General features: G+C 42.5%; 2 protein-coding genes across 4 annotated transcripts in view; both read left to right on the top strand.

Moving 5' to 3' along the window:
* Nucleotides 1–4,086: 4,086 nt before the first annotated feature.
* On the top strand, nucleotides 4,087–68,619 carry gpc1b (glypican 1b). Its single transcript, XM_056391269.1, has 11 exons — nucleotides 4,087–4,197; nucleotides 4,330–4,890; nucleotides 40,518–40,676; nucleotides 53,143–53,370; nucleotides 53,665–53,828; nucleotides 59,475–59,640; nucleotides 59,806–59,936; nucleotides 62,870–62,998; nucleotides 63,319–63,452; nucleotides 64,349–64,524; nucleotides 64,976–68,619. The coding sequence occupies exons 2-11, from the start codon at nucleotides 4,731–4,733 to the stop codon at nucleotides 65,182–65,184; spliced, it is 1,656 nt and encodes a 551-aa protein (XP_056247244.1). The 5' UTR covers nucleotides 4,087–4,197; nucleotides 4,330–4,730; the 3' UTR covers nucleotides 65,185–68,619.
* A 10,948-nt stretch (nucleotides 68,620–79,567) lies between these two features.
* Nucleotides 79,568–144,179, top strand: part of LOC130179492 (ephrin type-B receptor 1-B) — a 159,857-nt gene continuing 95,245 nt past the window's right edge. For 2 of the 3 annotated variants that reach the window (XM_056392504.1, XM_056392506.1), the window contains exons 1-2: nucleotides 85,640–85,898; nucleotides 133,886–133,950. In XM_056392504.1, coding sequence (XP_056248479.1) covers nucleotides 85,838–85,898; nucleotides 133,886–133,950 — 126 coding nt within the window. In that variant the 5' untranslated portion in view covers nucleotides 85,640–85,837. Of the gene's footprint in view, nucleotides 79,599–85,639; nucleotides 85,899–133,885; nucleotides 133,951–144,179 lie in introns of those variants that run through there. The other variant, XM_056392505.1, reaches the window with a different exon arrangement.

The raw sequence follows: 144,179 nt of genomic DNA on the forward strand, positions 1-144,179 counted from the left end.
GTTTTAGGGAGAGGACACAATGATCTTCCTCTAAAGGCTGATTACATCTGTTGAAACAGCACACTGATATTTACATAGAAACCCTGCTGAGGCCTGGCGGTGGGCCTTGTACACTGGCCAAACCTGCTGCTCCTTCAGTGCATCACTTATTTTTAGGGAGAAACTCAAGTGTGTGTGTGTCTGTATGTTTGTGTGTGTCGCCTATCAGATCTGGCACTATGCTGCTCTTTTTGTCATTAATGTCTTCATAAAACTCTACTCACGAGTGTGATGAGAGCACTCTGTGCTTTTGCATTTCAGTGCTACAGTATGAAAATGATAAAAATTACAAAATCTTCCTTTGCACCATTTTCATCTGGTTACATAAGCTGACCTTCAAAAGACGGATCAGATTGCCTCTCTCTATATATATGTGTCTATAACTGTAGAACTCACATGTCGTTAACACACAGTACTTCTGTGAACGCAGGCAGAATGCTCTACTGTCAAATTCCCATACGGGTGGGATACCTGCACAAGTGATGCCTACAGTATCTGAAAGGATTACATCATGAAAGCTTCTGTGTGATAAAATCTGTTCTTGCGTTCCATCCCAAGCAAGATTTGAATCTGATTTGGAAACAAAAGTGCTCTTACATTTCCCAAATCTAAATGTGTATTTTTTAAATTTTTTTTATTCAACAACAAGTTCCCAGCCCTTCAACATTTCCTGTAGCTTCTTCACAATAAAGGCATTGTAGTGGCTTGCAGAGAATGTTCAGCTGGCATGAACAGATGTTTGATACAGCTTTGGATTTCAAAACTACTCATCGCAAAGAAATTAGAAAACACTGAGGTCTCTAATTTGACAGCAGAAAATTTGTGCAATCAGCAGTTAATCAGCCAGTGCTACATTCGGGTGCTGTCCTGATTTAGTTGTGTTACTTGTATTCTAACCTGAAGAATAATCCACAGTCTACTGATGATAAGTGAAATAACATTTTTCACACATTCCCTGTTGCGCTTAGCATAGAAATACAAATAATTTATAACAAATTTCATGCTTAATTATCCTTAATTATACATGAGGAAATGGAATTGGATAAATAAGCTTTTCTGTAATTACCGTAAAAGGAGCCAGTTTGAGGGAGAACATGAACATTACTTATAAGGTGATTCTGTACCCAGTGTTCCCATTGGGATTACCCTTCACTATATCCACCTTTAATAAGTAATGAAATGGCAGAATGACCAATTAAAGTCATAGAAGTGAGGCTGAATCAACAGTGAAGTCTACTATTATTGTAGGCAGTTCTGTCAGCTTCAAAGGAACGTGGGGATGTGTCGTAGTGATCAGGCCAGAGCAGGAAGAGCAGTAGTTCTTACCCAGTTATCTTTGGATAGGTTTCATTCACTGTCACTGTACTTACTCAATATCTAACATACTTATTTTCTGCGTACCAACACTCAAAAGATGAGTTGTCAAGTCTACTAATCATTTCGAGGGAGAAGCATGTGTTATAATAACATTTTCTTCCATGTATCTAATTTGAATCAAGTGTGAGTGTTTTTGCTTGGAAGACGTAGTCTAACATCTGTAGTATTTCTGTACGGATGCAGTGTAGTTTTCACTAGAAAACCTCTTCACGCCCCTGAAACTGCTCACCACATAATTACTGCACATGTTACACGAAAACTGACAGTTGCTCAGTTGCACACCCTCTCACCCCGTTCTCTCCCCTCTCTCTCCCCTCTCTCTTTGCTACCATTCTGCCTCCCCTCTTTTGCACTCCCCGGTCTCCTGAACTTCCCCCAGCATCCTGCTCCTCATTAGGAGGCCTTTCATGGTCAGAGCCAATAAAACTTCAATGGGAGGCAGCCTGAAGAAAACATGGCTGCTCTGTGGCTTTACTGAGCGTTAATTACATGATCTCCATACCAGACAGTGGAGGGCCAATCAGTTTCTCCAACAGCATTGCCGACCTATGGCCACATATGGGACACAGTCAGACACATAAACTCACATTACACACTCGCACCAACTGCCTCTCACACACAAACGAGAAATGGGCACAGACACACGTACACATAAAGGTCGTACATACACAAACCCATATATAATACGGACAGACATGTTATCACACACACACACTTTGAGGCCACCAGACTTATTAACCTCTGGCCACATGTGCTTTAACTCTGGCCGGTATTCCCCTTCAGCCATGAGAACAGTGGAGCAAGGGTATTACACATAATTAGAAAGTGGTTTCTGTCTGCTGTGTGGCACAATTACACAAGTCTCAACTTTAGCAGAGTAACTGCAGCGCTTTAGTGTCAGAGTCGACCACTTGATTTAGCAGAACGAAGGTGTAATTCATGCCTTCTCATTTCAGAGCTGCAATAATGGGAAGCAAGTGTAACTATTTGTCAGTTAGCGATATGCAAGATGCTGTCCTCTTTGTTTGGACTCATCCAGTCATGAGGAACAGACTAATTATAGAGTAAGGTTTCCTAATGCATTCATAAACAATGTCTGCCTTCATAAATAGAATGATTTGGAGGCAGGAAATGACTTTACTTGCTATATGGCTCTCTACTTCACCCTGCCGTCTCTGGTTTTCTCTCGTCGCATCTCACTTTTGTTTGTCTGTCTGTTGTGTGACGGTTGGTTATTTCAGGCTGCACTGGAGTTTTTCCATGTGTCACTGCAATAATGTGCGGTGGCATCTTCTTTGGCAAAACGATCCTTAAAAAGCATCTCCCACAGTTGTGACACCATCAAACACTGTCTGATTCAGTTTCATACACTGAGATGACTAAGAAGACATTTAAGTGAGAGAACTGCATGTCCCTTTCATTGCAATCCAGGTCCACACCAGTCATTTAATATCAGCTGAATGTTTTGTGGGTTTCTCAGCACATAACATTCACAGCACTGCTTTTACCTTACCTTGAACTTTTGACTGTGCATGTTTGTATGAATGGTGTAAGACGGGAGGATGTGTGAACTTCACATTTATGAGGCCAATACCATACTCAAAGTGTAATAATGTAATGAGACTTTTAAACTCAATTTTATTGCTTCGTGAGAAGAGGGCCCTGGGTTCAAACCAACCTGAACTGAGTGAACTTTTTCCTCTCGCATACAAATGAATGAATTCACAAATAAACAAAAGCATTAGTTATGGACATATTGCTGCTACTGGCCATGCACTGGCCTGCTGGATCCGGACCTGGGAACCGGGAATCAGGGGATCCTATTAGAAGCAATGAATAAATGGAAAAATTCCAAGTATGTATAAAATGTAGCCTGCTTTATAAACAAAGCATTTCCTTTAGGGATGTAAGAGGAAACAGGCTTCATAGGAAAAGCTAAACTGTAGCATCATTGAAAAAACAAACAAGGGATGGGGGTCTTTTGTATTTATAGTGTTATTGTATGTAGGCTATAAGACAAGTGCAAACTTCTTTCATACTGAAGGCGAGGATAGCTCTTGTTTTGTATAGCTTCTTTTCTGTGTTCGATCAAGCCTGAAATTATTCAGGAGCATTTCATGCTTTTGTTGTACACGTACAGAAACTCAGATAATGAATGCATTCAGCAGGTGACAGGTAAACCGGGAAAAGGCACAGGGCAGGTAGTGACTTGTTGGCTCCTTAATTGCACCTTGTGGAGTGATATGGCGCATGTGTACAGATGCTCTGTGCAGAGTGGAGGAGGGGTATACTCAGCGTTGGCCTACACTGGTGGGTGGGTTGGTCTACCTGGGGGTCGAGGGCACGCCCACAGCTCACCTGTGACACCTGGCTGGTGGAGATCAAGCTGTCAGGACGCGCAGTGCACATTCCTTCACTTCCAACCACACACACACACACACACACACACACACACACACACACAGAGCGAGAGAGAGAGAGACTGCTACAGACTGAAAATGACAGATGTTTCCAAAACTAAACCCACGAATCAAACCAGACAGTAATGTCATTCTGAAACATGTCCACAAATAATATTTAGATGAGACAGAATGAAACGGAAATGGCAAGAGGAACGTGAAACCTCGTATGCCCCCCCTTCTCTCTCTCTCCCCCGCCTCCTCACTCCACAGAGTGGCAGCGTTGGCAAAGCATCGTTCAGAAAAGCCTGAGCTGGAAACGAGCTGCGGTAGCTGCCTGTGCGCACCACTTTACTCAGATCCCTCCGGGCCGTCATAGCCGGTAGGCGTGTGGCGACAGAACCAGGCTGCACAGCGTCAGCGCAACACAGCCGCTATTTTCTTACATGACTTAAATAATTTCAGCTGTGAATGCATAACCTAAATCTTTCATCTCTTCATTCTCTCTCTTTAGGTGAACCAAAATCCCAACAGTGGATATAAATCTGCACTTAAACCCGAGCACGGCGTGAGAAGATAGCCTATAGTTATTTGGGGAAAATAATACCTGAGGGTCTTGTCCTGTCCACATCGGCCCTGCGTTATAGGACTGGGGAGAGACGAAACCTCTGCGCTGTGAAGAGTTGCTCTTGTGCCTTGCAGCAGTGCGCGGAGAGCAGCCCCACACTCAGCAGACGCACTGAAAGGGCAGAAGGAGGAGAGGAAGGTGGAGGATATTTTACGCACAGCAGCACTCAGTAGCCCTGTTTGACACGCGGCTACTAACTGGGAGTCTCCTGCTCCGTTTAGGACTCAACACAGTCGCTTCGGCTCTTGGTCGGATTTGCACTTGACCACATACACCGGTCGGCTGGGATGGATTCCTTCATCATAGCGGCTCTGGCACTATGCTCTCTGACGGCACCAGCCTATGGGGACAAAGGCACCAGCAAAGCCCGGAGTTGTTCGGATATCAGGCAGTTTTATAGCGGGAAAGGATTCTCTATTGAAAGTGTCCCTCAAGCTGAAATATCAGGTAAGCTCCTTAAATATACAGCCTGTCCAAAGTCTGCTGTTCATGTTGTGCGCACACCTTTCTCTGAACTGAATCTGATCTTTACCCCTGAAGCCAGAAATACTTTCAGGACAGTCAGTCTGTCCAAACGCAATATATCTGTTATTTAAATTATGCAACAATGTGTTAAATACTAAGTAAAGAAGCTCACAGTTGCTTTAAACTCATTGCCACCAGGAGCATAATCCCTCTGCAAGTCCCCCAAGGAATGTTAGTCTATTTTGGGGCCAAAGTCGCACCTGCAGTAACACCATTTATTGTATCTAAGTGCTGTTGTGCAGATCTGACCTATCCAATAGGAATGAATGATTATAGGTTTGCATGTAGTTGGTTCACAAACTCTGCTCTTTGTGCTCAGTGTGGTACACAGGATATTTAAAGCAATCCTTGTTAACCACAAGCTTAAAATGAAGTCTTTTTCTAGTTTATATTTGTTGTGAGAGAGGCAGCAGATGAGACGTCTAACTCTGTAGCTTTTCAACCTGTAGTCACACTCATTTCATGTCACATGATAAAGCAGAGGAGCTCTAGCTCTTGGCTATCTCTCAGGATGAAACACTGCTTTGAAAAGATATCAGACAGTACAGACGTGTCACAGACAATCTGGCTGTTCATCCCTGATCAAAAATGTGAGAAAGCCTCTTCAAATGTTCTCACACTTGACATTTTTGGAAACACAGATGCAGGATCACCACCTCGCTTTATGTTTTCTTTTCTCAGTTTCCCTATGCCTCAAAATTAAGCTGCTACTCTTGAAGACACTCCCGAATCTTTTTCTCTTCTTTAAGCTCTCTTGTCTTTGCGCAGGGAATTCTTCCTTCTAAATTGCCAGCCAGTCACTTGACTGGGCTGGAACCACGCAAACACGATGTTGCTCACTGTGTCATTCATGGTCTGATGTCAGACAGTCACAAGCCCCTCTACAGTTCAGATGATTACACGTGTGCCTCTCCTGGAATTCGGTGCAACGCTTTCTCACACACACACACACACAGACACACAGACACACACAGAGTTAACTGCAATTTCAGGTTCTACAGTTACAGTATCGTACATGCATGGACAAGACAGGAGACTGTGAGCATGCATGCCTACACAACCACTTTCCTGTGTGCACATTCAAATGCAATAGAACTCAGTTTTGAACTAGCACACTTTTTATTTCACTGTCCCAAAACTGTAAATGTAAAGAAGTATTTTCCAAACATAGAGAACTTACGGTACAGCAATAATATCTGAAGTAATCTCCAACAGGAAATGAAATGTGGATGTGGGCAATACTCATCTGAATTTCGCTACAGTGATTCTCACTGAAACACAGCTACAGTCAGTCCTTATCTGATAACATACTTTTTCTAGACTCTGCGTCAGTCACCTTTTCTGTATCATCCAATTCTTTTTTTTTTTTTTCACAGAGTGCTACATAACCGTGTCAGCAGATAAACTCTTCTTCTCTGTGAAGACAGCAGTGTTTGTCCATTAGTACAGAATGGTGGCTGAGTGGTACTGAGACATACAAGGGTGACTTTCTGCAGTATTCACCTAAAGGTCACACATTCACGAATATCCTAAAGTAGAAACTGCTCTATTTTCTGATAGCATATAGGCTGTCACAGAGCACAGCATGGTTGCCGAGAGAGCATTGTGTCTTGATAGAAACACTTTATATATATATATTGTGCAGTTTCGCTTTTAAACACAGATTATCTGTGTTTTATCTTGAGCTACATAAATAAAACATTAATAGTGCATTTATGAGGAACATGATATCCAATGCAGAGATATACAATAGATCTTTCCTAGTGATTACACTGATAGGATGGGAGAGATTATAAGATTTGAGGGTGGGGCCGTAATGTGATGAAACTGTTAGCTCATGTCATCACGCCATACATCATAAGGTAGTGAGGGCCAAGTAGTAACTGGACACTTCTAATTTAACTGATTGACCATACTGAATAAATCATTTGACAGAATTAACGCCAGCTCTGGTCCCTTAGAAATCCCCTTTTCTTCCATATGTCTGTAATCCATAATGCTCTAAAGAGCAAATCTGTCTTGTCATGACACCACCTATTCCTCTTGTTTCAATCAATGATGTGGAGCTTAAATAAGTCTAGGGTCAACATATTCACAGTAAGAGAGAAAATAAGGGAGTGAGACTGAGGGTCAGGAAGAGATAGATGAAGAAATGACAGAAAAGAGAGATGAGAGTAAGGGGTAGAGATAGAGAGACGGAAAGAGAGGGGGGGAGATTTGGCTTTGTACATTGACAATATTTCTCCGGTGTCCCCGTCTCTTGGCTCTCAAGCATAAATAACTGCTGGTTCCCTCCAGTCTGGCATATTAAACACCTTGGTAAAATATGAAAGCTTTAATTTATTCCTCCAAATTATGCGCCACCTGAATGTTGTGGATGATCCCTGACATTTGCAGAAGGATATTTCCTGCTGTGACACCAGGGCTTGATCAACCTAATGTATTGGCTGAGTCTGACTCAAGGTCACATGCTGAGTACATCACCCAGGTTGAGTCTGGGAGGACGATGAGAGACGACTGCATCCCAACTCTGAAAATGATGTCCAGTCGCTGCACTTTGAAATGCCACTGCACAATATATGAGGAAAAACGTCCTTGGCACACAAAGTAGCCAACACCTTTGAGCTTAATCTTAGACTTCATTTTTAGATGCACAAAATTTGAATAATCAAACATGGAAGCATATGCAAATTAAGTCTGAACATGGTCTGTAATAAATATACCCCAAAAAAAAGGTTAAACAAAAAAGTATTACTTTAGCTATTGCCATTTCATTTTTTTAATTAAATTCCAAGATTTGTTGGTTTAAAAATATAATTTTTACTTTTATACCTCTGTTTTTTACATTTGAATGATGTACTTTTCTAAATGTGTGAGGCAAAAAAAAGAAGTAAGAAATCTTCAACGAGCTGAACCCCCCATCCCATATCACAGTCTCTGTTTGATTATGCTCAGTCAGCGGTGAAAGAAGATTCCTGGATATTGCTTTCACATCGATACGCCTCATATACCAACTTGGATAGTCCCCTATTCTTAAGTAATTTGCTCAGGGGAAAAAGCCACGCAGAAGAAAGCTATTGAGTTAAGGCTGAGCTGTTTGTTATCATTGTGTTGAAGCAGTGTTTACTGGACCATGGGAACAGTATCACTTGAGCAGAAATGAAGAGCAATGGTTCTCAAATAATCAAGCGAACTGATTGATGCTCTCAAAATGAATGCGATGATTGTAGTTTAACTCCATGTGTAATGTAATGTCAATGTTTTGTTTTTTTGGGGGGGTTTTTTTTGTCTGTGTTTACCAAAAATGGATGATTGATTTTTATGAGGCTCATCTGTCTCCTCCCTGCGCTGCCCCCTCCCTGTCCCACCCCATCATTACAGTCGTGATGACTTATCTTTTTGTCTTTCAGGGGATGACATTCTTCATCTCTCTGTTTCTCTCTCTCTCATCGGCTCTTAAAGAGAGAGGCGCCAGACGCTCTTTGAAAGCAGCTGGCAGCCAATGAGTGTTAGATGCTGAATGTCATATAAGCCTATACAAAGAGACAAGCTGCATGAGACATCTGCAGGAAGGCTAGTAGCATATTGGTTCGGCATTGGCTTTCCCATGCTGTATTTGTGTTGTTGTTGATTGCTGGTTGCTACAGGCTGACTGTGAGCAGCTCAGTGCTCTGAAGTGTCATCTCTAACCAGTGTTTGGCTAATGATACAGTGGGATTGCTGCTCACCAGGCCTGCTAGGAACTGTTGTTGACTAAAGCCTGGCTTGTGGCTGGAAAAATGGGCTGATCACTATGGTAGCCCACAGCGAAAAGTATGGGAATGTTTTGAACTCAGTCACTTGACTGAGAATTTAGATATATGTCCTGAAATGTGTAATAGCATTACTGCAGCTAAAACAGAGCACAAGTTTTCTCACACTGAGTAAAAAAATCTCCCTCTGTAACTTTCTCCTCTTTGACGGAGGGTAATGATAAGATAATGGCTGCTGGTGTGTTTGCTGCCCTCTACACCACCTTCCAGTCAGAGGTTAAATGGAGATGGGAGTTCACTGCCAGCAGAAAACATAACTGGCTAGCCAGGCTGCAAAGTCAACACCAATACAACAAAAATACTTGGGGTGTCACATTATGCATTGCGCTGAACAGTCTAAAACGATACTTGGAAATGATTTTTAATTTCAGCTTTCAGAATCTGCAAGGTCTGCATACCAAATGGCCCATCTACCAGGGTGTTCATGGTCTACATTAAAATGCACACCATGTATAATGTTGCATGTGTTTAAGCCCTTAATCTCTGTGGATATACTCATACAGTATCTGTATATCCACCACCAGTTGCTGTTAGCTCACGACCCGCTAGCTCCTCTGTCTGTCCCGCTGTGAAGCTGTTTGACCTGCGATGGTATCTCGCTCCTGTCCCCTCAGCGATGTTCTCTCATGCCAGTTAGGCATATAAAAAATACATATTCACAGTGTCACTGTCATCGCATTGTATTGTTATCAGCAAGGAGACTTTATTTTTGTCCCAGTTTAGGAACACATGATGGACAACTGGCAAATAGTTTATCATAGCGTATATATATCCACTGCGAAGTAATGACAAAGCTATGTAGCAATAAATTAGATGTAGGTTTTGTTTTTGTGTAATCTTCTTTTTAAAGGAGTTATTTTTAAGTTTTTGCTATTGCTACATGGCCTTACCGGCTGTTGACTCACCAGTCTAGAAGAAACATTGTGAATTCAGCATCAAACTTTAGTCCTTTACTCACCAAACGCTGTCTCCAGCGGTGGGAAGCAAGCCAATGTTAACACTTGTCTCTATCACGTCTTTTCTTGTAGTGAAGTTAGCGTGCTGACCAGCTAGCCCCGGCCCGTCTCGCCACTTTCCAATCGGCCCTGAAGGTGTAGCGCTGCTCAGAGGGGAATATTATAGCCTTTTATGTTGTAAACGCAATTATAGCTTTAGCTCTTGTCAAGTTTCCACCGCCCGCTCCTGGCGAGAAACCACATTTGGCGGCAGAAAAAACATACAAATAGCTCCTTTAAGTAGGCACAGAGAAAATAAAAAATGTCCATCTTCTCTTCCTAATAAAGAGCACTGTAATAATTCATTCATTCAATGATCATCTCTTATACAATTTGTTTAGTTCCACCAAATGTTTTTAAGTTCTTGAGGACATTCTTCTCCTCACAGTGCAGGGAATTAAAAATTATGAAAATAAAAACAGCAGCAATAAATAAAAACAACCCTTTTAGCTGCATGGATGAATTCATTAATATCCATCAAATCTCTAAAGCTACAGCAACATTTACGAATTGCACAGGCATGTCTGACTGAAAAAAGACAACACTTCAATAATGTTATGTGTTCTATGCCTGAGAAGGGCTCTGGAGAGATAAAGAGACAGACCAGACTTAACTGTAAATAGTAAATATTGTGTGTGTTGAGATAACGTGCAGTGTTGTCATTGTGGCTGTTCTGGACAGTAGCCTTATCGCCATCCCATTAATATCCCCGCTGATGTGCTGTTCTTATTCCCCATATAGTGGATAACTAATTGATCGCACTGAATTACATATTGCCGCCTTGTGAATGGAACTCATTAACTGAGTTGGAGATAAGAGCGGCAAGGCTTATTTGAAGGTTAATATCAGCATAAAGCCGTGTGCATCTGTTGGTCTTTCTCTTCAGAAAGATTAAAGCAAAAGCAACAGTTGTTTCTGTATCACAGAGTGCAGGCTGATAACTCTGCCGCAGTTTAAAGTGTGTGAATCCCTGCATCTGGGCTCCTGTCTTTGCCTGTTCATGTGTAGCTGTGCATACGTGTTTGTTGGCGCGCATGGGTCTTTGTGTATGTGTGTTTGCCTACCAACTGAATATGCCGGAGTTGTTAAAATGCTGAAGTCAGTAAGAAGCCTCTTGAAGCATTAAGCCATAATGGGCTGCATGGAGCATGAAACAGACCACAGTGTGTTTGATGTTCACCATACAGAGAGACATAGAGGGGGGGGGGGCTGGCTGATGGGTGCTGACTTGGGCTGCTTTGGTCTGCTTGGCTTTGCAAGACCCTGCTCTGCCCTCTGACAGGCTATATGTTGGGAAAAACTACTACTACAAGAAACAAGAAGAAGAGAGAATGTGGAGTTTAAAATGGATGAAAGGAAGTCGCTCCTTTTAAAGAAACACGTTCTGTGCTGCATTTCCTTATGTAATCATTTTCATTCTTGGGCCTGTTAGAAACATTGAAATATGGAGGACGGTCTGTCCAAACATATTTAGCTGCTCTGAACTCTGCGAAATGTGTGAATAAGGACAGAAAAACCTCTTCACAGATTGCTCACTAACCTGCTTTTTTGTATAAAGCACCGAGCATAAAGTAGTCATCTAAAAACGAAACAGTTTTGGATAGACAGAAAGCTGACGATTTGTCTTCCTATTTCCTGTGACAAACACAAGTCAAGAAAATAGTCAAATGCATTGACTCATATGTGGAGAGACAGGAAGACATAAGGGCTGGCAAACGTGTCACTGTTTTCGTTTCTATTTCCTATAACTAATTTTACAAAACATCCACAGTGTCTAAAAGGTAGTGAAATTGAGGTCCGAGAGTGAGCGGTGATTGCTTTTTAGAACATGATGCACTACCTTGACAAGTGTCAGCTGCCTCTTCTCCGACCAGAATGCACTTGAGCTGCTGGCGTCGCTCGTCTTGCGCTCCTCTTGTCTTTTGTTCCCTGTCACTTGTCTAATGTGAGAGTAGGAGTTCACACGTACATCAGCCTTCCCTTGGCAAGCACACACAGACACACAGATGACAGCATAGGCCAGTCTTTTTTTGTCACCACAGGGGGTTGTAGTGTCATTGCAACAGGCGTGTGTGTGTGTGTGTGTGTGTGTGTGTGTGGTGTGTGTGTGTGTCTGTGTGTGTGTGTGTGTGTGTGTGTGTGTGTGTGGCGCGTGGGGGAGTATGTGTGTTGTTTCCCTCTCAGGGCCGCAGTGTCTCTGTGTTTGAGTCCTCTTTTGTCTTCAGAGGAATTGGCTGTGTCAAAAGGAGAATTATTCCCTTGTCAAAGCCCCTTCCCCGTCTCTGGTTGTGTGTTTATGTGTGTGTGTGTGTGTATGTGAGTGTGAGTTTGCGTGTGTGGGGATGTTGGGTGCAGATGAGCGAATGAGAGAGTGTCCATTTGTGTGTGTGACACAGATGTGTGCACTCTGCATGACTTCTAAAGCCAAAGTGAAAATGTTATTAAACCGCTTCCTTTCCATTTGCTGTCATTGTGTGTGTGTGTGTGTGTGTGTGTGTGTGTGTGTGTGTGTGTGTGTGTGTGTGTGTGTGTGTGTGTGTGTGTGTTTGAGTGTGAGTGAGATTGCTGCAATTTTTTTGTTTTGCCCTTTCGTCAGTTATGTAAATGTGTGTGTATGTGTGCCACGCCAAGCTGTTGTGATCCCCTCCAGCAGTGCATTCTGCAGACAAGGTGAGTATTTGAAGTGACAAGGAACTGGCTTTAGCTCTCAGCGTGGCTTCGCTTCTGCTCCAGCTCCCTCTCCTCTTGCCCTCCCACTGCTTGACAGATGGTACAGACCCAAACCGGGACGCCCACTACCATATTAAGTGAGGCCACGCAGTATGAATTTTACAGGGTGACACGCCCTACACCAACTCACATACACACACACACACACACACACACACACACACACACACACACACACACACACACATATACATACGCACTGTCTGCAGCTGTGGTTTGAAGTATTTGTTTGGAGACTTTCGTTCTTTGGCTAATACACATCCCAGAGGGGAAATCCTGTGTCTATGGCACCATGGCAACAAATTCAGCAGCTCACAGTGCCAGACAGACACACTCACATGGGGTTGGATATCATTTAGATTTCATCAATTGTGATTCTGATTCTGTTTATTGATTCACGTTTTTATTGAACCCATATTATGTTTACTTGGGTATGACTAAATGTAGGAATTCTCAGCAGATTTAAACTGACACACAGCTATTCCTCATAAATATTAGTATTAGTAGTAGTATTAGTAGTTAGTATTATAGTAAATATTATTAGTAGTATTTTGTGTTTCTTTTAATCATATACAGTATATTATTAATATTCTTTATCTTGTGGCATGTTAATTGTTTTACGCATCAACCCTCAATTATTTTCAAGCAAATCTGTTATATTGCTGCTATATTTTGATTTAAACCTGAGGTGATTATTTGATGAATTGATTAGTCAGTCAACACAAAATTTACCAAAAACTATTGATAATGATACATTCTATCATTTTCAAGCAAAAATATCATTACAACATTACTGTGTTCCAGCTTCTCAACTATTGAAATTTACTGCTTTTCTTTCTATTTTTTTTGGTCTTAACCTGTTGGTCAAACAGGAAAAGATATTTGAAGACGTCACCTTGGACTTTAGAAACTTGTAATTGGCAGTTTTCACTATTTTCTGACAATAGTCAGCAATAATACAGCCCTATTTTCAGTTGTCAAAAACAAAGTTGTTTATGAAAACCTTTAAACAACCCCAGCTGTCTTCAAATTACGGCACGGCTAAACTCATCTTATTCAGGGTCATTATGACTAGGAAGGGCTTTGTCATGTCCTTTACTGCATGAAATGGTTTGTGTGGAGCAAACAAATTTTGCACTACTCCTCTTTGTGAAGCCCAGCTACTCTTTTGAGCACTTCCTCCAGTTCAGATCCAGTTCTGGATACACAATATAATTGCCAAAATAGATTGATATTCTCTGATGGAGACAGCCTTTAGGCCCCTATCTCTCAAATAGAAAAATGAGGAAATAGGAATTGAAGAGATGAGAGATTGGGCTTGTATATAAAAAGATAGGAGTAAATGATAAAATCAGTAAGGTGTCGTCTAACCTCACTGCTCCAGCGCCTTCTACACACAATACAGATTTAATAAAGATAGGACACACAGATGCAACAGTACACATATCCCTCAACCACACACTTCCCTTTGATAAGCAGTCACTTTTGTTCTGCTCTGTTCAGCAGTGGCCCTTTCTTCCACACATAGGTTGTTATTAGAAATACCGTAGCTCACATCCTCTCAGAATAAAACAGTGCAGAAGTTATCTGGCTGTTAGCTTATGTGTTTCTATGTGTATGTGAAGCAGATATACCAGGTGTTTCAAGACTTGTGAATATCTTCTTTGTCTCCAGTTTCCCCTCCTCTCCCCTGAGGTGTAAACATTATTCTCCATAATCTCTTCCAAACTAGAAGCATGTTCCCATACTTTGTATGCAGAAGAGTTGCCACTTTCTCTTCAGCTCTGTCAGATCTCACTGTCTCTGATAGTTCTCTCTTTGGCTTTTTAAATTGGCCATTTTGGAGGATTTTGTTTTTAGCTGCTGTAGGCAAGTGGCTCCACATAATAGCGTTATTTTGCTTTATTGTTACTTGGCGTTTCGTAATTTCCTGAAGGTTTTCTCTCATCGAGATAAACTGTTTCACACTAGTTTCCATTATCGTAATTATTTCTTCTCTCTTTCTCTATCCCTAAGTCGTTTCTGCCTTTGAGGCTGTATCTCTCTCTCATTCTCTCCCTATCTGCTCCTGCGGAGGAAGTTGTGAATTCATTTATTTTTCATGTGAAATTTACTGCATGCTCACAGATGCTCTCCAAAAGCTTTGCTAGTTCAGTTTGTTTTCGGGTACTTGTCTGTGATTTTTATGACTTTTTATTTTGTGATCTAATTTTACCACGAAATTTACAGTCTGAACATTAAAGCCACGTTTGAAACACGTGGCTTTAATGTTCAGGGTATAATTCAAAAATCCAGGAAAATCATCATCATCAGTGGAGCTTTAAATGCAGCTCAGGACTCCTCCGTCCTCTGGGCTTTGGGAGAGAAATATGTGAATGAGATAGATAATTCTTAAAATGTTTCCCTTAAAATTTAGTGCTATAACACTGCATGGGATTTCTGGATTCTGTAAAATTTTGTAGCTTCCTTTTAGTTTTCTTTTAAAATCTTCCTGTGGGAATCTATTTTCTCACACTCACTCTAAGCGTCTTCCAACTTCCTTTGCTCGGAGTTTGAATGTAATTACAGTGAAATCTGTGTGTTGTTTTATTGGCTTCCTGGAGCCGAGCGAACGCAGTTTTTCCAGGCCCTACTGCTCTGTGATCCTACTGCATGTCTCCCTTTCCATCCGGTACATTTTCGGGATCTCCACTGTATAACTGGCTTAAACAGAAAATCTTGGTCCCCCCCAAATAACATTAGTTCTTCTAGCAATCAGAATACCAAAATGAGTTTTTCGAGCCGTGCACTGCAGTCTCGCTCTCTCTCTCTCTCTCCTCTTTCTCTCTCTCTCTCTCTCTCTCTCTCTCTCTCTCCCCCAGTTTGTGGTGAAGCAGCTTTTCCTCCGTTCTCTCTGAGTCCACTCCAGCTCGCATCTCCTGTTGGATTTTGTGCTTTCGAAGCACATTTTTCTGTAATTAGATACTGAGATCTGGTTTTATATGACATCATTTCTCAAGCGTTATTTGTGGGTAAGGAAAGCCCCTGTAGGTCATGGTGGTTTGCTTATTTGGCTGGACCATGCATTGCTATTTAGATGTGGAGGTAGAGTGACTGTCTGAAGATGGAGGAGCGGGAATGACCAGGGGATTAGTAAGGCCTTATGAGAAGAGGGGCGCATAAAAAAAGCTCATAATTACAGGGGGGGTATGTAATTACTGTCAATTGTCATCCTGTTTGCTGGTACAGGATTAGCTTTTTATTACCTACATCCTAATTTTTGTTCTTTTTCCACTTCCACAATTCCACTTTCCATGTCGGACTGCTTCTCTCTATCAGTTTCAGTCAGTTTTTTTATGTCCTCTTTTAAGATAAAGGTTCCGGGGATTATCACCTTTGTACATCTTACATGTCCCTTGCAAACACCTAGCATTTAAGCCACTTAATAGCAAGGCACTGGCACTTACTCTGTTTGTTTGTCTACCTGAAAAATTCCAAGAACAGTGGAATAGTTTGACAGGAATGTTGATCTATTCCAACACTGAAGATCCTGTTTGTAATGTGACATTTTTTGATACATTTGTGACTGCATCACTGTGTTCTATTTCCATCCGCGGCTTCATTTATCGCAGCCGTGGATGGAAATAGAAAAGCTATAATGGGGAATTTACAGTAAGTGCAATCAGTAACTTTTTAAAGAAGAAGAATATTAAAGGTACAAGCTTAAAAGTCACAAAGCAACTATCAGTGTGAGTTCCTATTCCGTTTCGCAGGAGCTCAGCGGTTTTTGCTACTGTACAAATATACCTTTCTACACTTCCCCTTCTTTCGTTCCTCCCAGGAGGGGATGGCAAGCAGTGAGCTAATGAACTTGAAATGACAGTGACATATTTAGCTTGCATTTCTTCCGCTCAGCCATAACAGAGGGCATTTCAGTTGGGCCCACTCGTCACTGTTTCATTCGTCTCATTATTTGCTATCCCTCCTTTGCGCCCTCACTATTTTCATCTCTTCTTCCTCCCCTGCAGAGTCTTCTCTCATAAATATTTTACATCTTCCAAATGAACTCTGTCAACTCAAGCTTAGTGCATGGCTGGCTGCCTTGTGTGTTTCTAATGCGTATAATGTGTTTATGTATTGTATGGGTGTTTGAGTGTCTGTATTTAAATATATACTACGTAAAAATGTGAGTGTCGTGCTGTGTTACTCTAATGCAAGACTGTTTCTGCTTACATATTTTAATAAGCACACACATAAGACGTGTTTTACATAAAGTGTGTTCATTTGTCTCTTATCCTATCAGACAAGGTGACTAAGAACATGTTATTTACAGCAGCGACCTCCTGGCTTGCAGAGGATCACAAATACATATTGTACATACTGGATACATACACTGGGAGCTGCTGTGCAGTATGCCAATCAGTGAGAGCTATAATTATAACCAGTTTCATTTAGATAGTTGTACGCTAAGTGCTTCATTCAAGGTCAGCTTGAACTTAACGGGGGGGGGGGGGTACGAAAGCTTTTTGTCATGTAGCATTCTGCGCCGCAACCTGTCGGAAACTTAAACTCAGATTTAAACCCACAGAACCCCTCAGCTTATATTTAAAGCAGCACATAGTCATCATATTGTTTTTACCCTTAGTACAACTTTAAATAAGTCTGAGCAACACGTGCACAACGTGATACAATAAGCAACATCTTGCAGCAATGTACTTGAACTAGAATCCCTGACTCAACAGTGTCATATTAGAAAGAGTTTTTGCCCCAAGGGATGTTGGGTGCTGGCTTGCATATGTGACTCTGTGTGTTTAGACTTTATCCAGGTTTTATCCAGTGATGCTGGCTCCACATTAGAGGATAACTGGGCAGATTTTGGGTTAATTCACCCCTCCTGTCATTCCCTAATTAGGGCTGGTCTGAACTGATTTATCTGCCCAAACGATCCTGTGATGTGAGGGGTTTACAGACATAATGTAAATGTTACCAACTGGATTTGAGTCTCCCTGATTTTGAATTATAAATATCAAACATCTTTGATATTTAAAAATCATGTAGTGTGAAAAGAACAGCGATCGCATCCGCAATATCCAATGAGAGTGTGGTCACTGGGATGCGTCAACAACCAGATGATGCGCTAGCAATTGACCATCAACCATCTCCGTGGCAGTGGAAGGTAAAAAAGAGAGTGTATAAAAATGACTACATTTCTAACCATCTCACGTTTCATTCTCCACTCCACCTGTTTAAAAATAGCAATAACGTTTAAGACTAATAGAATAAAACTTTATTTCCAACTCTCCCTCAGCTCGTGCTGCAAAATGTACAAGCTCTGCTGATCCTGTCCTCTCTGCTGTGACTACATTCTCATTTTTTTCTCATTTTTTGTTTTTTGGAGAAATACAACACACACAAGTGCAACCAGCTAACAATATTCCATGTTTGTTTTGCTCTGACGTCACGTTTGATCAAGCAGTTTTCTGTGAGATCCTAAGTCTGGGCTCCCCACTCTAAAATAATTTCAAACGCCAAGTGCGTGGACCTGCATCTTGACTGAATTGTCTGGTGTGTGTGTTCTTATGATTAAAATTTAAAAAAATCTGACTTTACTGGTAATTGTAAAAGTAAGCTTTGCCAGAGATAGTCTGATATATCTTTCCTCTTTTTTGTGTCTGAGTGTGTGTCTTTGGGCCAGGCGCTGGTTCAAACTAAAAGCCTTCTCTTTAAATCTTTCATGCTCTTGCTTCCATCCTGCTGAGATAAAGAGAGAGGCAGAGATGAAGCGTCTTATGGAGCAATAGAAAACTTTCTCCCACTCTGTGTTTCATCCTGTCATTCTTTGTTTTTGTGTGTGTTGCTTTATCTCTCTTTCAACTTGGCATAATTACTTGTACTCTACATTTTTGAAGAGTAAGTAAGTTGCTTTCTAGCTGTTTTCAGTATACTCAGCGTGGCATCAAAATCAGTTTTCATCTCACAAAGCTATTTGTGTAGCCTGTGTCTACGTTTGTCTGCTGACATGTCCTCTAATAAACTGGCTACGCACATCTACAGTATGTGGCTAAATCTATTCCTCTAGCTGTGAAGCAACAGTAATAGCATCCCTGTCACAATGTCTGTGTGTCCCTGTACCCTGCACCCTACTTTCCCAGCAGCCTCAGTCCTGACGCCTGGGGCCCAGGGCATCAACTCAGCCAAACTGAATCACAAGTCCTGTTGGGCAGAGGAGACTGTGAGACTCAGAGTGAATGGCTCTGGTGTGTCATGTGATATCTGCTGATGAATGACCAGGGCCTTGAGGAGTGGATGGACTAAATCAAGGAAAAGTAGATCTGGCTTAGGTCTCTTCACAGGAGGATTTTTGTCGTAGAATGTTGTTCCATTGATGTTACGGTATCAGAAATTAATGATCTTTGGAAAAGTTTTAAATCAACCTACATTTTAGGTTAATCTTCCCCGGGGAAAAGAGGTGAGAGAAGTAAAGTACACACTTCTTGCTGAGAGCACAGTAGGATGGTGAAGTGAAACAACAACAACAGCTGACTTTCTCTGTCTTTGTTGTTTGGTTGTACCAATTTTACCCTTCTTTGCAATCGGGCGGTGACGCAAAAAGAGAAGCATCAAGGCTTTGATGTTCCATATTGGGGTGTTTTGTCAAGAGGGTTGTGTGCTCACTGCGGATGAACTCTCACTGTAACAGCCCCTCTCTTCTTAAGTGTTCCATCCCTTCTTCAGGCTCACAGAGTCGAGACTTTGTTCCTTCTTTCCAGACTTATATCCTATCTTGCTCTTTTCCCTCAAGCTCTCTTTTCCTCTCTCCAGCTTTCTTCACCTTCGCTTCGTCCTTCTGTGTCCCTTCACATCTCTCTTGGCTTAGTTCCCTTGATTAAGCACAGCTGTCGCTCTCATCGCAAGGCCCCTCTTTTTTCACATTGTTATATAAATTGGCTGGCTGTCTTTCTCAGGCCCTGGCCCTGTTGATTTTGGGTGACGTCAATAACTGTTGTTTATGCCTTGGACACAGAGTTGATTCTGCTGTCTCTTCTGACTGCTTTGACTTGTACATAAATGTGTGTGTGCATGTTTATTCGAGTATGCACCAGCATAGCATACTTGTTAAATTAAAATCAATCACAAATTGCTTCTCCAAACACATCTCTTCCATAAATTACTTATAACTGACATGATTATTATCTTTCATGCTTTGACAGGCCAATATTATCAACTTCTTAATAATTTGTGTCTGCTGGTTGGATGAGGAGGAGAGTATAACACATGTGGCTCGCAGTGGCGCACTGCTTAGCTCCTCTGACTCACGCTGTGAGGCAGGGATGTGCGCCCGCGGGGTACTGAGGCAGCCTGGCCAAGGAAGGCAGACTGGGCTGTGACATTGAGGTGACAGGAACTTAAATCACTCGCTGTTGTCTGTGTTTATCTGGTGTGTCATAACTTTTTATTTCATTTGCCCATGTTCGCAAGTGTCCACTGTCCATGTAGCTGGCTGAACCTATGTACCATACGTGCTGACAAAAGTGTGAATGTGTGAACTGTAGCAGCATGAATAACACTTTAAAGTACCGTTATAGTCCACATGCGTTTTCTGGAGGACCACGGATGGCCAGTATAACTTGAATGGAGGCTAATTGTATCTCAGACAAACCCTCCAAGGACGTCGCTCTATTGTGACAGGAAACTACTCCAGTCTTTCAGATGAGGTGCATTCACTGTCAGGCTGCAATATTCCCCCGCCTCCTTCGCTTTCAGCATATTGTTACCCTCTCTAAAAGCATTTTACTCTCTCAGTTTGCCTCTCTCTCTCAACCAGGCATGGATCGTTATTCTATGTGGCGGTCTACCAGCTTCTCTGTAGCTAAATGACAAGCAGCGGTTGTTAGAAGCTGCTTTAACTGTTCAAGCTTCCCACTTCCCACATCACCCATTTTGCAAATTGTAGCCAGGCCCCTTCTCTCTTGGGAACACGGTGCCTAATGCACCATTACACTGCTATAAATAATCTTTTTCATGGACCACACTCATACTTTCATTGTGAGGTGATTATTATTTCATTTCTACCTATTGTCATGGGCCTTAAGTGTGGTTTACTGTTCATGTCCATCATTTTTGTGAAAAAAGGGGCGAGAGGAAAAGGTGTTGCAGAATATTGCAGTTTCAAATCATTGTAGACGGTTATAATGTTGTCCCACATGTCTGATTATTACCAAAGTGAATTGCAAATGGATATTGTGCCTCTTTACACTTCGTTTAGCATTTAGATACAGCATCCCTAAGCACTAAGTGTTCTTTACTCGATTGTGTTTCACTAATTGCCCCCCGAGCAGAAGTTGTTTTTGATCCACGCCGAACAAATGTATACAGCAATCTTCTTTATGCATTTGTATGGTTAAACTAAAGGGAATGTGTAATTTTCCATGCTAACAACAAAAAAAAGAGGGCCAACGCAGCTGTCTCCGGTGTTGGTTTATTTTCAAATAGTGATTTCCTTTCTTGCAGCACGCAACATTTCAGCCTAAATGATGAAGGGTTATCTCCTGAGCTTTGTGTATTGTCTTTTATTTTCCATAAAATGATGGCAGAGGTTGAGACTTGAGGATGTTTTTCGGGTTAATTAGTTTTCAACTCTAAGCTCCCTGCCATGATGCAGAAAGTAATTTCCCGTATACTCCAAACATAAATTCTGGACTTGGAAAGGCTAATGTATCAACGTGAAATTATAATTTTGCAACATTTTTTTTTTAACTGTGTGTCACTGTCATTCTGCCATCTTTTGCTCTTTTAATCGTTCCAAAATTTGGATCTTGGTCAGATTAAATGAAGTAAATAAGACAAGGTAGCATTTGCTAACCTATTCTAAACCAAACATGTTTTTCTTATTAGTTTTTGCTGCCTCTCTATGGTCATTGAATCAGCATTGTAAACCTATGTTGTAGTAGAATACCGTATAGTTAAGGCATCAGCAATTGCAAGTCATTCTGGAACAATATCATAGATCTAATTCTGTTGATTCTAGTCAGAAGGTCGAGTATCCTTCTCAGGATTTCCTCCCCACAGTAGCTGAGGTGGCAAATGACAGATAAACAAAGCAAGAAGAGAAAATAAAACCACGGAAAATGCAGCTCTTCTCTGACCATTCATTGTTTGCTCATGGATTAGATCCCTATCTCTTCTAATTGAGTTCCCTGGGAATGGCACAGCCTGTCCACAAACACAACCCCGGTCTCCCAGCATCCCGATGTGTTCCCGCCATCTAACCCATCCTTAGTCCAGTAAAACACAGCAGCAGGCTCAGATGGTTAAGTGTCACTTTAACTCCATCCAAAGTGAAATGAACTTTTCTCTTGGCAGCGGTGAGTTTTTAATGAAATTTTTCAGGTCAGGGAAACAGGAAATGGACGGATGCAATTCATGGCCATGCAGTGTGCCTCCGTGTGTCCTTGTGGAGTGGAGATCCGCATCTGTCTACTTGTCAGAATTATATTGTCTCTGCCTTGTTTAGCAAACAGAATCTGTCGAGGTTTAGGATTTTTATTGCACCTCTAGGTGTTTCTGTGGTCTGTATGTAGTTACTGTGTGTGTGTGTGTGTGTGTGTGTGTGTGTGTGTGTGTGTGTGTGTGTGTGTGTGTGTGTGTGTGTGTGTGTGTGTGTGTGTGTGTGTGTGTGTGTGTGTGAACCTCCACTTTTATGAGCAGGTCTGTCCTTGTAGTTAAACCAGCCCGTGGCACTTGTAAGAGCTCTGGTTGTGCAGTGCAGCAGTATTTGGTGATACAGATATCTGCCCTGGCAGTTAACTGGCGACTACCCCTGTAGATATTATTGTAGTCTGTAAAGGGAACCAATCGTGCTGTCTGGAGCCAACCGCCTTAATAAGACTGTCAAGTTCATGTTCCTTTCTCTGAGGTAAAAGAAGCTTCTCTTTCGTTAGCCCTCTTTTTACCATTTCTCTTTCACCCAGTCTTTTTTCTTTCTTTAGCAAAGATTCTCAGTAGGGAGCACTGGCTCTAAGTTCTTGCTGCCTCTCCACCCTCCTCTTTTCTCTTCCCCTATTTCTAGCCCCACACAGGCTTTGATGTTCAGTGTCTCTACTCTCTGAAGCAACGCTGCTCTGCTGCAAAAGAAACACCCCATCTCTCTCCCCTCTCTCTTCTTTTTCCCTTTTTCCAATGCTGCAGGTGGAGAGAAACCAGCTCTCCGTGGCCTGGTATTTTTTTTTGTGTGTGTGACAGCAATGTTCACCCAGCTGTTAGATAGTCAATGTTTCTCTCTGAGTTAAGGTGAAGTTCTCCTTTTGCCCTCATTTTCTGCTCGCAGGCTTTTCTTGCAATTAAGGTAAAGGGACAGGTAATTAGGAGGAAAGGTAATTTCTCAGCTCACTTTAATACACTTTCACCTTCAGTGAGAGGGGCAATAAAAATAACTTTATATATTAAGGTTAATATTAAAAGTCAATTAGAGAACAAGACTGGGCATTTAGAATTAACCGGTGTTAGACAGTGTTTCCTCTACGAAAAGTTCTTCATGCACGTTTTTCCAAAATTTTGTAGGCGAAATAAAAAGGAAATGAGGAGATATTAACAAGCAAAATTATTGAATTTATTTGAATAGAAAAGTACACAGGTTTTTTTTATTTCTTTCTGTATTTATTATATAATTATGTAATAATGAGATGGGGAAGAGGACGTGCCACTCTATAGGATGAACTAAAGAAACACTCAGTTAATACTTTCCCCACATTTCATATTCATATGTGACTTCATGACATTTCATAAGATTCTGAAGAAGCGGTGGCAATAATTTTGTAGTGGTTGGCCGCCGCTGAAAGGCGGCCGCTTGAATAGCCCTTTATCTTCACTTTTACCTGCATTAAAAGAACAAAAAACTTATTTGGCTTTTTGTGAATATATTATACTTCCTCTACATTAGTCAAGGACAGTTCTCACTCCCCACATCTGTCATAGCAGATAGGACCTGAAGCTTGTTTATCTGCTGTCACCACAGAACTGCAGACATCCTTTGATTTTTGTATCTTTTTGCAGTGTCTGTCCATTAATACACACCAAACGTGTTCTTTATGCGTAAGAGGTTAAACAAGATATAACATTTAGACAGATGTCTGATGTCTTAGAAGAGTAGTTGTAAAAATGTGTTAACATTATGGCCTTTCCTCCCTTTGAATTACTGAGTTTCAGAGAGTAGAACTGTCGGACACAGTCCTCTCTAGTCAGGCAATGTAGATCAGAAGCTTACTGTACACAATATTTCAGGAACAGGCATTAACACACACACGCACACACACACACACACACACACACACACACACACACACCCACACACACACACACACACACACACACCTGTTGTATAATTGCACAAAGAAGTGCATGTCAGAGAAGAAAGTCAAGCCCTGTCTTATGATGCCTATTTGTGCAAATACCTGTTAGTTCTTGTGGTGGCCTTTTTCCCTTTTCATTTTGGGGGAAAAAATCCCCTTAAAGATCAAATGGGGCATGATCTGACATGTCTGCTTTGGCATAGCTCAGCGGTAGCTGACAGATTTGGAGTTAATTAAATGTGCTGCCAGTGCAGCGAGGATCTGGGTGGTGTGACGGGCGTGGGTGGAGGGCATGGGCTGGGCCACACAATGGTGGGCTTTGTAGGTGGCTGGGATTCAGGGAAAGGCTACATGATGTCAGCCTCGTGCTGGCTTGTATCCATATATTAGAGTCCAGTGGCCTTTAGAGCATTCATGACACCTTCTCACAGCTGGAGGGGGAGGAGGTGGTGGAGAACTGTCTTGCAGGAGGGGGTTGCAGTACAATGGGCCGCATTCCTTGTAAATAATAAAGTGAATATTGAGAATAATTTTGGGATAAAAATGTATTTTAACAAGGACTTCAATAAGAGTTATATGTCAGAGGAGCTCCCACACTTTGCAGGTCATTAAATATTAAATAATTCAACTGAACTAAGAACTCAGCGAGACGACCTTGGCTCGCACACAATGCAGCTGGCAGAGTTTTAACCAAAATAAGTAAGAGAGAGCACATCACACCCATCTTGCATCTTTGCACTTGTTTACTTTATCTTTTAGAAGTGATTTAGAAACAAATTTACAATGCTATGAATAGTTTAGCAACTCCATATTTAGTTGAATATTCCTCCTCTTGCTCTACGTGTACGTACATACATTTGATTGATAACACTCTTATCTCTATGCTAAATATGAAGGTACCATCAGGAGCCTGTTAGCTTAGCTTAGCATAAAGACTAGAAGCTTTGGCAAACAGTAATCCTGGTTCGTTAGCCTGCCAGACTGATTTGGATCTATTTCTCGGCTTGTCTTCACCGTGAGGCTGCTGTAACAACTTGTTTCTGACGCCTCAGTTTCTGTGCCGAATAAACAAACACGATATTACAGTTTAAATACTGAGCTTTAGAGGTGTTGGCCAGGCTAACTGTTTGGCCTTGTTTTCAATCTTTGTGATACGCTAAGCTAACTGAAAGCTGTCAGTGACTTTGATTTTATATAGTTTCATAAATCTTCTCATTTGACTATCAGACAAGAAAAAAAATAAGCATCTTTCCCATTCCCTTAAATGTAAAACTGGAATATGACTGTGTAGTTTGAACAAAGCCTGTCAAATAAACATTAGTCTATGATCATAATGCTGATTAGTTTAGTAGCTCATATCCACCTGTGCCATTAGCCTGGTGGTTGTGCAGTGATGCTGCTGACTCTGTGCCATCCTGTGCCTGTTTTTGACTGAGACGCAACATCAGAGGAGATATACATAACCACACAGAGCCCTTCAGTTCTTTGCTCTCTCTTGTTCTCTTACTCTCTCTCTCTCTCTCTCTCTCTCTCTCTCAACTCTGTTTTTCTTCCTGCCCTCATTCCCTGTCTGTAAATCTCTTTTTCTACTCTCAGCCTCTCCTCCTCCTCCCTCCCCGGCTGGAGGGATAACCATCTACCCTTTCAGCAAAAGCCAATGCCCTGTCTGCCTCCCTGTGGCCTCCCTCTCGGCTCTCTCTCCGTCCTTCTCCTCTGCCTTCATCTTGCTCTGGAAGGATAACCATCGAGCCTTTCAGCTCTTTGTGATGACTGTTTCCAGTGAGGGAGGACAGTGGAGAAGCTTTGTCCCACTCATAGTGAATTTCAGCTGCTCGGCGAAGGGGGAAGTCAATATCATTTTTAAATGTTTACAACAGCAGAGACATCATTTAATTTAATGTGTCGGCAAGATGAGATGAGATAAGATTACCTGCTGCTTCAAATTTGACCATTTCTTGTTGAAATCATATGTCAGCAAATATGACACCTGTGCGTACATGGCTGATTATATTTGATAACTTGATTGTTATTTCGGGTTTGTAAGCACAGAAGAGTCCAACAATCATGATCCACTGCTCACATCAAACTAAAATCAAATGATACAGGTTGCATCAAAATGAAAGGGGGGTAGCAGCACTGCAAATGCCAGTGTATTGAAGCCATCAGATGAACATCATAACACCTTTTTGCATGGTGAACCACATTTCTCATCAGGCCAAACATCAGTCACTCAGTTCTTACACTCACTGCAGCTTGATGGCTCATGACAAAAAAGACTCACAAAAAGTGTAAATAAAGGAAACAGAGGAGCAAAATATGGAGTTTCAAGCTCCATGTTTTAAGTATAGCTTGGCAGAAAACCAAGCATCAATCATGACGAGCGACTGGAAAACATCTGAAACTTTGAAGTCAACAGGCACAAGAGCACTGAGATGAAAAAAAAACAAAACATTAATAGAGCATATGACAGTGCGAGTGAGTGAAGGAAGGAGAGAAGAGCAGAAAGGAGGACAAGAGGAAGTGAAGAAGCAAGGAACTGCTTCACTCCCAAGTTCAGGAGTGCAGATTTGACAAGCATTTAGGTTTTCTTTTTTTCTTTCTTTTTTTCCAAAGAAGAACCTATGAAAAGCCCTCTTTCAGGCCTGCTCTGAAAGGGGGATTAGACAGAGGTGTACCGAGTGAAAGACACAAACATCCCTTTACACATCTTGTGCATTTACCTGTCAGATAGCTGCAGTAAAGCTGCTCCCACGTGGGCAATATGCCAAGATTTTCAATTCTAAAGGCCTAAAGGGCTGTCTGTGAAAATCTTTAGTGGCTCTGTGTCTTTGTCAACGGAAATAAATGCTATTCTTTATCATTCAGATTACAGCCAAATAACAATAATATTTCTGTAATATGTAATGTGCACACACCTGCAATGTGATCTGCGGTTTTCAGATACTTCCCAGACGCTATTTAAATGTTTTGTTTGAAAAGTAACACACGCAGTCCTTGGAGTGTAATGCATATCTCATTCCTCTTCCTCTGAGTGTTACAGCTCTAGTCTGACCTTTTAGTATCCGAGTCGCACATCACTCCCAGGCCCTTCTGGATGTAATTCCCCTCGCAGCTATGGTGAAGAGTAATTTGCTGTGCTTCTCGCTGATCTATCTGTGAAGAATGCTTGGATTGTGCTGCGCAGAACATAAATTCTCAAACCACACATAATCTGTCCACTGTCCCTGTCAGCGGTGAGAGAACTAATGATTTTTTACATCATTAAGCTTGTTCCAGTGCTTGAAGGGTCATTGTGTGACCAGTCAGCCTTGCACTGTCACGCTAACAAGTGCTAACCCATGACAAATTCAGTATTATTTGGAGTTTTGGCTACCAGCAGTGGAATGTGTGAAAGTCTTTTTATGTTGTTTTTTTATCTCCTTGTTTGACAGAGATCAAGTGGTCCAGTCTGACCTAGTCTTCTTCCAGGAAAGGGCTTTATTGTTGGTTCCAGTCAAAAATTATTACACCATCATAAAAGCATTTCTAAGGAGGCCAACAAGCAAAGCTACTGGACACTTGGTAAAACCAACCATTCTGTGCAAACACTGCAGCGAGTAAAGTCAACATTTCACATAATTTTGGGTTTGCTTTATTTTAGGATTTAGGCTGTAATTCATTCATATTTAATTTGTATATTTTATGCATGTTTATATAGAGCGCATCACTGGACGTTTTTATTCGATTTAATGTTTAATTTGACCTGTAAATGCAACAGAACGCTCGTAAGAAGCTGTTTCCCACAGTGATAACAGAAGGTCATTTATACTTGCCAATAATTATGCACAGCTGTGTGCGATGAGAACAGTGCAGAGAATACAGTATACTGTCTCTACTGGCCCTTTGTTACCATGAAGAACCCTTCATGATACTTAAATGAACTTTGAATTACTTTAGCCTCAGTTTTTGTGAATTTGATGGTCTGCACACACAATCACAAAAAAAAACACGAAACCTTGAACTACAACAACCTACAATTTAGTCTACCCTGCAGTCATACTGGAATTGAAAAAGACTCATATGATAGTCAGATGTGATTCACTTGTACATTTAATTTTTCCCCATCTAAATGCATATAATAGTGTATAAATCATGTTTTGGAGAGCTATTTGCTTAACATAACTCAATTGTTGGACTAGATGGACCACTGCCAATTTTTGTACATTGAGTTTTAGATGTAAAACTGGTCAAGGTCTGAGGTCTTTATCTGTGTTGCAAATTTGGAAGTTTTAAATAGGCCTGAAGCCAATGTACCCTAAAGCAAAAAATCAAGACATGTTTTGTTTTGTTTTTTTCCAGGGTTATAGACTAAAGATTTGTGCACTGTATGTATTAATGTACTGTGGGAACAGTGAGTAACAGATTTGGCATAAAGATTTGTAATCAATTTCATAATTATAATATGTGTTTCTTGGAAACAAGGTGTTTCAAAAAGTAGCAAGCAAAAACTGCAGTCTAAACTGAACTAAACTAAATACTGATCTTTACTTTGTCATCTCTCGCTGCACCACTAACATCCTGAAGTTGATGTGACTCAGCTTCCCAAAATGCCCTGTTTTTCCCCAAAAAGCACAGGCACAGCTGGGGGGGGGGGGGGGGGGGGGGCTGTGGTTCCTCTGTCATTATGTGTAAATGGTCAGGGCCAACACTGCTTTTCATCAGGCAAGAGAAGTGTGTGACATCAGCGGTGGTGGCCTACATAGAACAATGAATTGGTGGACCGGTTCCTTAAATGAGCCACTGTGGAGAATGGTGCTCTGCGCTCTTTCATGGAGCTTCAGTGCGGTTTGTTGATAGAACAGTCTCGTTGTGAGGCAGAAACCAGAAACCACAGACTTAATAGTTCTGACATTCCCTAAGCATCTTCATCTTTGTCTTGTCAGTACTGTTCCTTACCACTGGCTTTGTGTATGTCTTGATATCTTCTCCTTTGTCTATGTTTGCTGTCTGCCCACCTGTCTGCCTTTCCAGAAAACGTCTTCCCCTCTGTTGTGTTGCTTCACATTCGCCATGTGACTTTCATGTTTCTGTATGCCTTTCAGTCTGTCTGCCTGGCTGTCAGCTAGCCGTGTCTATCTGTCTGTTGTCAAGACATTTTACTGACTCACAGACTCGCAGTGACTAAGAGAGGCCTGAAGTGCTGGCCTGTCCTGACCTGACTTCAAAATAGACAGCTTGGCACGCACACCATGCACACACAACATCTCCAAAACAGGGCTTTCCTTGTACAGCGTTAGTTCCCATGTCAGGCCCTCTTTCAGATCAAGCTTTTAATATGACTCACTGGTTATGAGGCTTATGATCGTTTGAGAACAATCATTGAAGCCCACAGCCATTGTCATAATGCATCTCATTGTCAGCTAACAGGAACACACACACTGGGTTACACAGCTCGGCCTTTTGATTCACTGATTAAAGTGCTGCTGTTGGTGCTTTGTTGATTGATTAGACCTCAGCCAGATTGTTTATTTTGTGAAAATGCTTATGCACTGCGAGTGTACACAGAAGCAGCCTCTCTAACCAAGGAGATGTGCAATTTAATTCCCATCAAACCAGCAATGCCACCAGATGACAGATCGTGATACTATTAATCTTGATATATACTAAATGTAGACAAATGACATAAAATGATACAGATAAGAGATATCCCCTGAAGGTAAAGATTGTTATCTGGCCCCAGCCATGAATTAAAAAAAAAATGCCAGTGTTTGAGGATCTGGGCAAGTATGGATCTGCTCTTTGGAAGCCCAGATTCCCTGGCCAGATTCCCAGCCAGAAGCGAAGGAAGGAAAAAGGGAGGAGAGAGTGAGAGGCGGGGGAGATGAGTGAACGACGGGAAGTACTGAGAAGCTTGTCTGTGCTTTGATCTGATGACTGAGGCAGAGAGCATCAGTCATATTTTCTCCAAGCACTGATCTATAATCAGATCACTCCACATTTAATACTTCTCTGACTCATTATTGGGGATTAAAGGAGATCTAATTGAGGATTGGACAACCTTTCTCTCTGCCTTTGAAAACGGTTGGATTGGAGTGGCAGGGGTGTGTGCTCGTAGGTCAAAAGCTGATGATTGATGGCATTTTGTGAGGGCCTTTGTACTGTGGCAGCAGAGAGAAAGGAGCCGGATTAAACAGTAAAATTACATTCAGGGGTTCCCATCATATATGCCATTTGCGTTCTATCATAAATTGATTTCTATTCATTCCAATCCAAAGGATAAGAGTGAGAGAAAAGAATTTAAATTCTCTCTGTGGAGTGGAAGCTGGAGGCATCAATCTAAGCTCACAGCGTGTAAATGTGGTTTGATCATTATTATTATTTACAAAGCTGTATTCGCTCTTTATGAAGGAGTGATTGCTACACTAACAGTAAATCTCTCATTGGACATACCTTTTGAGATTCAGAGATAAGAATGTGATTTGCAAATCTGATATCTGATTGCAATAAAGTGATAAAATGCTGAGCATTTGAAAGTTTCACACATTTGCTCACTTTTCTCTCTTAGGTTTTACACTTCTGTGTGTTTTTGGCTGCTATTTATTTTCTGATTGCATGCATTAATAAAATATGTGATTCATTTTTCATAAAAATAATTGGTAGTTGAAAGTCACCTGGCAATCATTCAACTCCTACTCTCCTTTCCCCGTTCTTTCCTTTCCTAGCTTATGTTTGCTCTCCATCTTTATTAGATTTACGTCTCTTCTTTTTAGTTAGTTTATCTTTGGTTCCTTTGTGAAAACTTTTCATCCTCTCTGCTTTTTCTTTTACATTGCCCTGTTTTTTCTTATGTACTCACCTTCATATTTTCTCCCGCGTACATCTCTCTCAGCTGCATCACCCACCACCCTCTGTGTCTATGTCTCTGACTCAGTCCTGGCTGAATGTGTTCTAGCTCTTGTTGCTTTGACAGGCCCTGACAACAGCAGGTCAGCTTCTATCTGTCAGCCTCTCCACCTCTGAGCACCAGCGAGCAGAGGGGGACTGGCTGCTTTGTTTGTTCTTTCACCATCAGGAGACAGGCCTGCCACAGAGGGAAGCTTGCAGGTGTGTAGGAGTCGAGCCATGAGCTCTCTCATACACACACAAGCACTAATACCTGCAAGCAGGCACAGGCACATATACAATATAATGTGCGAGCTATCCCCTTTCCTCTGCCTGTCTGTCTAGCCAGTGGCGGAGCCAGGGGGTGGCCTTGAGTAGCTGTGTCTGACGGAACATATGGGATTTTGTGGAAGGGGAGTAAAAATCTTCTGGTTTAAGGAAGACAGCTCAGTTTAACTGTGTGTTCATGTTTCTGGCTGGTTTCTTGTTGTATAACATCAGCTTATGTGATTAATGGACGATAGAGATCAGGTTGTGTGTGATTCAATGATCTCACTGTGGTGCTTGGTAGCTGTCAGTCATAATTACATTTGATACATAGTACAGAAGCTTAGGATGGATGAATCACTGGGGTTTACCTGTTGTTAAGTCTGACTCGTTACACATCAGTGTAGTAAATATAGTATGAAATGTAGTAAGACTCTGTGTCCTTAAAAGCTACATTTTTTTTTCACTTGGCTTCAGCAGAAAAGCTGTGAACACAACATTGACATATTATCACCTTATAATGTTGGTATGACAACTTCTGTAGCTGCTAACATGTACCTGAGAATATCAATTCAATGAGAGATAGATATCATTTTTGGTGTCATTATTTTCCAATTACTTCCTGCTGCGGTGTGTCTGTGAAAAGACAGAACTGTTTCCAGTCTGGAAAAAAGTGTGAATGTGAAAAAGTCTTTGCTTTATGGATGTTTGAACCCAGCAAACCGGTTTCTTGTGTTAAAAGAGTGCGTGTTATACCTCCCTGATCTTGAAGAGTTTTTGTGAACCTTCAAGACTTCATCCAGTCACACAGGAGGCTGAAGTGTAAGTCTTCTTTCATCTGAATCATGTGACAGGATGTACTGTCTGATGAACTGTTGACACTTCCTGTCAAGGACCTTTGCTGGAACATCAGTGGAAAACTCACCCACACACATACCACAACAACACGCACATTCCACCAGACACAGAAATGAGGTCAGCTCGCTGTACCATTTAGTTACTCCTTCGGTGGCCTATGATACGGTATGGCTTATGGTTGAGATACACATCAAAGGACTATGTAACATTTTTTCACTGACTTTTTCCATGACTTGCCTCCCTTATTTCTTTGCCTACACACACACACACACACACACACACACACACGAACACACGAACACACAATCTAAGATTCAGTAAGTCAGTCAACACACAAACGAGCTCATGTTAAGACATGTCTGTGACTGGCAGGAGAAGGATGGGTGTAACTCGGGCCGTATATGTCTGTACTGTCTGTACAGTATACTGTTGGGTTTGTTATTCTTGTTAGATCCAAGCAAATGACATTCTCCTGCATTCCAGGCCAGTCCAGTGTAATCTCAGTCAACACACAAGTTGAAAAGAAAATGGTGGGAATGGATAAAGCGTGGTGAAGACACTGAAGAAGGCAGGACATGGTTGGGCAAGTTGGTTGGAAATCTCCAACCCCACAACAACTTATTTGACAGCACTGTGACTGTACCTACTAAGTGAACAGGACAGGCTGCTGCCACCATTTAAAGCAGCTGGCATTCACGCTCTTTGGTTAGTCACCGGCCACTGGCGTTTGTTAGTGTGTGAACGGGAGAGAGCAACAGAGAATCAGACGGAGAGAGTGGGAATGGGACAAAGAGCAAACGTGCTTGTGTGTATTTGTGTGTGCGTGCTGGAGTGGGCAGTCGAGCGTGTTTCGCAGGGCTACAGCAACTTAATTACAAAACCTGTTGTAATCCATCATGTTCCTTATAAATCACAGCTCCCATTAGAGGGCCTGCAACAGGATTGGAATCCCGCAGGTTCTGTCCGACCCAGAACAAATGTTGCAGGCGCAGGCTGCTGGGCTTAACATTCATGTAATGCATTTTCCTCCACCTGTGTGCCTTAAAACAAAATACAGTTTCAGTTTAGTTTGTCCATCTTTCTCACCCACTCACATTCTTTCTCTCTCTCATGTAACATGAGAAGTTGCCATCCCTAATCCATTTTCATCTGTAAACAATGACACTATCACTGTTGTTCTCAAGCTTGCTGTTCCAGCATCTGGTTCACATCTGTTGCTATGGGAGACAGTATAAACTATCAGAGAAACAGGGACATGATCCATAATGATTTTATTCACTTTCAGGTCCCACTACCTCATGCTGAAGCTGTTTTCTACTTTTATATAATAAGCCCTCTTTTCAGTTCACATCTTTTCAAGTTGACTTATTAAAGAGCTGAGTTATTGTATTAGCAGTTTTTAAACACAGTAATATGAGTGTTGTATTTTTCCTTTGGGATAGGGCAACAGAAAATGGTGAATATCTGCTAAATGGTGCATCAGCATGAGTAATGGTAAATAATACAGCACTTGTAGGTGGTCATAAACACACAGTATATAGGAGCAAAATACAGCATCCTGTCTTATCTTGTTCAATCCCATCCTGCCCTTTGCACTATACCCTGCTTCCCTTCGTCACTCCACTCCCTTCTGTCCGGCCCATTTGTTAACACAAGCTGACCATTGAGTTAATCACAGCCAAAGCTATTTAACTCTAACCCAGTAATCTACTCCTACAGCCCACATCATTACATTATCACATTATCCATTTAGCCGATCCTCTCTCCTGTAGTTAAAATGAGGAGTTGGTCAGACTTTTTCCAAGCCTAATAAAATGAGTCTGATTCAAGTTGAGTGAGTGAAAGAGTGCCTTTTTAGTTAGGCAATAAAGAGTCTATTGCTACCTGTATCAATGAATCGCTGTCTGGTTAGTCAAAAGTGCAGGTAGCCAGTATGGGCTAGGAAAGAGCAGCCTTGAAAGATCAGCCGGCCTCAGTAGTAATATGTTATTAATGTGTTGTGTGGCCACCACCTTGTCTGGCTCGAGGTAGCTATATATGTGACTCCCTGCTTGGCTCAAATTACCAGACTGGTGAGCATTTAGGGTGTAGGTTAAAGCGTGGGTCGCCTGTTTGTAGTTTTGTGTGTGTGAAAGTTAGACAGACAATAACAGACAAGTAAACAGACAGACTGACAGCAAACAGGCATGCAGGCTGGTAGCCGAGACCATAGTGTTAGTGTTATATGTAATGTGCATTTGTCTGATCGGTATGTGAAATTTTAGCATGTACAGTTGGTGGATGAGACATGTCAACCCCTGCTGCCAAATAGCCCTGTTGTTTTTCATCTGTTTAACCCTAATCCACTGTTCAAGTGTGTGTGAGGGTGTGTGCGCATGTGTGTGATTCCTGGTGTTCCATGGGTGTTTTCCTTGGCACTGGCAATAATCTGCCTAACTGTGGACAGATACACGCACGCACGCACACACGCACACACACACCCATACACACTCACCAGTGTATTAGGCCGCTAATCTCTCAGATCCCACAGCATGTGTGCACACGGATTCATTTGTACAAGCACGTGCGCGCGCATGCACACACACACACACACACACACACACATTTTCTGCATTCTGGTTTGAAACAGTGTCAGTTATGCAATCGCAATTATTACCAGGAGCCATCGGTTATGTGTGCCATCAAGTGTGATCGCAGTAACATTTTGTCAAATGTGCTTCAGAAGAAAACAACTGTTCACATGTAATGCATCTTAAATTCCTGTTCTTGATGCCATGCTATTTATGTGCTTAATTTAAAAATCTTCAAATGAGAAGGTGCTAATATGGCACATAAAATGAATGTTGAGTTTAATGCATGCCCACTGCGCACATGCTGATTAAGGGAGCTAATGCGGAACAAGATCCAGCCGGATCAGCTACCCTGGTTCACTCTAGGTAACATGCCACATTTTTGATCCTAACAGCAGGAACTGGACAGGGTGTCCGAGAATGTTGGTGGTATATCACATACCATCCAATCATCATCGTCATGTCATCCAATGTCTAATACAAGAAGAGATTTCACACGACGGACAGGGTGTGCAACACAAAAGAGCACGTCAGTGAAAAATCATAGGTGCCGATAGATCTAACAGTCAAGACAATATTTTTGTCTAATCACCTGTGGGAATTTTACAGTGAGTCTTCAATCTATCCAGCCTACCTGAGCTGCTTACACTGTATTTGAAATGTTGGGAGGAAGCAATTAACTGAGGGAAAACATGCAAACTTCTCAGAGAAAGGGGAAGATTCAGGAAGTCTTTTTTTTTTCTATGCAGCAGTAGTGGTAATTGTTTTGGCACTGTGGTACCAGTTGTCATAATAAAAATGTTTTGAATACACTGTACAGTGTTTCAAAGCAAAAAGCCAAAGTGGACAAGAACGGGGAAAAAAAGAATAATTTACAGCCCAATAGTCCACCACAGTAATATGCAAAGACAAACAAAGAAGCCAAAGGTTTTGAATAAACTGTGCACAGCTGGGGTCATGCCTAAAACTTTCCATGACCACACTGAATGGTCTGAACTGGCCATCTCAAAATTACAAAGAGTATCTGAGTCAGCGTAACGCCTACACAGGTTAATCAAATATAGCATCAAAACTTGCCACAGCTGTGAAAAAAGAATTGCCACATTGACCGTGCATTACATGATGGGAGACAAGTGTTTATTTTTTGCAGCATTTTTTCAGTATCCATGGATCAGAAACAAAACAAAAACACACTAAATAGTCACGCAGTGATGGTAACCTAACCGCACGATCTCAGAATTTTGACTTCTTCTGTTTTGTTCACAGGCTCCCAGACAAATGACGGAGACACTTTGGCTTTTAGTCATTCTTAATTTCCTGTTGCCCTCTCCTCTCTCTGCCTTTCCCACCATCTCTAAAAGCCCCTGACTGTCAGTCTCTCCCATGCTTTATCACAGTGTGCACGACGTTATTCTGCCTTCCCAGATTGCTGTTTAATAGGACCCTTCCTCCCTGGTGAACAGTGATAAGCTAATGGTTAGGGAATTGCTCACCATTTAGCAGCGTTGTTCGTCGAAAGAAAAAAGGAAAGAAGTGATGGAGGACTGTTATGGGGTTAACGTGAACAGTTAGTTTTTCCTAATTTTCCCCTCATGCATAGACTGATGTTTGGGTGGGTGTGTAGTTTATGCATGTGTCTAATTTTAGGAGAGGCCAGATAATTGGCTTGCTACCTCTGTGCTGATTGGCCTCGCAGAAGGTGGTTGATTAATGCGGAATACCTACTCTGTCAATTTAAATATGTTTGAATGATCACTTTGAGCAGATCTTAATTATGTGCGGCTTTGTTTCATCTCTGTGAACCAACTGCGCAATCAGTTTAAATGCTGTAATTCACCCTCTCTTGTGTGACGTGAACCGTATTATTGTTGTTATTATGACCATATTTTTCAAGTCTATCGTGCATTCCATGAAGTTTATTCAGACTGAGGGAACAATAGAGACAGGAAATAGCGAGGGCAGGCTGGAAATTGGTTATTGCGAGAGTAAATCTCTAATGTAAGAGGAGTGGTCTTGTGATATGTAATGAAAACATGTTTTTTCAGCTAAGTGTTAAGTACAGAAAATGGAATATGTCTGGTATTATAAGCACAGAAAATTGGGCATCTCAAGCATTAGTATTAGCTTCCTTCTCTGCTGTGGCTTTGTAGATGCTACTGTTGAAGCCTCCCACTAACACAGCTCTTCTCTAGATTGAGCTGCCTTCCTCTGCTGATTACTCTAGTATCCTCTGGCTGCAAGACTGAAAGTGTGTGTCTCTGTGAAAGAGAGAGAGAGGGAGATAGAGATGTGTGTGGTTGTTGAGGATACATTCCCTTTACACTTTGATTGAGCGTGGCTTACTGTCACTCTCCACCAAATAGACACACACGGCTTAACACACACACAGACACACACACACGCACACACACAAGCTTACTCCAGTTTACTGAGTCAAATGGAAGAGACTGCTCTGTGTGTAACATTAGCCGACTATTAGGTTAGCCAACTGGAAACATAATGCTCTGTTACAGGTGACCTTTCCTGCTGCAGAGCCAGTGTGTGTCGAGGACTAAGACTCTGTGTTTAAAACTGAATGCCTGCGTGTGTCCAGTTTGCAAATGTTATGTGTTTGTGTGTGCTGAAATTGTCACATTGTTTTCCATATATTTAAATGGACCCTCTGAAGAGGCTGTTTCTGCCTGGCAGCATCTGTAAACCTCACACCTCCTACTATTTTTGTGTGTGTGTGTTTGTGTGTGTTTGTGTATTTGTGTGTGTTTGTGTATTGTGTTCTTTACACAGATGTCCTTCAAATGGCAGGCAGCTAGCGGATTGCACTGGAAGAAATGGCCACAGGCCCATAATACACACACACACACACACACACACACACACACACACACACACACACACACACACACACACACACACACACACACACACACACACACACACAGACACACACACACACACACACACACACTAAAACCAGTCCAAGCATTTAAATGGCCATCCCAGGGGCTGACAGATTGCAGCTGACCCCTGATAGTACTGTATACTATTCCTCTATCAATCTTCTTTCTTAGCCTTCCATGAAACCCTCCCTCATTTTTCCTTTTTCTCTATGTCTTTGTGCTCTCCTCTTCAGTTCCTCATCTTCTCATTCAATTGATTTTTTCCTCCTACTGACACACAAATCTCACAGACTCACACACAGTACATATGCCCTTCTCCAGGCCCAAACTCTTTCCCTTGGTGCTTGGTTGGGAGTCACCAGCGAGAGGGTGCTGAGAGATGCTCAATGTCACCTTCTTCTCTGATCTAGGGAGCCTGTTCTCCACTTTGGTGTTGAAAGAGAAAATTGCCTTTAATTGCTCCACTTTAGAGCTGCCCTGGATGAGGCACTTAAAGGACAGTTGCAGAAACTAGGTTGACACATAATCACTGAAGGGTATGGATTCTTGTCATACGCGCGTTGACTGTAAAACACAGCTTAGATCATGAACAGGCTGGGGAAGGGGTACACAGTGATTAACTCGGGCAACAACTACAATAAATGAAGGCGAAATGCCTGCTTGTAATTGTTGAGCCAGTGCACACAGAAACCACTGGTTGACGATGAAACGGATGGCAGGATCAATGTTATCGATGGCAGCACTGTGCCTATAGACCTGCCTTCATTTAGAGCTGTGCCAGGTGCATGCTAATGACAGCCTGAGGGGACATTAAATCATTAATCCTGTACTCGTGTGTTTATACCTTTGTGCAGACTGTGTAATATTAATTAAACATTTCAAGCTAATCCACAGGCTAAGTATCAGACTTACTATTAGACTTCAGTCTGTTAACAAAGGATAGAACAAGGACAGAGTTCTTGGAATGTGTTACTGTACATGTGTTTATGAAAAAGCATTGTGGTGTTTTTTTTTATTATTATTTGGAAGAGATACTGAATGATTTTAGTAGTCTGTGTTGGTAGGTTTAAAAGCAGGCTAGTCTTTCAAATATTAATGTGCCATTTAAATGCCTAAAATACATGGCAATAGCCTTGAAACTATCAGATGAATCTTGCGCCTGTGCATCAGATTTATCACTGCTGTGACACTGAGAAGCAGAACAGAGAAATCTGAACAAAAATAAGCAAATAGTCAGTTTTCAATTTACTTTAATAACAAAAGAAAAACAAGTAAGTCATAACTTATGTTTTGTGTGTGTGTGTGTGTGTGTGTGTGTGTGTGTGTGTGTGTGTATGTGTGTGTATGGGTCTCTCTGTGTATACTGTACAATACGAGGCCATCCAAGAGGTATCTCAGAGAGAGCCCTCAAGCAGGGAAGAGAAAAATGGCTGAAGAGAATGGCTGGTGAGGTGGGAATTACAGAGAGGCAGTTAGAGCTTAATGCTTGTCACTGTAGGGCCTTTGGGTGGGGAGGTGGACTCAGTGAGATTCACTTAGGTGCCTCTTTCATAGACGCAGTCATACAATCAGAATGGAAATACTACAACCTGCACTCTATGAATACTGCTTAACACAAAGTGCAACCAGTGGCTCGTTAATATCAAATAACAACAGAGCTGCTGGCTTCTTTTATACATACTCTGCACTGGCCAATAACAAATACTGTTATTGTTTTCACCTTATTTTAACCTGTAAATCTATCACTCCCACATGAACCAGGATAGGAATGTACATCTGCCAACATCGCTCCAGTTTTTGTTGGTTTGAATATATCTTTAGTAACAGAAGGTCAAGGTTTTATTAATTTAAGTCAACCCGTCATGTTTTATTAAACTTTGATGTGATGGACGGATGGAGGCTACTAGAACTACTACAAAGATGAACAATGTATGGGCGTGTTTTATTATGCAGGGCTGTGTCAGATGTCCATATCAATACAGTTGAGAAAAGGCGTTTCCAAACAGGCCCAGGGCGACTCGTCATATAGACAACTGCGAGCTCTGTGTTTGCAAAAGAAATTAAATATTTATTAATCCTTCCAATAAACAAAAGCCCACATCCAGCAAAAAGATGTGCCCTCTGTGCTGACTGAGGAAGAGCACTCCGCTCAAAAAGCGTTTCCATCCTATCTGCATACATGCTACAGCCTTTTTGAAATTTGTCTGTGTGTTTTTGCATATGTGGGCAAATTAGAAGCTTTAATGAATTTCATTTTTGGCAAGAAAAAAAATCCTTCAGTTGTCTTTATTGTCTTTATGTTCAAAGTGCGACAGAGTAATCTAAAAGCTGAAATCTTTCCTCTTCTAACAAGAATTGTCTCAGTGTGATGTGCTGCACCCTATTCTACATAGTACAGTGCATATTTGCTCTTTGGGTACTTGTGTGTTTCACTTTGGATTCATATTATGCGAGTGTGTACGCTTGTGTCTGGAAATAGTAACAGTGGGGAGGATTCTGCAGATGTAAAATAAGAAAATGATTGCAAGTCAAAGCCTTGCATCCAACATTATCTGCTCCCTTCACCTGTAAATGAATGTCACCCACATGAATTTTGTTCGCCTCAAGCTCGGCTGCATTGATGTGGATGATGGAATTTCATTCCTACATAATTTGGTCTGATTTCAGCTGCAGCTTGACTGCAGTTTTAAACATCTTTGAAAACCCTTGTTTAAATTCTCTCATATGGAGCACGCACACACAAACACAGAGACACACACATCCCTGGTTTTCAGAGTTTATGCATTTGTGTGTGTGTGTGTGTGTGTGCGCGTGCACATGTTTGTAAATGCATGGACAGGCATGCGTGTCAGGAGTCCTCATTAAAATTGTATGGGAGCTGATGCTGTACTCCTGCTCCAGTGCTCCCATTGCCACAGAGTTCTCCACATCTTGCCAGGTAATCAGGCAGGCGAACACATGCAGCCCTGCCTCCTCGACTGCCAACAGGCTGGCTTTAAGGCCGTAAAAACAGCCGCTGTTGCTAATTCAGCCTGTCATGTTCATGTTCACTGTGGAAAATTTTTTACAGATGCAAAGAACTATCAGTCACTATTTTGTTGAGTGCTGATTGAATTGATGGGACCTGTTAATGCTAATGTGATGTTTCCTGTTCTTTTTCTTCACTGCTTTTTGTCACCCCCTATAAATCACCCTCTTCCCTATTTGTTCTCCGTGTGTCCTCCTGCTATAGGGGAGCACCTGCGCATCTGTCCCCAGGGTTACACCTGCTGTACCAGTGGCATGGAGGACAACCTGGCCACCCTGAGCCGCAGAGAGATGGAGGGACTTCTCAAAGATGCTGGACGATCCTTACAGACCTCACTCACTGGACAGTACAAGACCTTTGATGGTGAGTTTTTATATTCTTAGTAAGTGCATGAGATGAGTTTGGGAATTAGAATACAAAGAGGGGGGGGGGGTTTGTTTGTTTTCTTTTTGTATGTCACTTTTGATCAACACATTGTCTTGCCAGTAGTGGTATTTCTCACTTCACATTTTCATTCCAGAGATGCCCAGCCAACACAAAAATGCACACACGCAGACTGACAATAAGTATAAGAGATAAGTTAAAGCCATTTTATCATACAGGGTGCAGATTGATGCAGAGCATTGATCTACTGTCATGCTTCAACAGAGGAGGTTGGTAATGCCTTTCAGTGGTGTTGTCAGACTGCCAACCTTTTCCTTTTACTTTGTTACAAATACAAATCTGGATTTCACTGTTTGAATGCTGATGTTTGAAGCCAGACACACAGAAAAGTTAAAACAATAAGAATAAGAGAATTTGGCGCCTTCTGTTAAGGTTTTAAGAAGCTAACTAGGTAATGGCAATGTCGGGGGACATTGTTGTATTTCATCTCATGTCCCTCTATTCTCTTGTTTCATATCTGCTCTGTGCTGTATTCTAGGAAAAAAATGTTGCCCCAATATGCTTAGTTATATTTTGAAAAAACATAACTTTAAAATGATAATATAGAATTATCTATTATTTTATGGCTGTTTGGTACCTCCCAAAGAGACTGGAAATGCAAATATAAAGTGTTTTGTTTTTTTGTTTTTTTTTACCATACAAGAGAGCGAATAGATTAGATATTTCGTAGGCTTTTACATTACATTGGATTAGGATTTGAGAGTTTGCTAATATTACAGTAACCATGACCATGACAGTATATTTTTATTTCATAAATAATTAGATCCCATGTAATTTAATTCAACTGAATCAGGTAAGTCTCAGGTACCTTTTTACAGTAAAATGTTAACATACATTATATAGAATTATGATTTGCTGTGTTTTGGCGACATACACCAGCGCAATAATCAGAACTGCTATTGTAAATCTACTCTTATTCTCAATAGCATGAAATAACTGCAATGCTCTGAGTGTGAGAAAAGAAATGAGGGAGACAGAGAAAGAGAGGGATTTTCAATCTTAGAACACTGGCACCAAGGCAATTATTTGTGTCTAATGACCTGCTCCAGTTAATAGAAGGGTGTCTCTGTGCTCCACTTGTTCTCCTTGGCCAGTTGGTGACAATGGATCTGTCAGCTGGAGCTCTGAGCTTGGCTAGTTAGCCTGACCTTTTCAGATCACAGTGATCAGTGGCTGAGTGACATTTGTTTACTCTTCTTCTGTTGCTCTGTCCCCTTCTTTCGCATGGCCCCCCCTTCTCACTCCGGGTGCTGTTATTGCTGTGCCAAAGGGACACCATCACCCTGCCAAAACACACAGAAGTACACACACACATGTGCACACAAACCTGTCCAAGACATACAAATTCTCTCCAAGATAGTTTATGTCATCCTAAAGTTGTTGAACTTTCCCATTTTTCAGGAAAACACCTCATTTAGCACAGCAGAACCAGTAAACAACACAGACTGCAAACACACACATTCAAGCAGCACTCAGCTGCGACCTCTAAACACTGTAATGATGTGCATCCAAAAACTCGTAGATAAATACACACATAGACACAAGTCATGAACAAGGTAACTTGTGTAGCTTCATAATGAAGTCATTTGGAGCTTGTTTTTGTATATGTACCATACACTTTGCCAGACATGTTCTTACAAACTTCTGATAGCTCATAGCTGCTTCCTTTTTTTGTTTTCTGTACACGCTCTCCTCTCCTCTCCAAAGCGAACCCATTCCCGCTCTGTTCAACTCTATTTCTTTTTTTTCCTGTTTCTCATATCCCCTTATCTCACCCCTATGAGCATCAGATGGGGAAGGCAGAGCTGACAGAGGGAGGAGAGAAGTATATGTGTGTTGGGACCTTGAGGTCTAAAAAACCATCTGTTGTTGACTGTGTCCTCTGAAGATGATAGCTGAGAGATAGACTGGGGTTAATTGGACCATAATATGTTACATTTGCTGCCACATGATCATCTAAATTTTGTTGGGTTCAGCCATTCTTATTAAAGACATCCTGTTTTTAGCTTCAGCTGTTGACTTACTCTAGTTTCAGGCTTTGGTAAAATAACTACCACTGAAATCCAGTCACTGCTTTTAGTGTTTCATAAGTGACTTAAGAAATAGTTGATTCTGGGTTATTCCCAGGATTAGACACAAAATGTTTTGGAAGGTTAAGGTTGAAATGTATGGTTATATATTGGTGTGGATTATCTGTTCTCTAACCACGTCCAGAGCAGAGATTTTAGTTCATATGGCTGCAGGAGACTGCAGTGACATTGTACCATGCTGCCAGTCCCTGCACATCTGGCTGTGTTTAGCAGGGTGTGGGCTAGCTAGCGCCATGTGGCTAAGTGTAGGGTGTTACTGTTCCAGCCCAGTCAGGCTTGGCCTTTTTAGGTCCCGGGACTTTGGAAGAAGCCCCAAGCAAGCCACAGATTAGAGGACCAGCATGCTGACATACAGCTGGCTCTGAACCTAAAAGTGTGTACACTGTGTATATGTCAACATGCAGATGTGCGTTTATATGCATGTGTTTGTAAGTTTGTAATTTAGAGTGTGTCACTGTGTGAGTGAGTGAAATGGGCTTTGTATACAGTATGTGTGTATGTGGTTTGCACTTGGTATTCCCAATGTCACTGCTGTCATTCATACTGCGTGGAGTGGTGCAAACTAAACAATATATTATGTTGAACAAAGATGCAGTGCAAAATGCTAAGGAAGGAAAATTAAACAAAGAAACTGGGTGAAGCAGAGGGCAGAGTAAAAGTGAGACAGATGGAAAGCTAAAACATACAGTGGAAAGTGGTAGCCAGAAAGAGTGTAAAAGAGATAAACAGAGAAAGAGAGGTGGGTTCACATATGAAACTGAGAGGGAAAAGGTCAGAGAGGACACAAAGAGTGATGGCACCAAAGGGAGCAGTGTGTTCGATGGCAGCCAGGTGTGTTAGACAGACGGAAGCCTTAAGCTGGCAGGTGGTGCCTGGTCTAATGGTGCCATCACTGGCATCTGGATTCACTGTGTGTGTGTGTGTGTGTGTGTGTGTGTGTGTGTGTGTGTGTGTGTGTCACTTGTAATACTGCCACATATACATTCAAGCAACCTTCTACGTTGTACAAAGGGATACTCATTTACTCTTTACACAATATTAAGATCACAAGGAAAGACCATATTAATACATTTCCAATTCAATTTTATTTATAAAAAAACAACACTGTTGACCAAAGTGCTGTAAAATACAAAAAAGAAATCTCACATTGACAGTACAAAAAGACATAAAACGCATGTAAAAACAACAACAGTTAAGCGATAAAAAGGCAACATCTCAGACTGTATCAAAAGCCAAGGAAAAGAGGTGCGTTTTGAGAAGAGATTTAAAGACACACAGTGAAGAGGCCTGCTTGATGTGCAAAGGCAACTTGTTCCAGAGTTTGGGAGCCGCAACAGCAACTGCCTGATCCCCTCTGAGTTTCAACTTAGTACTTCATACCTCCTGTAACTAAATCCTTGTTCCTTTTGAGTCCAAGTTTTGTTTGTACCGTATGTAAAGCACTTCATGACCTTGCATGTTTCTCCATACAACTTTCAAAATTCCTGTCCTGATCCCACTCCATTCAAACCTCGAAGTCCTCCAGCGCCAGACAGTTGACTGTGCCTTTATTGCATTTACTGCTTCTTTGTCTTATATGTCTGAATATCTCTGGTCGAATAAAATAAGACCTTTGAAGATGTCACCTTGGGGTTTAATAGATTGTGGTGGTGTTTTACTCTGTCTTCTTGTGTTTTACAGGTTAAACAATTAATAGATTCACTCAGAAAATAATCTACAAATAGAGGATGAATATGTAAATACACAGAGTACAAAGAAACTGATTTTATTTTGATCTTAACCCAGGTCTTGAGTCATCAACACACACAGCCTACACACATACATGTACTGGCACAGAGTATTTATGAGCAGCCAAAGGCTTATTGGCCAGTGTGTTCCAGCCCATTTCGGTCCAAAGCAGATCAGTGGTCATAGAGCTTAATCTGATTTGAAGAGTACTGGCTGGCTGGCTTATGGGTACACTCATTTCTACATGACCAGGCAGGACTCACTTACTTATTCATGTAAGTAGAGCTCTGAACATCTCCCACCTGGCTTGTTAAGTAACACCATGTCCTCTCATGAAAGTAGACTGAGGGGGAAGAAATCCATGAGAATGACATCAAGCACACCCAAATGTATCCTATCAGGTTCAGGGAACAGGCACTAAACTTGGATGTAAGGAGAAATCTGCATTGCCGTCAGACGATAGCAAGCAGCAGCCTGCTGTATTGCTTTTCAGTGAGTAGTGTGGCAGGCAGCTCACTGGGAGTCCTGACACCAAGAAAACTTGTACTTTAATCCCAGTAAGAACAGCTTTGGTGATTTGCAAGTGAAAATATATGCATGTCTAGGTTAAAACTAGAACACACTTGAGTATATGAGTATAGTTGTGTAGCTTAACATGCTACACATTGAGATCTACACATGAGGTGGCTTATTAAAACAAACATCTCTCACTATAATGCGATAGCTAACAAACTGGCAACTCTGTGTTTTCAACCAAATTTAGTCCTGCATCCTTTTCTTTTCACCTTTAAGACACAAAATCAATGTTAATTCGGATTGGGCACTGGTGGCACATTCTACATGTGTGTTGCAATATTCCCACAATTAGGCAACAGATTTGATTCACTCCCACCTCACCAACACCCACCTTCTAATTTCCTGCTTTCAGGGTCACTTCTGATGATGTCACGAGAGACAAGGACATCTGCTCCCATTGTGGCGCTTGATTGGCTCATTTTATCTGCATGCAAATCACGTCGGTGGGGACCTGGAGTATACTGGCCTAATTATGCCAAACACATTACTCACTAGGAGCGATGGCGCCTCGGAAGGATAAAATGAAAGCAAGACAGAGAGAAAGGGGAAGAAGAATGCAGCGTTGATGGGGCAAGCAGTGGAAAGTAACTTTAGATAGAGGGGGGAAAAAAAGAGAACGAAATGATAGTGAGGGTAAGGAATGGTATGGAGTTTGGGAGGAAACAAGCAAGGGAAAAAGGGCTTAAAAAGAGAACCAGATGGACAGAAAAAGCAACAGGCATGGGTAAATGGTGCATAATGCCAGCTAGGGAAAGTCAGAAGAGAGACAGAGAGAAAGTGGAATAAAGGCATCCACAGAGAGCCTGTTGATAAATGACATGCATTATGTGATGTGTCGGCTTGTTTAATATAAGGGACCTTTTAATAGCATCTAAATGCTGGCTAAGGGGCTTGCAGTGCTCCTGGGGCACAGTATGTGTGTGATAAGTGTTGTTATTGATGGAGAGTCAGGCTGACACATAAACAGTCTAATGGCTCCCAGATCATCATTTGTGCATTCGGTGCACCCAGGACAACAATGTTTGTCTGTGCCTGTTGTGTTTATTTTTTTCATTGTCCTTGCACAGGTGGGGGAATAACAAAGGGAAAGGTAGAGGATCCCTTTGTACTTGTGGATGAGGAGTGGTTCCAGTCGAAAAAGCAGAGATCACAAAACCATCTGGTGCCTGCTGAAGAGGCTTTTTTTTGCTGTGCCCTAAACATTACAGCTCTGCATTTTTTTACCTTTCTTTCCTTCGCTTCTTAGTTAGTTATATAGTCAAAACTTTGAATATATTCAGTTTAATTAGGTGTAGAGAGTTAGGCTATGGGCCAAGGTAGAGAAAATTTGTTTGTGTGTAAATTGCACATCATATTGCCATTTATAAAACACTTCACATGGATGATTTGGATGATAATTTCTCAAGCAGAACTTTACAAGTAGTATTCCTGGCTCAAGGAGATGTCTATCTGAACAGATGATATCCGTTTCATCCAAAAAAAAAAAGATTTACTGCAATTTGAATTTTTTTCTGCCAAACAGTTTTTTTCACCTGTCCAACAAATTTGTTAATGATTCTCAGAGGCATTATGTACTAGCAGGTGACAAATTCATCAACTCTGACCAATCCTGAAAATGTGCTGGCATTTACCTTACATTTATCTTAGTTAAAGTTAAATGGCCATCGGTCAGTAGTCCTGAGTTTCATTTTTTACAAACATTCCCAGACTTGGATGTGAAGAGTCTCAGAAGGTCATGGCAGTCATCAGCCAATCAACATGATTGTGTATGTTGATGTAGATCAAATCCAGATGCAGCTTTACATGTTCTATTATTGAGATAACAAATTTAGTGAAGTGTATGAGCCTTGGCAGACGTTCGGTATGTGCTCACTGAGCGCTCTCTAGTTTTATATTTTAGTGCACCCCTGCCACCTGATTTTTTCCTCCTCTTCTCTTGGCATATGCCTCATCATTTGCTCTCTCTGTCTCCCTCCTCTCTGCCAAAGAACCATCTAGCTAATATGATCATTCAGCACTTGCCAAATGGACAATAGAATTACGGCTGTCAGATATGAAAGAGATATACAATTTCTTCTTTTTCAGACCTGTTTTCCTCTCTTGTGCTCTTTCATTCTTCCTATGATCTTCCTTTTCTATGCAATCCTCCCCTTGTCAGTGTGTGGTGCACTGCCAAAACTCAGTTGATCTGCCATGTTTGCTATGTATGGCGCTGTACTATATGCGATTTAGTGAATGAGCCTTTGTGGGAACGGTAATTTTATCTATGCTTAGGCATTGGTAAACAAATGTTTGCCTTCATATTTCTTCCATTTCATTGTGCAAGTCGTGTCCTTCTCCTGCAAAATACCTTGTAATAGAAATATCAAGCTTTTCCCAGAATTTGGATTGTATATTTTCTTTCACTTCTCAAGCAGGGTCCCCAAGTGCTTTGAAACATTTCCTGCCCATGTGAGACAATGTTAGCTGCCAAATGGAGGGAAACAAATACCAAAATGAGAAGAGACGAATTATGAAAGAATAATTTCCCGTCTGCCTAAAATTCCTTAAATGACCTCCGTGTAGGATTTAGGGGGATTGATTGGCAGAAATGGAATATGATATTCATAATTATTTTTTCAGTAGTATGTAATCATCTCAAGCTAAGAATCGTTGCGTTTTTGTTAGAATGAGCCCTTCATCTACAGAGGGAGTGTGACCTCATCCACAGAGCCCACCATGTTGCACTGCCATGTTTCTATAGTAGCCCAGAACGAACAAACTGAACACTGGCTCTAGAGACAGCCTTTCTTGTTTTTATGTTACCTGAACGCCATCGTAGGTTCTTGGAAAGGGACGGTGTGAGGGAAAGGGGTATTCTGTTGTGGTTTCTTGCAGTCTGTGACCTCACCGCTAGATGACACTAAATCCTACGCACTGGTCCTTTAATCACCACATTAAAGATCAGGTTCTTCAAGCCACTGGTATGAGTTCCAACCTAATTAGACAGTGGCAAAGTTTCCAGACCCGCTAAGCCCTCTGTATGAGAAAACCGATTCTTGATTAGCCTGGAATGAGTAGCACAAGCCTCGGTTAGTTAATACCTCTGTGTGAGAAAGTAACTTGGGATCAGTCCAAGCCCCTCAGTAAGAGTGATTGGCAGAAGAGGAACATCAATGGAACCTCTGTGTTACACAGAATCTCTTGTCAATAACACAACTCGACACGAGAGACAGAGGGAGGGAGCAGGACTTAAGATAGAGACGAGGCAGAGAGACAAAGATGGCACTCGGAGGTAGAGGCTACTTGTCTCTACGTAAAGCACCATATTGACTGATAAAAGACCAAGGGAGTGTAGCAGAGGGTGAAATACTTGAGAGTAATTTTATGGTATATGAGCTTTTCTGTGAGCACTCTAATGTGTGTGCGCGTGTGTTTAACCAGATTTAGAAGCAGTGGGCTAAGAGAATGTAGGAATAGAGTTAAAATAAGCCTCTGACATGTCAAGGTGGCCTGGATGTGAAGCTCAGAGTGATTACAAATGAAATCATTAACTCCCCTCGCACCGCAGGAAGAAAGTCATTAAGACACACACGCTTGACTTAGCTTGTTCTATGTGTGTGGGTGTGTGTGTGTGGGGAGAGTGTGAAGAAGACGAGTGAAAAGCAAAGTGTGATAGAGGTAGAGTGAGACGAGAGAGATTTTACTAATCTACTGTCACAAAATTGTTCTAACACTTATGGGAGTAGTCAGTGTGGTTGGTCTCCGTAGTGGAGCTGATGAATATTATCATGATATCAAAATGGATATTTCAACATTGACATATAACAAAATATTGCAAATTATACGCAAAATCACACATTAAACTGTCAAACCGAAGTGCAAAATAACCGTGTCCCACTATTATGCATTATACATCAAAACTGATAAACGGCCATACTGAATTATAGCCCAGTCCCACTCTGATGACTGTTATAAGTATAATCTATCTGGTATGGTTATAAAGACAGAGGGAGTCATATGCTGTTCAGATTAATGTGGCATTTGTGATTCAGGGCTATAAATATTAATGACAAAACTCTTGCACAGCGTCCTGCTCACTGCTGGTGTATTTATTACCCAACTTCTATCAGGTTTACAGTGCTGTAAATGAAACTGAATTGCTTGACTTGTTAAACAAACTAGAGTTAGTTTATGTACCACAGTTCGCCACAGATAAAGGTTTTATTCTTTCCTGGTAAATGTGTTAGCTGTGGACAGACATAATAGCAATAGTGACACCTGATGCATTTGTAAATGATTTCACTTAATGTGTGTAATAATGTGGTATCCTCATGACTACATTAAAAATGTACTATTGTTTGTCCCCTCTTTGTCCCCTTCACACCCACTGTGCTGGGACATAAGCAATTCAGCGCCCTTTCCCATCACTCCTTCACAGGAGAGCAGACGCTGGGGGGAGAGGAGGTGGAGGTTAGGCTTTAAAGGATGATATAGGATTGAGGAAGAGAGTAGAAGGAAAAGAGGGGTGAAGGAAGGGGTGGGCATGTGGCTCCCTGTGTCATGTAGACACAAACAGATGAAGAAAAGGTCATCTCCACACACACACAAGCACACAAACGCACAGGGGCTTTGTGTCATACTAATGATGATCATTATTCAATTGAGCTGAAGGGCAGAGGAGAAGTGGACAGCGTGGTGCCATTTACCAAGATCTGCCCTCTACATGTGCTGATCCCTGAGCACCTAAAACAAAAAAGAAACAAAAAAAAAACATGCCCCCAAACCCATAACGACTATAAACAGGAATGTGGATAATTCATTTAATGGAGAAAACACTTCACTCCATCACCTGAATGCAACTGTTTCTGCTGAAGCCCATTTGACTCGGCCAGACTTAAGGCGTTTTTACAGTATGGCTGACAGTACACAGCAGGAATGAATTCTAATGGGGATTAAAAGCAAGGCTGCACCTGTCACAGCAGCTCCCTGTCTGCCTGCCTGCCTGCTTGTCTGCCTGTCTGTGTGCCTGCCTCTCTGTACCCTGGATAGAATAGTGTGTGTTTTTCGTCTGTGATCCTTATGTGTCTGTGTGTATATGTGAAAGTGCTTTGACTTTCAAGCCGATTTCATACGTTTGCGTGCGCCTTTCTGCTGACTCCTGGAAGGATGATTGCGATTGTTGGCTTGCGTGCGAGTATGAGTGACATACGTGCAGCTCTCCTGGTACTTTGAGGTTGGCCCAGCGCTGTGTTTGCAGATAGTTTGAGTGGCAGGAGGTCAGGGAACAGGGGAACGATGTGTCATCCAGTCAGGAAGTCTCACGACTAAACAAACGCTGGACATACAGCTGCTGCATTTCAGAAGCATTTATCTCACCAAGCATTATAATTTTAGAAAATGATTTGCATCTCACACAAAGACAGAGGCTACACACCCTTCATTAAGTTGCCATTTGTTCAGTATGTTGTTTGTAGCTACACTGAGGGGCTTGTTTTCTCTCATTCTCATTTGTTTAAAATATCACACAATTTCAACCTGGTCCTCCACCTTTCTTGTTACATTATGGTTTAAAACAATAAAACTGTCTCATATTATTGAAATACAGTGTTAAACTTGAGAAAATGAGAAATTGTAATTGCTTATATCACTGCAGTAAGAAATAGCAGTCACTTGATTTCAGCACAATGCAGCAAAAACAACACTTAACATAACTTAAAATAAGCCTTTTTTTATCTATTGCTTGTTTGAAGCAAATATTTATGCCGAAAGCTGATTGTATATGTTTTGAAACACGAGTTGTACATCAAAAAGCACGTGACTGACAACATTACTATGACTCCGGTTAAGAAATAATGCACACTGACATTTTTCTGGGCATGAACCCAACTGAAGGAAATGTCAAAGGGCAATTGGTCATGGCACCAAAGGAAGACTGCGGCTGCAGAAGGAGGACTGTGACCTGATGTGTCATGGTATAGACCTTTCCAAACCAAAACAAAGATATACCTTGAAGAATGTGTCTTGATGTTTCCAAGATGAGTTAAATGCATTTTACAGATATACTTTAAGCCACTGGAAGTATTCACAATGCACAGAGTGACCATTAAATGTAGCAAAACCAAGAATATGTAATGACGTATGTCTCGGAGTGGATGTCTGCATAATAAAAAAAAAAAAAAAAAAAGAGTCCTCACAGGAGTATGTTTCTGCTAACATTCACTGCTAAATACATCTTTTCAAATCGATGGCTCCGATGAGATTAGACCTTTTAGCTTGGAGTCTGTGAAAATGCCAGAAGAAAGCAGCAAATAACAGCAGCGGTGAAGTGGGCCGGCTGGTGTTTATTAATGAGCGGGAAAGCAGAACAGAGAGATACAGTATCCAGCAAGGCCAGTGCTTAGATAATGCTACGCAGATGGGTCAGGATGAGCTTAGCATATTAACATGTTATGTAACTCCAAGTGCTGTGATTGTCTTCAGGCCCTGCGCACATGAGGTGATGGATTTTTATTTTTTTTCACTTCTGTATAACTCTTTATATGTTGTTGTCAGGGAAACTGTTAGAAGGCAGGGTGTGTTTCTATCATGTTTAAATAAGCTAGAGTGTGTGCGTGGTGAATTTTTGTGTTGATGTTGTGTTATGATGTTTTTAAAAACAGCTTGCTTAGGGGAATAAGCTAACTCCAGGCGGGGTCCCCCCCTGTGGAGGCCACAACCTCCCCTTTTCTCGTCTCTCCCTGATCAGGGGTGGCAGGCAGAGATAAGACACCTACAAAGTAAACACTGCTGCAGACTTCAGCTTTCCACCTCCCTGCCACACACACACACACTCTTACCAGGTGTTGGCCTGAATGGATTGATGGTCATATCACACACTGGTCACACACTGTTGTCGTGCTGAACCTACTGTTGTCATTCTCTTGGCAGAACAGGAGCCTCATTTATAAACATTGTTTACATACACAAAACAGATGTAAAAAAAAAAATGTTTATGCCTCTGGCCAAGCTGGGATTTATGAGAGCAAACTGGATAGGTGGCTGTGTGCACCTCAGTGGAAACTCAACCATGACCCATGCATACAGCACAATGAGTTACCAGTTTTAGCTTTCCAACGTAATGCAATCCAATAGAATGGTCTTTCATTAAATAACATGTTTAAGCACAAAATATTCACTCTTTAGAGGCTGTAATTGTAAGTGGTGTTATAATGGATTGCAGTATGTAGTAAGACGTGTGTGTGTGTGTGTGTTACACCCTGCCCCCTCATACATGTGAATCAGGTGGATGGAGCAGTAGAAACATTGAGATAGAATTGGGATTTGTAGTCTGCTTCCACTGTTTCCATATGCCTTTTTTTGGTGCTTGTCTCAGTCAGACTTCAACATTCTTCAGCTTTTTTTTTTTCCTCTCCCAGACTGACAGCCTGCCTAACTGTCTGCCACTCTGTTTACCTGTCTGTCTGCTTGACTGCCTGCCTCTGCCTGTAGCCTATAACTGTAAATCCTCATTTGGAGCAGTATATACTGCTCTCTGAAGCACTGTCAATTCTGTGACATCCCCCAGAGGGACACCCTCACATACTTCAGCTTTAGGTTCACTGACAGTATGAAGCGGTGTTGGTATGTAGCACAAGGCAGTCAAAATAAGATGGTGAAAGTGTGTAAAAATAACCTTTTTTCCTTTTCTTTCTCTTTTAAGCGTCCTTCTTACAGTATGAAATGCCTTAGTAGTCATCTAGGAATTACAGACAGACAGCTTTTTAGCTTTAAGAGCCTGAAAACATTTGTGTTAATGACTATGCCTTTTTTTTTTTCTTTTTTTTTTTGCTGTATTTGTTGAATAGCAGTGTGTACTGTGGGTGAAAAACAATAATGTGAGGATATGGAGGGGAAAAACTGGCACAGAACAAAATCATACCAAGCAGTGTAGTTGCTGACACTGTAAATCTGCCTCAAAGCCACTTCATTATTCTGTTGTAAAACCTTTAATTTTCTATATTGGTTTTTAGGTTACTTCCTGGAGTTGCTGAACCGCTCTGCGATTAGCCTACAGGAGACTTTCACTGCAACTTGGGGTGCAGTATACTCCCAGAATTCGCAGGTCTTCTCTGAGCTGTACACGGATTTGAGGCACTACTATCGAGGCTCAAATGTCAACCTGGAGGAGGTGCTCAACGAATTCTGGGCCAAGCTGCTGGAGAAGCTCTTCTACCAGGCAAACAAGCAATATTCCATAGGTACGCCCAGCTTCTTTTTGTAGAACGCCAAATACCAACCATGAAGTAATTTGTGGGTTAATGTTGCATCACTAACACAGATTTATTGACTGAGAACTCCCTTTACAGCGGTGATATACACTGTGTACTTTACAAAAGTAAAATAAAGAGCACAAATTACGACTTGGCTTTGACACTGTCAGTGATAACATCTGATTTATTCTCTTTGCAGAGATAACCTCATACTTTATTAAAGTAAAATACTCTAAACTATAATCTTGAGATGTATGTGTTGAACATGTATCTTGATTGCAGGTGAGGACTATCTGGAGTGTGTGTCTAAGCAGATAGAGACGCTACGGCCCTTCGGAGACATACCCCGTGTAATGAAGATGGTGGTCACACGCACATTTGTGGCAGCACGTTCCTTCGTTCAGGGACTGGTGGTCACCGGGGAAGTGGTGCGCAAGGTGTCCCAGGTAAAAACCTCTCTCCAGTTTCCCATTTTCTTCCCTCTCAATTTTACACGGCTTCCTTCCATCTAATAACTGTGATTTGCCTCTTTGCCTTAAATTTATAGTCCCCTTTTCCTATTTCCCGCACCGGTTACTTTTATTGCTTTTGATAGAAGGGACTTACGGACTCACATAGCATTTAACTGGTGTCTAATCTGCCGAAAAGCTAATATTCTCTCCCACTACATGTTAATTGGTGTTATTGTGTTAAAGGTCTGTATTCATTTTTCTTTTGCGGTCACCAGTCCACCTCCTTGATGTGAACCTCTAAAAACACACACATATACACTGAGCTGTTTTTACTAGTCTGTGTGGATAGTATAAAGCAGTGGCAGATCAATGTTGGTGGAAACTAGAGGCTCCATAAAGTAAAGCCCACGGCTCTCAGGCAATCAGCCCCTGCAGCAACAGTTAATGTCAGCTTCACACTGAAAGAAAAGGCCATGGGGAGGGTTAATATCTCCCAAGAGAGATGGTCCCCTTTGTGTATAAGACAAGAGTAAGGTTAAGATCAGAGCAAGACTGAGAAATTATTTCAGCTTCTGAAAGGGAGGAGGTCAGTATTGATGCAGTAGTGAAAAACATCTTCCATCAGCCACTGGACGAGGAGCAGTGGCCCCATGAGAAATATACGCATCCTTTGACAAAACAGATGCTGCGCCAGAGATGAATAATAAAATAATTTCCTTGATGAAATATTACAAGGCCAGGCTGTGTGTGAGCATGAAAAGACCAAAAGCAAGAGAGGAAAAAATAAAATAAAATAAACAGAAAGATTGTGGCGCTACTACGTGACTCCAAGGCCACACATTTGGATGCATGTCAGAGAAAGAATCTGTATGATCCTTTTCCCTTTCACTCTGATGTATGTGTTCTGGCTAGCACTGTGGGTGGCACATACTGTGCTGTTTGCATCAGAGTGAGACAGCCTGGCCTAGCATATCTTTCTCTGCTACTCTTTGGCCCAGAAATAGGTGCAACATCTCACACCTACAAAAAGGGACCTGAGGATGTGTCAGTGAAGTACCTGCACACAGCAAAGCCTATGCACATCCATAGCCACAGGGAGGTAAAATCGGGGATGACCATGAACACAGCTAGTCCAGCAAAGCAGTTAGTAGGTGAATAACAAGACACACAGCATGACAGTGGCAGTTAAAACTCCATGACCTGGAGCTATGGCACTAATGCAACTAGCCTAACATAGCCAGAGACATGACATTTACTGCTTAACTTAGACGCGAGCAAACAGGGGACGACGGATCGGAATTAGCATGGGCAGCACGCTATGTCGAAATTGCCATTCAGGATTTGTGACACATGGGCGTACCCCCTGGGCCAGTCAGAGTGGGTTAGGACTCCTGCAAGAGCTCTGCCAGCAAGATGCTAAACTGATAAGCATCTCTGTTAGGCAAACATTCATGTACACACTGGAGTACGCGAGCGCACAAGTGCCTCAAGGTGTAGAAACACACACACAGTTCCACACACACACATCGTCATAACATCATTACCCTCCAACGGTGATGAACATTTCCCCAGTGTGGCTACTTCTTAATACACATTTCCCGCCTGATGTCGTTGTGTTTGTGCTGAGGGATAGTGAGCGATGAGTTCATTAAACTAGGCTGGCTGGGGAAAATGTGTAAATAATTAGCGCAGCTTTTACAAAATTACAAAATGTCATCCCAGCGCTAATGCCAGGGCACTGGAGCCACTGCCACTCTGAATTAGGTCATGGACTGCATTCTGCCCTATTTACACACACTCATCAAAAGTCTTAAGTGGGAAGGCAAGAGAATACCGCAATTCAAGAACAGTCACTATGGACACACTTGGTCAATCTCTGCAAAAGGGAATTTCCAAGCTCGGTCCATTGAACTGTACTGCCTTTCTTTCTTTGAATCATCCATGTCAAAGCTGGTTTGATACAATTTGAGTAAACAAAGTACAGGCTTCAACCAACTGTTCAATTTCATATGCAATTTCGAATTCATAATTTGTGTGTCAGACTGTGTCGCTGTCTTCGCCTGCACACAATCAGCCTTGTGCTGTACTTGCGCAGATCAGAACGGCCTTGTGCTGGGAACAAATGAGACGGTGAAAAAAAAAGAGAGAGGAAGATAATAAAAAGACTGTGACGAACTCCAGCATCCTCTCTTATTCCCCTCTTACTGGTCTCTCAATCCTTCATTCTCCTTCCTCTCTCAGTAAATTGTACTCCATCATGTCTGTTGATATTTCCCAGAGCTGTGCCCTGTGCTGGCCTTTGTCTCCTTTTTAGTGTGAATAGCTTCGTACACTAATTTGGATCTTAGCTTTCCCCTCCTTTCCTCTGTAATTTTATCTTCGATTGATTGGGCCCTAATGAGACAACCTCTCCTATTTATAGCTATCTATTGCCACTTAAAGGGGCCCTGTGACTGAAGATGTTTACTTCACACTGCTCCGGGAGCTATTACACTGCTCGAGTGCAAAGCAGGGGAGAATAAGACGCAGTTCTCCCTGCATATGTGTGTGCTCCAAATGTCTTCTGCGGAAGTCTGTGTTTGCTGCCAACTTAGAATAAGCATAACATGAATCCCTGCTATGTATTAGTTTGATTAGCTATGAAAAATAGGAGATGTAGTGAAACGTGATGAAAGAGTATCCTGAAAGGAGGCTGGGAATAGAGCAAAGCAGAGCAGAGGGAGACCGAGATGCGTGGAAAACTGAATAATTATTTGAGAGGGAAGGAGATCTCAGAAGTGAGATGCAGTCTTTCTTTCTGGTACAGTATTTATTCCTCCCTTGCTTCGCTCCAAGCTGCACCAGTTGCTGTGTCCTTAACTTTTTTCCGGACTGTTTTATTCCCTCGGGTGGAGGAGTGGAGGAAGTAGGCCACGCGCCACATAGCTCACTCTGGAGGCAAGGAGTCTGGATGAGCTCGCTCTATAACACAAGGGGGAGAGGTTGCTCATATATCCTTACTAATTACATAGGAAAGACAAGCAGCGAGAGAGAGAGAGAGAGAGTCAAGCTTGATCGCAGGCAATATAAAAGGAACTGACAGGTATGGGAAGCATATTGTGTAGGTGAAATGAGGACAAGTGAGGGTATAGGTGTTTAAAATGTAACACAGTCATGTCAAAGAGCCACATGTGTAAACATCAAAGAGAGAAATTCAAGCCTAAAACTTTCTCTTGATATCTCCTGATAGGCCTGTACAGAGATGATTTGAAGTAGGTCAGAGTGAGTGTAGTGTGTGTGAGTGTGTGAAAGTGTGAAGATGCATTCTGTCTTTATTAGTGCTGATATGTTGATCTATTTAGAGTTGATCGAAATAAAACTTGTGATCAAGGATTTTGATGAGCGATTAAACATTGAAAGGTAAAAAGTGAGGAGTAGCAGTTTTTTTCTGTTGTATGTATCCGTACATGAATTGTCTTGTGGTTTCGGACTATTGGGTGGACAAAACAAGCAATTTAAAGATATCTCCTTGTACTCTGGGAGGATATGGTGATGGGCATTTTTTCACTATGTTTTTAACACTTTAATTGTAAGATTTAATCGCATTTTTTTCATAAATTGAAAAATAATAATAATAAAAAAACAAAACAAATTGATCCATAATGAAATCAATCCTTAGTTGCAGTCCAGAGACTATGAGTCTTTTTACTGGTTCTAATTTGACAGCCCCTCCTTCACAGTGCCTGGTGCACCACAGCTCCAAGGTTACTGAGGAAATTGTTAACATCAACCAGCACCACAGAGCAGTTACACACTGTGTCATGTCTGTTGGGCCTGGCCTGGGATTCCCAGTATTAATACTGTATGGATGATGTAACAGGAACTAGATTAATGACTGTCTCTCCTTAATAAGTATTTCATTTTTTCACTCCCCTGCCAACACCCCTTGGTGGATCTCTAAGGTTTTTTTTTTTTTAAACATCCCACCATCTCTCTCATTTTCAGGCATTCTCTCCACTCATCTCTGCACACTCCCCTCCCTCACTCCTCTCTCTCTCACCAAAAAAGCATTCGTCTGACTCATCCCTAGCTAATGAGTGGTGGGGTAAGCATGGGAGGAGGGGAGAAAAGGAGGGCAAGATCTGACTCATGTCTCATAAGACTTGAGATTAAGCCTGGGAATGTGGTTATTGCTGTTCTGTGTCACTTATTTCACTTCATGCTGTCCTCCTTGTGCAACTGGCAATAATTACCAAATTCGATTGATCTCTCTTATACAACAGAGATAGATTTACTAATTTAGGCTCATTATGTATTTTTTTTAATGTGGTTTAGGATTTAGTTTAAAGTTGAAACAGTGTCAAAACTACTTTTACTAAACTACTTTTGCCTTATGTAGATCAAATATAATTAGATTAAATTTTAATGATCCTTGTGGGGATATTGAGTTGATGCTATATAACCATAAATAATCATTGAATACAGTTAAAAAAAAAGAGACTAGAAAACAATATTTTCAACATTAGAGAACTGATGACAGAAAGTACATAAAGTGTGAGAGACAAAAGACACAAAAGAAACTATGAAAAGAACTATACACTGCACACAGAATTACACCATGAAAGAAAAGTGTTACAGAGGAGCTACCTTTGTTGATGCAGATTACATTCATCAGGGGACAAGGCCATAGTCCACTGTCCTGAGAATTCAATGTCTGCCTGAAGATGATCTTTCTTCATTGAGACCGGAAGCTGTCCTAAACGCATGACAGGACTGTAGAATGTTGTTTTCCCACCTGATCCCTATTGTTGCCCCATTTCCAGTGTATATTTGTTAAAACCTGGTTTTAACTGTGACTTTGCTGTTGGAAGAACAGTTTCCAGGAAAAGCATCAGGCTGGCCCAGATGTCAGCTTAGAGGAGCTTTGTATGCGTAGCTGGGCTCGTTCCATCGCTCTCTCTCTCTCTCTCTCTCTCTCTCTCTCTCTCTCTGTCTCTCTCTCTCTCTCTCTCTCTCTCTCTCTCTCTATCTCTCTCTCTCTCTCTCTCTCACGCGCGCGCGCGCGCTCCCTCCCTCTCTCTCACACACACACACACTTCCTGAGGTTTTGCATGCATAGCTGTACTCTCTTGTGAACAGAGCTTACTGGTATTAACCCAGTTTCACTTTTCACGCACGAAGGCCCTTTCCAGGGGGAGCAGCGTTGTGGGATAGAGAGGGAAATGGAGGAGGCAGGAAGGATGGAGTGAAGGACTGAGAATACTTGTATGAATGTCAGGGCCTTTTCATCGCATGTGAAACAAAAAGCGAATTCTCCCAAAGTGGTTTCCAAGGAAACTGTGCTGAATGAAAGTCTGGTGCAAACTAAAAAAAAAGGTCACCATGGGAGGTGACCTCCCACAGTTCTGCGACTGTCATTGTCTGGCTAAAGAAATTTACATCTTTACATCTTAATAAATCTGAGCACTTTTGTTTAACATATATTTAATTCTCCTGTACAGTAATAGCAGGGCTTTTCACAGTTTATACAGTCAAATGTACAGTCTTATCAACAGCGGCTATCAGTTTTTTCTTTTGGACTCTTAGATCATATATGCTTGACTAAACAGTAATATTTCATCCAGGTGGTGTATGCTTATTTTTGTCTGTGCCCTACCCCAGGTGCAGCTGAGCCAGGAGTGTATGCGAGCCATGATGAGGATGACTTACTGTCCCCACTGCCGGGGCATGGCCTCCGCCAGACCTTGTGCCAACTACTGCAGCAATGTCATGAAGGGTTGTCTGGCCAACCAAGCTGACCTCAACACCGAGTGGAGGCATTTGGCGGGTGGGTAGCACATCACACAAACATTCACACATGAATCCAATTCAGCCTCATGTCTGCTCAGAGGTTCACCCGACACATGGTGTTACTTTGTGCTGTGAATACAGCTGAACCAACTTCATGCATATGAAACGTTCTTCATGGTAACTGTACCTCCTGTCTTTGTAGAGACAATGATGCAGGTGGCTGATCGCTTTGATGACCCATCTGGTGTGGATAGCGTGGTCCTCTCCCTTCCCAATCGCATATCAGAAGCCATGTTGACCATGAGCGATAATTTACAGACCATCAACAGCAAGGTCAGAACACACAGTGGTGCATACATACTTACAGATATACACAGCTGAAGTATACAAACTCGTTTTACTGCACAGAATACAATGAAGAGCTCATAAAAAATACATCAAATGATATAGTGAGCTAAACCACAATGTGTCGGCGCCATCACAGACACTGAATATCCCTGATATTCAATCAAATCCCAATCAAATCACATATTTCCTTGATTATTAAAGCAGTTCACTCTGTGCCTGAATTTTAATCATTGACCAATGGAGGAGGACCCTCCATCGGTGAGGAACAGAATGCATGTCATTTTAAATAAGGGGATTGTTACAAATTAGGTCGTATTAGTGTTTTTCTTGTCATGGCTTCACGACTACCCAATGTAGACAATGGTTTAATTATATTAGGTCAAAAGCTAAACAGATGTTATCTGCAAACTAAAGAAGGGGTGACTGGCTACAGGTAAGAACATCTGTCAGCCAGTCCATGGCTATAGGTCCTAATGACATTTCACATCTCTAGTTAGACTTAAATCTATGTGTATCTTTTTCTTGAGGGAAGTCAATGAAAGCCAAATTGACAAACTTATATCCATAAAATGGTTGGCACTATACAGTAACTTCAGAAAGTATTCAGACCCCTTCACTTTTGGTACACTTTGTTGTATTGAAGATGTAATTGATATAAATGGATAAAATTGCAATTTTTAATCATTAATCTACACAATGACAAAGTGAAAACATGTTTGCGAATTTATTGAAAATCCCACTGTCTGCTGTGAACGGGTACATGCTCTTTGCTTTAATCTTCCTTGGGATGTGAGAAGAACTTCATCCAACTGTGGCAAACTGAATTCATTAGACATAGTTTAGACCTCTGCAATAGATCAGGGCAAGGGTATACAACAGTGGTTTGGAGTGTGTGTGGGGCTCAGAAAAACTTAATGTGATCAGGATTTAGTAATGTTGACAGTTATAGGATTATTTGTAGACAAACGTCAAGTTGATGTATTTAAAGCACACCCACACAGTCCTGATGAAGCAGATTAGCTGGTTGTTGCTTATTTAGTTATGAATATTTAATGTTAAGGAGAAATACTAAAAATTTGGATTGCTGGGGCTTTAAAATATTTATATCATTCGATAAACTTTTAAGAATAGAAGGAAAGAAGTAAAAAAAATCTGTACTGTCTCAGGAAATGCCACTGTGCTACCTAATATAATATAATACACAATCATTTATCTCGGTTCTGACTCAAACAACATGCGGGCTTGACCCTGGGTCTCTGCTCAACATGCTACCTCATTGCCCCTACTTGTTCTTACAATTAACACCTATCCTGCAACTAAATTAATGCTGTTACAAAGCCCCACATACCTGATTTCAACTGAGGGATGTGAGTCATGCCAGAGTCTGTGGGCCAAGCATTTACTTCACTGCTTAATGGTGTTTTAGCATCAGTTTTATATGATCCTTAAAAGGCACTGGCAGCCATGAAAATCTGACTGAGTAGTTTGGTGAAGGTGGAAAACTGTGTAGATGGTGAGAGAAAAGACAAAGCTTCTTCTGTGCTGGTTTGCTGTTAAAGGAGCCTGGCGGCCTGAGGTGAGCCATAGTCTGGCGGGCCGCCTCTGACCTGGTTCAGTATGGTAATCACACACAGCTTCAGCTTGTGATCTTCATCTCTAGGGGAAAGTGCTGTGTTGATCCCTCAGAAGTCAATTGATGCTCATAGTGTAGTATTATGGTAGACAAAGTGTGGGGACAGATTATCCTTTATTTACATAATCTGCTGACATCAAAAGCCATATGTTGAGTTATGTACTTTCCCTCATAAAAACAAAGACCTACCAGATACACACAATAGAATCTGCAGTAGGTATGTGTAAATATAACTGTAGCAGAGTCAATGCCACGTTTTTCATGTTCATTATTCAATCTGCTGCGAACCATACAACACCAACATGTTATTCTGACAGACATGACTGAAAGCTTAAAACGGGATCATTGTATTCTTATATGTGAAGGTTCAAAGGCTTGAGGCTCCTCTAAGCAGATCAGATTGGATGACAGATTGACTGCAGTCTCTCTGTATTCCCAGGGCTCCATTTATAAATGTAAGCCCCATAGGGACAAGAAGTACTCTCTGAGCTGTGAATCATTCTGCTTGAATGATTCTGTGGTTGACTCATGGGGTCATTCAAATAACCAGCACCACTTGTGACTGTCGGTTTTCATAGGTAAGACATTTGTGTGTTCTAATATGCTCAAAGATTCTTTGTGTACCTATAGATAGATAGCTGGTCTAACAAACACCAAATGTTTTGCTGATGCGGTTTGATTATGAGATTATAGGATTCTATTCAGAGAGGTGGTTCAGCATCATCAGATTTCATTCTTGTCAACACCAACACCAATAAAGATTCAGAGTATGACCTACATATGGGAGGAAAGTAAAGTTTATAGAGCCTGTGTGAAGCCTTACAGTTCGAGTTACTTGTACTAGAAGCACTTGGATCTGGTTTCTCATTTAACCCTTCTGTTAACCTTCTCAAGTACAGGTAGGTGACATCTTAAAGGAAAATGTGAATACATGAGTAGATAAATGTAATGACTACAGATGCTTCCATACAGGGCAGGACTGGGTCACGAAAAGGTTTGATCAGAATGATGTGAATCATGTGCTGTGGCCTTCACAGTCACCAGATCTCAACCCAACTGATTGCCTGCAGTTGACTTTGGATTGACTGTCACGAGGGAATATATTTTGGAAGAATGGTGTTCGTCATGTCAAGGGTCACTGGAGCTGCAGCCGCCCTGGACGCTTGTAGTGGCCCAACAAATCACTAATACACTTTACGTTGGTTTTTTTCCTTAGATTTGTCACCCATCTGCATCTTCTCTCTCCATTTCTGTTTTGTCTTTTCTTCACCTTCTCCTGCACCAGTTGTTCCAGGCATGTGGCAACATCAGAGAGGGAGGAACCAGCAGCACAGGAGTTGATGACTCCATGAAAAGAGGGAGGGTTACAGTGGAGGACAGACTGGAATCCAGCTCCAACAAAATGAACAAAATGGTAAGTATTTATTCAACCGAATCTGTGTTCTTGTTATTGCATGCTGACAGCCTAATCTGATCCATTCATAGTGATGGTCTATGACGTAGGAACCATTGCTCAACCTGGTTCACTTAAACCCCTTTTTGCTGTTCATTTCACCTTTACACTATGGGGTGATTAGATGAGAATGAATGCGTGCAAGGATGAATGACTCCGATGACTAAGCATTGCAGTTGGTTATCGGGGAAGCGGGATTTTTTTGCTCATTATGCTCTTCATTATGCTGTGATTTTAGGCAAAGCATAAAAGCTCACAAATCTGCTCAACTCCCACCTCAGGTGTCTGATGTAACTGTGAGACTGAGGGACTTGCAGTCATACTGGGTTTCTCTTCCGAGTATGCTCTGCAGTGACAGAGTGGCCACCGGAACGGGGGCCGAGGATAAGTGTTGGAACGGCATGAACCGTGCCAGGTAGGACATTTAAACCTATGAATACATGTATTTTCAAAAAACAAATCAAAGTAGAAAATGGACATTCCATCTTCCAAAATGATGGTGTTGAATTCATAGTATAATTTCCCACTGCCATCTGGCTAGAAATCACCTCAGCCAAAGGAAATGGACTAATCTATCTATCTATCTATCTATCTATCTATCTATCTATCTATCTATCTAATGGGAACTGTGGGTTGTTGCTGAAGTGATCCCTATTTTTTACAAACTGTTCAGCAGTCCCAGCCATCAAATATCAACACCATATACCCCCCACAATGGATACATGGTGTCGATACATGTAATGAATCTTCATATCAAAGCAAGATTCAGTAAGTTTTGAAATAAGAAATCATAAGCAGTAAAACGTTTCCATGTTCAATTCAAAACACTCAGTGATTCTGCTGTTTCAGCCTTATTTGTTTTGGTATGACCAGTAGTGTATGATGTCTAATGTTAGCTAATGTAAGCAAACTTTTGATATTGTTGTGGTCATTTTGCTGACTTCGCAACTCCTCTTTTCCCATCATAGTTACATTTCAGTGTTTCTTTTTTTCATAAAACATAAAACAAGAAGTAAGCATACTGTATCTCATGACATGTTAGTTGTTTCCCGCTTGTGGTCCTGTTTCATTTACTCTCAGTCTGATCCTCTTCTTCTTCTTTTTTTTTTTTAATGTTGGGTGGAAACAGCATTTTACAGTAGATGCATTACCATCACTTTCAGTCTGGTCACCAAATAATGATGTCTTTAAAACCAACTGACAGAATCCTGGGAAATGTAGGAAATGCAAAGTGCCATTATCCTATCACAACTGTTCAGCAAAAAGTTCACAGTAACACAGTAGTGTTAAACAAGTGTTCATGTGTGCCAGGTACCTTCCTGAGGTGATGGGTGATGGCCTGGCCAGTCAGATCAACAACCCTGAAGTGGAAATCGACATCACCAAGCCGGACATGACAATACGCCAACAGATAATGCAGCTGAAGATCATGACGCACCGCCTGAAGAATGCTCTCAATGGCCAGGACGTGGACTTCCAGGACACCAGTGTGTACTTTTACCATGACAGCCACAAGTTTCTAAAAAATATTCACAAGAAATCAGATGACTCACTGATGATTCAAAGCTTTTAACAAGTTCTAGATTAAGGGGAATAAACAACTTTGTTTTTGAGGAGGCAGAACACTTATATCTTATACAAACACTCACAAAAAGCAAAGGTAGTACATTTGAAATAAAGACGAAGGTATAAAAAATGCTTTGCATGAATCAAAGTGCTTTTTTGTCCTATTTTGTAACAGTACAAGTAACACAAAATTTCCTTTTTCTGGGACTTGCACCTTGGCAGTCAACCTCATATGTCATGCTAGTAGTTAAGCAAATAATGTATGAGGATGGTACATTTAATATATTAATTATATGAATACACAGGCCACACTGTTTCTAAATGTGTGTATGTACATACCATTAAGCTCATGTCCTGACTCTCTGTCTGTAGGTGATGATGTCAGCGGTTCGGGAAGTGGCATGTGCACCGAAGAAATGTGTTCCCGGGACCCACGCCTTGTCAACCCCGTCACTGAACGACCAATAATACGCTACCCTTTCCCTCCTGAAAACAAGAAGGTGAAAGCCTCGGCCAACCAGAACCTCCCCTGCATCACCATTTACCTGCTTTCACTGCTCATCTTGCTGCTCCGGCGATAATTGAGGGGGAATCTACCAACCGGGACTGAGTTTGGGACACGGGGTTGGGGAGAGTCTGAAATGGGAGGGAGGAGAAGTTTGGGGGTTAGTTACTTTGCCAAAACTAAATAAGTATAAGGAAACAACAACAAAAAAAATCACTTGGACGGACTTTGTTATGGTTTTGGATTAGAACAAAATGGAATGACGACTATTCATAAATGTTTTGGTTCTGCTCTGGTCTTTTATTTCCTGCTATATTATGACACCATTAGAGCTGGTCTTTTCGCATCTTCTAATGTTTTGTTTCTGGTGTTTTGGTTCTCTGAGATTCTATCTGTACCTAAGACATGTGTAAGACTATATTGCTAACAGTATGTTGGTGTTGACACCACAGGGAGAGGGAGAATGGGGCTTTGCAGTGGTACTCGGATAGACATATTTTATTCCACTCCTTTGAAACGGCACTTGTTTTCAGTAGAATTTATTTATTTATTAATAACTCACAATAGAATCCAATATTTATAGGAAAAGAACACAAACTTCAACGAAATATAACATTCATGACTTTTACAGGAGGATAATCTGGACATCACGACTCACCAGACCTCTTAATGCATCAAGCCTCACAATATCATTAAACGTACACACACTTTCTCCCAACGTGGGTGAGAGCACTCCGCGTCAGCACTTTTTCCCATTTAAGCTGTAATAATAGCCGTGATCACATTCACACTGACATGATCGTCTAATGTAGGAGTAACATGACCCACCATCCACCACTCCATCCATCCACTCATCCCTACATTCCCTCTGCCATCCCCACCCCTCCCCGCCGGGGCAGATCTCCCTCTCTCTCTCCAAACCCTGCTGGCAGTGTAGGATCAACTCGAGAGTCTGGTGTAAGCAAAACACATGCTAGGCCGGGCCAGGTCTCAGATGACAGCAGCTTCCCACTATAGAGCACTGTATGTGGAATGGTGACGGCGGGGGCGGGGGGGTGTCGGTTTGAGATCGCCCTCACAGCAAAGGATTGACAGTTCATGATTTTGGAAGCGTGTAGCAGAGCAGAAATTTACACAGAAGCAGAAACACTGCTGTCATGTAGCGCTTTTTTTTTTTTTTTTTTTTTTGCAGTATTCCTTTTATGTGCACAGCAGAGCAAAAATATATAACATGCATAATTTTGTGTGCTCCCTGCAAAGGCCCAGTGTTCCTGTGATTAGCATCATAATTGCAACCAGCAATGTCATATGTTTTTGTCTAATTGCAGCAATGATTCATATCACAGTCAAACCCACACTGTGCACCGTGTTTGAATTGTTCTACTATTTCGATGGCAGACACAGCAGTGTACATATTTCTGATTGCTTCTTTGTTGTTTTCTAGAGGAAATAGCCAATTAGGTATCACAATTTTATAATGGCCAGATCATTGTATGCTTTAACTCTTAATTCCTTCATCATCTGTCATAGTGTATTCATATCTACCTTCCATTTTTCTGCAACTTTTCTATATCAGTGCCTCTTTCTTCCCACCCCCGACTCCCTCTACCCGTCTCCCCGCTCATCAATTATTATGACCTTTAAAGCGTTCCTCATGCTTCTACATGATGGCAAGGCAATATGACAATGACACAGTGGTTCATTACGTGTCAACGTTAGTGGGAATGTTGTGGAAACACAGTGTGAGGCTTTTTCCTGATGAGAAGCTCGCTGGGGAGGAAACATGTACCACATTTAATTCAAAGAAATGTCAAAGCTCTCGTTTAAGAACGCTGTGTGCAGGATGATGGGACAGTGCTTGCATGTGTGTACATGTTTTTGTGTTTGCGTGTGAATGTGTGTACTTGTCTTTTGATTGATTGAGCAAAAGAGGGGACGGACTATAGAGCCTTTATAAATCTTGTCTGGATGCCACAGAAATGAAATGTATTAAAATGTATTGGACTAACATTATATGCTAGAGTGCTATTCAACTGACAGCAATGGGAGATTAATATAGCTCATTTTTCCAAACTGGTATTTTCAACCTACTACTGTAATAACTCACAATCCCTATTGATGGTATCTCTACTTGTCAGTATTGTATGTGACATAGAAATGAATATGGAGGACACAAATGGACATCATTGCTTCAGTTGTACACTGGGACAATCCACTATAATTCATTTTGTGAAAAAAAAAATCTATATGCACCTGACGGTTGGTAATACTGCAGATCCAATTAAGTAGTTTGAGGCTCTGTCAAAGTTTGAGAAGCACATCTGTTCGATACTTGGTTAATTACCGCTCTGGAAACGGGTGAGGTGGTTGTCATGCGTGTTACTTGACAGGTTATTTTGATGGTATTTTCAGTTTTTGACATGCTTTATTAATGACTGCTTTGTTGCTCTGTGTGTATGCGCGTTTATGTGCGGGTGTGTGTCTATCTCTTAGTCCCTGGTTATGAAATCTGCCTGTGACTGCCTTTGACACTTTGTATAAGGTTGGGGTCAATTCTGAGATTTAAAAAGACAGATATAGTGATATTAGACGTTCAAGTGGGGAAAAAATACACATATTAAACAAAGAACAATTAGCAAGGGCACCGCATGGGTCCTCTTTTTGTGACCCTTTAGAAAAATCTCAATATGAATGTGAAAGTACACAACATGCCCTGTAAAGAATGAGAAATGACTCCAACTGTGATGGTGACATTCCAATTCAAAGACGACTTGCGACTTTAGACTCAGAACTTGAGTTATATTGACTGCCTCACAATGTCATGGGCTGAAATTTGCACAAACCCTCCCTCCCCCCTCCCATCCCTCCCCCCATCCCACCCCACCCCTCCTCTCTCCTCCTTCACCTTTTGATCCCATTAATTTGTTGCTCAAGTCCTCCCTCCCTTTTATAAAAACCTGCACTTTTATGAGGCCAATAAATGGCATTGTCTGCACAAAGACATCACAAGATGGTCAATCGATGCGTGAGTCAACACCTTCCAGGAACGACTATTGATTGGGGTTGTGTGTATGCAGATAGATATGGCCCAGCAAGACGTCTCTTCTTCAACTACGGTGAAACAGTGTAAACTCAAAGCCCCTGAGTGCGAGAGGAAGCAGGAGAAAGGTCTGTCCAGAACGCTGACAATCCTGCCCTCATTCATTACTTTAGGTGGCAAAAAAAAATAATGCAAAGCTGATTATCCAACCATTTAAAAACTGCTTTATTCTACACTGTGTTGAGTATGGGAGGCATTTCTGTATGGTGCCAATTTATGAGAAAAAAAAAAAAAAAAGTACTTTTCATTTTCTTGTTTTTATTTACTTCGGTTTTGTTGTTACCAGAAATCTATGGAGAGTTTGTGCTTATGGTGAAGATAGATGCCAGAAAGAGGTCGAAAAATACAAATGTCTCATTTGCTGTTGTATCTGAAATCTTGTGTCAATTATATACATTGTAAGATTTTCAACATGCCTGTGCCCTGTTTCTTTACCTGTGTGTGTGTCTGTGTGTGTGTGTGTGTGTTTGTTTGTTTGTTTGTTTGACAGAGAAAATAGGACAAACAGTTGTTGGTTTATACTTCCATCAGGCAGATTTTAAAAAGGTTTTAAATTATATTCACAAACCACTTAGCTCACACAAACAACACTCAGAACCATTATATCTAGGTTTCTAAGGAAAAGGAAGTGTATGCTCTTCTTCAAAATTGTGCATACCATCTGTCCGAGTTGTTTCTCGGAGCGCAGCGTGGGGCACACTGCCACCTAAAAAGGGCCAATGTGCTTCAGTGATGATGTCAGAGGTGACAGCTGCTGTCTGGTGTTGCCACACAGGAAAAACTGCCACATGTTCAGAGCACACTAAGTGCTTTGTCTTGTTTCTGTGTGTAGACAATGACATGATCATCTCCCCCAGGATGGTTTTAACAAGGTGTACTTGACCATGATCCTATGGGAGGCTTGAAATGCTACGCTTCATGTACAGCGCTGTTTTATACTAAGTGTTGCAAATATGTGTATAGAGGCAAAGAACTTTGTGGATTCTAGTATAGCAGTGGCAGCAATTTTTCCACCTCTCTCACCGGGTTACAAATTATACGAGAGAAAATGCACCTCACAGTTGGGTCATGGCAGCAATATTTAACCAAGATTATGAATATTAAAGTATGTGTCACAATAAATCTCAATTGCCACCCTCTCTGCCTCTAAACAGTGCCAAAATACACAGAGTCTGTCCTTGTAGGTCGACCTTGTTCACTCCAGCATCTGTTTGGTGTCACAACATGGGGATTCAAAGACAAACTCCAACTGTGCCCAGATAATTTTAACAATCCCAGCACACATTTTCTATTTCTTTTTTTTTTTTTTAATCAATATTAATATATTTCTACTCAGTGAGAGACAATTTTATTCTAAGTGATTGGAGTACATTTAATTTCACTGAAATCATTAGTCATCCTTCTGCAGTCGTGGCCCCTTAGCAGCTGCTACTGTACACACATACCGGGAGACGGACTCACATACCCGGCTATCGATTGTGTCTGAGGCTCTTCACCTTCTCTCTTACTCACAGCCCACACAACTGCACAAATACACAAGAGTTATTCTCAGCCTTTTGGCTTTCAGCTTGCCCTTTGGTTCACGGCGCTTTTATGAGTGACTGCCTCACAACCTTACATGGTCTCCGTATTTGAAATATCAGCTCAACAGGGCAAAACACTTGTCAATAAAAATCTCCTCAGCTCAATACACCATGAACTGCCTTTGCTTTCAGGCTCCATCATGTCTGGCGGTAACATGCTACCGGGATTGTGCACCTAATACCTTATGAAATCCATTGAAATATGTTATTCCCAGAAATGAAAAGAGGGTAATGACGCACTGCATAAAATTTTAACCACATTTCCATTTCAGCATGAAGGCAACTTATTGGGTAGCCAAATTAGTTCAAAAGAAGTGTAATATCTGGAGAAAATTGGATTCCTCTCTTCTTCTCTCTTCGGCAGCAGGTGCCATGGTAAACCTACCAAATCTTTGAACGCTACATTACAGGAAGTGAATGTTTGGTGAAACATGGCATTTGGAGTAGTTATCCTATTGCCTCAATTGCTTTATCTCGTGTATTTGAATTTGGATTACCCAAAGAATGCTTGCAGGTTTTTGACGTCATGAATTCAAAGAGAGAGATCCCCTGTGATTTTTAACATCAGTGTCACGTCTGGACGTGCAGACAAAAATACTAAAAAGGCAGTTTTCTCCAACTAAATTTCCCTACATGGTTGCAAATGCGCGGTGTTCCTCTTTTGCCTTTTGGGTTATTAGACATATTCTCTCACCTTTTTCTCCCTCTTTGATCTGCACTGTAATTGAACTAAAGCCTCCCGCTCCCTCCCTCTCCCTCTATCTCTCTCTCTTTCTCTCTCTCTCTATCTGATATCGAGCTGTCTGAGTTGTTATATAATTTTACATCAGTACTTATATTCGAGATCAAGGGCTTCACATCATTGCCTCTGTCAGATGACTGAATATGAGATGGGTCAAATAACCAAAAGCTCACCCAGATACACTTCCACCTCAGGTTGTACAGTACACGTGCACATACTGCCACCCAGTGGGGAAAGGGTTTCATTACATTTCAAGGAAAAATAATAAGGCTCAAAATGCACGTAATGATGAGAGTAATGGGGCCTTTATGACATTAAATAGAAATGATGAGAATGATGGAAAAGTTGTTGCTTTAAATGTATAAATGACAACTTCTGCAATTGCTGACAAATTCTGCTTTACATTAATATCATAACCCAACAGATACAATCGACTGCAACTGAATGGAGGCCTCAGTTACAAAGGGAGTATGGTAATATTAGTTTTGCATATTCTGAATGTAGCCCGACCCTGGCGTAACTTAGTGTCACTTGTGTTCTTGGGGATGAGTCTCTGATTCAGCAACGGTAGCAGTGGCCTTGTTAAAAATTATCAACATCTCTGCGAGTCAGAGGAGAGATCCAGTTATTACTTATGACTATTTATGACTATTTATTATGTCTCCATTTTCAGTCTTCCTGAAAAGTGCCTACAGCTCCCGTCAGGCTCGGACAGTAAAGCCCTGTGTCTGTCGACCTCTAGTGGTTGAAATTCTGAATTACTACAGTGTAGCGCTGTGTTCGGGCAACAGTAATGCAGTGATGCAGGGTGTGGTCATTAGAAGTGATACAAGTAGAAAAGGTTTGTGAAACAATTTTTTTTTTTTATCATGGTGCTAAATTGTTGTTTAAAGGAGGATAACATATTTCAGAGGCTGAACTTTTATTTGGGTGTCCATAATAACTCATAACAGTATTGCATTTATTTTTATTTTTTTTATATTTTTTGAAAACTGCAAACATTATATTAGACACACAAATTTCACACTTTATACTTAAAGTTCTGATTTCTTTTAATTGCTGATTTCCATGCTTTCCACCCAGTATTGCCCCAGACTGACCCTGAGATAAACAGTGGAATATGCAGACAGTTAAAGGATATGCCGTGGACACCAGAACATCTATAGCGTCAGTGCATGCTGTCCTGGAGGTTTAATACACTCTGATGGGATCCTGTAGGTGGTCAAACAACATTAGACTGTAGGGCGGAAGTGGAAGGAAAAAGAGTAAAAAAAAAAGAGAAAGTGATACATTTTAGAGTCTAAGATTTCTATGTCTCTCTGACGGATTTGCAACCATCAGTGGTTGCAATTTTTTGTCCAAGATGAGGCTAAGACGCAAGCTCATTAAAACAACAGCAAAACAAGCCTGGGCAGGAATGAATAGTATCCCTTGACCTGCGTACTTCCATAACTTTGCGTTTCAGGATTCTGTTCCTACTTGTCACCAACAGGGGTAGATGTTACCTTATCTGATTTAGGCACAGTCTTGGAGTGGATGGTTGTATTTTTGGATGGTTGACTCTTCACACATTCTGCTAAGCTTCACAGTGTTGGGATTTCTCAACTCTATAAAACACTTGGTTTTTGAAAGACTGGAGGAAAATATATCTGAACAGAGACTCACACAGGAACTCACCCACATACATATTCATAACAATTTTCAACACAATAATGACTATAACCCCTGACATTAAGAGAGGAGTGATTGGGAGTCTCTCTCTCAAGTGATGAGACCAAATTGTATTATTTTCGGGGTGACATTTCAGACCATTATCTGCCTCTATAACTTTAAAGTCCCAACACGTATAATCACAAAGATCTGGCCAGACCACATACACAAACAATACACATGACCTTTTTCCTTTGAGCTGGTGCAATTTGATGTCTGGTCCTGTCATGCACAGAGACTGCACACAACAAACTTCACTGTAGTCGTTCTGAGTCAGTACCACTGAGAGATATGGGGAGAAAATATGGATCTTAGCAACAACCCACGCATTCAGGTTTCAGGCAGCTTTTATTGTGAGTTCAAATTGTTCAACATTGTTAAAAAGATAAAAGATAAAATGTTATATTGTGATATTAAAACTGGAAATTAGAGACAACAATGAGAAAATAGCATGTTGTATGAGTCGGATGAAGAAACATAAATGAAAAACTAATTGCAAGGGGTAAACAAAGAAACACTTGATCGACTTGTTTGAATGGCAGACACATTTTAAAAGTAAATTTAAAGAAAATGATATACACAAATTGACAGGAAAATATATTTTCTATCGCTTCGAGTGAGGCAATGCTGATGACACAATAAATGATTATTTACTTCCCACACTAAAAAATGCATTAAAATTGATTTCTTAGTTGAAGAGTTTCCATGCAGTCGTCAACATCAGCAAACTGCATTGACTTTAACAAACAAGTATAAAGAAAGTCAAAACTGACCTCAAAGTTTGGACATCTTCCTGGAGCATCAGCCTCTTGGTTTCCTCCATTGTATGCAGCCATGTTCATCTGCAGTGGCATGTCTCCATCGCTGGGTGGCGCTGTGGCTTCATCACATAGCTGAGCACAGCAGTAAATCAAGTGCTGTGGTGCACCACAGGATGTGTTTTCACTCTGTACTGGGAAATGGCAAAGCTCTACCAACAGCCATTCCTTCCTCACGCTGTGCACACAAGGAAAAAAAAAAAAAAAGAAACACAAATATGTACTGTAATTAACACAAATGCTACAGTGTCAACACACTTTTCCAGCAGCTTGGACCGAATCCTAATGACACTTGATGAATCCAGCTGACATTTGAGCAACCCATGGGACTTTACCCATCTTCTATGACCTGAAACGATCCATAATGACCCCTGACCTCTGACCTTCTCAGTTGTTGTGTTGGTCCTGGAGTTCAGTTGGAAGTGACTGGAGCTCAGGACTATGCTATTATGAAGTGAAATGAGATACCACATGTGTTTCACTTTAGTTGTGCTTCATTATGACATATTTGCGAGAAGCAGATGCAAACAGTGAAGTGACGATAACATTTCATAATGTGAAAGTTTCTGCAATTAAAGAACCTTGGAAATGACTTGACCTCTGTGACGCTTAGTTATGCTTCTTGTGGTCTCTGTGGCGTACACAGCATTTGCAGTGAATTTCACGTCAGTTTCAAGGTAATTACAGGATTTATTATGTCTCTACAGAGTATGAGAAACTTTATTACAGTTAATTTGGAATTTGATATTCATCCTGCTGTCTTCATGCCTACCATTTAACCAGATAGAAGCCAACTTCCACTCCCTATTAATATAGTGTAGCACATTATATTTGATATTATATTCCAGAAAATGGCTGAAAATGTATATGACTTTGAAATAGTGTTCAACAACGTTTTAGCAAAGGGAGCTCAGCTGTATAAAGGCAGAGCTTATTTTGGGGTCTCTAGCTATGTCACAATTCTGTACCTCAGTACATACTAAATGTATTCAGTATGTTATGTATATAGATTATATAGATTACTGTTTTCACTGTTAGTATACAATGAATATGTACTGGAAATGATTATTTGTTTAGAAATTATTAGAACAGTCTCTTTCAACCTTACAAAAATGAGCACGTGATAAAGATGCTGTCACAGGGAAAGATTTAAACTTTTTAGGAATGGAAGAGCTGGGGGACTTCAACCCGAAGGCATTTTAAATCTAGTTTCTCATTCCACCTGTCTTGTGTCCTCACATGGGATGGGTAAGCCACACACACACACACACACACACACACACACACACACACACACACACACACACACACACACACACACACACACACACACACACACACACACACACACACACACACAATGTGCATATTCGACAGGTCATCCATCAAGCTCTCAATAAGCTGAGGATCTGGGGAGTGTGGTCTAAATGAGAAATCATTGACTAGGAAACTGTGTGGTAATGGGGTCTGCTTCTGATTGGATAAGGAGGTTGAACCAAGAGCAGAGACATGGCTGAGCCACCTGCATTTATGTGGTAGTAGTGTAGACTAAAAATGAGAGGGCAAAATGAGAAAGAGGAAAAGGGAAACGTAGGAAAGTGTTGTGAAAATGAGTGAAAGATGGGATTGGGAACTGTTAATTGCTTTTCTCACTTGTACTCATTGCTTTTAAACACATAAAACAAAACACTGATTGACAATTAGTAACGGTCAACAAGTCAATGCTGAGTGATAGTGTGTTTTGAAAGTGTGTACTACAATGATAATTACTGCCATAACACACATTCTTTTGACATTTAGCATTTGACATGGGCTTTGTTGCATTTTTGTGTGTGTATGAATATGTGTGTGTGTGTGTGTGTGTGTGTGTGTGTGTGTGTGTGTGTGTGTGTGTGTGTGTGTGTGTGTGTGTGTGTGTATGTGTGTGTGTGCGTGTGTGCCATATCACTGAGCCTGCAACAGGCCGATAATGCTCTGAGCATCACCTGGCACCAATGTTTATTGATCTGATGATGCATGCTGGGAGGAGAGATTGCTTTCAAAGGTCAATGTTAATATCAGAAGGTCATTGTGTTAACTCAGCGCTATTGTTTGTTTGCATGTGTGCTGGCTGCATAACTGTTGTGTAGATGTGTGCATGTGTTAAATGAGGTCATTATCTAAATAATAAATGTCCAAGTGCATTGTTGTCCCATGGCCAAGTATAATTTTACACGTTCAATCCTCCAAGCAAAAAGCTTTGAGCATGGCTGTTATGACGTTTATTGATGGCTTCTGCATCTTTTTATGAATCCTTTTGTTCTTTTCTCCTGTCAAAGTTATCATCATTTTGTGCACCATTGACACCACTTGTGTGTCTTTGTGTGTGTTTCTGAATGTATCGTATACAGACCGGGCATTTGTTTCTGACGTGTGCATTTTTGTCAATGTAGTATAATAGAAGCTAAGGTCCATCTTTTTAATTAGAATTTTGTGACCTTCTGGTTCAGAATAAAATCACAAATTGGAAAACCAAAAATTTAAAGACCAAAATGCAATCATAAACTACAACACTCAGCTGGCAGAGCAATTAATAAGAAGGGACTATGCAAAATCACAAAGCAAAACAAACAGAACTTTAATTAAACTGAGTTGGTCTCAGATAATGAAATTAATTTGATTTTAAGAGACAGGCACTCTGAGGATGCCGAGTAAAGCAGCTCCAACTTGAATTGTATGGACAGAATTGTTGGAATTTCTCTGCATTAATAAAAGATATTATTATAAACACTAATGAACTAAAATATATGAATATGAGTATTTAAAGTAGTAACTAAACTATACTAATATCTGAAGAAATAACTGTCAAAACCAAATCATGTATATTTTTTCTGAGAAGGCTTGTTAAATTTTTAAAGTACAATTTTTCATTGCTGTGTGCAGCACAACTGAAGTCACACATTTGTGGCATGAATTTAAGCAATAGGTGCCTCTAAACCTGTTCAAATCAAACCAAAACTACCTTTATCTGTATGTCTTGGAGCAAAATGAGGACATAAATACTTTAATTAGGAGGAACCAACCCTTACGGGTGCAATTCGCAAGATTTGGCAAGAATTTTAGTTTAAAATGTTCAAAGAAGGAACTAACACTATCAACAGTGTTATGACCAAGACCTATATCTACTGAAATTAGTAAACTAACCAGCTAGTCCCGAGTCCTGTGTTGTAATACCACTTTGTGACACTAGATGCTGTGTGAGTCAGGGTAGCGTCTAGTCTTCCCTTCAGACCCACGAAGAAGAAAAGCTTCTTCCAGAGCTTGAAGTAATGCTACTAGCACCACATTAAAAACAGAGATAGCTGAAGTTCTTGAAAGCGATCTTTATCTCCATCTCTAAGGACCGCTCCCGACAACAAACCATGTTCAACGGCAAAGAAAAGAAGCAAAACGCGAGTAAATCTCGGTGTGGCTTTCCACCGCTGGAGGCAGCTCTTGGCGAGTAAAGAGACGTGGTTTGATGCAGAACTGGCAACTTTACTTCTAGACTGGTGATCGAGGAACATCTAATGTTGGCTCTTAAGCGAAACGTATCATAAGTGCAACTAATGACAAACCGTACTGACAAACATTTCAAGTGGCAGAAATGTATGATATTGATGTTGTCGACAGGATCTCCGTCTCAGCGGTTTAGCAGAATTGAGCCTGTTCCTGTCAGCTGTTGCCCAGCTAGTTATTTAAGTAACTTCGAATACGCGTCGATCGGTTCACCGTACTGGAACCACTTTACATCACTGTTAAGATATCAGGCAGGATTTAAAGTTCACCAGGCCTTTACATCTCTGAGGAGATTTCAGCAAACATCTGTCTTTATCAGGACTTGAGGTACAGACACCTCTCCCCGCCTATCCTTCCAACACCAGAGAGTGTACAGACACAAGGAAGAGGGTCTAGGTGAGTAACATTCAAAAATTCACGTTTACAAGTAAGACAAAGAGACTGTTTGCATCTGGTATCTTTGTTCCAGAACCAGCGGCTTCAGGATCTGCTTCTTCCTCTCTGCCCCACTTGTCTATACCACTGTGATTATATCAGAGCCACAGTGTATACACATTCATACTGCGGATTCATAATAACGAATATTATACCACAGATGTACCACTGTCTATATTGGTTATGTGTTTTACAGTATGTCCATATGTGTCCTACTCATTACAGTAACACCATGAGGTATTATCCCTGCACGTAACAGATATTGTCCTTACTGTGATCCTTTGCACATCCCCTAATCAATACTTTTTGCACATCCTGTCCAGTAAGAGTTTGGTGGACAGTAGTAGTAGTATAGTATTATTTTTGTAGTATCTTTTTCATTGTTTTATTTATATAGATCAACTCTAAATGTTCACTTGCCTGTGGACAATAAAAATCTATTGTCAGACATTTTAATTAATCTATTACACTGTCACAGTTATGCTTTTGCATAACTTCACATGACTCCCATCCTATATCACCACATATGCACAGTTTTGGACCATTTTCTACAAACCCAAAAAGCAAAACACAGCACACAGTTTTGCACTTCATCCCTCTTTGGACAGACTCAAAATTTAAACAGTTGCATGCACATATTGTAATCAAGATTTTTTACAAAACTTAACCTAATTAAGAACGGCCCCCAGAGCAATTTGCCAGCAGAGTATGACAGGATTCATATTCCTATTTCAAAAGTAAGATGGTCATTTAAGGTAAAACCTAAATATTTGTAACTGTCTGAGTACGACAAAAGAACTGAACCAATATGAAACACAGTAAGTTTAAGTATCACCTTTTCTCTTTGATACATTATTTCTATTTATCTTTGTTGACATTCACTACACCAGTCATGTACAATATTTACTTTGAAGATCCTGCTCAGTGTCTGCCAGAAGAACTACAATAACACCTGCTGCTTAACTTCAGCCAACCTATGTTAGTTATTACTTTGCACACATGCAACTGGGATTCAATCGAGAGCTTTCACAGCTTTATAAAATTTCCTACCAAAGCCAGATCTCAGTAGTTTGAGGGTAAAGAGTTCATGATTTACATTATCAAAAGACTTCTGAAATCTACAAAGCAACAAAAATTCTAGCATGAATGACTGTGTAAGATTTGAAGTCAGCACAAAGAAGTTTTCCCGCTTTAGCAGGTAAATCTGAAAACAGTTCTTTAGTATCAAACTCTACTCCTACATCATTCTGCCCATTGACGGTTTAACATTCAAGTTAGCTAACAACAGATTTACCTATGGGTACAAGTAAAGTAACCTAACTTAACCTAATGTATTTTAGAGTAGAGGGGGGCCTTACTAGGGGTAAGTAATTAGGTTAAACCACAGGCCAGTTTTTACAGCATTGTCCAATGGGGGAGAGCTATTCATTTGTTTAAGAATAACTGTTTGTTTTAGTGTTGTATGTGACGCCAGATGTCATTTTTCCTGATTGTAAATAAGGACTAACAGATACAGAGGCTTACTATGTTATTTGTCAAAGAATGAGTCAAATATAATGTATGCAAATGTAGCTTTTATGTTCCACCATGAGACTGGAGATGTAAATGACATGCTGTCCACACAACATAAAAAACTTTATGGCTGAATGAAAGATGTGGTTGTTATTCGAGACCCACAACCTGCTATTTGCTGAACACTGATATAGTCTGTTGACATCATGAAGGAAAGCACTCTAAATACATTAACAGTTTTTTGATAGTAGTTTCAGCCTTGACATCTTATGGAGCTTTTGTGTTCACAGATTTGTTGTATGTCTTTAACAATGTGTATGTAGTAATGTAAGATACTTATTGGGGGAGTCAGACCAGGAAACGTGGTGTCATCTTCATGGTGTCATCTGTTACCAATAAAAAGAAGTCGGTGTGTTTTTGTGCTTGAACTTGTTAAATGTTAAATCCTGTAGTTTAGGAAAGCTTTGTGAATTTTCAAAATGAATCAGATGGGAGCTGTAAAATACCTTTCCCTGCTATTTATTCATATTTTGTTTAAAACTTCAACACGTTTTCATACAGTTTGTTGAGTTAATGCATCACAATTTTAGCAATTTCTCGTATCCACTGAGCCACATTGAGTAATACAGTACTTTTTAATATATTTTGATAAAAATACAAATAAAGAAGGTTGAAATATGATGCAGGATTTCTTGGGAGAAAATGAGCCATCCTTTTTCTCTCGAAATGCAAAAACAACATTAAGCATTTATTACATTTTGGTCCCAAAAATGTTTTCATGGGCTATGTATGAATTTGAGTTGCAGGCTATGGTTACATGTTGCTATCTGTAGAGAGGTGTTTTGGGGAATCCTGTTCTTAGACTAAACTCACTAACTAACTAACTGTATAAATAACTGTATGGGTTGTGCGAAGGTGGGAATGGAGTTTAAACTATGAACTACATGTATGCTTCTATTTTTCAGGCATGTGGGCCAATACAGGTTAGTGCTGCCTTTCACAGCCCAAGGCAGTACAGACCAGCTTTGCACTCGAGGATGGACTCAAGAGGAGGTATTGTCACTCTGTTAACTTTCCAGACCAAAACATACTTAAAGATAATTGTCCAGCAAATACTCATACAAAGTGGCCTTTTCTCTGACCAAACTTTACAGTTTTTGTCCCACTCATGGTGTGGTTGTTTCTTAATTTTCTGGTGTGTATTTACTATTAGAGCCTCTTGGGGCTGCTCTTGTGCCTTTGGACTTCTAGTCTTTCAGTCTTGTTGACAGAATATGGCAAAGGAATTTGGGCATAAATATTAGTGACACATATTTCTGAATTTGAATCATTTATATTTGATCTTGAATTGCTAAACTTGAATAATTGCATTAATAAAATTCATTTTTATCACACAATTTGAATTTTGCGTCTTTGAACTTGAATTATTGCATTGAAAAACTGAATCTGATGAGCAAATCCCAGCCTCACTGGTCAAAAATATGAAAAGGAGTTCAGTGAATCTGCACTTGTTTGCTCTTCCTCAACAAATGGATGTGTGTTTTTGAATTACAAGAACTGAATTTCAATTGTGAGAACTTGTGGAAGAACTTGTGGAAGTATATAGAGATTTGAATTTTCAGTCTCAAATGATGCTATTCAGATTCAGTTTTCAATGCAGTTACTCAAGTTAAAGGAGCAATGTGGGAGCATTTTAGTTTAAAACATTCCAAAATTAACTAAGGTTATCAACAATGTGATATGTGAAGAAATAACAATATGTGAAGTGATGACTTAACGTCAAAGATGTTTGTCTATTGTATAGCAGAGGTATCTACTGAAGTTACCATGCTAACCAGCTATTTCTGTCTCATCCCGTCTTGTAATACCACTTTGTGCCTCAAGAAGCGATATGAGCGTCATGATGCTGCTACTCCAGCTGCTCTGCCTCTCCCTCATGTTAATCAACCTCTCATGACTCGTCGATTCAGTTTTTTAATATGATTACACCAGTTGAGCAATTCTAATTCAAATATAAATGATTCAAATACTGCCGAGAAGATCCTATTGTCATTATTGTTACCGGTTTTCAGACCATCCACACCATCTACATCCCCTGGTATTGCTTAGATGGTGGACATTTCAGTTAACCAGTGAGTTCATCTGTCAGAAGGTTCCCTCATCCTCTGCGTTCAAGCCAGACTCAAGTGCAACACTCTTTGTATTGAAATGCAGCACTGGAGTTTCATTTGCTGGGTTTTGCAGAGGTCAGCCTATGACAGGGGATCAGTGTATGGCAGACAGAGGGCAGATTGATTTGACCTCGGTTTTTCTCTCTCTCTCCACCGCCAGATGTTTATCCCATTTAGCGTGACGGACTCAGGGATGTGCACTGTTTTGTGTGCGCCTTCTGTCCATACGTGCCTCTACGAAGGACCGGCCCTTGCTGAGGTTGATAGATTGCACTGAACTATCTGTCACAGGCCAGGGAGGAGAGAAAAAGACAGGTCGGAGGAGACGGAGGGGTGCATTTTGATGGTGTCCCTGTGAAACAAACAACTAGACGAGAACGAGTGGGATAGGCTGTCACTGGGAGCTGACGTAAAGTGATGAGCTGTCAGGCTAGTTTTGTTTTTCCTCATTAACACGTCCACCTCCTAAATGTTGCTTTTGTAGCCAGAAAACTACTTTATGAAACTCTCCAGTCGACTAGACCATGATAACGTGTTCTGGGATACAAAAAACAATTTACCATGTGTCAAATGTTGTTGTTGTCAAGGCGCCTCTTTTGAGGGAGGTGGGAAAGGTTGATGCATAATTTGAAAGGTGTATTACACCAGAGAGGGATGAGGCCACATGGTTAATAGGAAACTTTCTTAAATGCTGCAAGTGAAACAGAGTAGGTGAGTGAATGAGAACCCTATTAACCTCTGTGATTAGAGATCCCTAATCACGAGCAAATGAATACATCCTAATCACGATAGCCATCAAGACAAATAATTAATTAGTGAGTTGTCATAGGGTTGGTGCATGATATTGGATGTTGTTTGGGTTTGCGTGTTTTTGTGTGTTTTTCACACTGGCTTGGTGACACCTTTTGAGAGATGGATTGGGTCGCTTGCTGCTGGAACATTGTCTGCAACAGAAAACCCTATGGCAGCTGACAGAGCATGGGGGTGACTGAGTAGAGGGATGCACCAATTTATTATCCATCTTTCTGTGTTTGAGTCAGCCACACCGCACATGCACGTTCAAGTGCGCATACATGCATACACACACACACACACACACACACACACACACAGACGCTAGAGAGTAAACACAAGCAGGAACAGAGCCTCTTGCACATGAACCCGGAGTCAATCTCTGTCTCTCTGACACACACACATGCACTCATGCACTTGACAAAAAGCAAGCTATAATGAAGCTCTTACTCATTCAATGCTGAGCAGAATCTCCCCATTGTGTTGTTGTGATTAATGGTAACTAAAGAGCTGGAATCTTGAACAAAATGAATGTGAGCTAACGACTTATTAATCAAATTGCGATACTTAAAACAAATAATGGTTTCACTGCATCTCTGCGAGGAGAAATGGAGTGTAATCCCTCTTCCCTCCCTCACTTACCCACACAAACACATAAACATTTATCGGGTCTTTTCTGTACGTGTGCACAGCTACAGATGCTTCTTTTGGTGTGTTGCTGTGTGTCACAGAAGTGCAATGAATGTCTCTGAAGTGTCTGTGTGCGGATAGCAAGGGACAGGTACCATCAGTCTTGGCATCATTGGCAGATTAATGAGAGTGCTGTATTTAGCTCCTGCCCTCTCTCCCTGCCTGACCTACTGTCAAACAGTCGTTCTACTCTTGAAACTCAAAAAAAACCCATCTTGTTTCTTGTATGAGTTTTTACCAAAAGCATAACGCTAACCTTCAAACTTTTTATAAGCTCTGGTTAAATGCAACTGGCTGGTACAGAGTGAGATTTTTTTTTTTTTTTTTTTTCTCTTTCACATCTACATTTTTGTTCCACTGTAGAAAATCAGTTTGTTTGTACTTTGCTGTATAAGTCCAAAGAGGTTGGCATGTGCCTGTGTAGCCTGTAAAAATACATTTTGAGGCAAACTCAACCAAACTCATGCATCCCCCCACAATGAACCTATTTTCCATCATGTCTCTTGAGTTGTGACCCAGAAAGTACAACAGTGGCTGGGACTCACTAGTGAGTCCTGACCCTCTATTTGGGGAACACTGGTCCAGAGCACATCTGTATTCAGCCCGAGCTCTGTACTCATATTGTCAATGGCCTGGCCTGCACCCAGACTTGTGACGATGGATGAGGCGAAAGCCCAGCGTAATAACCATTCTATCCCCCCAGGGTGGGTGTAGCACTACACTGCTCTGTCACCTGGTTCCCTGCGCTGTCTCCATATTGACTTAGGCATTTCATTTTCATGCATTCATATTCATCACCAGACAAACCTTCCCAGCTTCCGCGCTCTCTTGGAAAACTCTCTTTTTCCCATATTACTGTTTCGTTATAATCATCCACCTCCTTCTAGTGCGTATGTCTGCTTGTCCCCGACAATACCTCTCATACGCACTCCTGTATCGCAAATCTAAATAATGAGTGTGCATCCCAGTAAAGTCTGCACTTGTGTATGGAGGCAAATCTCTGTTGTTCTCAATGTTGTTGTCAGTGTACAGAATGAGCTACACACCATTTTGTATTTCCTGCCGGACTCCATCAAAAAAAAACAGAACAACTGTGATTTTTTTTTCCAGTAACCAAACAGGAATTAGGAAACAGGAGACAGAGAGGAGAAATGTAAAGGTCATGGCACATTGGTCATGGAGAGGCCGATGCTGGCTGGATGTTTACAGGTCAAAATCACTATAAATTTAGGGTCAGCTCACAGAATCCAGAGAATGGAAAAACATTTAATCAATCACAAGTCCCAGAGTACCCACTTGGCAAGGTTGCATTTTTATTTTGTTTTGAATCTGGTCTTGAATGACAAAGGGAGAAATGGAGGAATGAAGAAAAGAAAATAGATCTGGGATGCTGCACTTGTAGGCTTAACCACACAGAAAAAAAGAAAATCAGGCCACAGAGAGAATGAGAGGCTCTCTACAATGTGTTTGGACTCAGTATTGGTATTGGGCTGAGGCTCTTGAGCTGAAGTAGGCAAGTGCTTGTGTGGCTTTGTGTGGATCATTATCAGAGTGTTGTGTGGGTGAGCGACTGCACACACATTTGTGTTATTGTATGCGTGTGTTTGTCTATGCGTGCATTGTAAGGCAGGATGTGCTAAAGCAGCAGCACCATTGTCCCTGCAACCCCTCATACTCTTCCTTCCTTCCTCTCTCTCGCCCCCCCCCCACCCCCCTGGGGTGTGGACAGCAAACAGGGACAGATTGCTCTGTGCTGCTCCTGTATTTGGAGATGACCTGTGCAGTCATAGGTGATGATGACTGGCCTGGTGACAAATAAGGCCAGGTGGCTATGAGAGGCCTACAAACCAGCCAGCACCAGGGGCCACGCTGTGCTGCGCCATGTCAAACTATAGCGCCACTCCTCACCACACCATTAAAAATGACAAATGCTCTCATCAACTGCTTTCCCAAGTTAGCAACCGCTGCCTGATGCTCCTGAACCACTGTGTCTGCCCCAGTTCATCTGCTGGCCTTTGCCACAATTGGAACAACCATTTATTAAGTGTGAGTCACTTTTCATTTACAATGTGTTTGAGTTTTGTCATTGTAAAGGTTAGGAGTTGAATCGCAAAGGGGCACAAGAGATAGATGCGGTGAAAACAGTTCAGTCTTGGTGGAAAAAAAAGAAAGTAGCTGGCCTCTTTAGGGTCAACACAAAATAGCTATACAGTGTAACATAGGTGTTAAGTTCAGAAGCTACACAATATTTTTGAAAACCCTACTTTCCAATCCATTCATTAAGTCCATAAAAAGTAAAGCAGGTAAAAAAGTATCTGGGCCAGTGTGCTGTGAAGGGACAGCACTGAAGTATTAGGCCATCCAGTGGCCCGGGGTAAAACCAGGCCTACTCAGGCTGTAGATTAACAACCCCATCCCACATCTTCTGCCCGGGGGACTTGGGGGACATATCTAGCCCAAGACAGGTGTATGGTTCTGGGCTACAGGGTGGCAACTGCCCCCTTCCTCTGTTGCGGCAGACCCTGGTTCTCTGTGTCCCTGCGGGGGAAAGGCTCATTGTGTGTACCATCTGTTGCGATACACGTGCAGACAAAAGGGGTGAGAGGGGCAAAGGGTGGGAGCTGATGTGCAACGCCTGTTTAATATCATTACGAGGTGCAGCTGAATTTTCTAATGGTGTTAAAGAACATCTTGATTGTAAATGGGGTCTGTGCACTTGTGTGGAGCATAATCAGAGAGTGAGGTTGCCAGACTAGGCTATTTGACACTTTTCAAAAAAATGTATATCAATGGACATTTTTTTGAAAATGTATGTTGACATACATTTTTGTATGTTATGTTGAAATGAGGGGTCCAGAAGTCTGAGACTTGGCATATAAACCATCAGGCTGCTCTTTCTTCACAGAGTGAAAAACAGCTCAACTAGCTTTTTAATCTTGTTGAGTAAAAGATCCTTGTGATTCTTATAAATGAAAAATGTCCCTAGTCAAGATGATGTTCCGTGTAGAACACAGAGGGGACGTGAGGATAGCCATAAGAGACATCACTGAGTCTGATAAATGGTTGAACAGCAGGATTATTTTTGAAGCACAGGCTGACAGACCACTCAACAAAGTGTACAGCCGTTTAGATCGTCTCCCATGGGGGTTAAGGCTTGGCTCTAGGTTTTTTTTTTTTTTTCTTTACGGCAGTAGCTACCGTAACCCGACTGGTGGCGCTATTTCCCTTCAGTGCAGCGGACGCCGCTTCAAATAGGTCAAGGAAAAGTTTTGTGTTTTGACAATGCGTGGTGGGCGGAGCGGCGGGCTGTCGATTGGTTAGTGAGTTTCAGCTCCCGGTCGGTGATTGGCCCCGGCGCTCCACCGGGGCCGTGAGCAGGCAATGTAGGGTCCCCCCCTCCTCTCCTCTCCTCCACAACCCCACCACCACCCCCGCCCCCTTTGCTCCTCGCACCCCCTCGGTCCCTACACTCCGCTCTTCCCCTGCGCTGATTGTCACACATTGTTTACTACGGCTTGAAATGTGACTCACAACTCAGGCTATCTGGTGGAGTACCGCTCTGACAACTGAGGGATTCTTTTGACGCGCGCCGTGCGTCTTGGTTATTTGGGGACACGCTGTGGAGACTACCCTTCTGCCATGACAGTGGATTTGTTTGCGCTTTTATGCGTGCTGGTCATCACATCCTCTGCGATGGAAGGTAAATGAGAAATTGGGATCATACTTTGTTGTAGATTTGGATAAATGCTCTCCTCTCCAAGACGCGCTCGGCACCTTGGGGGATGCTGGCAACGTTTTTGTGGTTGGGCAGCGCTCCGCCACTGGCATTAGAGATACAGGGATGACATGCACGTGGATCGCAGCAGATTGCCGTGGTTATCCCTTTATGTCGGAGCGGCAGTCCTCCCGCTCCGCTGCTTGTCACTGATGCTGCCCCTCTATGCGAAGAGTGACACTTTGTCCCATTTGAATCTGATTTTGAAATGCGGTTTTTAATTGCTTACGGTAGTTTATAGGCGGCTATATAAGCATGTTTTCCCACTCTTTAGTCTTCCTTGTTCTTCGCGGCAGCGTGCAGGACAGGAGGAGTCTCCTCCTTAAACTGTAGGCTAATATTTTAAATTGTGACTATCCCATGAGAAATCAGTTTTCCCTCAGTAAGAAACGAAGGCTACATTGTAAGTGTCTGTCACACCTGCAATGATTCCTGTCACGTTTTCTCATTAAATTGTACATATGAAATACCATTACCACAAGCCCCTGAGCATCAGTCTGTAGCTTTTTGAATTTGCCGAGACAAACTCTTGAGATTGTGGATTGTGCTGACTGTAAATATCCATGTGACCGGGGATTTTATTCTGGGGTAAATTTCTCACTTTTAGAAAATCAACAACTCGATGAAAAGAAAGAAAAACCCACTGGGCTGCCTCTCCCCTTTTCTCAGACTGTCCCTGTATTTCTTTCTCTTCATCCATCCCCATTTCATTCTTTCTGTCTTTGTCTTTATTTCCTCCTTTTTTTTTTTCCCCCTCTCACGCACCCATCTGGACAAGCAGTGGTGCCACCAGTAGCTAATATCTCCTCAGTTAAACATGTTTTTCATTTCCGCTGTGGGCCCCTGGGGACCGAGCACTGGGCTGTAGCCTCAGACATTAGCTGCTGGATAGATATCCCAGCAGCACCACAGTGTCTTCTCTTACTTTATTGTACAGTAGCTCATCCTCACCAATAAAGCATACACAGGAACACACCAGCTTCCCCGCGGCTGCCTGTATCCACCCCCAAAAGCATAAATAAGTAAATTAGAAGCACAAATAAAACAAGTTTTCTCACATGCAGCTTTTCTCTTTAATCATTTACAACTCTGCTCCTGGACTGTTCCCAGCTCAGGCTGTGCTCTGTAATTCGGTGGTGGCTTTCTTGTTTGTGCTCATCAGATTTCAACACAGCTATGGATACCAAGCCCAGGCCCAAATTGCTACCTCTTTGAGGGTGGATATTTTCAGGTTCAAATGTTTACCCGATGTGAAATGACAGCAGAAATGTCAATTCAGAGAGATGGGTGGAGGAGGGGGTAGGGAGGAGTGAAATTTCCCCCTGCTTGGAAAGGGGTGTGGGATTTCTGCTTAAAAAGATGGGATGAGAAAGAAACAGATGGGCAGGGAGATGGCCCCTGGGTTACCTCAGTAACAAGGATGAAAGTGATTTCCTTGTTTGGGTCGCTAATTGAAAGGAGGTTGTCCCATGGGCAGGTTAAAATCTTCACTGATCTGAACTCCAATCTGTTGCTCTTTCATTTTTTTTTATTTTTTTTTTTGTTGTGTGTGTGTGTGTTTGTGTGTGGGTGTGTGTGGGAGAGAGTGGAGCCATAGACCACATTATCCCTGCCTTCCAGTCACCCTTAATCTGATTACAAGTCCAAATCAGCCACAAAATGTCAGAGGTGTGTGTGTGTGTGTGTGTGTGTGTGTGTGTGTGTGTGTGTGTGTGTGTGTGTGCGTGTGCGTGTGCGTGTGCGTGTGCGTGGACCTGTGTCGGTAACTTTAGAGTGAGGAGCAGTCCTGACCATATGGACACGTAGTTGCGATGAATTGAATGAATTATTAGACCTGTCTACATATGCACACACTTACAGTAAACACTACACATACACACACACACACGCATGCACACACACACACCATTAATGAACTGAGTAACTATGGAATGGAAATCATAAGGAGGCAAGCATGAAAGGATGGATAGATGGGAGAATAGCAAATGAGATTGAGAATTGAAAGGTTGTGGTGTGTGTGTGTGTGTGTGTGTGTGTGTGTGTGTGTATGTTACAGTGTAAAGTGGTGTGTTTTTGTGTCTCTGCGAGGTGCGATGAAGGACCAGAACAGTTAAATCGAGTGTGAAGTTGATTATAGAACTTTGAATGTGTTGGATTCAAGGTCTAGACAGAGCCACACACACACACACACACACACACGCACACACACGCACGCACGCACACATGCACACACGCAATCCCACACACATGAAGACATGATGGCAGCAAACAGAAATGCATTCACTGACAAGTTATTGAAGAGTGGTGGAGGCGCAGTCAGACCCAAAGCAGAGGGCTAACAGAGAGGAGAGTGAAGACGGGGATTTGCATGCTATTAGAAAAAGAAGCATGTGCACTGCTCTGTTTCACCCTCATTTGTCTTCTCTCTCCATTTCTCCCTATCCTCTTCACCTTTTTCTCTGCCCACTTTCATCTACACCTCCCTTTCTCCCCCTCATTTCTCTATCCCACTCTGTCTTCCATAATTCTCTTCACTAATCTCTCCATTCGCCCCTCTTGTCTCTCTCCTCACTTCTTCTGCTCGCTCTCTCTCGCTCTCTCTCTCTCTCTGTCTCCCTCTCTCTCTCTCCGTGGTGTGCGGATGCTTCTCGCCAACAGCAGCAGTAATTCTCCCCTACTTACAGAGCCATTGCTTATTTCTGTTTGCCCTTAAACCAATTAGGCTTAGATAAGCCCGCTCTTTTAACGGCCTGGAACAGGGTGGTGGAGGGAGGAGGAACGAAGGGACGGGGGATGAAACAGCGGTTGAAAGATAGACGGAGATCGAGGGAGATAAAAAGATGAGGGAGACAGGAGGGAGGTCTGCGAGTTTAAAAAAAAAAAAAAAAAAGATATAGTACGCATGTTTTACAGATGAGCAGCCTGCAATTGAACAAGGCTGTGGAAGTAAGCAAACACTGGGCTGCCTAAGTTATCTGACATACAGTAGACACCTGAGCCATGCAGCAACAGGGGCAAAGCAGCAGCAGCATCCAGTATGAGTATGATAAGAGAACATTAGTAGTGTGCTGTTACCAGTCCCTAAGGATGGTTTGTTAAGTACCTGTACTCTATTGTGGTAATGCCTCATCCTTCAGGGGCCAAGTTGATGGAATAGAGAATACTGTTGCTTGAATTAACAACAATTATAAAGTAATACTTACAGTGATCAGAACTACGTACTGCTGATGTGCAAAAAAAAAAACAGAAGCATCAGTGCGGTTAGAGGACAGAGCATCTTCCAGCCCCTGTCTCCGCAACTGACCGCTTTGCTGAAGTGTTCTTGAGCAAGACACTGACTCATCTCGGTGTGATAATGTGCGATAGCTGACCCACTGTACTGACCTCACCGCTGAGTGAGGTCAGCATCTGCCTCCTGGGATTCATAAAGTATCATATTATTGATATTATTACTATTCCCTCAGCAGGCTGTCTTTCTAAGAGCAGTGAAGCTACTGGAGTTGTGCTAGAACTGACTTTTGAGTAGTAGCCTGGCAAAGGTAGCGTCCAGCTTTGACAGACCACAATTGTTGCTGCTTTGAGTCGTGATTTAGGAAAGGCTCGTGAGACCTTTCCTTGAGTCAGGTGTCTGCTTGAGGAGGGCGTACAGTCCTGTTGATGATTGGTAGTTCTCTGCTTCAACTAGACATCAGCAATTACACGGATCACAAACTGGGCTGCCGCTGGTTTTTGTTTCACGTCAACAGGAGGATTTCACCTGTAATATCCATCAAAATCAGTCTGAAGCAAGAATAGGCCGTGTAGATACAAAATAATGCTTCATTTGATTTTTTTTTCTTTTTTGGAAAGGGATGAACAGCACACTGCAGGCTCTCATGTTGGTCCATTATGTCTGGTCAGGCTCAAATGATTCTCAGTTGTTTCCCAGACTTAAACCTTGCACCAAATACTGAGCTTGTAGTGAGCTAGACTGGCTTTGTGAGGCTAGTGTAGTGCTGAGTTAAGAATTCTGTGCTGCTCAGTGTGCGAGTTGGGTATGCATGTGAGCGCGCCGGCTGTGCGGAGCCTGTAAAAAAAAAAAAAAAAAGAAAAAGAAAAAAGAGTGCTGTTGAGTCTCTAATGGATGTGAATGTAAGATTGCTCCTTTCCTCCTCTCTCTCATTTGAAATGGTGAGAAAAGAAAATAATGAAAATATAAGAATAATGTAGGTCTGTGGGTTGAGGATGTGTAAGACTGTGTGTGTGCGTGTGTGTGTGTGTGTGTGCTCACATGAGTGTACAAGTGTATTTTGGCCCTAGGCACTACCGCTGACCTGGGACCACCTGAAGTAGAAATCAATTTTGCACTCGTTTTGTACCACCGTGTGTGTATTGTACGTTTGGATGCCTGTGTCGTCAGTACACTGCTAAAGCCATTATAGCTGGCAGGGGCAGCAGACATGGCCTCCTCCCATAATGGAGCCTTTATTTTGCCCACAGTGAAAAGACTACTCGGTGTTAAGGTGTGCTTACGCAGCCTAGTCAGCTATGACGACCCCCAGTGCAAACCCCTGCCTGCAGCTCATGTACCTGTAGTGCTGTAAATGTGTTGTGCTGCCTCTTCTGTGAAAAGTATTGTGCTTGCATGCAGGCAAAGAATCTGTGGTCTGTGCAGGTTTTGTATGGTTTTTTTTTTTCACATATTGCAGTATAATGCATAGCGCGTATTTTCTCTTGGCTAATATGATCACTGGCTCCCCACACTCTCTCTGTTTCTCTCGCTCTTTCTCTTTCTCTCACATGCACACACACACACACACACACACACACACACACACACACACACACTCTCACTCCCTCTCACAGTTCACCCTACCCCAGAGACATCTGAGCTTTGGGAAGGCCAGATGGTGGATGCAGGTTGGGGGCTGGTATGCATGTGCACATTTTTGTGTACATCTCAGTGTGAGAATGAATGGTATCAGCGGTGAATGGAGGGAGAGAGAGATAAAGATGAAAGCAGTATGCACTGTACTGTATGTGTGTTTTTGTGCATATTTATTTATCCTTTTCCATGCCATACCCGACTTGAGACTCCCGTTTCCTTCCCTTGCCGGGGAGATATTTTCTGTTTTTGACCACGTCGTCTCCCTGCGCCTTTGACACGTTCCCGTGTTCAGAGATTTGCTGCAGAGATGCTATCAGCAGTGTTAGGTGCCACCCGTTTTGCTTCGTGCTTGGCCCTTATCAGAGCAGGTGGCTGACTGTGGGAAGAGGGCTGAGGACTTATCTGTGCAATCTCGGGGAGAAGCAGACCTAATGCATCAGCAACATACGAAACACATTAGAGCGCCGGAGTGAAAGCGGTGACGCTCGTGACACAGTTCAGCCTCAAACTGTGTGAGTCATCTGTTTCCTGGTAAAGCCAGTCCTCTTAAATGGCGAGCACACAACACTGGCGCGCACGCACGCACGCACGCACGCACGCACACACACACACACACACGGACATACTCACCAAGGCTTGATGTGCACAAGAGCGCAAACTTAAGAGATAACCCTCCAGGCCACACCTAGTGGAAAATGGCAATGCTTGTAATTGATTGGGCGCAGTGACCCAGCTTCCCCACCACTCAGAGATGGTGTGGTGTGAAAAATGTGCTTTTTCTCATTCTCTTTCTGTCTCACAGGCCTTTTCCTCTCCATTATCACCTGTCCTAGAGATTGGGTGACAGTTGTTCAGTCAGCAGGAAAGGGGAGCCTCTTCGATATTTGTTGAGTTGAGAGGCGAGAAGAGAAAGCATTGATTATCGAGTCTTATTTCCCACTGTTCACGCAGCCTGGCTCCTGGGGCCTCTATGTTTACAGCCCCATATTCACCGTTTCTCCTCCAGCCGATGGCCCCTTCTTGCCCCTGTCCAACCCAACCCTCCCTACATCAGCTCGGGCCAGCCCAGATCCACAAAGGCTTGTTGTTGACTCGACTTCCTGGCTGTTCCTTCTTCCGTGCCAGATTGTTCTTTTTTTTTTTTTTTTTTCTTTTAAACGACTTTAATTTTAATTAAATCTGAGAGTAGTTGCAACATGTCGTCCCCTCCCTTCTGTCCCACCTTCTCGCTCAAAATGTCCTGCCTGGGAATAATTGGTTGTTTCTCCTTGCTTCTCTCCCTCTTTTCTCCCTCACCTGCCCCCCCCCCCCTTTTTTTTTTTTAGTTAAAAACAGATGCATTTATGAAGCATTATACGGTTTACTACGAGGAAAAAGTGAAATATGAGCCTGTCCCTCTGAAGACGTAGTAGACGCAGCCCTGGCAGGAACAGGAAAAGAGTAAAGAGACTGTTGGGGTTGTTAGCTTGTAGGAACAAAGAGGTTCATTTATGATTGTTATAATGAGATCTGTTTTTGAGTCAGGCCCAGAATGATTTAATTTGACTTTTAAGCCCTACGGCTCAGGCTTAAGGGCTGCAAGTGGGAAGGCTGGCGGGACAGAGGCAGACGAGGGAGTGGGAGGAGGCAGGTATATATTGGTGCAGTGGTTTTGCAACTTTCAGTGTGTGGGAAACTTTTTAAAGTCTACAATAAGACTGATAAGAATATCAATTTAGCACACACACACAAGCTCCCCTGCATATCGCTGTGTTTATTTAGAAAATCTCTTGCCTAAATGTACATGATACGAAGTTGCTACTGTACAAGAAAAGAAAAAAAACCCCACAAAATAACAACTTTGTGGTACTTTTTCCACTTTAAGTGATTCAGCAGCCCAGAGGATGGTGCCGTTCCAGCGCTCAGAGGAATTAATGGCAGAACGTTAATAGGGCTGAAATTACCAGCACTGGTGGAAGCTGCTCCACTTCCGATTAAATAAAAGCCGGCTTGTCCACAGGCTGTTTCTCATAGGGACTGACAATCACACACACTCACGCACACACGAGCACAGATGTGAATGTGCGAGATACCCAACACACACACACACACACACACACACACACACACACACACTCACAGCAGCCATACACACACACACACACATAGCTTTGATGTGTGGAAAGGAAATGAGTAGAGACGGAGAGCTAAGGGCTTGGGCCTGGGGCCTGTCCCATTATTAATGAGTAAGTGCCAGCGCCTCTCCCAGGTTCAGGACATGTGGACATATTTCACCATTTGCCTGCCCTTCTCCTCACCATAAATGTAATCTCTTATTAAACACTGGGTTCTTGGCAAGAGAGGGGCAGATAGAGAGAAATCGTCCATGAATATTTGTGTCTCGGTGTGTGTGTGTGTGTGTGTGTGTGTGTGTGTGTGTGTGTGTCTGCGCTAGCGTGAGGAATGGAAATTGTGTTACTGGAGAGAAATGAAGTGCCCGCACAGCGCAAAATGGAATGCCAGCTTCTGAGAGGGACACTGATGGGGCCAATAAGTAGCAGTTTTCACCCAGCATAACACTGAGCCCCTCTGCCAGGCAGATTTCTGTCTGCCCTGCGCTGTCCACTTCTCTAGCTGGATGAGAAGAAAGCGTTTTTTCTTTTTTAGAGGTAATTAACTATTGATTTGAAGCACAGAGGGTAATGGGGAATGAGTGGACAGCATCTCGATCTACCAGCAGTTGCCTTGCTGGCTAGACTACAACTAGAAAAGTGACAGGGTGAAAGAGGCACTTCCCTAAAAGAGCCAAGGTCAAAGGTGTTTTGTTTGGCTTTCAAGTTCTTTTTCTCTAAATTTGGATAAAGAGAATAAACAGAAAAAAGAAAACAGACCAGTAATCAGGAGCCAAAAATCCAAGTTTGTGCATCTAATATTTAGTATTATTGAATACATTTCCCCCAGTTTTGAATATTTAATATATTCATGCTTTGTTTTGATGGCCGGCTTGACAGACTGATCCGAGCCCAAGCTGACCCATTGACCCACCCGTCTCCTTCATGAATAGTTATAACAGTATCGGGCCAAGGTGACTCATTTTAATGCGATGCTGCCTGAGGTCACACCACAACCAAACGTCCGCGTGTCATAAATCTTACCCTTATGATATTGACCATTTATTTTCAGCACGTGATTAAATGAGTCAAGGGGACATTTCCCACGAAAAGATGCTGCTCTGTTCCTTCCTCTGTGTCCTCCTGCTACAGATCCATGCGCTAGTCTTTTTTGTTAGAGGCGAGTTAGAGGACAAGGATGAGGACTCATTTGTGCACAAGAACAGAGGCGAGAAAGGACGACGAGACAGAGGGGGAGAGAGGGATAGGCCTGTATCTGCCTACGATCTTATTTGTGCTAATGAGGAGGCTGGTGGTTCTGGCTGCTAACCCTTAAGCACATTCAGCCCTTTTAGAGTGTGCATGCCGGCATGTGTCTTTGTGAGAGCACATCTCCTTGAGTGTGGGGAGTGTGATTTGCCTTTTTATGAAAAAAGCAAACAAAAAAAAACTCTGTACGCGGTAATGAATGATGTGGAGAGGATTGTTTGTTGCGGTGAGTCATACCAGTGTATGGACTTGCTGTTTGCTGATGGCTTGGGGATTAACGTTGCGATTAAATCAATGCACGACGCCTTGATTCGACTTGTTAGCAAAAGCAGTCTCAAGACGTACACTCCCAACCCAAACCTGTTCTGTAATGGGGCTCAGTGAACAGCATAAAATTCATGCCCCCCCCTCCTCCTCGCCTCCAATTGTTCCCTCCCTCTTCATCCCTTATTCCTATGAAGTCTTTCCCCTCCCTGCTTTCTCCCAAGGCTGGGCATTTAAAGCGGCATGCCTTTGATGTGAGCTTCACACACTGTTAGACACCCACTCATCAGATTGACACTGATGTCTGGGCGGAGTCAGCCCATTTCTGAGAGCTGGGGAAATGAACTGCTGGAATATACTGTACACACATATGGCGCGGCGTCAGGTAGATTTTAAATAAAGCAAAGTGCTATGTGGACAAGAGTGAACAGATGTGCTTTATTCAGATGCACAAATTTTCCAGGATGGCCGTGCTGCACTCAACTGATGATATGTCAAGATGACAAACGTTCCCACTGAGCCGAGCTGAACGTAATTGTACGGCGGCATTCCAGGGCTGGATTTTACAACTGTGTCATATCAGTTGTAGAGGAAATTCTGTTAATATCAAAAGATATATCATACATGTAATGTGAGATTATTAATGTGTAATATCAAACTCTGGCCTCTTTTATCATAAATTCTCTATATAAATGCATAGCGGCACAGCCTCGGATCTCTCTTACAGACTCAGTGGGTGATAAATGATTTGTAAAGGCCTAACTAGACAGGAAGTGTGTAATGTTTGTACGAATAGTATGCGAGTGTATGTTGTGCTTTAAATCAGCTCCCACAAATGATCACATATATTTGTGTGTCTGGTTCTCAGAGAGAGACAGAACTAAACTTATGTGAGTGTGATAGTATAATATCCATTATGATTATGATAGGGATTTGCATATCATAGTATTTTAAGGTACAGAGCCGAGCCAACATTTTCGAGTTTGACATAACAGCAATTACAATTTGATAACTTTTTAATATCACAATTACATTTAACATAAATAAAAAAAACAAAAACTTTTGTTTACAGGGACGACAGGAACCACTGCACCAACACATCCTTGCATCATGATATCCTATACAAACACTGTCCGTCACACATCGTCAGTTAATGGCTTAATCAAAGCTCTAGTAAAGTGTAGCTAAAGTGTGTAATTTAATGACCATTTAACATGACGTTTGTGTTCACTCCAGCAATTCATCATGTCCGTAGGTTCATCGTGTTCTGTAGGTTGTCACGTTGCGGCCTCTGAACACCTAGACTCTTCTGCACGGTGTACAATAGTTTCCCTTCACTTTACCTTACCACTGAATCTTCTGAGCCTTTATCCTAACTTAACGTAATGTGCAGTAGAAACTCTTACATAATATAACTTCATATTTATTTACCTACAGCTAATGTTTGTAATAAAACTGTGAATATGTTCACATCTGGAGTTTGTTGAAAGCCATCACTGTGGATATCTTTGTAGAAACATGCTGATCTCTGTCAGGGAGGTCTTGGATATTTGTCTATATTTGTTTATGACTTGTATGCCAGAGAGCACAGAGCATTTCCCCTGGGAAAGGCCATCATTTCAGTATTAGAGTTCTTAAATTTGAATCAGGCTCATGACTCAGTTCCTCCCAATTGTTTCAGGTGGATATGTCATGTTCCAACCTGTGTTAAAGTCAATACTGACTGTGTAAAACCAATCACGAAACGGCTATCCAGCCTAAAGCGGCCGGCCAAGCAGAGTCATGCAGGGAGTTGTTGTAGTGACTGTCTCCCAGGCTTTTGTTCTCCCTGCCAAGGATTTAGTCTTCCCTTCCTCAGGCAACACAAAACAGGTTAGGGCGATGAAGAAACAATGCCTCAATAACTGTATAGATTTGAAAGCTGTGCGTGAGTGTGTTAGGCCAGTGCGATTTACAGACTCACGCTTGTTTTTGTCCGTCTTTTCTTCTTTTCTTTTTTTCTGGCCATCGAATGAAATCATGACACATGCTCTTGTCTCTCTGCGTGTTTTCACTCCCAAATTAACGTGTGACTGTCTATTGATACTGCCCGTGTTCTTTTATAATGCGTGTGGAGTAGGGTTTGTGTAACAGTGGATGACTCCCCTCTTTGAAACTGAATAAAGGGGCACCATTAAAAATCTTAACAGCCCACCTGGTGGCGATCATGTTTATGCTGTCTGAAAAAATAAATGTTCTCATTCCGAACGCTGGCTTTCGCTTCTCAAACATCACCCATCCATTTTTCACATTTCTGAAAACCACGGACAATGTTGACTCACCTAACCCAAGGTGGAACGGAGAGACACAGATGTGTAATACTCTCCTCATGTGATGGTTATGACTCCTGACAAGGTCACCGTGTGAGCCCCTGAAGGTGTGTATGTGTGTGCGAGCAGATCCAAGCTTGTATGGAAAAAAAACAAAAATCACTCGGCTTGCTCTAAAAGGCCGTTCAGACACCTGTCAATGATTGGCTGAAAAAGGACACCTTCCCTTTGCTGGTATTGACAGTTGAAAATGTAGAGGAAGTGTGGAGAGTGACTTGCATTTCTGCACATGTTCTCAATCAACTTGAAGCTCAGGTAATGCTTTGAAAATCTGCTTCCTTTGATAAACATCATGTGGCAGCTTCTAAAAGGAAAAGCATGATGGATGGTCATAGTGCCTCTAAAAAAGCGGAAAAGACAAAAGGCAAACAAGAAGCCTCTCTCTCTCTCTCTCTCTCACTTTTTTTCTCTCTCTCTCTCTCTCTTTCTCCCTCTCTCTCTCTCTCTCTCTCTCTCTCTCTCTCTCTCTCTCTCTCTCTCTCTCTCTCTCTCTCTCTCTCTCTGTCTGTCCCTTGCCTTGGCTCCGAAGATTGATTGTGAGTCGTCCAGGATGTATGAGCGGTGCGATCATATCATGGATCACAGCATGGGGAGGGAATGACAGATGTCGTGAGCATCCTCTGTTTATTTGAGAGGCGAGCGTGTGTCTGATGGATTGGTTGCGTTTGGTGGATACAAGGAAGATTTGTCATCTCTTATGTGTCTCCTTGTGTTTTTGTAAGTATTTAACCGGGCGAACAAAGGGTCTGTGCGCTGTCCCAAAGTTGGCCAGAAAACTACAAAAAACAAAGAAGGACATTTGTATTTTATATATGAAAGAATAGAATTATAAGTCAATAATTGCTTTCAGATGTAGTTCAATTATTGTCTTAACAGTTCCACATGCTCTTCTGGATCTATGTCCACCACTTCCCCAAGCACAGATCATTTTAATAGAGCATTTATCAAAAAAAAAAAAAAAAAAAGTAAAATCTTCCAGATTTAACATGACTTGAAGAAATGGGGCACCTCACTGGGGTGATGGGTAGTAAGGGGGCTACTGAGGGAAGGGTTAAGTGTGTTTCAGTCAAGGTCGTTTTGAATGGCATATGTATCCTATTTAGGTGCCTCCGAAACTACTGAGCAGTGTAGACATGAAGCGGCGTTGACAGCTCTGCTCTGCTGTGATTCCTACAGTCACACTGGAGATTAGTTACTGGACCAAACACTCACTCACACACACGTACACACACGTACACACACACACACACACACACACACACGCACTGACAAATACACAAGCTCCTCTGTTGTAAGCTGGACACAAGATCAGGCCATTAGTATGGAGGACCATTTCTACTCTAACAGCTCCTGATTGCTTTGCCTTTCACATCGCCGTGACATCAGCACATTGCTAATTGACAGATAATTGCCAATAATCACAAGATGGATCAGTGACAGTGCAATTAAAGGAGCTCGCTGCAGCTTGCCAGTTCTTTTAAGAAATCTGGACCCATAAGTTTGGCCCTGTTTAGTAGAGCAGGTTAATCAAATATTTATTTGCAAGAACAATTTTGGAAACGGTTCCCAATGACAGTGTTCGAAGTCCGATAAACTTTGGTTCACGTATTTTCATTGCGGAACTCTAGTTGTTTTATGGAAATTTTCGGGACTTTCCCTTTTCACGTGTGTATTACAATGTTTTGCTGCTACCTCCGTGAGAGATAACACTCAGGCGCTTGTAATAGGATCCTGTCTGTTGGGAGAAGATGGAGGAAATCACTGGGAGCTGGAATGTGCTTGACTAGTTCGTGTGGGTCAGTGGAGGAAGTGCCGGTGTGTGTGTTTGCGCGCGTGTGTGTGTGTATATATGTGTGTGTCAATGCAGGCATTTCTGTGTGTTGTCCAAAACTGTGTTTGCTCAGCGATAGAAAAACTGAAATGTGATATGAATATCCTCTCCATTCTTCCATGAAAGTACCTGAAAAAACCCCTGAAAGGGGCCCATTTAGGCTCGCTCCCAGACAATACAGCACAATGCCCCTGATGACAGCCTAACTGGTGGAGGAAATAGCCCTGCTAGGGCCAACATAATAGCGGAATATTCTGGAAGTCACAGGAGGGATATATGGAGGCAAATAGTCTTTTTCTAACATTCAGCGGAATGGTGTGTGTGTGTATTTGTGTGTCTGTGTGGGGTGTGTGTGTCTGACATACTGACCCTCTTTTCTGTATGCGCATCACAGTCTGTGATGTGCTAGATGTGTGAATTGGAGCCTTGCCTAGCCCGTCAATCAGATGAAGAGATCATTAGAGGTGTCATACTCAGATCTCTCATCTCTCTAATCAGCTGTCATACTAACAACACTAGCTCCTACATGTGTCTGTGCCCAGCTGCCAAATATAAGTCCATGATCTGGAGCTGAATACACAAAGGAATGTAAAACTTAGTCAATTTTGTTCAGGTGTCTTACCCATGGCGAGCAACACTTGGTTGTTCTTTCTTCCCATGATCCTCTAGTGGGCAAGAGATGACTCCATCTTGGGGTCCATATGGACCCCATGTTGGAGTCACGCTGCTCTCGAACAGTGGGGGAATGGCAATTAGCGCTACATTTGCTGAAGATGGCATGGAACCAGAGACCTGTCACCTCTGCTTCACAGCTCTGTTTTTGAAGACATGCATGTGTGTGCATGAACTTGTGTGTGTGTGTGTGTGTGTGTGTGTGTGTGTGTGTGTGTGTGTGTGTGTCAGCATGCATTAGGGGAGGGAGAATCATATCACGGCACCTGCTTCACAGCAGGGGACGGGGCTGCCTCACAGAGGCAAGGTGTGTATGTTCGTGTGTGTGCGAGGGGGGAAGGGCAGGGCGTAGCAATGGCATATTGTGTGTGATCAGAGGCAGAGCAGCATCTAAACACATGCGGTAACTTGTAATCAATGTTACCGCAGTTCCCTTTGGGTATGCTAATGTATTCTAAAATGCTAATGTATTTCAGTGCCAAACCCTTAAGTTGTATCATATGAGTGAATGAGCGATCATGCACACAGTGGCAATGAGATGGAAATCTGCTTGAGGAATGTCATCCAGTATCTTGGGAAAATTAATTCCCACACACAGTTACTGGGAAGACACATTGCGCGACTGCCGGCATATGGATTCCTTAGGTGGCAGCCATTGTATCATGTTTGCAAGAATTATTTGATCGCAGTTTAATAGTCCCTTTGATCTCTGTAGTGGAAGACTGATGTGACACAAAATGGTCGGCAAACCGTTGAGGCGGATGGGGGAATCTGTGTCTCTGATAGGACAGGCTACAGTCGCCCTGGAGACCGGCAATTGCAAGAACCCTGCTTTGAAACCCCTCGTGATCACAATACACCTGGATGTGATCATTTGAGATTGAGAAGAGTAAAGAAATATCCTCCTCATCTCTCTCTCTCTCTCTCACTGGAATTTCTTCATCTGAGCTTTTGTGCGTTTGCTTGATTATATAAAGTGTGATGGGATAGTTAGAGATCGGGTGTGTGTGTGTGCGTTTCTGGGTTTCGTTTGGCTGCCAAGGTACTTGTCTCTTTTGACTGACCTTGCTCAGACAGACACACCATTGTAAGATTTGCATGTTGGCAATGTTCGTTACATGGTGTAGGAGTTCCTTTTTTTTTTTTTTTTTTTGTCCCGAGGGACCCAAACACTCATTCATATAATTAACACACCTTCACAGCGCAAACGGCTCGTATGGAGTGTGCCTGGATTGATGGGGGTCCATGTAAAGTAGACACTTGAAATTTATTTTCTGCTTTGTTTCACCGTGTTGTCAGTCGGCCTTAATCAATAATTCTCCCTCCGTCTATCTCCCCCTCTCTCTCCCTCCACCCATTAGAGTGCCAGGTTGTGTAACATGTTGTTTGGCTTTGTACTCACAGATGATGACTTCTGACAGTTGCCCACACTTCTGGAATTAGCTTTGTGTAGCGAGTGTTCGAGTGCATGTGCGCGTTATGTGTGTGGTTTTTTTTTTTTTTTCTTTTTTTTTGATAAATATGCCCACTTGTGTGTTTTGTGTGTGTCTGTGAGCGCGCATGCTGATGACAGCTGACAGGGCCCACGCTTCTTAAATTAGCCTTGCTGTCTGGCCCTTGGGGAAGGCATGGATGTTCAGATATAGAGGAAGCTTTAATGCTACAATCCCTGCTTTCCTTCCCTATAGTATCGAACCGTGCTAGTCCCGCTCCTATGCCTCCGAGTCAGAGCGAACTTATCCCACAAACGATTACGACAAAGGGGAATCTGGAACTGGGCCCGGTGCCAGTTTGAGTGTTTATCATGGAAATGCTTTTCCCTTTTTAGTCTTTGAAGATGGCTTGCAAAGAGAAAATGGATGAAAAATGTTTTGCCTCTGCTTCATATATTTGCAGATTCCCTCCAAGTGTGCATGCTGTTGCTTTAAGATATTGAGTTTCTTTATGGCATTGAGTTGCGTTGAGCCTACAAAATATTTACATTCAGCATCTTCACTGTCAGCACTCCGGTAATTTATTCACAGCATAAAGCGGTGGTGAGGTTATTGTCAGCACTGTACGACTTGCAGTAACTGTAGAGTCACGGACGTTTGTCAGGGACATCCCTTCACTAATGAAGTTCAGTAGGTTAGTGGTTTTTAATGTGAGTCAAATGATTTTGGTATGTGGAGGTGATCATTGTGGCACTAGAGTGTATTGTGTGCCATTGTGTGTGTGTGTGTGACTGGATAGATGAAGGAATGAAAGGGTCCCCATGTGACTTGGGCTTTATTAAAGAGAAGTTAATGAGTTCCCTTGTCTGCCTCTCTCATTTTTCCTCCCCTCCCCATTTATTCTGAGCGCCATCTCTTCTCTATACTATCTCTCTAATATCCCTCTCGCTCATGCTGTTGTTCATACTATATTCACATTCTCGAGCGTGCTCCCGTGCCCTTATAAGTAAATTACAAAAACGGAGACGGTGCAGCATTGGGAAGGAAAATATAAAACTACTTGGTTACATCCCAATCTCTGCCGCCCTTTTCTCTCTCCCTCTCGCTGTCTGTCGCTCTCCTCTTTCCTTATGCGCCGAGAGAAACTCGCCTTTATCACTGTCTGCTAGTTGGATTTTCATGCTAATTCAAGCAGATCCATCTGACTAATGCTGATCACAGATGTTCTGCGCTGTCCCCAGTGTTGGCGTGTGTGCATGTTAGTTAATTTGCGTTTCTCATATCACAGCGTTTGATTCTTTTTGAAGTTCAAAGATCCTCTCACAACAAAGTGCAGATTCCTTGCTTTTGAAAATTCGATCTCTCTAAATCAAATGGCTGCTGCGGTGGCATTATCAGTGATGCTAATAATTTTTCACACCGACTCGGTCTCAAGTGTTTACCTTTAGGCTGGGTACAAAGTGCCCCTTGCAGTCTCTTGTGTCTTACTGGGCTATCCTGTGGACGTTCACCTGCCCAGCCAGCCTGTGTTGTGTTGTGTTGCGCAGAAGTTAGACGCCGGGGTAAACTCACTGCATCTGCAGGCAGTCGGACGATGAAGCTGACCGCTGGCTCTTTGTAATTTTTCTTAACTCGAGGAGGAAGAAGAGCCTGTGGACAGAGGAAGAGAGGCAGAAAGCCGAAGAGAAAGAGAACAAGGCAGATAGGACATAGACAAAGAGGGAGCCATGTTCCTCTTTTGCTCTCTCCTGAGGCACAAAGAGCAGCCAGTGACCTGACGTGCGAGCGAAATAGTGCTCCACTGCTGTAGCATCAATCTGCTTGTCCTACTGCGGAGGCAGGAAGGGAACAGCAGCATGAACACACACCGCTTTGTCACTGCACACTTTGTGCAGTTGCTCCTCTGTCATGGTCACTGGAGAAATTACACACAGAAAGCAGACATGACGGCAGGCACACATGCACAGACACACAGTCACACAGAAATGGAACCGGTGCTCTGCTTCCTCCTTAAAAAAATGAAAATAAAAAATAACTGTGACATGAGAACAGCAGGTATAGCCTGAAAAAAAAAAAAGGTATTTTCTCAGTGGCTCACTACTCCTCTGTTTCTCGTGTTTTCCCCCTCCCCATCACTCGCTACATTTATTTATTGGAGCTGCACATGAATGAACAAAGATCTATGCCCATGTTCCTTCAGCACAATGAGATTTTGAACCCAGTGTATTCCATGTCATCCAATTCCATTCCAGTCTTTGTACTGGACGCTTTCCCTCTCACTCCCGCTGACTGTAGCCATCTGGGCTTTTGATCCACTGGAAGTATTCTGACAGGACTATTTGAGGGGCCAAAGGAAGAGAGATGACATTTTATTGCAGCAAATCCATAGGAGGGACATGCGGGGGGCACTACCAGAAGTCCGGGGAGGGGGCGAGGCTGTCTTTAAAAGGCAAGAGGATACTGCAGCCGTCGGGAAGATCTATGGAGTGTGATGTGACTGACATGGAATGCTATTTGTTGGGTCCTCATTGGACAGGGCGAACTGACACATCTGTGGCAGGCAGCCAAATCAACCCTGATTTACGCCACCCCACCATCTAGAAGGGGGCCTGCCCAGTCACCCAGCCATCACAGAAGATGTATTGTGAGGGGTAGCACAGCATCAAAAAACAATCACTCACATAGACACACACACACACGCACAGACACACACACACACACACACACACACTTAAACTCCAACCCATAATAAAAGATCTATGATGAGCGAGTTAAAGTATCTCTAGTCACAAGTTATGGCTGGTCATGTTTGACGTATATAAATTTCCCTCGCACTCACAGACACAGACATCCGCTGCCTCTGCTGACAGCTATTTGTTAAGAGGAAGCCATTATTGCAAATAAAACAAGCCCGGCGCCCATGTGGGCTGGTTCCAACTGCATGTTAAACATTTAGTAAACCCCTCAACATGTTCTCCTGCTGTTCGCCATCACATTTGCTCTGGTTCCAGACGCACACAGCAGCAGCAGAGAGCGTGGAAGAGAGTGAAATAATGAGATACGGTATTGGGGGGGGGGTTAAGTAATTGAGAAACCAAGAGAGATCCAGAACATTTTGATATAAAATAGAGTGGTAAGAAATAAGTGGTGGCAGAAGTTTAAGATTGATACGAGAAAAGAACTGGTCACCCATGGAGAAATTGAGGGCAGTGATTTAGAAGAGAGGAGATGAGGCAATGTCATTCCCGTTGAATAGCTATTATAAAGGTAGCAGGGTAGGTGTTTGACTTGAAGGCTGTGTGAGGGAGTTCTTCAGCTCATCTTGATCAACCCCTTCTTCCCTGGTGTATAAATAAAGGAGTTTCTTCAGCTAGACACAGTTGGGCTTGGTTATTTTCTAAAACTGCATCAACCTGTTCATTATGTTCAAGCAGAGAGGTAGTGGTGAATTACAGTCCAAGACCAAACCAAAGAATCTGAAACTGCTTGATTACCAGCTGCGACAGCATTGTTGTTATTGTTTTCACCGTGTGTGTGTGTGTGTGTGTGTGCGTGTGTGTGTGCGTGCGTGCGTGCGTGCGTGTGTGCGCATGTACCACAGAGGTGGTTTTGAGCACATTGGCAGGTGTTTATATGTCTGTGGACATATTTTCTCACTGTGATAGTGTCGCAACTATTCAAGATACAGTTAGGAAACTTTACAGGTGTGTAGCTGACATCAAAATAAATGAGTTTAAGGAACTGAGTACTCATGTCATAATGACTACTCATGGATCGGAACGTCAGCATTTTGACAGGCGCTGTGGCCCGTGTGGTACAGGGGTCACTTTAACCGCATATTTTATTTGTCACTGACTGAATTCTTTTTAACAATGATGGTAAAATCTGAAGATCGTCTGTCATTTTGAAAGGTTAGGACCCCCCCCCCCCCCCCCGTCAGTGGTGCTGAAAATAAAATAAAAAAAATAAATGTCATGAGAAGTCGTCATTCCAAGGCAAAGACGCAAAACCTAGTGTCAATTGCGTCTGCAGCAATCTCCCGATACGGTTGACCACACTCCAGCGAGCACCCAGTTTAAGTCACTGTGGGCCAGGAGGAAGGTCACGGCTACAGGTCAACTGAATTCACTTTAAATTATTGTAAGTTTTGAGTTAATATTTTAATTGTAATGATCTAATTCTGTAAATTTGCATAGTTCATACATTATTTGCCTGTTAAGGCACAATGGCTGTGGTGTTTTTAGTGCCCTCTGCTGTCATTCACCTGCAGTGGTGTGGTGTTGACAGGACAAATGTCTCTGTTCATCTTTTCTCTCCATGCCCTTATACATACATAAATTTGTTCTGTATTTTTAATGTTGTGATGTGATCGAGTTCTTTTTGAAAATGAAGTACTATTTAATATTCTATGTTTCACTATCATTAAAAAATGAAAATGAAAATGACGGTTAATATTAAATATTATTATATTATTAATATTATTAAATTATTACAGACCCTGTCCGTCAAAATGACAGCCAGTGAGAAAGCAATCCCATCGCGCCAGAGCTTGCGTTTCACATACAGAGGTAGTTAATCTTTCCATAGCAAGAAGTTAGAATAACTCTTTAAAGTCGACTTGCAAGTTCAGAGAGTACAACTCTCATTTGCCTAAAACATTCAAAATGCATTAATCGCTTTACCCAGCTATACCTGCATCACACTTCACACATTTACCGCAGTTGTGAGGGCTTAGCGAAAGCTGCAGCACTGCAGTATCGGCTAGCACCTTACTAATCTCCACTCATTTAGGAAGCTCTTAAACTTGCACACAGACACATGCGGCCCAATGTAAACATCCTAATTAGTGGTGGGGTTGACAGAGAGGAGGGCTGCTTGGCCGGGGCCATCTGGCTGGGCCTGGCTGTCTGATCTATAGGTCTGTGGTTTGCCAAGCCCACATGTTTTACATTGTCTCACAACGAAGGGAGCACAAGTCAGGCTGAAACCTGCTGCTTTCACCAAGACAAATGTTGGACATATTTCCATACAGGTTCATGGCTATTTGGTATATAAATTCACTCTTCATTTTCTCTCTCTCTTTCATTCATACTCTTTCTCTCTCTCTCTCTCTGTCTCTCTCTCTCACACACACACACACCCACACAGGAAAATTAATTAGGGTTGGCACAGCAGCAGAAGCCTGATTCTAATAAATCTCTCCATTATCTAAAGTGATTGGTGGACACAGAAGCTCATTTCCTGTCTCAGAGTTGAGACCTGAGGACAGACGGGCATTAACCCCATGTTTCTTGTTCTGCCAAGTGCCTACTCTTCAGTTGTATTAGTGTGTAGTGAGAAAGGTCATCACAAGAGTATGACTTAAATAAAATTCCTTCTCATCCTTTCTAATAAAAAAATCTTATGTATGAATAAATACACAATGCTGTAGAGCCTTTTTTTATCTTTTTATTTAATTTCTCATTGAATAGCCTATTTCAGTCTACTCAAATCATTAAATAGACAGTCATTCAAGGCCTGTCCTCCTCCTCAACTTCCATCGACATTTAGCACAAACATGGTCCAGAGTGGCCCCTTTTGTGCACATCGCCGGGCACCGTCGTCAGTGGTCATCTGTCAGCATTGTATTTTGGCAGGAGAGTACCTGCCAGAAAAAGAGTTACTGCTCCAAACTGCAGCCAGAGTCTTTGGCTGGAGTGTGGATGCTGTACCCTACCAGCTGGCCCGCAGTGCACACTGAATAGACTATTGTGAAATATACTCAATAGCATGACATAGACTGGTGACCCAGAAAGTTGCTGAAGTAAAGTTTTGAGTCATAACAATGTTCTGGGCAAGATTAAGTAGTCCAGTATGTGTGAGGGGAATTCAGAGCAAAACTATTTCCTCTTCCTGTTCCATAATGACATCACAAATGTCTAGGGAGCTGGTGGAGCACCTGTGTCCCATCTCCATGACAACTGGGCTCGAGGCCTTTGAGTGATGGAACACATAGATGAGGCAGGCTTGCACGACTGAGCTTATACATGCACACATTTCATTTATATAAAAAAAAAAAAAAAAAAAAGGACTTTGAGGCCAAATAAATCACACAACATGGAGTGTGGGGTGAGAGCCCCTGATGAGATATAGAGCCTACAGAAATAGGCCATCACAGACCCCATTCCTCCCAGCCAGCACCAGAGTTAATGGCTTTCAGATCTCTGGGTGCCTCTCCGACTCTTTCTGTGTTAGCAGGTTTGTCTTTGTTATCTCACAGCTGTTATCTTTGCTTCACCAATTCCATGTTCTCCGCTGGACAGCCACTGTAAACGGCTGCTCGGCGCTGAGTCCTAATGAATGCTTTGCTGCGTTGTAGACCATTTGTTAACGATAAACCAAGGTCCTATTTATGTCCCTCGTTTCATTTCAGGATTACAGTGTTTATTTTGAAATAGAAGGAAGAGAGGGGAGGGGGAGAAGGATGGGGCGAGGAAGGGAAAGTCGGGACAGAAGTAGGGAAGGAAGAGGGTTGACTTTTACAGTTATACTGGCAGAGAGTCAAGTGAGCTCAGTGAGGCAGAATAATATGGGCTGAGTGTGGTGGGCTGAAATGTGCCTTTCCAAGTGTGTGTGTGTGTGTGTGTGTTTGCTTTTCGCTGGTGCACAGTCCATGATTCTCTATGCAGAAGGCTTTACCTGACTTTGCGCCAAATGAGTGGCTAAACAACTTTGTGTCAGTTTTTATCAAACAGACAGTCTGGGCTAATACACAGAGCCGCGAAACCGATCTGGGACTTACAATGTGACTCAATCTACCATGGCAGTATGGTCGAAGCGGCCCTTTTAAATACAGACAGCACGACTCCAGAATATACTCGTGCTCTGAATACCAAAGTGCTGTTAAGGTTATGGACAGAAACTTTGAAAGTGAACCCTTGTCTTAAAGCAAATAAATAAGTAGCCTCAGTTAAATAAGCTGATTAAGTCAAGCATGGAAATACCACATGAAGCAGGTGGTTGTGACAAGGTCACGTACACAGATTTTAATGTGAATATACACATACTTGACGATGGTTCCTATTCATTCACATCTGAATATGGGGTTGCCAGGGGCAACGCAGACCCTACATCATCCTCACGCTCACTGTTTGCCAAGCAGCCAAATATCCAGCACCATTAACCTCATCATTGCAACATAATCAGCCGCGGATGAAGCCGCCACTAAATCGAGGCAGGCTTCAAGGCACAATTAGAAATGTTAATTAAATATTACTCTATTTTGCATTGGCTTGACATGTAATGCAAAACCATCATTTGGGGCTGTGCAGTATGAGCTTTCCCTCTTTTCAGTCATTGAGGATCTGTAGCACACGAACTGTAGATCATGGAAAGGCAGCCATCTAAGACTGTAGTGGATGATTTCACTGAGCAGTATAATTAGCAGAAATAATCAAGTGTTGCATTTGGTTGGAATTGAAACCTGCCCTGTCTCATGCTCTCCATGGCATGATAGCCTTGTCCTAGTCTGTGGAGCTGGTGTTCGTTTTGTGATGGTGACCATATTTCTATTTATACCAGAATATCTCGTGTTCTTAATAGACCTTTTTATTCTGGATGTTGAATGTTGGAACCTTGTTTGTTCTTTTTTTTTTTTTTTTTTTGCTGCAACTGAAGACTGAATGACCTTTTTGTGTGTGTGTGTGTGTGTGTGTGTGTGTGTGTATGGACTTGTGCACTTGTGTTTGTTTGTGTCAGGGTCCGTGTCTGCAGATTTAAGTGCCTTAAGAGCACCCGTGATTCACTCCCCTACTAAAAGCAGTGAGGTCTCAAAATGTTAGGTGGCCATTTTGAAGTGTTAATATATCTAGTAGAAATGGCAGCCACTCCAACCCCGGAGTAAATGTGTGTTTGTGTGTGCAACCGTCGTTGCTCAAGCATGCAAAAGTGACCTGAATGAGAGGGTCACCCCCCCCCCCCCCCCCTTGTGCAGCGCTTGGCTCTGCAAGAGGCCTGAAAATGAATCCATATCTCAAACCATCTGCAGTGAGAAGGAATGCAGAGGCATCAGCCCTAAATGGATTGGACAGATTGGACCGTCTAATACCATTTTATTAGATGCTGCCAGCAAGAGGCTCAGCAAGAGTAAGACTACAGCTTGAGTGTATGTGTTTGTGACTGGTCTGGTTTAGCTATGCCCATAGATGTAGGAAGCCCAAGAATGACAGGGGAGAGTAAAAGGGATTAAAAGCTAACTACATTTAGACTCTGCCTAAGACAGACAGGTCTGCTCTAAACAGGTGTGTTTATCCTTCTCCAAAGTTGCTGAAAAGACTCACCAGCTGTGTTGGAGTGTGTGTGTGTGTGTGTGTGTGTGTGTGGGTGGGTGTGTGAGACAGAGAGAGAGAGAGAGAGAGAGAGAGACAGAGAAAAAAGATTGAGAGAGGGTAATAAAAGACAAAGGATATATCTATCTGTCTATATATGTATGTGTGTGTGTGTGTGTGGTGTGTGTGTGTGTGTGTGTGTGTGTGGAGCATCTCTCCAGAAGACTGGGTCATTTAAACAGGATTAGAGGAAGTAGCGATGGACTGTTCACAGTAAATTATACTGTGTTGTAAAGCATTGTACCACCCACACGCATCCCACACCTACATGGAAGTCCCATAGTGGCTAGCATACACTGCACACATACACACACACGCACACACACACGCACGCACGTGCACACAGACAACTGCTGCTGAAGAGTGTGGGTTGGAGAGGGGATATATAACCCGAGTGCGAGAGGTTTGTGTGCTGTGCGAATACTTTCCCAGCTCTAATCCGCCCATTCCTGTTGGCATGAAAGACGGGGATTAACAGACGAAAGGTGAACATGGAGAAAAGGCTGGGCCGGAAAAGAACACAGGGAAAGAGAGATAGTATTCCGGAACCTCTGCAGGATTCTTCCCCGGCTGCTGTGGTGAATGCAGATGAGCAGTCTTTTGTATGAAGCTAAATCCTCTTATTGATCAGCAGATTAGGTGCTGTCCTCTTACCTTCTTTAAGTTCCAAAACTTTGGATACACCCTATCTCCCAGCAGTCTGCTGAGGATTGGGATCGATCAGGAAATGGTCAAAATGCTGTCATAAGATATCACTGAAATTTCTTCTTAAAAGGAATCCAAAAGGGTCTGGTGAGGAGTTTAAAATGTTAAGATTGATACCACCCTCATACATGCCTGTTACATGTGACACATTAAATACAGCCAGCTGCTGAAAAAACATTTTTCCAAAAATGTCAAACTATTCCTTTTAAAAGCCAAATTTTCGTTCCGGGTTCTTTGTTTGCTGAGTTACCTGTACAGCTCAGTCTCCAGTTGCTGTCTGTTCCTGGTTCACCTTCGTTGAGCGAGTTTGCCGCCAAACAAACATGATGAGACTCATTTGCCCTCCTGTCTGTCATGTAGCACCGCACAAGCTGATCACATCTAAGGATGTATCCTACAATGAGAATTTCTACTCAACCCCCATGGGAGAGCATCTCCCTCACGGGGAGATGAAAGCACGATTTTGCATCATTAGAGAATGACACGTTCAAGGCAGTTATGATATTAGCTTGTGTTTGTTAGCTTATAGCTGCTATGTTTTGCTGCTGTATCTACTATTCTAGACTATTTCTAGTATCTGTCTAGTGCTTTTCTTTTAACCTCAATTCATGCCCATGAAAACAGAATACTAATATACCAACTCTGTTGAGAAGCTAAACATGGGGTGATAGGCCAAAAGCTGACTGCAAATATAGATCAACCAGAAATAAATGCCTCGAATACCAAAGATATAAATAATATTTGCAGCACATCATACTTTCTACACTTTTCTCTCTTTTCTATGCACCTCACGGTTGAAAAGATGACATGAAAACAGCAGCATAAAAATGGCTCCCTTATTGCCAGCTATTTTTGGAACGCTCGCTACTCCTCCATGACAAACACATGCATAACTTGCGGCTTTCAAAGATCTAATTCTCTCCGTCGCGCTTCAGAATTCATTCAAAGTGTCTGGTGTGGCATTGTTTTGATAGAAGGCCTTCCCTTCTCAGCAGGTATGCTGAAAACTTCAGCCCGAAGGCTGGGCACAGATTTGCATCGCCGCATGAAAGACTGTGAGCCAGTTATCTGGGCAGCCATTGTGGAAAATTGAGGGGTAGATGCTGTTTGCTTGCTTTGTGTCCAAGGCCTCATCTGTCTGTCGCTAGACTGAGGTATAGAAGACACACAAATGTGAAAAAGAAGAATGTGTTATCATATTAGTGAGAGAGTCACCATCTGGTACACTGTGGAAATGAGAGGGACAACACTGATTTTGGAATGCCTTTTATTGTAGTTTGTGAAATATTAATCAGAATAAGTGGCTTTTTTTTTTTTAGAGATCCAATGCTGATTTCAGCGTTATATTTTAGATGCCTTATTTTTGTGTTGGAAGTATTTTTGTACGAGCTGTCGCTCAGTGAAGGTATGTCTGTGTTATGTGTCTGTGAGTGACATCAGGTGCATGTATTTGTGTTTGTGACTGAGCGTGAAAGGTTGTGTTTGTGTGTGTGTGTGTGTGTGTGTGTGTGTGTGTGTGTGTGTGTGTGTGTGTGTGTGTGTGTGTGTGTGTTCTTACACGCATGAGTGTCTAAATGGTTTCCTTTCCACAACAAAACAAAGTTAATTGCTTCAATTACTGATATTAATTGCAAATGATCTGCCATTGGTTGTGTGTGACTCTCAATTTGGAGTCCCATGAATTCACACAGTATCTCAACTCTGCGCTCTGTTTTGTTGTTGTTGTAAATGCTTATATTAATAGAGTTTATTGTCACTTTCCTTAGCTGCCTCTCATGCACACACTCCTGCACACAGACACACACAAAGCTCACCTCTGGTTTTATATATCAGTTGTTTGAAGAATATTGATTTGAGTTTGCTTTTCTCTTCCCTGTCCACACTTTGCCCTGAATGTATTTAATCGTTCTTAATTTGACATTTGAATGGTTGGATATTTGCCACATCTACTTTGTCTTTCTCGTCACTGTCAGCTAACCAAACAGTCCAAAAGATGGATGCCTTGCAGGTCCCCTTTGTGACTGTGCTGACGTCTTTACAGAGGAAGTAAAAACGGGAAACAGAGAAGGGAAACTTCTTGTGAAAATAAAAATGGGACTTTTCTTGCCCAGGCTGTGGTTCCACATATAACCTACTGTAGAAGACGAAAGTTTTGGAGCTTTGCACATTTTGTCTTTGTTCCTGAAGCGATAGGAACTGATTTCTGGTATGGCATTTTCCGTAGGTATGTGTGGGTTGATTATTGAGTCAGTCTTGCATGTGTTTGCTTGCGTGTTGGGTCATCCTCGCTGTGATGTAGGTGTAATGTCTGACAGGTTATTTTTAAGCCCACCCAGGAGTTGTGCTACAAAGGCCGGGCCAGACAGAACTAACAAGAAGAAGTATGTTTGCTTTTTATTGTTCGCAAGCAACAGCACAGATGGGGATGATGAATGTGACACTCATTTTGGCTTTAAAACTCCCTTTATTTCTAAATGGTATGTTTTAGGTTCTGTGTGTGCAGGTACTTTTACTGCAGGGTAGCATTTAGACAGTAGAGAAATACACCTTATCATCTCACTAATCACCTATAATGAGCAGATGCAAGGCAGATGTGCATTGCTTCTGGCGCAGGTGCTGCACAGTAAAGGTGTCCAAGGTTTGTCTTGGAATCCCTGATAGCCTTGGTGCGATCTACCATCCTTCTGCTTGCCAGTCTGCTCTGTCATTCAGAGTGAGGGAGGTATGCGCGTTTCTCTTGTAGGCTGCGAGGGGCAAAGAGGAGGAGTGAAACAGTAGGAGGAAAAAGAGACCACAGTGCAGCCGGAAGACTTTAATTACGAAGCCATAAGTATTCATGAGGCTGTCCTCAGCGTTTTTTACCTGCCAGCTCTTTCCTGAACCGAGCAGGACTCTCAGCGCTGGTTTCAGGTCGCTGTGAAACCCAAGTGGAGAGTTTTTTCAGTAGCAACCCGCTGAGTTGCGTCGCTGCAGCTGGAACCATCGCAGGTGGACCCTGTGTAAACCTCTGCTGCCTGGCTGGGAGCGAGGCCGCATGGAGTCTGCTGAAGGGAGACATATGGTGGCTTATGATTAAAAGTGGAAAGTTTCATGCAAGTGAGTGCATGAGGGCGTAACTGTGTGTGTGTGTGTGTGTGTGTGTGTTTGTGTGTGTGTGTGTGTGTGTGTGTGTGTGTGTTCGCTCATGCATATGCACAAAACCTCAGTTTGTAGATGTATTAGTTATATCGTAATTGATGAAAAAGCCAAAACCGGTGCAAAATTATAGATTAGTTTGTCAGCCTGACTCTGACTGACAAATAAATGCAAATTATTTTACCTGCAGATATGTGGGAGACTCGGAACATCATTAAATATAAGATAAATTATAGAAAACATGCACCTTATATTCTTAGATGAAAAGGAAAAACATTATTTTGGCTTGGGTTACAGGTTTTCCATAACCTGTTTACCTACTCTCATCACACTCCAGGCTTGTATATGAACCCATTATGAAATCTTCAAATGCCTCGTTGTGTGCTGGCCAATATTTTTTTTTTTTTTTTTTTTTTTGTATAAGTAATTCAGCCAAGTGGCAAACTTGTCTGCTTGCTAGCAGTCTCTAGTGGCCACCCACTTGTTCATTTTGCAAGTGAAACATGTTAGATAACAGAATAATAACATTCTCTCTGACTTTTAGCTTGCCGTTGCTCTTCTACTTGCTCATTTGTCTTTAAATCGTTCACATGATTGTTAAGTTCTTGATACTGTGAGCCATGGGAGCTGCAGTGAGCCATTTACTGTTGAGATCAATTCATGTCACTGCTGTCTAGAGAGCTCCCTGGCTGCCTATATTGTGTAGTGTGCCACTGACAGCCACTGGTTAATCTGCATGGAGCAAAGTTGATGCCAAGGGGGCAGTGAGGCAGATGAGCATAATTATGCCCTATAAGTGGCAATACAATGATTGGAGACAGTAAAGCGGGTTTCATCAAACCAATGGGCAATAATGCAGAAAGCCAGTCGACAGCAGGGCAGCGCTGAAAGTTCCACAGTGGGATATTTTATTTAGGTGTGCAGTATTTCACAAAAACAACGCACATTAATTCACTCCCCGAAAATCGATTGGAATAAAAGGAGAGAGCTGTTTTTTTTTTTTTTTTTCTGTTTTCTGTTGCACTTCATTACAGAAGCTTATTCAGCTGATGAGTTTACTGTTTTTACAGGGGCTGCATTTGACAAGGCCACCACCCAGAGATGAATTTAATCCTGTTATCCACATCTAAGTGGTCATAGCTGCCACAATTTCACACATCTTTACTGTGGATGTGAAGTAAAAATGTGAAATCTTTCATTGTCGGAATCTCAAGAGCATCTCCTCTGCTCATAGCAAAAAGTGAAAAACACATCTGCGTTTTTTTATTTTTTATTTTTATAAGACTAAGAGCATTACTGTGCTGTTTTTATTGGAAAGACTATGAAAGATGCCATAACTCCAGAAGCATAATAAACATAATGTGCTTTGATTTTTCTATATTCTGTCTAATGTGGAACAGGCACTGGGTCTTGTTTAGATGTGGCTGGGGGTTTTATATGATCCTGTCCACAGGGTTTGACATATCAATCTGAACATTTAATGTGCTTTTTGGCTGCATGACTGGGTTTTACATGCACATTTGATATACTAATATACTCCCCCGCCCAATGCTCACACACACAGTATCTGCTCAGACTCGCACAGTGGCATGTCCAAAAGAAAAACCCCCCAAAAAACCAACTGTAAATAAATACTGAACAACCAAAACTAAACCGTTTTTGCTGCTTTACAAAGGAGACTTTAAACAATGTGTCATGCCTATCTAGTCCAGCTAAGAAGTGTGAGGGAACTGTGGCCCTGCCGTGAACCAGCAGTGCGCAGCTCTTAGCCCTGCCAGGCGTGTGTCTCCGCCTGGGCTTTGAGTTATTACTGCCGGGGTCTGAGACTCATTCATCAGCGCTTCATTAAAACCCAAATCGCTTTTTCACTCACAGCTTTCTCTTTGCCAGACCCCGACAACTCCCACATCCTGCCTGCTCAATATCTGGGGCCGGGGCTTGTTCAGTCCCAATGACTTTGCAGCCCCTGTCTGCTGTGAAGAGTACACGGCCCACTTGGGAACCGCATTGAACGGGAATTTCTTTTCACCTGGGTAGCAGCGGAAGAAAGGAAGACTCACCTGGGTGACATTGGAGGGTGGGTGGGTGGAAGTGGGTCGAGGGAGACGGGGGGAGACAGAGAGAGAGAGAGCGCGAGAGCGAGACGCAGGGCTGCTGAAAGGAACTCTCCAATGGCCTTTTCCTGTTCCGCTTTTGTTTGGTGCTATCTTGCCGTTCCGTGTTATTCAAACCACACAATAAGGTACAAAGGCTGCAGGCTGCTCCTGCTCCATCCCTCCACCCCTTCATCCTCCTCTTCCTCCTCCTCCTCCTCCTCCGCCTCCCCCCTCCGCCGTATTATAAGTCATTTAAACCGTGTTTTGGCAGAGTGGAGCTGAGGCAGGTGGAAGTGGAATGTTCACAGGCCCATGACCATTCTTTGCTCGCAGGAAATTAGTTGTCCATTGTGCCTTTGGTGCGGCAGCTTAGTGGAAGTCGGCGCCACGTAAAGGCCAGTATCTTATCAAAATTGCAGCAAAGCTGTTTAGCAGCTCTGTCATGTTGTCTCTTTATCACACATTTTTCGCTCTCTCATTGTCTCCCACTCCCTCGCTCCACTACTTTAGAAGTCTGCTCCAGTCTATTAAGTCAAAAGAAGGTCTAAGCCATTTATTTCTCCATTGCTATAAAGCAACAGGTGATCATCTTGACTTAAGTGAGTGCTCTAAGTAAGAATGTAGAGCAGCCAGTGAGTGTTGTAAGTGTATTCCATTGATAATGGTGAAAAGCATTTAGTATTGATTTTTACAGCAAAACAAATACTTCACAGCCAACTGATTCTTTATGGTTTTACTCACAGCATAGTTCTGCCGCTGTACATGCGGGTCAGTCCATCAGCTGAACCACAGACCAACTAAAGCTTGTGTGTAAGTCTTGGGTTTCACATGTGATTCTGCTGAAGTGTGTGCGCACATACACAAACATGCATGGAGTAATAAAAGCCAAATTCGGTGTTGAAATGCTCGCTCCCATTTTTTAAATGTGCAGTTTGAGGGCGAGTGGCTGTATTTCTCCAGAACATGCTAATTACATTTACTATGACATTTGACCTTTTTCCTCTGGTATATGTAACACGGACCACAGTGGAGGGTGGGGTTGGGTTAACAGGGAAAACAGGATTGCACATTGTGCACCAGTGAGGGATTGAGAGAAATGAGAAGAAAGTGGCAGTATTGTTTTTGTTTCTCCGGCATTGGGATTTATCAGCAGCCAAAATACGCAATTGCTCAAACACAGAGAAAACAGTTTAACTCTCACCAACACGCATGTGCACACGTGTGCACTTATACACACTCCAACCCCACCCCACCCCCCCCCACCCCACCCCCACATCCTGAGGGGAGAGGTCAGGTTTAGTGCTGTGTGGGGCAGTAGCCCTGTTTTCCTCTTGGCTGGCACCTTGCCCACATGAACAGTCCCTCTCTTCAAAAGCCACTAAGGCAGGCCCCAGTGCTGACAGTGTTCTGACAATGAGTTACTATCTGCCAGCCATGCACACTGTCTGACTGCTGGTCCCACTGAAAAACAGATCTGTGGCGAGAGCAAAGGTTAATCCAGCAGTGAGGCTCCACTGGCGACTGCGTCCACGGCCATGTGTGACTGAGAATAGGCTGGGAAGAATTAACAGCACTGCCTCAAGGAGTGTTGACAGAGGTGTGTGTGTGTGCGTGTGTCTGTCTGTCTTTGCTTCTGTGTGTGTGTGTGTGTGTGTGTGTGTGTGTCTGTTGATTACAGCATGTGAGGAAGGGGCAGATGATGAGGTTTGAGGAGGAGGTTTTGTGTTCACAATCCATTATCTTCAGGGAGGAATCACGCTGGATAAAGGTTGCTTCATGCCTTTTCAAAGATGTAAGACAAATACCAGCAGTCCGTGTAAACATTGCGGTGAGAGTATGCGTGCCGTCTCCCTTTTGTCCGCTGTATCAATCGCTCTGTCAGCCTGTCTCGCTCTATTGTTTTTTTAACCTACCTTTTTTTTTTTTTTTTTCACATCCCTCTCGTCTCCTGTTGCAGCACAATGAAAAACCAACCAAAAGCTTCCTGCAGTCTGCCAGTTACCTCAGAGGACGTACCCATATCAGCGTGGTGTGTTTGTATATTGCTATGCATGTCCGCGTTCGATGGAGTCAGCAAAGGTCAACTTGGTTCGTGGCCTCCTGAGGAGAGAGCATTTAAACGGGTTTCCCTACTCCTGTGCCAGCTGTCTGTTTCCAGTCCAAACAGCTCTGTTGGCTAAGCCCCTGTTGCCACATCATAGCCCCCTGCCTTTTGGCAACACGCTGACTATTAAAAGCTTATACCTTTGCTAGCGTGCACTGACTCTCATGAGTTATTACCAGTACTTTTAAGAGGCAAGGGATTTCTTTCTTTTTTTCTTTTTTTTTTTACCCTAAATGGCCTTGGAAGTGAAAGCTGACATTTTCTTTCACTTCCATTATCCCAGGTGTCAAATGGGGTATGTTATTGTGAAGTGATAGTTACATAGAAGCAGATTATAAATCAAATTCCTCACCTCGGATTTTCCTGATTAGCATATTTGTAATAGCAATAAGCCATGCATCAGCAGTAGGGGATATTTTCAAGGATTTGTGGCTTATAAATCACACTGAAGAAATACCCAATTTTGTGGATTTCTCCAGATTATCTTTGTGCAGATAAAGTGGAAATTGAGGGATAAATAAGAAAAGAAAAAAAAAAGAGGAGCATCAAGGCGTGCTGGCACTGGCTCATCACAGTCAATTAGCTATGTGAGGCATCTCCCTGAGATATTTCACTTCGGATAATGCCTCCTCTGTCATCAAACTGTGTGTGTGCATAGGAGCGTGTGTCTCTGCGTGGTATTCTTTCTGCGTCCGGGTATGAATATCTGTGGGTATGCGTGTGTGGGTTTCTTGTGCACGCACCTGCCAAAATACCTTCATATAGGCCTCCTCGTGAGAAGGAGCAGACTGGAGTGCTTGTTTTCCCACTCACAGTGGGTGTGCATTTCTTTATCTCCTTAGCCTGTCGTGTTGACTGATGGGTAATATGCTAAATGGGGCCTGTGTTTACCTCACCTGTGCCACTGCCAGGCCTCTGTGTGTGCTGGGCTGTGACAGGGAGCACTAATAATGCTTTAACTGCTCTGTCAAACTTCAATCACATTGACACAAGCTCTGGTGTAGCACACTGTCCTGTTGGCAGAGGTGCTGTCACTGGACAGATGTAAGTGAATTGTGTCCCGGTAGATACATGGCAAATGTTGACTACGCGCTGGAGGTCAGGTAAATGGGCTGTGCAGTAGCAGCACACAGTGCAGATGTGGATTTTTTTGTGAGTGCGTTTATATATAATCATGTCTCTATGTATGCAAATGCGCAGTCTGTGTTTGCACATGTCCCTGTGTGTGTATGTGTGTGTGTGTGTGTGTGTGTGTGTGTGTGTGTGTGTGTGTGTGTGTGTGTGTGTGTGAGAGTAGATTTTCTTTTTTTTTTCCATTTATGTGTGTATCTGTTGCAGGGTTAGTGGAGCAGTGAGGCCTTGCAGTGAGTCTCTCTACAGGAGTGTGTGATTTACGAGCCGAGTGCGAGCACTTCTCCCATCCTCCTGCATAATGTCCCCATTAGAGACAGCAGACACTGTGGCTCTGTTCGTCATTTAGCCCCAGCCACCAGCACACCTGGGGAGAGAGAGAGAGAGAGAGAGAGAGAGAGAGGGTGAGGGGTGGGCAGACATAGAAGCGAGGGACAGAGAAAAAGGAAAAGGAGGAATAAAGAAAGAGGAGATAGCACAGTGCATTATCTCGCCATCAATTATCACCTTATGCCTTTACAGAGGCCGTGACCAACTCCATCTATGTGCAGAGCAGGAAAAAATTTTAAAAAAGCACAAAAGCAGAATGGGGGGATGCAAAAAGCTGGAGTAAAAAAAAAAAAAAAAAAAAAAAGCAGTCTTATGACTCCTACTCTACCCCAGCTAGCCACAACCACTGCAGCAGTAGCCATATGTCTTGCCAGAGATAGCGTATTCCCTGCCTCATTCCTTCATCTCCTCTGGCTCTACTTGCTTTTTTTTATTTTTTTTTCGTCTACCTATGTTCTGTACCTGTGTTTGTTTTGGTCTGTCAGCCTCATTATGTGGAGCGAGCTGTCAGGGGACACACAGGCTAACAACACCCCTGGGGAGGAGAAAAAGAGGAGTAGTTGTGTGTGAAAACTCTGGGAGTCATTCCAACACCCATCTACATTAGTAACTGCACAACCGCAGATAACAAACACTTCATGAAATGGTAGTCATATTTGCTCAGCATACACTTAAGCCACGAGCAAAAGCATTTTATGTAATGTACTGCATATACTGGCAAACATTTGGAAAATTGCCTTTCATAATACTGTGCGAAGTCTTTGTTCTTACCACCGTCACACAGTGTTTTGTGCTTTATCTTATTTCTACGAGTGCTGTATGTACTGAGCTTATGAGCAAAGGTTATGCTTTGTAGATATGTAGAGTTGGTTTCCTCTCTAACACCATCTACAAAAACAGACTGATGTCGCCTTGACGCATTAGGATTGTTAGTCAAAGCTACCTCAGGGGAAATATCTGATCTGCAATGATGTGTTTGAATTCACAATTAAATTCCAAAACACACTGTCAGTCTCATCTGTTGCATGTCATGTGGCACGAACTTGCTGTTGTTATTGTCGTTGCTAACGCAATATGGAGAAAATTAGCAATGAGTATGGCACCAAACTGAAAACTTTTTTGATTCAACACCACAGGTGCAGAAGAATTGTTGAAAATCATCAAGGCGACTGCTGAGGCAATTTAGGCGCCGCAAATGAAGGGACATGAGGAACATTAATCCTACAGCAGATTATGTGTGTGTTGCGTTTGAATTAATTTGAACGTAACACATGTTTGATGTCATTCTTCCACACTTGATTTTTTTTTTGAAGAAGAAGAAGAAGAAGAGACGCGCCTTTTGTAGCCCTGAAATAACTGAATCGTTGGTCAATGATAGGAATGTACGTCCTTTGTCTTTGATTGAAGTGGTGGTGTGTTTCGCTCAGATCTTGTGCTACACAATTGTTGAACCCCATGGGCTGAGTGTTAATGTTCTCGGGAATGACAGAGCCTCTGCTCTACTTAACATTTGTGATGAAACCTCCCTATAGGCTCTTCTTCTTTCTGTTCTGTCTCTGGCTTCTAACACAATGCAGGTTGATGGCAGCGATGCCTGGAGATGACAGTCAAACTTGCTTCTGTGGATCGATACTGCTGCTTGTGCATTCATCGCACCCCCCCACCCCCACCCCCCCCCCCCCCCCCCCCCCCACATTTCAGTTCCCAATTTACATGAGGACTCAAAGTTAAAAACTCCACAGGATGGATGGATGGATGGATGGATGGATGGATGGATGGATGCATCAGCCTGACAAACACTGCCTTTGTAACTTTGATCGTCGAAATGTTCTGGCACAAAGAAATAAAGTTAATTCAACCCTTGCCCTCCAAGCAGCTTCAAACAATTGCTAGGTATTATATACACCTTCTCCTACACACACACACACACACACACACACACACACACACACACACACACACACATACACACCCAACACACCCAAAGGTGCACTTATTCCCTCCAACACAAACACTGCTGCCATTTCATCTAAAATACAGTAGGTCCTGAAGGGGTGCTGTTCTCTCCAAACACCTGCGAAGCACTTGTGTCTCCCCATCACAGCTATTTACACCACCAGCAGATACACACCCACACACCCGCAAATGACGGACACCTGCATCTATTCTAACCCGGTGACATAAAACTGGAGAAATAATTTAGCAGCATGGAGCAGCTTTTACAGCTGTGTAAGCTGCTCGTGTTTCCTGTATTTACATGTGCATGTGTGGATATGGGGAATGTGTGTGTCTTTCTGAGAGATTGCAAAGTGAGCGCGTTTGCTCCCACCGCTTCTTAACGTGTGAAGTAAAGGAACAGCTTGAAGTGGGTCGGTGGCACTACATATTTAACGAGGCGTCCCGGCTCTTTCCGCTGCACTGTTGTAGCGCAGCGAGCAGAGTGTCGCACTTTGACTCCTGGAGCACGGCTCCAGGACGGCTCATATCACGCCAGCGAACAGCTTCATCTGGCGGGGGCGGGGGCAGGGGCGGGGGCGCGCGGGGGGGGACTGCCGAAAAGGAAAGCGCAGCCTGGGAAAACTGTCTGCTTTCCCGTGGCAGGCAGATCTTTAACTGAGAGGGTAACCACAGGCTGTCTTACTGAATCGAGGAAGCTCATCCTCTGATCCACCCATGTTGTCTCTTGTTACATTAGCAATCAACAGAGGGCTCGCAAGATCCGATATGGAAGGATAAAAAAAAAGAAAAATGTCGCCCTAAAAGATGACATCTAGTACTGGCATAGCTACTGTTGAAAGAGCTGAGAGAGCCAGGGGGGATGGCTGATGTTTGCGCTCCCCACTAGTGTCAGTGGACAGCTGTGACATTTGGGGCTGCATTCTGGGCCAAAGCTCAAGTGCCCGCACATCCTGGATGCCAAATCAGATGAGGTCAGATACAACGCGAGTGTGTATTTGTGTGGGATGGCGGTGGCACGAGATCAGAATTACCCCCACACCCCGCCTGTGGCAAAACAGACGAAATGTAATGTGTGTGAAATGACATTTGCTGCCCCAGAAGATTTCAGCGTTTCACTGAGCTGAAGGCTTTGCATTCAGAGTGGCATCGGGGAGAGAAAAAGTGAGGAGAGAGTGTGAGAGATAGATGAAGAAAACAAATAACTCATTAAAAAAAAAAAAGGCAAACATAAGTAAAGAGTGGGCAGGTTGATGGTGAAATAAAACCGGTAGCATCAAATGGAAGAACATCAAACACAAGTTCCTCCTGGGAGCTAAAGGAATCAGCCTTTAACTCTTTTTTTTTTTTTTTTTTTTTTTTTTTTTTTTTTTTTACAGTCTCTTCTCAAAAGAAGGACTGAAAAGCATGGAGAGGGCATGTGCTGTTTTCCACCTCACGATGAAAGACCTCCAGATAAATACACTAAAAAAGGTCTATTTCACTCTCAACTCCCCAGAGGTAAAAATTATCTCTCTTTTCCTCCCTCTTTCCCTCCTTCTCACTTGTTATAGATTCTCATTGGAGAAACTCAGCAGCCTCTGTCAGCCTCATGTTATAAGGTCAAGATCTTCTGCTGAAAGTTTTTTCTTTTTAGCCTCAGGACTATTTTCTATCTCTTATTCCCCCACTGCTGAATGCAGACTCTTGAGGAAAAACAAAGCCCATCTCCAAAAATATATAGACTTCCCCGGGCATGTGAGCATATGCTGCGAGAAGGTGGATTTAGTGTTTGCTTTTAACGGAAAGCATTGCGTCTGCTCGGAGGCGGTGGAGGGGCCACTGGAATTTTTATGGAGATGGATACCAAGGAAGAAAGGGCAGTATGAGAAGTGATCTCAACCTGAGCATGTCTACGATTGCCATCGCCAATGCTTTAGCCAGACTCTTGGGATGTATTTGCTGTGGTGCGTGTGCGTGTGCGTGTGCGTGTGCGTGTGCGTGTGCGTGTGTGTGTGTGTGTGTGAGTGTGAGTGTGTATATCTTTTGGAGCTGCACAAACGAGATCCCCGAAGAACACCTCACTCGCGGTTAAGGGAGTGAGATCACACCGCGCGTATCCTCTCATTCACACCGGCTTAGCCAGCACTGTCCCCGTGGTGAAGAGCACACGGCTGGGGAGTACCACACTGAGGCATCAATTACCTGGATCCCACTCACATCGGTCAAGGGAGAACACGGCTAAATTGAATAACACTTTCCCAACTGCATGTTGGCATATGCGCTTTCCCCACACATACACACACACACACGCACACTTACACACACTTACACTCGCGGAAAACAATCAGCGATCCATCCCAGTGGCACCCTCTCCCAATACGGTACAGTAACCACTGCCTACCGCTAAGACTCCCTCTCAGTGAGAAAACGAAGTGCGTCTTATGATTGACTCACTCACACCTCCATATGACTGTTAAATCGTCTTATATGCACAGTCAATTCAGGCTTAGTGCCTTTCCCAAGCCCCATGGGCGCCGGTGATAATTTGACTTTTATTGAAATTCAGCTCCAGTGGGTTCAAGGTGGTTGAAGGTCGTTCTTTTACTGCCGCAGATGAGACGGAGGGAGAGCGCGGCATCAAACCCTCAAGGCTCAATCTCTCTCTGACTCTCTCCCGCACTCTCTTGTCTGTTTTTCCTCTCCGCCAATGGGGGGATTATTCAGGAGGCACAAGTCAATTTTGTAGTGCATCCAAACATGGTTAACAATAGCGTTTAATGAGATTGGATATAGCTGGCTGGTGTTTGCCTCTCCCCCTTCGACACAGTCTTCTTTATTACTTTTCAGTGGTACATTGCCTTATTCTTGGAGAGAAACTAGCAGTGACAGAGGTGAATAAGTATTAAGTTATTCTATTGGGGATTAAAGGGCAGGCTGTATTCATTTTCACCATTTGTGTTTTCTTTTCAGGAGAGGTTTGCCACTTTGCTCAAACAAATGCCACCCAAAGTTTTGAGTCAGACTCTGTGGGAGTGATAGGAGGAGCAGCTGGGCTCTGCTGTGTTTTAATGGATGTTGTGAGCATGCATATAACGTGTCTCTCTGTCCATGCCCGTGTGAGTGCGTGCACACGCAGGAGAGCGTGCATATGTGACTTCCTTTCATCCTTTTATGCATTTTCCTCCTCCCGCTGATAGCGTGACGTTCGTGTCCGTGTTGAGGTGAGAGACACCGCTTTGTTTCTGTGTTTTACCGCTCATCAATATTGCAAGTGCCGCAAAAGAGCGGAGCGTGTCTTGTCGTACATTCGGGTGGCAGGACAGAAATTGGGTCGGGTGGTTTCTAAGAAATGACGACTCCTTGTGCGCGGCTAAGGTCAGATCCATTTCTGGATAAGATAACACAGGGCGCTGCCACATGATGCCCTCTCCATCACAGTGTCGCCCCGATTACTCCTTCCATATCTGATTCAGTATCTCTCCTCACATGAACTGCACCCTTCTTCGTCTCTCTCTCTCTCTCTCTCTCTCTCTCTCTCTCTCTCTCTCTCTCTCTCGGGTCTTTCTCTCCATTCTCTCTTTTTCTTTATCTCTTTATCTCTCGGTCTCTCTCTGCTCTCTGCACTGGTTCCACATTTTACGGGATGGTTATCTCAGTTCAAGTGTGTGTCAGTGTGACAGAAAAAGGACAGTCAGTTCTGTCTGTGTCATTGACCTCCTGACCCCCCCGGTTGCTATAAAATGCAACCAGGTGAGTCGCACCGAGATGCCGTCAGAGTCACTCTGCACATATTTGACATTAACTGTACTGATTGCTTCGTTTATCTCGCTCTCTTGTTTTTACTTAATTTTGTGATTTGCTCCCCCACCCTCGCACTCCTGAAGCATTCTCTCTCTCTCTCTCTCTCTCTCTCTCTCTCTCTCTCTCTCTCTCTCTCTCTCTCTCTCTATCTCTCTCTCTTTCTTTAGGACTTTGCTAATGAGAATCCTCACTGTCTTAATTAGGTAATTGAGTGACATTATTTTGTTCACTCAGCACTATTTCTTGGTCGGCTCGAAAAACAAAGACGCTTTAACTCACCCCAGATAGCCCATTAGCTGTGGTTTATGCTGCTAAATGTCAGCCTCACACAATCCCAGCGTGACCTGGACACGGTTCTTCTCCGTCAGTCTACCCGTCGTGTCTCTAGCCAGCAGAAGTGATGATAGGGCCGAGTCGGGGCCAACCTCCAACTTGCATATGTGAAGTTTAGAAATGTCAAAGCTATAGTGGATAGACTTTCATTGTAAAGCCACTCTCCCTATGGGAAAAGGTTAAATTACATTGCCATTTTCCTCATGCTATAGCTCTCCAACATAAACACAGACTTCGGTACTCATTTTCCTATTCTCCAGTTTGGGAGCAGGAGAGCGTTTCTTGGCGCGGTTTGCTGCGCTGTAAAGTGATATTCCTCTGGCCTTCATGGTTCATGTCAGCCGTTCCATACTTTGCGCTTTGGGGCAGCGATCGAGGAATTCTCTTAGTTGTGTCATTAAAGTGATCGCGTTTCTGCTTTTAATGTTTTTATTGGAAAGAAAGGAGGGTAGGTAGTTGCAAGGAGAATAAATGACAGTGGGTGGGTGTGGCAGCGTGATTGGGAAGTCAGCCAAAGCCTTGTTCCACAGCCAGTGAACCATTGGGGAGTAGACTCCCTCGCTCTAAATGCTGTTTTCTGAGGTGAGGAGCCTGATAAGAGTTGTAATTACCTCATTTTACTGCAGCAAATTGCCAGGTTTCTTAAAAGCAGACAGGCTGGCTGAGGTAATATCAGCAGTAATGAGTATTGTGATGGTTGTGGGATGGTAGCGTTGCTTCCATCTGGATTATTATTTGGTTACTGCTGCTGTTAGTTTCTCTGCACTTACATGTTTGGCAGCTGATGATGTATATATGTAATCATTAACCTTACAAAATGTAGATACAAATGTGAAATACACATTTTTCTTCATGATCCATTTTGAATATCTAAAACAGATGTACAAGAAATGTATCTGTGTTGTAAAAACTGTCCAGGAGCTGCATGTCAGTGGTTTTGTGTGTCATAATTCACGCACTTGTGTCTGTATGCGAGTACACACAGGTCCAGTGGTGCGTTTGGAGAATCGAGGCGTGTAGTGCACGAGAATCGTTGAAATGACGATCTGCTAAAGTAACGGTAGAATTCCCAAAGTGGTATCATCACTGCCAAACTCACTCCCAAAAGTCTACATTGAGGGAGATCGTGTTTCAGCTGTGTGTGTGTCAAGAGCAGAGAGAAGAAGAAACATTTGAAATGGAGTATCCTTTGTCAGATTGCTGAGCAGTGTGTTTCACAATTTAACCTCTTTGTGGAAATGTTGGTATCCACTCCTGTTTGGCCTGAAACTGATACTTCGGCTATGTTATGAAATATTCTTGGGATTTGCTCAGCTTACATTGATCTGTGTTTAATCTATCTACCCCCCCCCCCCCACACACACACACACACACACACACACACACACACACACACAAATCCATTGTGTGGTTTAGCTATTACCCATGCTTGCTCAGCTTTCTTATGTTGTGTAGAAAAGGAGGATCAGGAGGAATCATTAGGAGGCGCGACAACATGTGGCTGGTGTCATTTTCATCTCACGAGTCTGTGGCCCCGTTCAGCCCTGGCATTAACATGCGTCTGGGGTGATCCGATCACAAGTGCACAGCTCTGAGCACATCAGTTCACACCTGGCTTTAGAATGCATCTCTACATGCGTCTCGAGTGACCACTTGTGATCGGATCTCACTTCCCCGCTCTATATGCAAATAAACACGCATGCATTGTTGTTTTTAGCCATTCCGACTATGACAGATGGGTCCCTTGTCAGTGTGTTTGTGAGAGAGAGAGAGAGAGAGAGAGAGAGAGAGAGAGGGTTGAATGAATCATTCTGCGCACAGCTCAACAGTGGAATATGGTTTGTAGCCATTTGAAATAATAGAATATTTTCAGTTCATTATGAAACTGTGTTGGGACTAATTAGACTGTGGCAGAGGACGTCAGTTGAATAGGCGGTCCTTCACTGTGGCCCAGGGCGCAGTTGCATTCACACTGCTAAAACAATGTGGCCTCATGTGGCCCACACCAACCTCCGGATGTGGTCTGAGTGATCGGATCTCAAAGCGTCTTGGGTGCGTTCACACCCGTACTTAAAGCTGTCCACTCTTGATCGGATCACCAGAGATGGATGTTAATACCAGGTGTGAACAGGGAGGGCAATAATGGCATCGCAACCGTGGTAAATACAGCCAAGTAACCAGGCGTGTAGATGAGATCAAAATGAATGTTCGAAATTGGGTGTGGTCCGACCCATTAGTACTCTTGTGTTAATGTGGTACCGAGTTGGAACCCATCGGCGTCGCAGCTGGCGTGATCCAATCACAAGATGGTCTCTAGTTAGAAGTCTTTCGCACTAAAGTTAATTGAGTTGTTTGTTTTAATTGACTCATCGGATGGGACTAATTCTTGGTTAGATTCTTCCCCCTCCGTCATTGGTGATAGTTAAAATATAGAGGAATACAGAGGTTTCTTCACATGTGCATTCAGTTATTGCATGTTTAATGTATCAGCATAATAAGCACAGACTCACAAAGCTGAACATACAGATGTTCACATACCCATACATACATAAATACTTGTTTCTGTGTTAGCACCTAGACAATGACTTGCTATTTGCAAGTTTTAGAGGAAGAGATAGGAGGCACATATTTCTGCAGCTGACATCAGAGTTTGTTTTGCGATGTTGAGGAGGACTCCTTTCTTTGTAATAAGCAGGGGGGGCAAAGGGTCACACCACAGAGCCCTGTCTAAAGCCTGAAGATCCTCAGCTTAGTCTTGCCTTCTAGACACAGGTGCTTGTAAGGTGTGTATAGTGTGTGTGTGTGTGTGTGTGTGTGTGTGTGTCCTTCTTCCAGTCCTGCATCAAGCTCATGCATGAACCCCCCTGTAGCCTGTCATTAACTGGAGGCAGAGAGAAAGAAAGATAAGGGGAAGAAATGGAAGTGAGAAGATATAAAAAAAAAAAAGAGAGAGAGATGGTGGGGAAAGCGAAAAAGATGAAAGACAGTGGTAAATGGAGAGTGAAGAAATGCGCAGAGAAGAGGAGGAGAAAGGATGTGCTGGGAGTAAGGGAAAAGGGGAATGAGGGAGAGGAGAGATGGATGAGTGGGAGAGCAAAGAGGGAGCAGATAGGAGGTGGAGGTAAAGAGAAAGCGAGAGGGATGGGTGGGTGGTGGGGTTATGATGAATTAAAGATGACACTCTCTGGCAGCCTGGTTTCTAAAGATCACTCTGTCTGCTAATGTAATGTTAATGAATGCAAATGATGTGCCCAACCTCTCTCCCCTGACCAGGGGAAGGAAGGGGAGCGAGGAAAGCGAAGAAAAAGAGGGAGAAGGAGAGACAGAGAGGTGTGGAGTGGAGGGCTTGTGCATTAATGTGCTGTTCCCTGTCTTTGTGTAGTGTTTCAGTGTCACACCGGCAGCTGATTGAGTGATTGACCACTAGGATATGATTAGATGCATGAGTGTGTTGTCAGCAGCCTCTGGGTGTGCAATGAATGTGTACCTGTCTGTGTCGGCCCACCCTGCCTGAGGGGTGTGTGTGTGTGTGTGTGTGTGTGTGTGTGTGTGTGTGTGTGTGTGTGTGTGTGTGTGTGTGTGTGTGTGTGTGTGTGTGTGGTGGTGGTGGGGGGGGGTCATTGTTATGTTTTCCTGCTTCCCTTCCGCAACAACTCTATTACAAACCGGTAATAGTGTGGAAGGCGAGTGTGGCTGCTCACCGAGTGCCGCAAGGTTGAATCTTAAGTTTTATGCGATGTGGCAGCCCAGATGTGTGAGGCCACGAGAATGTCACCTTGCTGTGATGATAGGATAATTTCATCAGGTTCTGCAGATCCTGCATGTTAATTTCCCTCTCTTGTGAAGGCGTTCTTCTTAACATCTGCTGCTAATCTCACTTTGGCTTCTGTAGCTCCCTTCTTCTGTACCTCCTCTCATCTCTCTCAGCTTCCTCCCTTTTTTTTTTTTTTTTTTTGTCTCTGATGCTGACCTGGTCTTCTTTCATGCCAAAAATCTTTATTTTCACTCAGCCAGAGCCAGTGACGACGATAAATAGACCACCGTTAATATTCATTTAATTCTGTCTGTGGCTCAGCGATGCGGGACTTGTGTGTCCCATCACTCCACGCTAATGTCTCGGAGGATGGCAGATTATTTTCTGTTCAATTTTCAAATCAGCCACGTTGTCATTTCTGTCTTCAGGGAGACATAGCGGTAACATATTACTTTTGATGTATTTCTGTGGACTGTTGTGTATCCTCTATTAAAAGCGAAAACCTTCAGTATGAGTGACATAACTTTAGTGTGGTGCAGATTAGAAAAGTCTCGCATCTGTGTTTGTGAGGATCGTCTTCTCTGTCGAACGCGGTGATTCAATCAAAACTATCGCCTCTTTCATATTCTTCTTACCCTGAAACAGTGTTTTGCCGTCAACCCACTCACAGTTTTCGCACCATGCTCTTGACCATGCTGGACTTGATGTTGGTCCTTCCTTCTAGTCCAGTAAACAATCTTTTTTTTTTTTTTTTGTTTACGATTTCCCAGGGTGCTATGGGAGAAATTTCTACACGATTTTGTAAAGAAAATACTTCACTCTGTCAGAAATGTTCTTTTTTTTTTATTTTTTATTTTTGATTCATAAATCCCCCAAGTGGACAGCTGATTAGTTTGAGAGATGCAGCAGCTTTCACTCTTGTTTGTCACTTTGTTTTCAGCCTCGTATTAAGATGCCAGGCTCAGCGGGCTACCATGGGGCTTCATCATTGTTAAGTGCTCATTTCAATCCCGCTGATTTCTCCTCTTGGTTTTTCATCTCTGTCTTTCTCTCTGTCTGCCTTTCCCATCCATCTCTCTCTCTCTCTCCCTTTGTCCTCCCATCTTGATTTCATTTCTGAGAAAAGATAAACCCCTCTTAAATAATGTCGTTCAAGGCCCTCGGATCTTATTTCAGTTTTGCTGCTACGATCACAAAGAGAAGGTCCTCTCAGCCCAGCATCCAGCATCTGGATTTGATTGTCTCATTGAATTACAAAGTGCACCAGCATCCTTGAACAGGGGGACACAGACAAGGGAGGGTTAAAGGATAGATGAATGGAAAAGATGTGTTGTGTTATGGGATGGGATGGGAAGGAAAATCTGTGGAGAATTGTCAGCCGTATTGACTAAGGAGCCAGGGAGCTTCAGAGAGGCGCTTCAGCACATGTTCTATCGACCAGCAGCCAAACAATCATACAGACATGGCCACAAAGGGGTAAATTACACAGACATGTTGCCATTTTGACATGCAAACTGCAGAATTAAAGTCCCACATAAAGGCTCAAAGAAGGTGGACACAATAGACAATCCATCCCTGCTTTTCTCTCTCCTCTGAACTCTCTTTCTATCTTTTGCCCAAGTGCTGGCGAGATGTAATCATGTGTGTGTATGTGATGTATCATGCGACTGCTTGCTGACGTGTAATTGTGTGAAGAGGGGCTGCCTTATCGATCTGTAACGCAGGGCCCCATCAATGTTTAATGCAGTCTCTCTCGCTCTTTCATTTCTCTCCCTCCCTCTCTCCACCCCTCTCTCTCTATCTGTGGAAACAGCCTACCATTTGGTATTGATCGATCACTTGCTGCTAATGAGAAGGAGCTGTGCTTTCTGGGATTGGAAGCTGTAGGGCCCCTCGGTTGAGCCTTGGTTTTGGCTCAGCTTGCGACTTCTGGGTTTTGAAAAGTACACTGGCACTGTATCAGCTTGACTGAGCCTTGCACAATGAGCTAACCCACATCCGCTGTATGATTTAGAGTAACTAATATTCTACGATGTAGTCACAATACATCCTCCGGCCTTGCGGCTCTTTAAATCCATTTAAGGCAGGCTACCCTGACACCTACAAGCTATTGTTTTCCAATAGATTTATGAGCCATGGTTACATAGTCAACATTAAGCTCTCCATGTTAATAATTTTCCCACAGACTGAACCGCTTCTGAACCTGGTTGTGTGTAATTTATTGGAGCTTGCAGGTGGAGCTGACATTGCAGAATATGAATGCAGGAGAAAACACTCTGGGCTACCCTCCAAGAATGAGGTGACTACAGCTAGCTGTTGTCTTTCTTTGTCTTCCAAAACACTTGTTGAAAACTGAAAGAGAGAGGGGGTAATAGGACGTGTGGTCAGACTTAACTGCAATCAGATTTGGGGAGCCAGGGAAAAGGAGGACTAATTGTTTTTACGAGGGTTTTATGGTCTTAAGATGAGGAGTAACCCTGTGTTAAACTACTGGAAATAAGTGTCCAAGCTGCAGCTGCTTGAAATGAAAATTTACAGTAACAGCATCTTTTTTTTTTTTTGTCAAAGCTAATTATCATGTGTATGAATCTGTGGAATTATCATTAAACAGAGAAATATTTAATCCCAATATATATATATATATATATATATATATATATATATATATATATATATATATATATATATATATAGGGATATAAAATGAACCACCAGCCATTTGTTTGATGATTGACTCCCCTGAAACCAGATTGTTTTGTGAGCTTAGGTCATAGGATGACTTATATTTTCAACAAACCAAAATGTGCCTCTTGTAATTTTAAAAGAGTCTGCTTTTATAATTAATGCGGGTAGTGCATTTTTAAAGTGAGACTCTTCAAATCCACTTACGATGATGAGTAGAGCACATAACAGCTCATTTAAAACTCACACACAGGCACACACAAGGGACCTTTTCCAAATCCCCAGTGCCAGTGGACAGGTGTGTGAGGTATGGCATGAAGGCTGTGTGTGCCCCACCCCGTTGCTAATAACCACTTAGCATACTCCATTTACTCATCTGCTACTCTGATATTTTGCTAATGGTAGACATTAGGCCACATGACCCAGCTCATCCAACCCTCCCATGGGTCTTTTGACCTTTTTTTGTCTCCTGTCCTCACCATCTTGTGCCCCCCCCCCCCCCCCCCCCCCCTTTCCTTTTAACAGGAAATGGAAAATGGCCTACCAAGTGCCTGTGTGATTTGACTGAAGCTTTTGTGATTTCCCCTGAGAAAGGGTTGGCAGTCCCCACAACGCTGGCTGGCGCTGAGGGCTGTTTCATGCTCCTATCTCCCCAGCTGACAGCAAGTCGCGCAGGCAGGCAGGCAGGCAGGCAGGCAGACAGGCTGGCTGGAGCTGGCTGGCTGGAGCTGGCTGGCTGGCTGGCTGGCTGGCTGTGGAAACTAGACAAGGCAAGGCTGATCTTAGGGAAATTGAAATACTCTGATGGAAGCCGGGTGTGAACAAGGCTGTCACTGTAGGTGTACACAGAAAATTGCTCTCTGAGTTGGCTGGTGAATGAGAATGTGCATGTGTGTGCGTGTGCAGCATGTGTCCATGTTGTGTGCGTGTCTTAACGTGTATATATGTGAGTGCTTGAGCATGAAGCTGAATTACCTAGGCTAATTGGTTTCATGTCTGAGGACAGTTTCTCCCTGTAAGTGGAGACAGAGAATGAAAGGCCTCTTTCCTTCCTACCAGCGGCTTGTCACTCATCCTCAGTGTACTTGTTTTTTTTTGTTTTTTTTTTCACCAAGACCACTTGAACCGCCGATGACGGGCTTCGAGTGCTCCATCATTTGGAATGATTTCTAAATCACTGCGAGTTCAGTGAGATTCAAAATAAGCGACAGCTGCGGGTGCGTGAAGGAGCAGGTAAAGGGAGGGTGCTGGGGGCTGAAACCATTCCTTGAACGAGGACAGCGTTGTGAGATTTCTCCCTCATCAACAACCCATGTGGGCGTCTCTACCGTTTGCTTTTAATTGTGGATGATGTCCAAAGCCATAGACACAGCAGCTGCAGTTCCTCTGATAAATCCCACACACCTTGCTTATCTAATACAGGTCATCACCCAGACACACCATACCCTACTATTCTGTCTCCCATTTTTATAAAAATCTTTTTTGGTCACAACAAACACAACCACAGGTGTGTTGTGGCAGGGGGACATCAGAAAGCAAAATAAGCCCTGGTTTGCTTTCAATATGCCAGAGAATGAGCTGTTTGTTACAGGTGAAAATATGAATCTATCATTACACTGCTAAGGCCAACATGTCAGCCAGTTTATCACTCTGTAAAGCCGTGTGGGTGGGAGGGAGAGAGAGAGAGAGGCGCAGGAGAGACCAGTGGTTTGTGATAACTGCCATACTTCTCTCTCCTTTCCTGGAGCTATATCACTAGTTTCCAGATTCCAGTGTACCAACCAGGCAGATATAAATCAGAACAGGGATGACAAACTTCTTGGGTGAGCTGCCAGACTTATTTGTCTACGGTGTGTCACTGAGGTTTAGTTAGAGGGGGGGAGAGAGCGAGAGAGAATGGGTAATCTTTGTGTTCTTATATTTCATAGATATGGTGCCAGATATGACAGCTCGGTTAGTGCAAGTCCAAAGTGAGACAGATCGAATCAAATCTTTTCCTCTCAATGGCAGAATTGCCTATTTAACGTTTCTCTTGGCTCAACATTGTTTGTAACCTGTGTACCATATAGTCATCTAAGGCGCATCTTGAGTTTTTTTTGCAAATCCTCAGGAAGTTACAATGTCTTGGAAATGTATGTATTTTCATAAATGTGGAGAGGAGCGGAGGCCATACTAGTTTTCAGCGAATGTCCCCACTTGGAGTAAATAATGTGGAATGGCTTAGCCTTGGAATGGCTCCCTCTGCATTTTGTGCTGCCACTTTCTTCGGTTAAACAATGTGACACAGTTCGGCACTCGCACACAAACGCACGCAAACCCGTACAGTGTTTCTCATGTGCGCACAAACAGACACAAAAATATCCACTCACTTTTCACACAAATGACTGCATATCGTGCAAATACATGCACACAAACAAAGGCAGGATGCGCATACTGTAGTTTCATGCTCACACAGGGAGAACACAATACAAAGCTCAGCGTTTAACAGCATGACAGAGGCTCTCAGACATTCCTTCCAGTGCCAAGGCTTTGTTTCCATGTCTCTTGTCTTAACAGAAGTCTAGCAGAGATGGATGAAACGCAGTGAGGGATTCGTCTCCTTTCTGTTATTCGATGATAGTGTCAAGTGATCACTGGGGCTTGAATGCGGTTCAGCTCTGTGGAATAATGCTCAAAATAGCTTCCTTTGAGGCTAACCACTGTCTTTTCCTTTCTCTACCTCTTTTTCTCTCTTTGCTGCAGAGACCGTGATGGACACTCGGGTGGCCACAGCTGAACTGGGCTGGACAGCATATCCTAATTCCGGGGTAAGTCGGTCATTGCCAACACTCGCACGTACTGAGTAAAAACAGTTTCAGAAGTTTGTCTTCAAACTGTCTCTGTTGGGAGGAAGATGGCTTGGTAGGATGATGCGTATCATGAAACACAGTGCACGTACAGATCTACAGCCAGACAGATAACTAGGCAGGAAGGCACGCAGGACGGGAGTATAGATTTAAGTAGTGCCCAATGTAGCTCCTATTATGGGTATTATTTTCTCTCTGTCCCGGCTCATAATGACTTAATGATATAATGGGTCCACGTAAGCCCCAGAACACAGTACCTAAGTCCCTGTAAATGGAAGCTCGGGGGATACCATGGCCATAATAATACTGTAATGATACATTTATGCAGGGAAGTGGAGGTATTAGGGTGAAATGGGGGAGGAGGAGCTAAGAGGATGGAAACGCTCAGGGCTTTTTTCAGATTTTAAGGGAACTATTTTCAACTTTCAGGTAGTTTCATGCACATGAAAGGAAGTGGAAATGGAATAAAGTGCCGAGTCATCAGAATGGGAACAGTGTTTTTTCTTCTTCTTCTTTTTTTTTTTTTTCCTTCACAGTATCAGAAGTATGATTGCACTATTACATTAATGGACCTAAAGAGAATTTTAAGACCTTGTTCTCGGTGCTGTAATTCAATAATTCAATGAAAAGCTCCATAGCCCAACCCTGATAGCATTGGGTCTGGTAGGAGCCATTCAGGGTAGACAATGACTGTTTCCTAGATTTTCTGGGTCTTTGGGTCTTTATGAGGCATTTTACACACGTGTAAAGGGAGCCTTTACTGCTCTTGAACAGAGCTTTGGCTCTGTTTGAACAACTGGAGAGTGGGACAGCAGCCCAGTTTTTTTTTGAGTACTAAGTAAAACAACCTGGAATATGGAGTGCACAGTCATTTTAACAGGATCCCAAGCTTGGACCTTACTTGGTATCATCTTGTATTGCTGTTATAAATAACAGTGAACCTTGAAATGCAGTATAAAAAAATATATATAGCATGAGTGAAGGTGCATATTTTCATCAAATGTAATGGCTACAAGCTGTTTTCCTTACATGTGGATTTAACAGGAGTAAATACATAAGACAATATTGTCTTCACTGGAAAACATTGGTCATTTTGTCCAAAAACCTAAAATGAGAAAGTGATTATGTTGCAAAAAAGCCAAAAATAATTAAAACAGCAGAAATGGTTTCTGTTGCAAATGGTATATAGGTATATGTTTCTGCTATGTATGATCTGTAAATGATATATACATGTATATATTTTCATTTAAAAATTCAAAACTTAAGCATTAGCGAGGTTGCAGAACTTGTTACATTTTAGCTAATTAATTATATAGAGGCCTGCCAATTATTTTCTAGTTTTGGCATTACACACTTTGCTGCACAACTTCAGTTTCTGCACCAAATCTGGAGATTCTGATTCTTCTTTTGGGACGATCTTACACATAGTCCTTTCACCCTGAATGCTGTGACATATGTTTGTTTTTTTTTTTTGTTTTTTTTTAAGGATGAGTTGGTAAACAAATGACAATATTTCATCACACTTGCCTAATATGCAAAGATAAACAGGATTATTTGCATGGCTCAGCCTCACATTGCCCCTTTTCCTTTTTTTCTCTCTGTGATGAGGAAATATCCAGTAAGACACTTACTGAGTAGAGACATCTAATGTGCTGTTTCCATCGAAGGCTGCTCAGTTCAGCAAGCCCCCAGGCACACAGAGCCTCTTGTCTGTGTTGAGCATAGTTTTCTAAGCTACTCCTGTTGTAGCGGTTCAGGCAGACCTGCTGTAGGGAGAATACACTCATGCCGCTCGCTGGTGTAACTCACCCTTCTACACAGCTGCCTTGACCTTAGTGGTGGAGTGAGAGAGATGCTCAATTTTTGCAGAAACGCACACACACACACATTGTCTCACGCAAGCCAAAAAAAAATCACATGCACACTAAATTGAGCATTTAAAAAAAAATAAATTGATTTCTGTTGTGCGAGAGCAAAAGATATAATTATGTCAAACCTGGTCAATCACTGAGGGCTGCAGGTGCACCAATTTATCTGTGTACAGTGCAGTTGATTTGGAAACCCAGTATTTAATAAATAAACCAGAGACATTCAACATGAGCATAATGAACATGTTTTACATCATTTACAAGCTAAATGGAAGGTAAACTCAAAAAGAATCAATCGTAGAACCAATCCCTCTGTAGCCTATATGTGTAGAGGGCACTTTGACATGTATGACTACACATGCAGATTTTAATAGTGATTTGTGTGTGTATAGTCAGTGGCTAAGAGGTCAAATTGCTTCACTTTGTGAACCTGAAAACTGCCTCTTGAACACACGCACACAACAACGGCAGAAAAGGCGCGCACACTAGTGCTGTACCTGCGCTATTCGATACATCTCATTAATTTCCTTTCGTAACTCCTCCTTCCAGAGTTCGTAAGGAGTGTGTGTGTGTGTGTGTGTGTTTGTGTTTGGCTGACCTGAAGGGTTAATTCTGAAGGATTGCAGAAGCGGTGTCATTAGTTCCACCGGTGTAAACATGAGGACATATCAGGGTTGGCCACATGAATGTATAATGGATCAGCAGTATGTGAATGCACACTCTATATTAGCATCTGCTCGAGAGAAAGCGAGCTCAGAAGGCAAACAGATGTGTATAGCAAACAATAGCACAATATGCTTTCATAATCTGTTTCTGCTGCAGCTATTTTCTATTGTTTCATTTCAGTTGGATATATTCCTGCTTTCCCTCTGTGGACTTTACCCTCTCATCATCTTTTCTCTGTTTCTGCATCACCTCTATCCTTATCCTTCAGTCCTTTCTTACACACACACACACACACACACACACACACACAACACACACACACACACACACACACACACACACACACACACTGGCCTCACTAAACTACATTTGTATGGACTTATAAATAATGTGATTGTTCTTGTCTTTCAGCGATGTGAAATCTTCTTAATAAACCTGATGAATCTTTATCAGGTTAAGCGATGAAAAGAAACTCAGTTAACACAATTAGATTTATGCTGGTGAAAAAACAATTTCATGGTCATGTGTATACAAAACAGGGTTTCCAAACGGTTTTTTACATGCATGACAAAAAAAAAAAAAAAAAAAATTCCAAACATGGAAAGTAACACTGTGGAAGCAGGAAGTGGAGTGGAAAAAAATAAGACTGGCACCGAAGCTGCTCGTCCTTGTAATCAAAAGATTAAATCCACTGGTTGGCAACTAAAAAGTTCCGCCATTGCATAATGTAGTTTTTAACAGTGAACTTTGTTTTGTGTAGAAACAAAACCCACAAGTTCATGATAAGAAAAAACTGAAAGTTCATCCAGCGTTAACAGTTGAAAAATGCTGATTCCCTACAATACACATTAACTTAAATAGTATTGAAAACCACAAGTGATTTGAAACATCATCATGTTTGAAGATCTATTTTCTTGAATGGCATCCTTCTCCCGGATGGTGTATATTTCCTACCTGAGTGCCTGAGACTTTGTGGGATCGCTGAGTGTAGTCAGTCTGATCCCACTGAAAACAGGGGGAGGCGTTAGAAGTGAAGATTGGGAAAGCGTGGCCATCACCCAAGGGTCTGTGGTGCAGCTTTCCCAGCAGCTGAGGTGCTGCTGGAAGAAACGTCAATCAGCAAGCCCCAGGGGCCCTCAGGGCTTGACTCCCCCACCCCCCACCCCCCCCATGACCCTGTGGGCCCCTGGGGGAGGCCACAACCAGACCCCAGACCCCTCTGTGTCTGAGGTGCCGGCTGTGTGGGAGCCAGGCGGCGGTGGTCAGACCGCCTTCTCGCTGTTTGATTTGCCTGGCTTCCCTGCTCGGTGGCTTCCGGCGCCTCTTGGCCAAACAGCTCCCCCCACTGACATTATCTTGCCAAGCTCGCTAGACATCAGGGCAAACTTCCCCCATAAACAAAACACTGGTGAACCTCAACTTACAAAATGGTGAGCGTATAACTTGCTTCTCCTTAATGCACAGCACTGAAGCAATCTACAGCAATAAAAACAAGTTTGATCCACAAGCGAGACCACGTACTGGGGAGCCGTCGTCGTGGGCTTTTCTTAAAAGAGTAACTTATGTCTAGCTAACAAAGGGAGAACACTGACCTCGCCAGCCTAGCTTCAGAGCTTGCATGAGTCTATATCCGTAACATTAGGCGCCGAGAGTAACGGTGAAAATGCCGGCCTGACAGCTGGGACCCAAACAATCCACTTTCTTGCTTCTAATCGCAGCCCTTGGAGGATGAAAGCTCCAACCGTGCAGTGAAAAGTTAGCCGGCTATCTTCCTTCCTTGAATCGACTTGCAAATACGCATTACCTGTTTTCTCATAAGAAAAAATGGTTGGTAATCAAATCATTTGTAAAAGATAAGAATAGAATAAGTAAATCAATAAAGATTGCTGGCAGTCTGAAAAGGGTGCTTAGTGGACACACACATTAAAGAGTTCTTAGCCTTTACAGAAAAGAAACAGGAGTTTCTTTATCTTAATTTTTTCTGCATCATTCTTGAATGAATTAGATAAAAGGGGAACCAGAAAACAAACAAAAAAAGCTTTCATTCAGGGAGGGGGCGGATGGGATTAGGAAGAGAGTGTGGAGTGAGGGAGACGGGAAGGGGACGAGAGTGAGAGATGAGAGGAGCGGGGAAGAGAAATGTGGTCGTGATGGTGGAGGGGCTTGAAGGGGTTGCAGGATCAGGAAGGGGGGCGGCGAGGGATTAGGAGAAACCGGAGGGAGAGAGTTTAAAAGATCAATTGTGTGTGGCAAAAAAAAAAAAGAAAAAAAAAAGGCAGCCCTGTAGCCCACAAACATTCAGCTGTGGATGTGCGTGTGGACGAGAGCTTGGGTTAACTCATGTGACTCTGGGAGGTCACAGACAGAGTTCAGGCTTTGGGGGTGAGGGCCTTGGGGGTGTTGTGGGGGTTATTGGGGGTCAGCTGGGTGGCGGTGGCTGCGCTGACAGAGGCTGTGGGTGCTGTCAAGCGTGGAGAAACTGGGCAGGTTGGTGCGGTTGTAAGGGGCTTGGGGGAGAAAGGGGATAAAGAGTGGGCCAAGTGAGCAGAGAGAGGGGGTGGAGGATAAATGCTGGGGGACGCCACGGACGGAAGAGGTGTGGTGAGTGAGACGGGAGCAGAAAGATAAAGAGGAGATTTTTGGAGAAATCCCTCTGTTCTTTTGTTGCAGGTGCATAAAAAAAAAAGGATGGAGACAGGATGGATCTCACCCTGACATGTTTGTTTGTATTTACACTCGCTTGTATTTTCACATGCGGGCTTGTGTGTGCTCAGGCATAAATTGAAGTGGCTGAGTGCACTGTTGCATATCTGCACCTGCATATGGGAGTGTGCGCGACTGCAGGTGCTGTTAGAGGAGAGGGGTTTCGGGGCGTGCCCCCCCGGCTGCTCCAGCAAAGCTCCTGTGGGCCTTTACTGGACAGGTGTCAGCGTACACTCAGCGATTCCTAAAGAGCACAGATAGATCCATAACGGCCATCTCACCATCTGCTGACCAGACTCAATATATTTCAATTATTCATACCCTGATGGACAGACAGACAAGCAGGCAGGCAGTGACTCAACGGGCGTAAGGGAACACGGGAGGAAAAAGTAAAATGAGAAAGGTGAAAAAGAGCAAAAGGTGGCGAGTAAGGAGAAAAAGGGGGTTGATTGAAAATGGATAATAAGAGTCGGAGAGAGAGATGGAGAGGAAAAAAAGACAGAGGATGAGTGAGAAGGAGTGATGAGAGAGAGAGTGTGTGTGTGTGTGTGTGTGCGCGAACTCTGAACCTGGCAGAGTCTCAGCTGAAATGGAATGAGAGGAGAGAAACAGCTGTGAGTCATGCTGGCTGCGCTTCAGCGGCCAGGTGAGAAGAGTGCACGCATGCACACACACACACACACACACACACACACACACACAAACTGATGGAACACGTGCACATGGTCATACATATAACTCCTAATAAACTCTTCACGAATGAGTTACGGGAAGAACGATAAAGTGGAATGCATGCGCACGTTTGCTCAAATTCAAGTACACATACAAACATATTAGACATTGTCATACCGGTGGGAGACCTGTTTCATTTTACCTCCAAGGTTACTGAGTGTGATTTAGGTGTGTAGGCAGACAGCTGAATTTGTTCTGAGCTCAGACACAGAGCTAGGAACGGCATGATGACTAGAATGGTAATGCGATCACTTAGATCACAACGCAATCCTTGGCTTCCTGTCTGAGTGTGTTTTGGGTGTCTGTCTGTGTGTCTGTTTTGTTAGACTGTGCTTTCTGTGGAAACCGCTCACCATAGCATGTTTTAGTTCTAAACGTTTGTTTGCAGGTAAGATTTCATTTACATTCCAAATCTCATTTGCAAAGGAGACGTGGCCAAGAAAGCAGCATCCACATGTGGTTACAGACGGAGCAGAATATTAAAGGATGTGCAGAATATAGGAACAAGCTAAATGCTGCTTTGAAATTTTGTTCCACTTTTCCCAACTTTTTTTTTAAACTTTTTTTGTTTGTTTGTTTGTTTTTTAACCTTTTCTCTGTTTTCCCCTTTGAAATGAAAGAACATGTGGCTACCTCAATTATTGATTTCCTTCTTGTGAATTTCCCTTCAATAGTTCACATGTAAAAATTCTCTTGGATGTATTAGAAACCAAGGACAATTTTCATCAAAGAATACAGGATAGAACCAGGGCAAAAAAAGAAAAAAAAAAGAAAGGAGAAATGAATCTATCATTAATTTGGTATGAATTTGGAGGAGTACGAAGAAGTGGCTGGAGGCTGCATCTGACTTAAGTGTGTGGGAGTTATTGTGTGTCTCTCCCAGTACCTGCAGTACCTGCTATTTCAGCAGTCCTACAGAGCTAGCAGAAATAGCAGTAAATCCCTCTATTCTTCCCCTCCATCTTTTTTTTTTCTTTCTCTTGTAACCCACACTGACTTCGACTTTCGATGTCTTTTTTTCCCCCCCTGGTTTTCTTTACTCCAGCTTGTCTGCCTCAGAGCTCAGACTCCCTTTTCGCTCCATCGTCACCTAACCAACCCCACCTCCCCTCCCCCTCTGTGTCTTTGTGTCTGGAGGATAGGGCTGTCAGGTGTCATGCTTTGCGGACTTTGTATACACGCGCACACACATGCACACACGCACACACGCACATACGCACATACGCACACACGCACACATACCAGTGACAGGCAGGGGCCCCCTTTGCACCCAAAAGCCTTGATACCCTGCCATTCTCCTGTCCCCCGCTGACATGCTCTTTGTGGTTCGTCCCTAAATGGCCTCGCCTTGGGCCATAGGGGGCCAGGAAGCCTGCAGGGTGACAGCTTTCACTCTTTCCCTCCTTTTTAGTATTTCACTCGCTCCCTTTACCCCTTGTTATCACGTTCCATTTCAGTTCAACATTTTTATACCTCCTGTCTGCTTTAAATAAATTAAGCTCTTAATGGTTACGTTCTGTCTGCTGTCTCTCTGGATTTTTCTTTCTCTCTCTCTCTCTTGCCCCTCTCCTTCCACTGTTCGGCTTCTCATTTTTCTTCTCTTTACATACCTGCCGGGGCACGAGGGCACACCTCCAACTTCAGTATATATATGCAGTGATGGTGAATCATTTAGTCTTCCTCCCTATCATCCTCCACAATAGATCCATAAGGTTGCAGAGGCTGTCAGATATCAACTGAACACACGGCTTTAGCCTTTTGCGCAGGGTGACTCAAAGTAATGTTGCTACTGGTAACTGAGGGCCCTGCTGAGGTAGTGTCAGCTGCTTGGTTTCTCTGAAGGTACCTGAGTGGGTGTTACCAGGTTTTCCGTGAGATAAGTCTTCAGGAAACAGTTCTGTGTTTCAACACAATTACATTAACCTTGTTTTTGTCCTTTACTTGACTTAATGAAGTTTGCCAAACCTTTCACTGATTTACTTTTAGGCATGCTCATTCATTCATAAAGACTTTAATCGAGTAAACATTAAAAAATTCTTCCATCAGCTCCACACAGACCTGCACAAATGACTATTTTCTTTTTACTATGCCAGTCCAAATTAATAACTGGAGACTACCGGCATTTGGAATTACTACTATAGCTGAAAATATTCATATTAATGCCACGAGATATACCATGTAGAGCAAAATAAATGAACAAATAATCATCAGGACTGCAGATCATGATAATTATCATTACAACATGGTAACCATTATTCAAGCAGTCACAAGTTACAATATTTCTCAATGGTAAATATAATAAAATGTGTTTATTAGTCATCCAATACACATTCTTTTGTATTAAAAACATTGACTTGTTTTCCCATGCCAAGCAACCCCGTAACTGCTCCAGCACCCACCAGCTTTTTTTGTGAATCTTATGCTTATCTTAATAATAAGATCTCTTTCTCAAATCTGTAGGAATGATGTGGATAAATTGCCTGCAGCTAACGTTGCAATTTTACTCTTTGGTGGAAAAAGAAACCCATTCATGTTCATTTTCAGCTTGCACACTGTTCTCAGTGTAAACAGTAGAGGCTGCATTTAGTAACACCTACCAATATCTAGGAGGGTTGTGTTTACTAGCAGCAAGCAGCGTGTAATTAGAAAATAGAGTGTTAATAATGATATTACCGAAGTTGGACGGAGGAGTGGGAGAGTGAGACGCCTGGGTGGATTGTTCGCTTGAATTATGTGCATCACTTTCAGGATCCAAGAAAGAAAAAAAAAAAAGGCATCAAAGACATTTGAGAGCATGTAATGAGACCAAATTGCCAATAATGTGTCAACACAGCATAATTCTCAGACAGTATAAACATACATTCAGATAAAAAGTTTGGCATAATGGCAACAAAACAGGAAAAGAAAAAGCCTTGGATAGTTTTTCTTTATACTCAGCAACACCAGCATGAACTCACTCGTTTAACCCCTCAGTTCAGTAACTGTATTGACCTGGGCGTGGGCGTGGGCGTGGTCAGGGAAGCAGATCTTCAGTGAGTCGCATTCGGACGCAGACGGACCGAGTTCTGTCCCGGCCCAGTCAAACTACTGTGACTGTAATTATAGAGTGGCTGGGATCTGGCAGGAATGGGAGTGTTTCAGACATCACCATTTCCTCCCCATCCATCACATTCAGCCAGGCGGAACTAGGCCTCAGATGCCCCGCAAAATAATCATTCCCATGCAACTGGTCTGACAGCAGCCCTCATTCAATAACACAGCTGATCAGAAATGATAATAGCAATCATGCCGCTGCATATTTTAGAGGCTGCAGTCTGGTTGTGTGTATGTGTGTGTGTGTGTCGGAGAGAGAGAGAGAGAGAGAGAGAGAGAGAGAGGTAGGAGATGAGGCGTAGCTTTCAGAATATTTGAATTTACAAGAGACCGTGAGCGTGTGTCTCAAACACATTTGTGCGGGAATGCGAGTTAATGTAGCTGCAGTTATTGTTACCAAAGCGAACCAACTGTTGCTTTACATGACGTGTCCGTTCTATTGACTTCAAGGAACAGACCCAGAGGTTGAAATGCAAATATCCTCATTAAGTCAGAGGGATCCGAAGCAGCCTTTTGGAAAGAAAAAGCTATCTGGCTTGTGATTACAGTCAGCGGTGAGCTTTGCAAAATGAGAAGAGCATCTTTCAGCAGGGGCATAAAGAGTTCAATCCCTATCTCAGCTTTTCATGTCCAGCTATAATCCACTGTCCTTCTGAGACCTTGGCCTTTGCAAAAATCTGTCAATGTGAATTTCACCGGCATGTCTGCCATTCCTTTTCTTTTGTTCTCTCTTTTTTTTTTTTATCAAAAGCCAGCTCTTTAAATGCTGATTTATTCATGCCCAATTATTAAAAAAAAAAAAAGGTATACTTTTCCTGCCTCAGTACAATGTTGTGTTGGCATGAATAACAAATAGGCTCATTACTGAAATGTCCATCCCAAGCCTGTAGTATGAAAAGCAATCTCCTCCTTGCCTCCACCCACTTGTTTTAGTCCTGCAATGATAGATGAACAGACAACTCTTTGGTAGAAAGTGCTCACATATGTGCCAGCCATTCCTCTTGGGTTTACAGAGGTAAACAGAACACCCTAGCCATGCTTGTTGGCGGAAATACTATATAAACAAGAATCCAGTCCCAGAATTCTTTGGGGAACACAACAAAAAAATATGAAGCAACTTCTCGTGCC

Source organism: Seriola aureovittata, chromosome 12, assembly GCF_021018895.1.
Source record: "Seriola aureovittata isolate HTS-2021-v1 ecotype China chromosome 12, ASM2101889v1, whole genome shotgun sequence".
Taxonomy (NCBI): domain Eukaryota; kingdom Metazoa; phylum Chordata; class Actinopteri; order Carangiformes; family Carangidae; genus Seriola; species Seriola aureovittata.

Excerpts from the sequence above, each read along its gene's own strand:
- gpc1b (XM_056391269.1), top strand. The coding sequence starts at position 4,731 with ATGGATTCCTTCATCATAGCGGCTCTGGCACTATGCTCTCTGACGGCA. Across the intron at positions 40,677-53,142 it reads ACAGTACAAGACCTTTGATG|GTTACTTCCTGGAGTTGCTG; the intron begins GTGAGTTTTTAT and ends ATTGGTTTTTAG. Across the intron at positions 64,525-64,975 it reads CGTGGACTTCCAGGACACCA|GTGATGATGTCAGCGGTTCG; the intron begins GTGTGTACTTTT and ends CTCTGTCTGTAG.